Below are 124639 nucleotides of genomic sequence, written 5' to 3'. Positions count from 1 at the left end.
GCACATTTAATTAGAGAAAGAAATGCTGCCTGGAAAACCGCGCACACAACTAGGTCTGAGTTGGATTGGGAATGTTTTCGTCAGAAGAGAAATAAATGTCTATCAGCAATTAGAAAGGCAAAAAAATCCTACTTCATGTCTGCATTGATAGAGAGCCACGGAAATCCAACTAAGTTCTGGAGGACAATCAGATCCCTCTATGAACCTAACAATTATACCTTACCAACTGATATTTTATTAGATTCCGGTGTTATAAATTCTAAAGAGGAAATATGTGATGCTTTCAATAGACATTTTATCTCTGCATGTATGCAGATATGTTGAACAATGATGGTCCTTCTGATCTTGATTATGTTGAATCTGAACCTCGGACAGATAACCACATTTTTTCTTTAAAACCTTTCAGTTACATGGAGGTCTTAAATGCTCTCCGCTCCATAGACCCAAAGAAGTCCACGGGAGCTGACGATCTCGATCCAAAATTTCTTTTATTAGCTGCCCCATATTTAATTCAACCTCTTTTACACATTTTTAATTTGTCAATTCAAATGGCAATTATACCGGAATTATGGAAAACAGCACATGTTTTGCCTTAAAGGTGGGACAACTAAAAATGTAAATAATTTCCGGCCAATATCTAAATGACCTTCTCTTGCAAAAGTTTTAGAAAAGTTAGTCTCAAATCAACTTACAGGTTATTTAAATAATTTCTCCATTTTGAAGTCTTATCAGTCGGGTTTCAGAAAAGTTCTAAATGACATTTTCTCAGCCCTTGATGATAAACAAGATTATGTAGCTCTGTTTATTGATTTAACTAAAGCGTTTGATTCAGTGGATCATGGAGTCCTCCTGAACCGTCTGAAGCAGATTGGATTTGACAATGCTACATGTAACTGGTTCCAAAATTATCTTTCAAACAGAACCCAGGCAAGTAGTAGCCGATGGTTTTAAATCAGATTTTTTAAACTTTAAGTAAAGGAGCGCCCCAAGACTCAATTTTGGGCCCCCTACTTTTTACTATTTTTATTAATTCTATTGGTCACAATTTAAAAGAAAGCCACATACATTTATATGCAGATGATGCTGTTTTGTATGCAACTGCTCCTTCTGCTGATCAGGCACTTTTAAAACTGCAGCAAGATTTTAATGAAATCCAAAACTCCCTCAGAAATCTTAAGCTGTTTTTGAATGCAAGTAAAACTAAGTATATGATTTTTTCTAAAAAACATTTCAGTAACATGCAAGCTACAAACCTTTACACACTAAATGGTACATCCATTGAAAGAGTCAACACTTATAAATATCTTGGGTTTGGGTTGATGAAGACTTGTCCTTTAAAAAACATATCTCAGAATTATGTAACAGTTTAAAATCTAAATTATCATTTTATTATAGAAACAAATATTGTATCCCAATGAGTTACAGCCTACCTTCCTATCTGTACTGGATTATGGGGATGTGGTGTATATGCAGACTTCAGCCTCTGCTTTGAAACCATTGGATCCACTATTTCACTCCGCCCTTCGCTTTGTTACAGGTGATGGATTTGAAACTCATCACTGTACGCTCTATGAAAAAGTAGGTTGGCCATCACTGTCTGTTAGAAGAGAACAGAACTGCATTAAGTTTATCTATAAGGGATTACTTCAAAAACTGCCAGAATACCTCACCTGCTTGTTAATTATTGATACCGGAACATTTAACACCAGATCACATGACTGCATAAGGCTAAGGACGAGCCACAGCAGAACTGAGATGGGAAAGAGGCTTTTGGCTGTTTTGCGTCACAGAAATGGAATATGCTCCAAGGAAAAGCAAAACTGGACACGTTGGTGACACAATTGCAATTTAATGATCTGATAACAAACTTTTATACACACACCTGCACTTGTTATTGATGTTTTTTATGGACTTATTTGTTTTGATTGTTTTTTCGGTTTGTGTTGTATTTTAAACAGGGCACCCATGAAAAAGAGAGCCCAAGTGCTCTCATTGGGTCCCCCCTGTATAAATAAAGATAGATAAAATAAATAATCAAATATTACACTAAAAATACTATTAAAATACGGTCACATGGAGAACCCAAAGGGAAAACTGGACTTGATCATCACAGCTGTCTGGAGGCAGGCTCAGGTGGTACATTACAGGTAAGATGCCTGCAGGGATCTGCACTTGTCACACATGGATATCATTGTGATTGTTTTTTTGTTTTGTTGTTTTTAAGAATTTTAAGACCCTACGACGACTCTCTGTCTTGTCCCTCCCACTCCACTGGTGTAGTCGTCCTGGAGCCCAGAGTCAGAACTGAACATGGACTAAACCAGGACTAAACCAGAACTAAACCAGGACTAAATCAAGACTAAACCAGGACTTAACCAAGACTAAACCAAGACTAAACATGGGGAATCAGCATTTCAGTTTTATGCAGCTAAAATCTGAAACAGACTTCCTGAAAATGTGAGACATTCTTATTCTGTGATGCACTTTGCATTACTCCGTGTGCAAATTGTCCAATATAAATAAACTTGCCTATGCAAACACATTTGTCTCACACAACAGAGAAACCCATGTCACCATCAATAGATGATTTATGGATATCCAACACGACTCATGACAGCCAAGGTGACAGCAGCTCTGTACAATACCTGCATGATTAAAGTTAGCCAAACATTTGGAATATTTTCAAATAGAAACATGGAGGTGAAATTTCCAGGACAAGCTGGTTACACTTTAAACAACTGGAAACATAATGTCTGTTTATGCTGCATTTTCAGTCAAAGTCTATATTTTATACTATTTACTATTATGTCCTGGGTGGAGGCAGCAGGAGGAGGCAGTGAAGCAGAGGCAGAGATGGTGTATGGGGTAAGGAACTTGCTGAGGGGAACAGGGGCACCATGAGTTAGACTAGTGGCCATGTTGTTTACTGCAGCAAAGAAATCCTCTGCTAACGTTTTACCCACAAACTACAGCGGTTATTTTGGATTTTTCACTAACAATCTGAGAGAATTAATGCAACAGGAAAGAAACCAGTAGGAACCATTTCCGTGATAGTTTCAGAATTTGAGAGCTCCAACTATAAAACTGACTCTTTCTTTGTGGGCCAATGTTTTTTACAGTATTCTGTGAGTGCGTAGTATTTTTCTCTGTTCCTTTTGATGTGGCTGAGGTGCAGAGAAGGAACAGGTGTATCTGCTGCTGAAGCAATGGGTTTACTCTCTGCAAACTAAAAGCAGGCAGTTCAAATATCTGCCCTTATTTATTCAAAACAGACACACTGTTTACAGGAAACACGACATTTTACATTGGATACTTTTTACTTTTACTTCAGTACACTGGAGCAGGTATCTGTACTTTCTACTTCAATGCACTTCCCTTCACTTGAACTTTTTAAGTGGACTGAAAAATAAAAAGTGCTTTACATATGATTTGAATGTTACCATGAACTTTTTCACCATGTTCGTAGTAACATCCTGACCAAAGTTTTCGAAGCTTCGGCTTTGAGCAAACAAAAATAAACACACAAAATTCATAAGAAAAATTAAGAAATGGATTTGTGTTGCTGCTGATGACCAAAATATGCATCATTTTTTAATCAGTATCACTTCATTTACAACAATTAACTTGTGTGAAATATTTTTACCTTGTACTCTTAAAGTACATTTAAACAGGTACTTAAATACTTTTACTTAAGTCGATTTTTTCATGTGATGCTTTCACTTTTATTGGAGTAACTTTTCACCTCTGTATCTGTAGTTTTACCTAAGTAACAAAACTGAGTACTTCATTCACCACTGGTTATGACTGTGTTGACTTTATGATGGGCATACAGGCACAAAATAATGCTTTTATTGATTTATGATAAATTGAGCCAAATTGCCACATGAAGTAGACTATGTTTTACTGCTTCGAAAAGTGAAGTATCCAAAGTTTTGGTGGGGGACAAGCCTTATATCTTGGTCCCATGCCTGAATAAAGATGTACCACCTTGGTAAAATATTTGATTGGTTGCAGAACTCTTTCGTCATTGTTCATGAAAAAAATGATTTCTCTCTTTTTTTTGTTAGTGTTTTCTACTAAACAAAAGGTAAACGTTAACTGTTAACTTGAAAACTGCTGCTTCATGACATCACAAGGTGGAACAGGTCAGGAGGATTAAAGGAACTGTAAGATTTAGATTTTAAAGTCCAGAAACTTGACATATCTGTGCTCCCTGATATGAGGTAAACATGTTCATATTAGCGTGGGTCAGAGGGTCGATTCCCGCTCAGACCAAGTTCTGTCATAGTGTCCTTAAGTAGGACACTTCACCCTTTGCCTAGAATTACAGTGTTGTGTTCAGGATTGTTGGTCGGAGGAGCCAGTGGAGCAGATTGGCAGCCTTCCTCTTAGTCTGCCACAGTTGTATTAGTTACTGGAGTACAAGAAAGAGCTACTCAGTCAAGCATCATGTGTTCAAAAACTACAAACTTAACACCAATGTTCTTCAAATTCACACAAGTGGAACAGTACTTTCAAAAAATTACACACCCTTTCAGCACTGAATCACAACAGATTGACCTTGTCCTGGTTTAGTCCTGTTTTAGTCCTGTTTTAGTCCTGTTTTAGTCCTGGTTTAGTCCTGGTTTAGTCCTGGTTTAGTCCTGGTTTAGTCCTGGTTTAGTCCTGAGCACGGTTTCTCCTTATTGTTATTGAGTGTTGTGTGAACTTGAAGAATGTGAATGCTATTTTTGTGATTTTTTGACACATGATGGAACGCTTGAATGAGTGACCTCTGGTTGACACCCTGCACTACAGGAACTGTTTTGTACTCCAGGAAACTTAAAAGAAAAGACCAATGTTGAGTTTGATTTAAAAAAATAAGTGTGGATATTTTTCCCCATTTTTGTGTAATTAAACTACAGATTAGAGCATAATTTAATTAACAATGAGGGTTGGATTTAACTGTATTTATATAGCATTTGGTCAGAAGACACCAAATCTCAGAGGTCTTGGTCTCAACCTTTAAAATACTTTTTTCTTTAAAAGACTTTTGAACAGAATAAGATACAGAGAAATAAAGTGACTATTTTGTTACCTGAGACATTAAGCTTCTGAACTGTATTAAAGTGTCATGGCTCCATGTTTTTTCCAGAAGCTCCTGACTGAAATCTTAAAAGCACAACCAGAAGATTTAGAGGTGCATGCTACAAACTGATATAATCTTTTTCTAGTTAATATCAGACCTTTTGAGATTTATATGCTTTCTTAATGTTTAATTGTTATGTAACCAGCTCACAGATGTTTAATGGAAACAGATTTATTTCTGAGAAAGTGCCATCTGTAAAACACATCTGGCTTGAAAATAAATCATATATTCAGTAAATGTAAGTTTACTATAGACTTGAATAAAAAATGTCTAAATTTCTCTCATTATTCATCTGTAGTTTCACATATAGTCTGAGGAACAGTGTATTCTGTACTCAGATTAGAGTGAAGAGCAGTGCAGCTGTCACTCTCTATTTATATATATATGCAGTCAGTGCCTCATGCTAACACACTTATCACTTTTATCACAGAAACTACAGTGTCTGCCTCTGTCTTCTGCAGAGACAGTGTGGAGTGTGTTTACAAAGGTTACTGTGTGTCCATTTTAATAAAGCTGCATCTATCACTTTATAAACCTTCAGTGATTAAAACAGTGATGGAGGAAGCCGAGTGGTGTTGCTTTGAGTGTCAATTTCCCTGTTAGAACAATCCTCCCCACAAATAAGTGGGGAGGATTGAGAGGGCACTAGCCATTGGGACCCGCCAATGCTCCCACACAGATCCCCTAATGATTTCTCACTTTCATAGCACATCCAATTTTGACTAAAAATGTTCAAATAGCAACCACAAAATGTTCAAAATGAGAATATACTAAAATAAAGAATGACATATTAGGTTTTATAAGTCATTACAGGGGCTAACTACATTTAAATTTGAAAAAAGAACTGGATGAAAAAAACACTGGATCTTGTGTGAGTAACAACCAACCCTCCTCTCGCTAAGTTGTGCAATCTCACCTGGTTTTATGTGACAAACAAACCCAGTCAGAGTAATGACCAACCCCACCTGGACTTTGTTTGCTTAGACCTTAGTTTACTTCTGCATTCCACAGCCTTGACGAGAAAAACAGTTGGAGCCCCTAACGTTTCCCTTCATAATGGAATATCTTGCAACATTTTGAAAATAGTTCTGTGAAATGTCTCTTTTTAATGTATTTATTTATACAGGGAAACCCAATGAGAGCACTTGGGCTCTCTTTTTCATTGGTGCCCTGTTTAAAATTCAAGACGAACAGAAAAAACAACAAACAAAATAAACAAATACACACATCCATACAAAACATTAAAAACAGGTGCAGGTACATGTATAAAAAAAGTGATATGTCCTCTCACCACAACGCTGAACAGCTTTCTCCAAAAACATAAGTGATTTTAATCCAACTTTTTTTTCAGTTGCACCTTTGACATGTTTAGGTGAGCAGGACAACCGACCCCGTTCACCCCTATAGTTTACCTCCACTGAGTGAATAATGCGTGAAAGATTTAGGCCTGTATAAAACAAATGCATTTTCATTATTGTGCTAAATCACTTTTACTATTAACAATCCCAGCCTGCATTCATTTCAGTTTTTCTCAAAAGTCTCATGTAGTGAACCTCTTTCAAACAGGAGGTTTGAGACCCAACTCAAAAAATGTTGGACCAAATAAAATTGATAAACTGCCTAAATATCTCAGTTGCTTGTTAATCATTGATACTGGAGCATTTAATAGAAGAACAAGCAAAATTGGATACTTTGGTGTAACAAATGCACTTTAATGATCTGATGATAAACATTTATATTCACACCTACTCCTGTTTTTAATGTTTTAAATGAACCTATGTACTTTTGTATTTCTGTTTTGTTTGTTTTTTGATTTCATTTTTTCTGTATTTGAACAGTGCGTCCATGTAAAGGAGAGTCTGAGCACTCTTATTGGGCTCTCCCTGTATAAATAAAGATAAAATAAACATGTAATTTCCTGGAATATGGTGGGTTTTAGCCTGAGCACTACCCAGTCAAAAAATTAGACATTGATTACATACAGTAGAAACATCTGACCTCATAAGTCTACAGCAAGTCATCCACACCAAACTGGATACATTTTTCTTCAACAAACCCTCCATTCCCAGGGAAATGGAGGACTCAAAATAAACAGGTGGACCAATGAAATGGCTTCTTTTTTTATACTCATAACACATCTACGTCGGAGTATAAAGGTCACTTACGCAGGCTCTACAAGAATAAAGTTGTAACATTTCGACATTAAAGATGTAATTTAATGAGAATAAAGTCTGTAGTGGCCAGCGGCCCTGTGCCACCAGCTACTAGACTAACAGAGCCCACAGGTGTTAAAACGTGTGGTTAAAGAGCCCAATACCTGTGTGCTCAGTAAAGAATCCTTTTATTTCCATTATCTACACTTACACAACCACGTTCAAAAACTGTTTGCCTCTGCTCTGTAGCACTGCTCATCCATTAATTATTCTTTAAATAGGCACACCTGGGCACACCCAGCAAGACCAATTAGGAATCACAGTGCCACACAGTGGCTGGCAGTGCAAACACGCAAAAGGGTCTCAAAATGGCTCTTACAAAGTCATCAAAAGTCATAATTTTACTAGAATAAAGTTGTAGCCAAACAAGTCGACATTTCATGATTTTGAATCAAAATGAATGCAGACTGCAAAAGACTGCTGCTTGGATGAGTTAAAGCTTACATAAATGCCCATTAAGTTTTAACCATTATCAGACTTTGAAATACTAACATTTTACACGTCCCACAAGTTTGTAAGTTATTAAACAAATTTGCACTGCAGTTTAGCTGCCACCTCTCCGCTCGTATATATCAGTCACAAACTGTTTTATACAGTAGGCTACAGTTTTTCCCCGTGGAGTGACTGGCCTCCTCCTTGGAAACAGCCTGCAGAGAGGAGCGCTCCCTGGTCACTGGGCAGGACACAGGCTGTGAACTGAGCTGCAAACAGGTGGAGTCTCAGCGCACACCCATACTCCGCTCTGCTTAGCTTTGCTTCTCGACTATTCTAAACACTATTCTGGGTTCTTTGTCCACAATCACTGTTCAAAGATGTGCTCATTGTAAATAACTTCAGCCCCTCATGATGGGCTTGTGGAGCCGTGCGGACTGCGCAGCTCCGGTTTTATGCGCCGATTAAGCCTAATCTTTATGGTCACTGTGTTGTCCTGTTTCTGTCTGCAGATGGTCACAGTTTAGTCTAATACACAGAGGAAAATTATTTCAGTCCCTGATCCCGAATTCTTTATGCGGGATCGACACCGTGTACTGTCTCGCTGTTCCTCAGCACAGGGTCTGGAGCACACACACCCTGTATCTGTGGATGTTCCAGGTGCACTGAGTGTAAAGACTACTACACCTGGGGAAATGACTCAACAGTTGTTAATGTTTAAAAGGCCAGCAATATAAAGTTCTGCTATTGTATGTAGGTTTTAATTTCTTCTTTTAACTCAATAAGGGTCACTCTTGCACTCTGGTTAAGGTGGCAAATTGCTCTTGCTCCTAAATCTGGATAAAATTGCATCTTCACGTTGACTACGACTTGATTTTTGTAAATGTACAACTTTATTCTCATAAAATTGTAAATTTATTCTCGTACAATTAACTTAACTGTTAGAAAATTTTAATTTTCGTTTTAATTAATTTTATTTTCGTAGTGCCTACACTATTTATTTATTTATTTATTTATTTATTTATTTATTTATTTATTTATTTATTTATTTATTTTTTTTTTTTTAAGTGACCCTTACCCTCTGCCGTACATATAAGTAAAAAGGACACAGTAAATAAAAAGCTAGTGTAGGAAGAGGCAAAAAACCCAAGCTGCTTATATTAAAGCTTCCTCCTTAACAATAGGCCCACATAACATTTTACATTTTAGCTGTGCATTAGATTAAAAAAAAAATACATTTACACACCTTAAAAAATGCCATTAAATTCAGACATAAATTAACATGTTACACCAATACTTCCAGACATAAAAAAAAGCCTAACAACAAACCAGCTATTATCCTAAAGCATAGAGAACATACAGATGGCTCATTTAAAAGTATTATTATTATTATTATTATTATTATTATTATTATTATTATTATTATTATTATTATTATTATTATTATTATTATTATTATTATTATTATTTCCCTTGCATTTTGCTTGAGTTTCGTTTCATATCATGTTTTTATGGTTGATATTCTATGTGACTACACCCTGATCTCTCTGTTTATCTCTTGCCGCGGGCCTATATTTGACAATGTGAATAATTACTTAGAGAAAACGGAAACTAATGTCTGTGTGATGTGTGGCTGTGCTCACTTCCTCCTGTGAGGCAATGAGGCGCGCGTCCCCGTGGAAACTCTCCCTCCGCGCTCCACCTCACCAGCCCAGTCCTGCAGGGCGGCTCCCACGTTTACACCGCTCTCCATCGCTCTGGACCTGGTTTGTCAGCGCCTGTAGCCCGCAGAGGTGTCCCTGGGAGTCTAAATTACACTTTTTTTTCGTAGCAGGTGTGTTGTGATTTGCGCGAGAGGAAGAGGAAGACGAAAGAGCACGCGCCTCATCTTGGTCTCATCTAAGCAGTTATACGTAAGTTATCAGCCTTTTCCAATAGTCTAGTCTAGTTGAATGATTGTCTAGTTTTAGCTGTAGGTGTAGTTTTGTTTTTTTTTTCCAGTAAGGCGACTTGAGTCTATACAGTGGCATCCAGGCTGTTAAATAACCTAACCAAATCTAAACACTGCTTCTATAAATGGATCTAATGGTAAAAAAAAAATCAGCCGACATATTTATGGCTGTAAACTGTTGCCTTTAATTCACTCAAATGAAAGTTACACATATGGATTGTAGTAAACACAGAATAAACTCAAAATAACTTAAAACTTGCTTTAGATTCTAAACAATTAAAAATATCCACCCTTTGTTTTGAATCCTGGGTTGCACTTTTGACAGTTCTTGACCCTGAGGAGCAGTGGTGGATGCAACAAAGTAAAACTAGTTAAATACTTTATTTAAGTACAAATTTTTAGGTATCTGTACTTTACTTATACACATTTTAAAGTGGATACATTTTACTTCAGTACATTTGAGAGCAGTATCTGTATTTTACTCCACTACATTTTTTTTACTGGATGGAAAAATAAAAGTATTTTTCATTATTGTTTGAGACCTGCTCAAAAGGCTCAGAAGTTTATAATTTGAGCAAACAAAATATATAATTAAAACACAATGTTGACCAAAATTCTGCACAAATCTTTTTCAGAGTGAATAAATTCGAAGCTTTATAAGACCTCAAAATCTGCGCATGATACTTTAACTTTTTGCTCTTTAAGGACATTTTTAAACGGGTACTTTAATACTTTTACTTAAGCAGATTTTTTTCATGTGATACTTTTACTTTGACTTTAATCTTTTTTTTGCTCCAGCATCTGTACTTTTGCTTGTGCAACAAAATTGAGTACTTCTTCCACCACTGACGCTTGGATTTGCCAATAATTTATTTATTTTATTTATTTATTTATAGCGGACAGTGCATTTTGACCAACAGTAACTGTTTAACATTCCATGAGACTTCATCGTGAAACTCATTGAGAGAAACCCAAAGGTTTGTGGCTCCGTCAACAAAGTAAATGGTGGATACTTTTCCTTTGCTACATAATTCCATATATCTTGCTTTGGATATCTAATGTCTTCCATAGGTATATGAAATATAGAAAGTAGTAACAGTAGTAGTAATGCAATGTGTCCAAACGTGACAACTTTAAATTTACCACCAACTTCCCCTAACGTGTTTTTACCACAGACTTATAAGAAAGCGGTGTAGTCATGCTTTTGCAGCTGCCTCTTTGTATTAAAGTGTTAATATGAAGCTTGGTGTGTATTTTTAGGCAGTAAATCAACCAAAACTTAATATCAGCCAACGCTGGAGATTTAAGGCCGATAACTGATATGCTACAAAGTCCAAATATCAATCTATCTCGAGTCTAGACCTCAACAAACTCTTTGAAATGTATTCTTGAATAGTTCATATCTCATTCCTCAGAGTTGTTCACACTCAACAGTCTGATCAGAATTCTATGTTTTAACCATACATTGCAAATCTCATTGTGCGGCCACGTCAAAGAGAATATTATTCCAGTGAGGGGACTGTGGTAATGTGATTTCATTGTAGGTCTGTCACGATAACTAATTTTCCAATGAGATATAGTGCTGAAGGAAGTATAGACGATAAATAATAATGTTGAAACCAAAACCAAAAGTAGAATTTTAACTCAAAAACAAATTTAAATGTACTATATGGTTAAAAAAAATATGAACTGCCATAAATAAATAACAGAACACAACACTTAAGTCGTTAGTTTGTGTGTTAGCTCAAATCTCATCGTAGAACAGAAAAATAACAAAAATGTTCCCACTAATGCAAAGAAAATACACCCACAAGAAATATCGACCCACAAAGATGATTGTTCAATGTGTCAAATAGACTATATATAAATGCTAACCTGCTAGCTGCTACGTTCCAAATAGGAAGTGAGCATGGGCGCGCTTCTGGCTCCAATTCACTTTACATTGGAAAACTGTAGCCCCTTTCTCTGTAGCAGCTGCTGTCAGGCTCGTCATTTTGTTCTTTAACTCGCTCTACGTGATCATAGTATTTTTATTTCGCTATTGTGTCTGTAACTCAAGATATAAACATTAATAACAGACAAATCAGGCAACGTCTTTCCCTGAGGTTGCTCCCGCTAGCGTGAGCAACAGGTTTGATTGACAGCGTTGATAAGTAACCAAACCAGCAGTGTGTGCGGGAAGGGGCGTTACATCCAGCAGCCTCACTCCAGATTGGCTCTTCGGTTGCTATGATACTCGTGGTTGGAGTTTCAAATATGGAATTCGGCTCCAAATTTGCCGCTATAACCACCAGCTTCGATGAGCTTCACTTTACTAGAGCTGAACGCTATGGGTGACGTCACACTCACTAAGTCCACTTCTTCTACAGTCTATGATCCGTCATGAATTGAACAAGTTGATATAGTATTTATCATGACAGGCCTGTTTTATTGTAATATTTTGGGATGTTTTGTGAAATACTGTCACATTTTAACTTTTTTTTGCAATTTTTTTCAGTGTCGAGGATGAAAAAAATACGGATAAGCACCTTTTATCCTATTGGAGCGATATTACTCTTCATTTTGTTTTGTGTCCAGATGAGTAATAATAACTACAGTTTTGAGGCAATTTTAAATAACTACAGTGAAGACTTGACTCAAGAGGAGACTGTGTATAAGAGAATCACTAAGAACTACTCAGAATGTGAACAAAACATGGATGCAGCCAACATCCAAGGCTTTAGCGATCTACCGACTCACATTCAAACCTTCCTTTACTATCGCCACTGTCGGAACTTCCCCATGCTCCTGGATGTTCCCGACAAATGCGGAGGACCGGAAAAATCCTCTGATGTGTTTCTCTTGTTAGTGATAAAAAGTTCCCCTGAGAATTACGACCGCAGAGAGGTGTTGCGGAAAACATGGGCCAAAGAGCGACAGTATAAAGACAAGTGGATACGAAGGATTTTTATATCTGGGACTTCAGGCAGCGGTAAAGACAAAATGAGACTAAACAAACTTCTACGAGCTGAGCAAAACGAGAACAGTGATATTCTGCAGTGGAATTTCGATGAATCCTTCTTCAACCTCACGTTAAAACAGATTTTGTTTCTAGAGTGGATGGATCAAAACTGTCCTCATGTCCGCTTCCTGCTTAACGGCGATGATGATGTCTTCGCCAACACAGATGGCATGGTCGATTATCTCCTAGACCTCCCCGGAAATAACGGGAGCAGCCATCTTTACACCGGGTTTGTTTTTGAAAATACTGGACCAGTTCGATATAAAAAAAGCAAATACTATGTCCCAGAACAGATTCAAAAGTCTGATAAATACGATCCTTACTGCGGAGGAGGTGGCTACTTGCTTTCAGGTTACACAGCTATGATCATTTACAACATGTCTAAGTATATTGAAGTTCACCCTATCGATGATGTTTATATTGGTGCGTGTGCAGTAAGAGCGGGGTTGCTGCCTACGTTTCATATGGGAGTGAAAACACTAGGATTGTTGACATCAAATGGGCAGAAAATAGATGAACAAGAACCCTGCCATCTGAAAGGCCTGCTCCTCGTCCACAAATATTCACCTGCTCAAATTTACCTCATGTGGCACAAAATGAACGACCCACGACTCAGATGCGGGGTGCAGTTTTGGGATGATATTTAAAAAGCATCTACGAGTTTCAAAGCGATGGAACTTAACTACTTAAAATTAACTGTATGTGGGGAAAAAGTTCTATGAATAAACTGAAACCCACTAATAGGATCTATTTAAAGTTCTTTGGACTATGAAACAAGATAAATATTTTACTCTTAAAGGTTCCATGTTATGCAGAATTGACTCTTGTGAGTTTTGAGCCATGTTAGAATGTTGTTACCTCATCAAAAACATAGCTGGAGTTGTGTTTTGTTTCATTCACACATTTGAGTAATTCTTTATTATTAGTCATTAGTCATCTCCAAAACTCAAAGAAAGGTACATTTATTCATATAGTACAATTCGTACACAAATTAAGTGCTTAACAGAACAAGAAAAACATTAAAAGAACAATCCAAACTAATCAGAATACAAATAACTCATAAAATTAACATTGAAAGAGAACAGTGCAGAATAAAACCTTTCAGTCACATGCACAGCTAAACAGAACTGTATTGAACCTGGATTTAAACATTGTCAAAGTAGAGGCCTGTCTCACATCTTCAGGAAGACTGTTCCATAAAACTGAAACTCTGGGGATCAGCAGGAGGCCGGTCCCTGAAGTCCTCAGAGTGTGAGATGGTTCATATGGCACTAACATGTGGGAGATGTACGTGCTGGTCCATGGAGAGACTTGTGCACAAGCAGAACTGCTTTAAAGTCTATTCTCTGATGTCATGAAGTGGTAGTTTTCAAGTTAACACCTACCTTTACTCTTTGTTCAGTAGAGATTGGCCATTGCAGGACTGAAATTATCCAAATGACTCTAGTGAAGGTGTATACAGTTAAAAAACATGGTGGAGCACTTCCTGTATTACCACCTGACATCACCAGGTGGAACAGAGTGTCTTCTGTTTGAGTCTGCAGGATTTGTGTATTAAATGTGTGAAACGAAACAGCTCCAGGCATGTTTGTTACAACATTATATCAGGAAGCTGAAACCTATGAATGGGATCTATTTTAAAAATTATTTGGACAAGAAAGCAGCATTGTTCACTCTGGGTGTGGTGTGTTGTCCAGCAGCTAGAAAACACTTTCACTGCAGTGGAGTCCAGTATGATCACTTTACCTTTGATTACAATCAGAATAGACTTTATAGAGGTTACTTAAAAATAACAAGAAATCCTTTGAATATTATTAAGTCTATATAGACCTTAGCTGGTTGTTACTTCCTTGTATATTAAGCTAGTTGTTGTGGGAAAACACTCTTTGTAAACACTGGTGAATGTTTAAACAAAGAAATTGGTCCAAAGGAGTCCCAAGCAGCATCTCTAAATATCAGACCCAAAATCATAGAAAACACTAGGTATTTTTAGATATCCTGACATGACTGAAGCACCTTTCCTAGTGACGTATATATAACACAATACAGAGTATGATTCTGTGTGATACTGATACTTCACTTCACAGGTCTGAAAGCAAACTGTGTGGTCTGATTTCATTTATATGTAAATACATGTTCCACGTTTTAACAGAAGGGAATTACATGTTTTAACTTCAAAATCAAATTAGTTTTAGTTACAAGCTTAACATAACTACTTAACATGTAAATATAGAGCCTTTTAACAGTGGACACCATAGACCGTATATATAAATGGACATAACTAACCTGCTAGCCCCCGTGTTTCAAATAGGAAGTGATCATAGGTTGCGACTCTGGCTCTAATTCACAACATTGCTAAATGCCTGCTACCGGCTAAATCAGCAGTGCGGGTGGGAAGGGGCATTACATCCCACAGCTTCGCTCCAGATTAGCTCCTTGGTTGCTATGATACTTGCAGTCGAACTTCCAAATATGGAGTCTGACTCCAAATTTGCCGTTATAACTGCTAGCCTCGATGAGCTTCGTTTGGAGTTGAACTCTCTGGGCGACCTCACACTCACTTATTCCACTTCTTTATACAGTTTATTGTGGAAAAGCACCCCCCACACTCTACCAAACAAGTTTAAATGTAGTTAACCCTCTGTAGTGATTTATAAAACATAAAATACATTTTTTTTATTTTTTTTATTGTAGTCTCATTTTGAACGCTATGTAGTTGCCATTTGAAAATCTTTCGGGGAGTTGTGGGTGTGCATTGCTCATTCTAGGGAAGGCTAGGGCCCCGTGAAGCACCTCTTGGTGCCTCCCCTGGATACGAGACCCAGTGAGTTTCTACATGTAACTTTTTTCCTCTGAAGCATAGTTTGGTGTACGCATAGCTGCCCTTTGCTTGTACTGTGAACCCATTAAGGACTAAGTAGTTAAACAAAAACTGTAAACAAACTATGCTGTTATGGTTGTAATATTTGGTTTGATATTTTTATGTATAATATTTATTACCATGTTTACATTCTTGATAATAAAACTTTAATATTGGAGTAGTTATTTGTAAAATGGTTGTAAGTTAGACCAGAGTGAGCTAGATATAGGCCATTGTTTGCTCTGTCGTTAAGGACATCATGCAAATCTCATTTCACTGTGTGGCTGTGGTTGCATTTACAAAGAGCCTCAAGCCAAAAGTACTCTTGGTCCATGGTCTTTAAAGTAGGCATGGGACGATATTGAAACTTGGTGTTACGATTATCATAGCCAAAATAACTGCAATTAACTATTATAACGATAATTATTACAGTTGACAGTTTAAAAATTGTATGGATATGAATTATTATACTTATAATTTTACTAGGATGACAGTAGGTCAGTTGATAGAGCGTTCGTTCACTGATTTGAAGGTTGGCAGTTTGAATCCCCCTCTCAACGTAAACATCATTGGTTGAGCGGTCAAATCTACTGACCCACAGGTTGGAGGTGCGATTCCAGCTCCCACAGATGAATGTGTGAGTGAATGGGTGAGTGGTTGGTTTATGTAAAGTGTGTTGAGAGCCTTGAAGGTGGAAAAGCGCCATATAAAAATGTGACCGTTTACCATTTTACTATTTAATATTAAGAATAAGATCCATATTTAAACAACCGTTAGACACTGATCTAGAAGAGACCATCAATGAGAAGTAACTTTTCTCTGGTGATATAAAGGCGATTATCTCTGTTGGCATTTCTCACGATTATATAAAAAAATCCTATGAACGATTATTGTTGACCCTTTTTATCATGATAAACGATATTACTGTTTATGGTCCCATCCCTACTTTAAAAATGCATATGGTTAGACTCATTTCACTAAAACATACGTACTTTATATTTAAGTTAACATTAAAAATCTTGCCTAGCTTTTTCTAGTCTTGTAATTTTGGTGTAGCTTATCATTTTATTCTTTTTGGTTACCAGATAAGAACACATTAAACTCTATTTTAGTGCAGATGTGCAACTTAGAGGAAGTGGAAATTCATCGTGTTAGTGTGCTACTTTACATGTGGTTTTACCTAGGAAACAAAACATTAAAGGAGGGATATATAACAAACCTCAAATGACATTTCTATAGAAGATTTCGACTTTAGTAGTTTAACTGAATAATGTTCTATAATGATTAACTTAAAGAAAGACCCACACAGCTATGAGTAACCTGGTGTAAGAAAAGCAAAGATCATAAAGTTCATTTTATAGACCATAGAGTAGACACAGGCACACCATTTTTTTTTTTTTTTTTTTTTTTTTAGAGAAAGAACAAAGATACAGACACATTCGTTCCAGTTCAAATATTATATCTTTCCCTTTTACACGTGGGCTTTTCTTTGGTCCCATCCAATTTTGGAATGTTAAAAAAGTAAAAAATAAAAATAAAAACAAAACTACCAAGAACAGGGGAGCTTACAGGGGGAAAATGCAATCAGAAAATGTATATGCAATGTACAGTAAAATAAAAATAATTCTTTACAAGAAACCTAGCCAACAAAAGAAACTGTAAACAACAGGTGTTTTTAGTTTCAGTGTAGTTAGCTCTGACAGGAGTCAGATATAAGACAGTGTCCACCAGTAATTTGACCAGAACTGAAGAAGCGACTTGAAAGAGCAGCAAAAAAATCGCTTTCTGAATTGTTTCCTGAACAGTTTTAGAATTTAGTTTCAGACCTAGTAGGCTATAAGCCCACGTGTTTACATAGAGGAAGTGCCGTGCATGTCATACTCTCCGATGGGGGCAAAAGTCAGTATTTCCTATTGATTACATTGTACTTTGCCATGAAATATTCAAAAACATAAATACACAAATGTTGAACTTGATCCATCCTGTCAGTGAACAGGTAAATTAGCTTTTTGTAGTACAACCAAACAAAACAAAATCATTTTAACAATATTCATTTTAGCTGCCCTCATATGTAATAAATGTTATCGACCTATAAAAAGTTGTCATTTCATCTGAAAACCCAGCATTTCACACTTTGCAGCTGATGTGTGTAATCTGAGCTTTATCTGAGCTTTATTTTACCACAATCTGACCAGAAAAAAACTATTATTCACATGGAACTACAACCGGTGAGCCAATTTGTGCTGTTAAACAAGTGTATCTCAAATAACATTAGTCACAACCTAGCTAGCGTTAACCAACAGATTTTCAGTTAGCCACGCTCACTTTTTTGTTAAAAATCACCTACACAGGACCATGATCACTCGTATTGATCACAGGCTCCTGAAAACGTGCTGTTTAAATCCATTTTGTATTTTTTCAGGCCATTTTAAAACCTTTTTGGCTGTATGTGCTATTTTTAAAATCATTTTGGTTTGTGTTCCCATGGTAACTGGTGAACATTCTGCCAAAGCACATACATGTAGAACACCCCTGCATGATGTAACTGCAAAGTATCAAATGTCTTAAAAAGGAGTCACCATTGTGGTATTGAAATCGGCAAGTTCCAAACACTACATTAAAGCCGCGTGGCGTTTATCTCTCTTCTTGTATCATAACTTCAATATGTTCCTCCAAACCAGAAAAAAATGGCCGTTCCTCGGAATTGTACAGCCAGCATTGCTTCATCAGGTTGTAAACCTGCATAATAGAGATAAGACTTTAACCTCCTAATAGTAGTAACAGAATGATTGTCAAAGCCAGTACTCCATACCTTGGTGGGGCAATGCAGGGGAGCAGGAAGTCTCCACCCATTCTTTATTATATTAGCCAGGTACATTGAGATTGATGGCCCCTGTACTCCATGTCCTATTTCCTGCATGCACAACTGACGCAATAACATTTATGTAAGTTTTATTACAAATAATAAAACAATTAAATGCTTGGAAAGTGAAAGGCATTTTTACTCTTTTGGGGTTAAAAATCGTGTTGCAGTAAGAAAACAGCTCATGAAGAAGAACTCCAAAGCTCCACACATCAGACTTTGATGAAAACTTGAACTCGGTGATGGACTCGGGTGCGTACCTAAAAAATAGAGCTGTAACCATAGAACTTACATGCACATTTTAGTTTGTTATAGTTAGTACCAGAAAATGGGGCTTTCTCCAGGCTGTGTGACTCGATAGTATTCTTTATCACAAGGGATGACCTTCGTAAGTCCAAAATCTGCTATTTTAACCCTTGAATGATCTGCAACAAGAATGTTTCTGGCTGCAAGATCACGATGGACATAGCGTTTGTCCTGAAGATACTTCATGCCCTAAAAATTATAATAAAATGAAAAAAAAAACACCTGGATTAATGCAAGGAACATGGAGGGGATACTATATATGTGTAAGTGAATAGGACAGGTTAGACAGTGAATTTCACAAAAACATAGTTATTTAAGATTTTACTAAAAATCTTGCCTATTTTTTTAAGTTTAATTTGATTTTGGTGAAGTTTATCATTTTACTTCCTGGTTGGACATGGGCAGCAGATATGACTTACCGGCACACTGAAGTAATTCCAGTTACCTAGCAACTGTAATGGTAACAAGGCCGAAATGTGTCTAAACTGCACAATGGTTATGATTAGACTAATAAAAATGAATAACAACACCTTTGTTTTGTTAAATGAAGGTTTAAGCTGCCAGGAAAAATTAGTTCCTTGCTGCATTTTGGATAGAATTTACTAATGAATTAACCATGTGTGAATGAAACAAAACACAACACCAGGTATGTTTTTGATGAGGTGACAACATTATAACGTAGTTTAAAGCTCACATGAATCCATTTTGTGTAATATAGGACCTTTGAAGTATATAGCAACTTTTAATTGTTGAAGTGAGGACTAGATTTTTACCTTACAAATTTGAGAGGCAAAAAGCAGCAGGGTTCTGGTGTTCACAGTATCACGGAATTTCTCCAAGTAGTTAATTAAGCTCCCAAACGGCAGATACTCCATTACCAGGCTCATGTTAAGGCGCCCTGTGAGCAATAAAAAAAAAAAAAAAAAAAAAAAAAAAATCATATCTTATCTTGACCAGGTAAGTAACTGGTTCTGTAGTTCACTTTGATTGAAGTACTGAATTGTGAAACACCTGGTCAAACGTTTGCATTGGTGTTGGCAGGGTGTTTTAAGATTATATAACTTTGGCATCTCATACATAAACGTAATTGTGACGGATTTAAAGTACTGCTCCTCCTGTGTACACTTTCAGCTTTTACTAGTACATTGAGTTACTTATGTAGGCTTGTCATGATAAAACATTTTGAAGTGTGATGTATTGATGGACTAAATATAGATAATAAAAGATAATACTGAAACTAAATTACGCCACTGACACAGTAACCTAAGAGCAGATTTAAACCACAAAAAAACTATTCTAAATCTACAATATTGTTAAAAATCATGAGCTGCAATAAATAAACAGCAGAATGAAACACTTTAGTATTTAGTCTGCATTTGTAATCAGTCATAGAAGTTAATAATTCAACCTTTTAAGGCGTAAATATTATCATATAGCTAAAACATTTCCAAATATTTTCCAGTACTGCCAAGAAACTATACACACGATAAATACTGACCCCAAAAAATTGTTCCATCTTTCATATATTGGATGATAAGTATTAATAATAATACGTAGCCATGGGATGATACTGAAATTTGGTCTCACGATTATCATTGCTAAAATAACTGTGATTAACGATATCACAATAACTATTAAAGTTGCTGACAGTTTAAAAATTGTATGGATATGAACAATTACCATTTTAATATTATGAATAGGTTCTATATTTTGTTATAGTATTGTACTTTGTTATACATGAAAACAGTAGTGATCTAGAAGAGGTCTGTTGATGTAATGGCGATTTTTTGTTGGCCATTATCACTGTTATAAAAAATGTCCCGACCCTCTCGGTTTTTTATATATATATATATATATATATATATATATATATATATATATATATATATATATATATATATATATATATATGTATTAAATATTATTGGCTTATAGAATGTTGTGATTTCATCTGAAACCCAGCAATAAAAGGCAGTGTTTTTACCCGTGCTGTAGCAGATTCCTCTGTACTTGACGATATAGTCACAGTTCAGTGAACTCAGAGTATTGACTTCTTTGTGGAAATCATCCACAGTGGACTGCTTGTTTGGCTGCAGCTTCTTCACAGCTACGAGTTCACCAGTGCTGTCCCCCAACGGGTCATAGCGACAGAGCTCAACACTGCCAAAATTCCCCTGGTAAAAAATAAACAGAGAAAGCCCTCAGGAGAAATGAAGTAGGCCAATGTAGGAAAATATATTTGCTATTAAGGAGTTCAACATTATTTGGTTAATGAATAATCAGGTAACAATATAATTAATTTATCTGTATTTATACAGGAAGAGCCCAATGAGAGCACTCACTCTCTTTTTCATGAGTGCCCTGTTCAAATACAGAATACAAACCAAAATTAACAAAATAAAACATTATTGGTAGGAGATGGAACTCCTACAGACTGAAAAACTGTTCAGTTTCTCAGTCTGTCAGTCTGAGTCACAGAATTCAAAGCATAAAGGAGAACATCCTCCCACGATATCTTTTCCAGTTTCATGCACTTCCAGTGGAAAACACTGAGAAAGAATTTGCAGAAGTAGATAAAATAGTTTCAAGATTTATCTGGTACGGAAAAAGACTGAGGGTCAAATATAAAACTCTACAACTTTTAAAAGGGAGAGGGAGACATGGCCTTACTCTACTTTAAAGGATACTTCTAGGTGGCTCAGATCAAACCCTTTATTAAAAATGCGCTCCTCAAAATTTCAAGCTTGATGGAAGGATAAATAACTTTCAGCTATGGAACCTCCAGTACATGCAGCTCAATAAAAATGTGGAGTAAAGTAAAAGGAGATTTGGTCCTGGAGGTAAGCCTAATCTAATGGAGATAACTTTTGAACTTTGGATTTCAAAATGAGTGAAGACTTTTTATTCACTCACAGAAAATGGTAGATTTAAAGGTTTTGACAGTTTGAAGCCTGAATATCAGCTCAGTAATTCTGACTTTTTTAGATACCTGCAATCGCAGAACTATTTTAAACATGGCAGAGGGGTTAAGACCAGTGGTGGAACAATTACTATGTGTTGTTACTTAAGTAAAAGTACAGATACCAGGGTAAAAAAAGTAAAAATATCACATGAAAAAAGTATTAGTAAAAGTATTAAAGCACACCATTAAAAATATACTTAAAGAGTAAAAAGGAAACGTATTTCATGCAGTTGGATGTTGTGGAATGGCTGTGGACTGTCTGTATAATGCCTGTGTTTTGTTTGTCCTTTCTGAACACTTTATATTGTAATTTTCACTTTATAATATTTTACTCTTGTTTTTAGGGAGACAGGTCTGCCATCTGTCCAGGGACAACAGATGAAAAATAGCCTTTTGGCTAATTCTGGTGCATTTGCAGCAATGCTATTAATGTACACTGTCCCTGTCAAATAAACCAATAAATAAATAAATAAATAAATGCAGATTTTGAGGTCTTATAAGGCTTCAAATGTATTGATTAAACATTTATGCTGAATTTTGTTGATAATTTTTTTTCCCAGCTGTTTTTATTTGTATATTTTTATTTGCTCAAACTATGAACGTGTTAAAAAATAAACCCTCAGCCTTTCAGCAGGTCTGAGACAATAATAAAAACACTTACTTTTCAATCCTGCTCAAAATGTAGTGAAGTAAAAAGTATCGCCTTTAAAATTTTCAAATACTTGCCAATTTTAGTTAAGTACAGTGCTTTGTTACTTTTACTTTATGTTCCACCACCACCAATACTGGTAATATTCTTGAAAGCTTATAAAAACACTATGATCAAAGAAGCTATTGCTAGATTTTATAAAGGACTTTTGACAAAAAAAATAGCACTCGACAAAATACATAAAAAAAAAATGGAGACTGAAGAAAATCTGATAATATCTAATGACGACTGGCTGAACACATGTGAGTCTCAGTGGAGAACTTACAACTTATAAACTTGGCAAGAGTTTAACTGGAAATGTGTCGTGTGCTTTTTTATAACACCTAAGCAAAAGGTACATTCTGGGGCAGAGAATGCCAATTGCTGGAGACAGCGTGGGGTTTGTGAAGCTGATCATGCATATTTTGGGAATGTCCAAAGAAGCACAGCTACCAATATATTTCACGTTAATATGCTACTCCTATTTTATACAATTTTTTAGGCCATTTTATTAATCACATAAAAACAAATATCCCTTTTTTTTCTCATTATGTGACAGGAAATCAGACGAAACGTTTCCTGTTTTAGGTCAATTAGGACCAAAATTCTTTCTATTTGCTAAATGCCAGAATAATGAGAGAGGATTTTTTACATTACTGTTGTCAAAGTTAGAAGTTTACACACAGTAATATTACTATGTCTTTAGACAGTTTGTAAAAACCCAGATGATGACGTCATGTCTTTGGAAGTGTCCGAGTTCATTAGAGACACACCTTTGGATGTGTTTGAAGGCACACCTGAAAACGCACGGCTTCTTTGTGTAACATGGGAAAGTCAAAAGAAATCAGCTAAGATATCAGGAAGGGGTACAATTTCCAGTTTCCAAAGACATGACATCATGACATGAAACAGTAATCATGGCAACTTTAAAAGCCAAAATAAATCTTTCAACTGAATCTATACTCTAAAACAGGGGTGTCAAACACATTTTCACCGAGGGCCACATCAGCAAAACGGTCACTCTCAAAGGGCCACATGTAATGTAAATAAACAACTTTTTTTAACTTGTTCATTAACTGTCTCTGTATTTATTTCTTATTCAAGTTACAAATATTACAGATGTAAAAATATGGCTGTATAACTGTATCTCCTGATAAACTGACATTTTAAGACAGTCAAACCTTTTAATTTATCTTGTTGTGGGCCACATTTAGCCCGGGGGCCTTGAGTTTGACACATGTGCTCTAAAATAATAATGTATTTTATCTCTGTTTTTTTTTTATGTCACATTAACTTATATGATTCAGTGATTTTGATTTCATAAAGCTGGTCACAGGGATATTAATTTAGACACAGAGCTGTCTAATACAGATAAAAAATTACATATTTGACTTTTGATTAGTCATGGTGTTAGTAAAATGTAACTAGGGCTGGACCTAACGGTATTTTAATTATCAATGAGTCAAACAATGATTTATATTGTACATTATGATTTTTAAAATACATTCTAACGCAAATAAAGGTTCAAATATTGTGACTGAAAGCTAGATTTTGAATAAAGTGAATAACATTGATATTTTGATTTCATAATGGAGCTTACGTTAACAGAAAAAAGATATACATGTGTAACCACACTTTATGTAGAACAAGAACAAGGAGAGGTATTTTTTTTTACATTATTAGAAGTTGCAGTGTTAGATGGAAAGAGAAGTCGGCCACCAAGAACATGAACACATGTGAGGTGCTCATAAAACTTTGGAAACCACAGAGTACAATAGAACATGTCTGATTAATATATCTTATCAGTTGTCTTTGTAATACATTCTTTAAACTGTAAAGAGACTTTATCGACATACTGTATTTCAGTACCTTTCCAAGCAGTGAGAGGTAACACAAATGACGCTCTTCAAACAGCATGTCATTGTGTTGAGGACTCAGAGCCTTCCAAACTGCATTTTCTGACACATACTCTGTCGCATGAAGTATCACATAATCTGCCAAACATCAACACGCAAACATATTTTTATCTGATGTATAAGGTTTCATTCTTGATACAATGCCAAAACAGAGCAGAGAACAAACCTGACGTGATGAGGCTGTTTATCTGGCGGATAATGCTTCGTGATGAAGGTCTGAAGTCTGCCTGGTAGTCCATGCACTGGCTGATCAGATCAGCCAGCTCTGTCCACTGTGAGCGAGGCAGCTGCTGGAATGACTCATAAAACTGCCGCTTCTGATCAGAAAATAAAACATATATTTACTTGTAATGCTTTTATTGTTTTCTTTAATCAGAGGAGATAATGCGCTTCCTAGAGTGTTAACCCTAACTTTTACAGAGCTAGTATAGAGTCTGTGCGGAGGTATGGAATAGTCAGCTAGCTTGGAAACCAGACTGTCAAGTATAAACCGCAGATCATCATGGGAGTGTTTAATCCGACTGGACCACAGACCATCTTTGAACAGTCAGTTGTGAGACAGGCTCTGAAGGTCATCGGGGATCCCTCTCATGTCGTCAACACATAGTTAAGCTTGTGCAGTCTGGGTGGAGATACATAGGTCCCTTATGCAAGAATAACAGCTATAAAAACTTGTTTGTGCCCCAGTCCATAAAACTGACTAACAACATGGACCGACTATGCAGGTGTGAAGCCTGAGTGATTCCATACTGTCCAGTTCTGTTTGTTTTTTTGTTATATCACCTCATGTCTGTATGTTAATGCTACTAACCCCAGCTCCAAGTCAAATTTCTTCATGAGGAGACAGAAATGAATAATAAAAACTGAAACCTGAACTGTAATAATGCATTGGTTAGGCCTATCACCATAGCAACTAATATGATAATAGACTAATATGATAATAGATACACTACCGGTTAAAAGTTTGGACACACTCCTATTCAATGTTTTTTTTTTCTAAATCCTCAAATAGCCACCCTTTGCTTTGTTGAAAAATATTTAGTAGAGTTATTTACATTTTTTCTTTACTACATATTCCCATATATCTTGCTTCATATACCTGATGACTTCCGTATGTATCTAAAATGGAGAAAGTAGTAAGCATAAAGGAATAAAACATTGAATGAGAGGGTGTGTCTTTTGATTGGTGTTGTTTAAACATACACTACCAGTCAAATGTGTTTGTATTGTGATTCTTTCTTTCTCTTTCTGTAAAGCGCTGTCAATTACTTTTGGTATGAATTGCTATGGGTGCTATACAAATAAACTTGCTTTGCCTTGCCACTGTGGCCTTCTGTTGACATTCTTTTTAAATGGGACATTTTTACATTATCTACACATGACTAGAGCAAGATACTTTTATGCAATAATCTTATGACATTATTGCATTCATAGTAATGCAATAATTGCCAAATGTTGTACAGACTCATATTATAGTAGAAATGCTCGTCCATATTGGCTACAGAAGTGTGTAGAGAAAAAGGTTAAAGAGTAAGTACTCTGTCTAAATCCCAGCCTCTCAAAGGGGCGTTTCTGTTGAAGATTTCCCACAATGTGGCACCATAGCTCCACTTGTCTGACTCCAGACTCAGCCTCTCCGGAGCCTCCACCACTTCAGGAGCAACCCAAGGAATACGATCCAGAACCACTGAGGAAAACACAGGAGGAGAGATGAGGAAGGAGTCAAAGCTTAATGTGAAGGATGGGACCAGAGCAAGATAAAAGTGCAAGATAAAATGTGGAAAACTATCCACTAAATTACTACATTTGGCACAAACATGTGTATCTGCAGTAGGCTCTGTGCTCAGCAGTGCTAGCTAGCTCACCGTGTCTCATAGCAGTCACATTTATTAAAATCAGAAAACATAAAATAAACAACCTATTAAATTTTTTATAAATACTGTATTAATAAATTTAATAAAAACTACACAATTATTTTAGCCTAAATGTACAATGTTTCAGTTTGACATGTTGTTTTAATATTTATTATGCCTCAAAATTAACATTAGCGTTACCTCTGAGACAAAAAACATCTCGAAGAGTCCTCTGGTGAAGTATTCATTTTTGCAGTTTTTAACATGTTGTCAGTGACATCCACCCACAGCTCCCTGTCCACTGCTTGACCCTAACACCCTAACCTCTGACCCTGACCCCTAACACACCTGCAGCGCCCTGCCCACTGCCTGATCTTTAAATATTTATTCATTTTAGCATGACTTTGCAAAAACCCTAAAGATAAAATTGGATAGGAAGTAGTAATGCTAACAGTGAGATTGCTGGGCACTATTGTACACAGAGCCTGTTCCAAACAGCAGTGCTACAATGACAGTAAAACAAACTAATAAACATATACAATAATAAGAGGCTATATATATTGTAATGTTTTTTGTTGTTGTAACTGTTAATGTGTTGTTGTTAATGTAACTGCTTTTGTATGTGACACTTGTTTGCTATGTGAAAGTTCTATTGGTCAGTTACTGGTCTGTTTTGGAGACTGGCTCTAGTGAGTTATGCTCTGGTTTTGGTGTGGGTTATGGCCTAAAGTACTCTCTGTGATCAGAAAATAAACAAGCAGAGGAAATTTGGTTCCTTACACCAGAATGCTACAATATAATTTTACATATAATAATAAACTGTGAGAACAAAATTGTGAACTGAACTGTGTAATTGACCTATTATAAATGATGTCAAAATCTCATCTTGTCTCATTCTCAATTGACCCAAGCTTGTGTTTTGTTTTATGCACATTGTGACTCAACCAATCCCTGGTTATTGTAAATATGATTTTCTTACATACATACACTTTGACCTTCTTACCATCTTTGCCCAGCATAGCCACATTGACACCAGGATCACTCAGTTTGATGAAAGGCAAGTCGCCCTGAGATAGGTCACCTTCTCGAGCCAAAAGCAGGTTTTTTGCACAGATATTTCCATGGACTATGTTCCGTTCCTCCTGAAATGTTTAGAGGGTAGAAATGAATGGAATATGGAGTGATTTACAATTATTTTCATTTGCATTCAAATATTTGCCTCACTAGGAAGTTGAGTGCTGATGCCAGTTGTTTTGCTACGTCAAGTTTCCAGCTCACTGAGACAGAAATCCCTCTCTTCAAGTAAAGGTCCAGTGCTCCATACTTGACAAACTCTTGCACCATTATGTCTGCAACCAACAAGAGCAGCTCAGCGAGGAGTATTATTTTTACTCTTCATAACAAGCAGAGGTTGAAAAACAGGTCACATAAAGACATCCAGCCGCTGAGGTAATCTGAGGTTAGATATTTTGTTTTTGATACAGCAGATTTTGTGGGCAGAACATTCTACTTACTCTTTACACCATGTACACTGACACCATATACAAGAAGGAGGTGTTTGTGAGAAACCTGGCTCATCACGCTGGCGGCTTCGAAGAATGACTAAAAACAAAATTCAAGACATGCCTTCATTTTGTGTTTTGTGTTTATCATTACAATATTGCGTCGTACTCGCCTCCCAGCAGTTCTTGTGAGCCGCATCTAGTTCTTTGAGGAGAACTTCTGTCACATGTTTCTCTCCGTCATTAACATCGGTTTTGGAGCCCTTAAAAATCCGGGTGAAGGATCCCTGTCCAAGACTATCACCCTGACAAATAAGACAAATTAATATTGTACAGTAAGATAATCGTGATTACAACAATGTCTGTTCTGATAATTCAAGGTAAATTGGATTGATTTAATAAAAACATAAAAAAAGTGTGGCATTGGATGAGTGTTTGGGCTCCAATCTGAAGGTCGGTGGTTAAATCTCAGCTTTAACCACTACATACTGCCTTTGTACCCTTGGGCAAAACACTAGGTACACGTCTCTCCTGATTACACCTACATCTAACCCAACCCTGACCAGTGGGAGTGGATCTCTCCTTCAATTTTGTTCTCCTCTAGTTTTCTCTTTTTCCCATTGGATTTTTTTCCTTGTCAAGGAGGGTCTAAGGACAGGGGGTGCTCTAGGGACAGTTTTTACTTGTTTACTCTGAATGTTGGTCGATCAACTTGTCTGTTGATGATCGATGTTAATAATGTCACTGTTTGCTTTTCTAAACTTCTCTTGGCTGAGTAAACAGTTGTTAAGCCCTGATGTTGATTTTGGGTCAGGTGATCTCTGCTCCATCATCACCCGCAAGTACATCTAGTTTTTGTTATTAATTATCATACTGGAAAAAAAAAAAACTCACCCACTGTAGGTCCTCATATTTGATCATGTGAAACTGGATGTGGTTGAACTTGCTTCTTTCAGGGCAGGGGGAGTCTTGTGCTTCCACTGAGCTGTTGCCCCGAATAATGATTAAATTTGTGAGTTCTGTAGACAAAACAAATATATTGTCAATAGTCATTTGATTGACTGAGATAACCAGGCCTGTTGTCAGAAATTTCAGGACCCAGAGCAAGAAGCCTCACATGGGCCCCCCTTCAGGTCCACTTATCCATGGAGAGACTTATCCATGCATTTGTCTCCAGTAGGTTAGACTACTGTAACGACCTGCTCACTGGCCTCTCCAAACGTGCTTTAAGACAGCTGCAATACATCCAGAATGCTGCTGCTCGGGTCCTGACTAGAACCAGGACTCAGGTCTCTGCACTGGCTCCTGTGGCTCAGAGAATAGACTTTAAAGCAGCTCTGCTTGTGAACAAGTCTCTCCATGGACCAGCACCAAAGAACATCTCCCACATGTTAGTGCCATATGAACCATCTCATACTCTGAGGACTTCAGGGACCAGCCTCCTGCTGGTGCCCAGAGTCAGGACTAAACATGGAGAATCAGCGTTTCAGTTTTATGCAGCTAAAACCTGGAACTGTCTCCTGAAGATGTGACACAGGCCTCTACTTTGACAATGTTTAAATTCAGTCTCCAAACATTTCTGTTTAGCTGTGCATACGACTGAAAGGGTTTTATACTGCACTCTTCTCTTTTAATGTTAATTTTATGATGATTATTTATGTTTTCATTTGTTTATATTATATTATATTGTTTATATTCCCCTGGATATAAGCATTATATTAACAATATAGTTCTAAGCTTAAAACTCACCTTTAGGTTTGGGTGGACAACAGCGACTCAATTTGACGATAATGTCAGCCAAAATGAACTTATTATGCTGGTAAAAACTTGTGAGCTCTTTTAAAGTGGAAAATGATTTTTGGACCCCAGGAAGACTGAAGTTTTCATTCTTTATGATGAGACAGTCTTTGTAGTCCAGTCCAATGGGTGTCTTATGGGACAAAGCAAACCAAGCTTATCAAATACAAGTATTATATTGCATACATCAACTAATGATTTTAAAGACTTACCTGAACACAAACAGTCAGGAAGTAGTTGTTATAGCTCTTGGGACTTTGACGTAAAAGAAACGTGCCACCTTTAAATCCAGACTTTTTTAACTTGTTCATTGCAAAGTCAGATCTGTTTGAACAAAAATATATAGTTGTGGGATTTACAAGGTTCAGGGGTGGCGCCAGAGGGAACTTGAGGTGCTTGAGGGAGCACTAGCCTTCCCAAGAATGACCAATGCACCCACATTGCTCTGCCAAAGATTTCTGGCCCAAATTGCCAAATGGCAACCATAGAGAGAGAGAGAGACTACAATAAAAAAAAACAACAACCTCATATTAGGTTTTATAAATCCCTAAAGGGGGCTAAGGTGGGGGTGTACATCCATCCATAAAAGGCTCTAAATTAACATGTTAAGTGAGCAGCCCCACTTAAGAATTTAGCACCCCCATAGCTCCACCAACCAAAAATGTCTGGTGCTGCCCCTGAGAAGGTGTCTACATATTTTATTCAAGAGATATATTAGTTTGACCTTGGTAACACAGTGGATTGCTGTGACAGGAGTAGCAGTAGCAGTAGTATTGATAATCTCTGTACTATTTATGTAGATAGTGAAACTAGTTGCAAAGGTGAAACCAAGTAAAGGTGAAACTCTGTTAAATATGTTTACCTAAACTAATGTTAACATCACTTTGGAGTTTTTAGCTGATACTATGGCTGCATGATTTGGGAAAAATAATCAAATTGTAATTTTTCTGCGATTGCAATTAGATTTGTGCTTTACATTTAAAATGCAGGATTTTGTTCAGAGCTGATTTCAAACTCATCCAGGAGCATTAACCTTTGAGACTGAGGCAAGAATCACATACATTTTAGAACATGTTTGTAGCTAAGTTACTGAAATGTGCAGAAATGACATCTAAAACCTCTTCAGACATGTTTTTGATGAGGGAAAACAAAAACTAAAACAGAATTGTGTTTTAGTTTTAGTTTGTCCTCATGTGATGCAGAAAAGAGGGAGCCGCAGTCTCTGAATGGTCATGTATGTTAGCATGTTAGCTCAGTGGTGGAAGAAGTACTAAATTTTGTCACTTAAGTAAAGTATAGATACTGGAACAAAAGAAAAGTATCACATAAAATATCTACTTCAGTAAAAAGTATTGAAGTACCTGTATAAAATGTAATTAAAGAGTAAAACCTAAAAATATTTTGCATATATTTTAAGATATAATAATGCTTCAAAATAACTGTTTTTGAAAAAGTTTTGTGCTGAATTTTGTTCAACAGAGACAATCAAATTGATAGGGCTTTTTACCTAGCTGTTTTTATTTGTAGATTTATATTTGCTCAAATTACCAGCGTGTTAAACATAAAACCCACAGCCTTTTCAGCAGTTCTCCGAGAATAATAAAAATACTTTTACTTTTCAGTCCTATTAAAAAATGTAGTGGAGTAGAAAGTACAGATACTGCTCTCAAATGTAGTGAAGTAAAAAGTATGCATTTTAAAATGCACAGATAAAATATGTACTTAAGTAACTTAAGTATGGTACTTTACTTTTACTTCATTACATTCCACCACTGGTGAATGTCTGAAAACTAGGTTGGCTTTTTTTTCAATAACATAATATTTTGGGTTTTTTTATGCAGAAGACATCTATTTCTTTCTATTTAATTGTTCTATTTCTTGTCTATTTCTTAATTACAGAATTTCAATTTGCTAACTGAACAAACTGTAAGTGAGATTTTGATATGAGTGCAATATACAGTATTGTGCAGGCAACAACACTAAATTTCTCACGTAATGGGTCCGTGACAGTGGTTTCTGATTCCCTCCAGAAGACTTGGTGGAGCAATGTCTTGACAGAAGAAGTGGGTTGAGTCTGTAGTCAGTCTGAAGTAGCCATCGATAAGTGACACAAACGATAACGCTTCTTTAAGACTGGTGAACTTGGCTTCCTGCAGAAAATAATCCACAGAAATAATCATGAACAAGGAGATATTTATTGGAAGATATGTACCAGTATGTATTTTTATTCACCAAATATCTGTCATCTCTGCGTGTTATTCTCACAAGTCTGCTGTCTTGTCCTGCATTTTCAAGACAAACTCTCTGGACGCTGATGTCAATGATGTCTTGGAAATCACAAAATGACTCCCATTCCTGAGTAAGGTCAAAGAAAACAGTTATGCAACTTTATAAAACAACCTGCATTTTTGTTTTGAATTGAGAACTTAGTTTACCATTGGTTTATTAGGATCCTCATCTCCTTTTGTCTCAATACCAGATTCTCCACTGACTCGCACATGAGTAAACTTAGAAAAAGAGTCATGCACTTGAAAGACTTCATTCCCCAAAGATGGTTCGATGGCAGACAGTTCTATCAAGTATTTGACCTTAAAGGGAATATGACATGTTAAACCACACATTTCAATTTACACAATAGTAATTATTTAAGTGCTCAAAATAGATGAAAATACCTTTATTGTGATAAATGAATGTTTAAACTGGTGTTGTCTCTATATTTTGGCTAGAATTTTGTGTATTGACGACAAGGACAGAGGAATTACTTTTAGGAGCCCAGTGCTACTTCCTGTATTTTTCAAATTTTTTTTAAATATTCAACAAAATCTTCACAAACTGACCCTTGACTGGTGAAAAAGTATAATAAACAGGTACTACCCCACTAAACAAAGTAACGATTATAAAAACGTGAAAATCTGGCATACGCACTTTAAGGGTACATGCATCAACTGAATTGTTCCCAAGTGTCCTTAAGAAACGCTTCAGAGTGTTTCGGATACGGTAACGATCCAGGCGGCTTCTCTTTTGGATGTCAAGACGATGAGATTCAGGCAGGCAGGATTTATAGCTGTTAAAAAGATCATCATCATTTATGAACTTTAATAAACTGTAATAAAAGGTTATTAAGATTAAGATTATTAAGATTTATTGTCCGATTCCATGGGAAATTTGTCATCTGCATTTGACCCTTCCTTCAGTACCGGACAGAGGGCGCCACAGTGGGCCCCATCTTCAGACTTTAAGTTAAGTTTGGTCAGGATTACTTTAGCAGGAAGATTTAAGGCCAGCTGACAGAAATTTCAGAGCCTGCGGCAAGAGGCCTCACATGGGCCCACCTCTAACATAAATAGGAATCCAGTTCTAGACCCTAAGACCCTCTGGCCCGGGAAAACCGACCCCTTTGTACCCCCCTGTCTACTCCCCTGGGAACATGTTTTGGTGTTACTTCGCTTGAGTAGCTTTTTAAATTGTACTTTTCTGAGTAGCTTTCAGACACTGTACTTTCATCTCTACTTAAAGCTACCATCCATAATTATACAGGCCACTTTATCACTACTAGACGCTATCTACGTAACTGCAGTCTGATAGTGTGCCAGATTTCCCGACAGAAGAAGAACAGAGAGCACAGGTGAGTCTGAACAAAGGTCAGGTGAGAGGGGCCAGGGGGAGGCAGCAGCTAGGGAGAGGGGCCAGGTGAGGGGAGGAGGGAGGGGATAACAGGTTTTACGTCTGCCATCTACTGGTGAAAAAAACAATCTAATAAACTTGCAGATAGTAACATTAAGTAATATATTTTGCAGTGTATTAGTCACACTTGGTTGCTCTTTCCTTTGTAAGTAAGTCTACAAGTGGCAACACCTTTATGTTGACAACAATAAACTATTGGAATGTTTGTGTTTCTTGTGCTGCTCTTTCAGATATGATTTTGGTTTTCTCATCAACAACAGCCTTGCTCTGGATTGACTCTTTGGTGGCTATGATACTCGTGGTCAAAAATTCGCCCCTTTAATCGCAAGCCTCGACGAGCTTCATTTGACTGGAGCTGAACGATATGGGTGACGTCACACTCCCTTCGTCCACTTCCTCCACTTCCTTATAGAGTCTATGATATATTAACTGCCTACTCCAACCACCTCTATTTATAGCTGAGTAAATGAATGCTTTGTTTGTTTACCTGACAGATTTACACAGGTCTCTCACACTTTGATGTTGCTCTTTGGCCATTCTCCACAAGTCGAGCACCACCAGCCCCAGACACTCCTCTTGAGCGGTCAAAGGTGGTGACACTCCTGCCTCACTGCTGATGAAGTCACTCCTCCACTTAAAAAAAAAAAAAAGCACTCATCAGAAAACAATCATTGACGAATATACATAACGGCGTCAGTTTTAATGTGATCTATACCTGTGCAAAGAGGTAATCAATGACACTGCAGTCTACAACAGGATTCATTCTGTCTCGGGTCAGGCTATAGCGGTAAGACGCCTTCGGTTCTTGGCCATACCAGTTCCCAAAGACAAACCTTAACATAACAAAATGTACACATATTTTGGGTTTATTTAAAGGTACACTGAGTAATTGTTCTGACTGGAGGTTTGCCTGACTATTCCAGGAACATTTTGGAATACTGGAGACTGTATTTTTTCCTATAGACTTCAGCATTAGCCCGCAACAATCGTAAATTATCAATAATCCATAGAGTGTCAGCTGTTACCAACCCATCCATCACTTTTACATGAGACAAGAGCCGCTTTAAAAGTCACTGCTGAGTGTGTAAACCTTTTGATGTCTTATTTTGAGCAGATTTCTGAACTTGTGTGATTTCGGTAAACTTCTAGTGACCACTAAACGTCCTCTTTTACATGTTAGAGGTGAGGAGACCAGACAAATGATATAAATATCATGGAATAAACATTGTATATACTGTAATATGGGGATTCATTTGTATGTGAAGGAGCATTCGATTTGACGTAGACCTGAGTAGCGGCTAGCCAAGTAGCAAAAAATTTGTAGCAACAAATCTGTACCAATGCATTTTGCATCTATGCATGTCTGTGGTTGTTATTGCTTTATCCAATATCCCACTGTATGACTTATCTACATCCATGGAGATAAGGAGGTGACGCCACTAGGCAAAGTTACAAATCAGATCAGTGAAGAGGTGACAAGAGCCATGCTAGGTGCGCTGTGCAAGATACCTGATACCTTTGAGCAATAGAAACACCTACAATAAATTTTAAAAATACAAAATAGATACATTTAATATAACCTCCATGAACTGAAGCAGGTAGCGAACCCCCAACCAGGAAAGTTATGCAGTGCACCTTTAATTCACTATTTAAAGCAGAGTCTATTATAGTTACGTTTACCTACCTTACTCTGAAATGTACAAGCAGGTTTTCATCTGTGTTGAACATGTGTGATGGGGGGTACCAGAAAGTCAAATCAGCAGACGCCAAAGCAAAAAGACTCTGATAAACTGGAAATATCCCTAAAAAACATGCCTAGTCAGAAAAACAACAACTACATGCAAATAATAATAATAATAATAATAATAATAATAATAATAATAATAATAATAATAATAATAATAATAATAATAATAATAATGCATATTAGTTTAAAGTGTCTGTGTAGTCCCTTAGTCCTCCAGATCTGATCTATCTATATGTGGATAATGTGTTTGACAGAAATGCTAAAGAGCTCAGTTCTGTCCTTGAAACCTTTGGCCTGACTCAGCATGTCAACGAGCCCACCCACAACAGAGGACACACTCTGGACCTGCTCATTACAAAAGGAGTAAATATTTCAAATGTCAATGTGGTGGATGTTGCTCTGTCTGATCATTTCTGTGTCTTCTTTGACCTGTCTGTTATTCCCAAACCAGCGGCTGGTCCTGCAGTTGTTCGAAGGAGACACATAAATGATAACACAGGTGCACTGTTCATGGAAATGATACACTTTGAAAATGCCTCATGTTCTAATGTTGATGATTTGTTGAACTCTGTAACTTCGAGTGTTTTGAATGTTCTGGACACCATTGCCCCGATGAAGGTTAAAATGGTTAAAGATAAGCAGAAAACGCCATGGAGGAATGATGACTCGGTCATGGCACAGAAAAGGGAGTGCCAGAGGGGCGAGCGGGAATGGCGCAAGTCAAAGCTCCAGGTTCATTATGAGATTTACAGAGAAAAGATGCACATATACAACCACAGTTTATGTAGAACAAGGCAAAGGTATTTTTCTGACATTATTGGAAGTTGTAGTAACAACTCTCGTGTCCTGTTTGCAATAGTAAACAGATTAACAAACCCCCCAGCTCCACTGAGAACTAATTTCCACATCTAAGTGCAATGAGTTTGCAGTATTCTTTAATGACAAGATTCAGGGCATTAAAATGCCATAAATTCCACAACGCAAATAATAACCCTGGATCATCTTACAGAGACTAGAGGACTGGGTGGGCATCTCTGGTACGGCACTAAACTGGTTCAAGTCCTATTTAGAAAACAGGGAGTACTTTGTTGAAATTGGAAAATGTCCCTGACCTGCGGGGTGCCCCAGGGGTCTATCCTGGGACCCCTGCTGTTCAATCTCCACATGCTGCCGTTAGGCCAGTTAATACGCAGCAATAATGTGTCTTACCACAACTATGTGGATGACACTCTGGACCAGTGGATTCACTCTGCCACTGCATCCAACAGATCAGTGTGTGGATGCAAAACAACTTTCTTCTGCTAAACTCAGACAAGACTGAAGTCATCATCTTTGGCCCACAGAAACATAGAGAAAGTGTTAGCAGTCACCTCCAGTCTCTTCCTCTAAAACCTTCAAATCAGGCTAGAAATCTAGGGGTAATAATGGACTCAGACTTGAACTTTAACAGCCACATCAAATCAATAATATCGGCAGCTTTTTACCACCTAAAAAACATTGCAAAAATCAAAGGTATACTGTCAAAGCCAGACTTAGAGAGACTTATCTATGCATTTGTCTCCAGTAGGTTAGACTACTGTAACGGCCTGCTCACTGGCCTCTCCAAATGAGCCTTAACACAGCTGCAGTACATCCAGAACGCTGCTGCGCTGGGCCTGACTAGAACCAGGAAGTACGAGCACATAAGTCCTGTGCTCAGGTCTCTGCACTGGCTTCCTGTAGCTCAAAGAATAGACTTTGAAGTAGCTCTGCTTGTGTATAAGTCTCTCCATGGTCTAGGCCCAAAGTATATCTCCGACATGTTAGTGCCATATGAGCTATCTTGCAATTTGAGGACTTCAGGGACCGGCCTCCTGCTGGTGCCCAGAGTCAGGACTAAACATGGGGAATCAGCGTTTAAGTTTTATGCAGCTAAAACTTGGAACAGTCTTCCCGAAGATGTGAGACAGGCCTCTTCTTTGACAATGTTTAAATCCAGGCTCAAAACAGTTCTGTTTAGCTGTGCATACGACTGAAAGGTTTTTATTCTGCACTCTTCTCTTTTAATGTTAATTTTATGATGATTATTTGTGATTATTCATGTTTTGATTTGTGTGATTTTAATGTCTTTCTTATTCTGTAAAGCACTTTGAATTACCTTGTGTACGAATTGTGCTATACAAATAAACTTGCCTTGCCTATAGCAAAAGACAAAGTTTAAATTTGTCAATTGGACAAATCGCCGTAGAAGTGAAGACGTTTCACTGCTCATCCAATCCGCTTCTTCAGTTCTGGAAGAGCAGCTTCACTCCTACAACGATTTGTCAAATTGACAGATTTAAATTTAGTCTTTTGCCATTAGTTTAAAGTGTTTTCCAAGATGCTCAAAGTCGTTTCACGGATCCATGCATTACACATTCACTCCATACTTGGTGATGACAAGCTATTAATGTTGTCATAGCTGTCCTGGGGTAGACTGACGGAAACTGTCAACCTATGCCATCGGCCCCTCGAAAAACAACCAAACACTCACACACCACATTCACAATTCACACAAAGCAAGGTGGGGGAAGTGCCTTGCCTAAGTCCACAACAACAGTCTACACTAGATGTCTGTGTAATCCTTCAGTCATCCAGGTCTGATCCATAGTAAAAGACAAATTCAAATCTGTCAACTGGACAAAAAGTTCTAAGAGTGAAGACGTTTTGCTGCTCATTCAAGCCGCTTCTTCAGTTCTGGTTAGATTACTGGTGGATACTGCCTTATATTCAGATAGATATAAGATAAGGCAGCATCCAACAGTAATATAACCAGAGATGAAAAAGTGGCTTGAATGAGCAGCAAAACATTTTCACTCCTAGAACTTTTTGTCCAGCAAACAGATTTTTTCTATTAGAGTGTATACTAGATTCACTGCTGCCCCACTGTGGCACCTGTTGTTCCCAACAGTCTCCCATCCAACTCCTGACCCAGCCCAACCCTACTTAGCTTCTCAGATGTGACTCATAGTGTGTTATGGCGTCATAACTTACCACATTTGGCGGTAGCTTGTTTGCAGACATCTTCGGCAGAGATATGAACACATGATATGTTTAAAACGGTCTTTTCTTTAGTGCCAGGGAAAAAGTACAGCTGAACTTGTAGACTGTGACCAGAACTGGAATCAGATTTCTGACTGCCACCTCTATCTCGAAACATTAGAGGGGCACTCTCCTCTTCACTCAGATCCATCAAGCCCTGAAAAGACAAAACCAGATTATACCAAATGACCACATTTTGCCCCTAAAACATTATGTAAATATTATGAAATTGGTTTTACCTTTATATGTTTGCAGCAGCTGGTTTTACGCAATTTTGTCTTCCGGTAACCAACACTGAGATCTGACTTCTGCTATCTGTCAGTTTGCAGCAAGTGTTGTGAAGGATTTCCTGTTTTAGACAAAATGGCACACGCCATTTCAAGTAACATAGACACATGATACAGATTAAGGGCTTGAGCACATTTCAATTGGTAATACCACTTTTTTATTGCTAGGCTGGTTTGACAATACGCTTGAGTTACCCTTTGGGCCATTATTCGGCAGCAACATAATTTTCATCAAAAGCTAATTTTATAGACAAGCTCACTATTTGTTTTCAGGGTAAATACAGTTTCAAGATATGTGATATAATCTAAAATTTAAGGGAATAAAAATAAATAGTAATAAAAGGTGGAATAAATAACGTTAATGGTTATTTTTTGGGTCGATTCCACTATTTATATGTTGCAGCTCATGTCTTTTAATGATACCATCTATTTTAAAATACTGGGATTATCTTGCATTACTGTTACTGTGTCAGTGGTATAAAGTACTTTCAGTATTAAGGTTTAGTACATCTCCATAGCAATATACCGCACTTCAAAATTTGTTATTGTGACAGGCCTAACCACATCTTTTGTTACATCACAATTAGACCTATATATAAGGCATAAAAGAAAACATCTTATTTAGTTCATAACTGTTCAAAAACAAATACAAATGCTAGTCTAATCCCTGTAATTTTCCTGGTCTATTTAGAAATAATGCAATAATCCCAAACCTGTTATCCCGGACTGAATTGAAGTAATCCCAGACTTGTAAATTGCAATTATGATGTGCCTTTATGGTGAAATAACACCATGAGATCAAACAGAAGCAGGTGTCGGCTTTTTCACCACTTCCTCTTGAGGGAACTGGGGGGCGTGGTCTATCAAACTATAAACAATCTACTCTTTAAACATGTGAATGTAAATTCATACTTCCAGAAATAAATAAATCACCAAAATGGGCTGTGTGAAGGGTCAGGTTTCTGCTGCAGGAACCATTTTGGGGACCCCTGGCACGCTATTTGTTTTTCGTAAATGTATATACACTTGGTATTATCTATATTTTAGCCAAACAGAATAACAAGTATAGATTATGTGAGTGTTTGTATTAGAACTCCCCGTGATAAGCAAAAATGATAATGGTTTCAAACAAGCATCAACCCAGATTCAGCTGGGGCCCATTTGGGTGTCACTTTGGTTTCCCATTATGAGGTTCACACTGTCCCTTTACATGACTGGCCCAAATACATGGTTTAATTATTACCATTTAAAGTGTTTAATCGTGACGTCTACACACAAAGGAAGGAACTGCCCAAGGTTATCATAGTTTTCTGTAAAAAGGACATATCAGATAAAAAGCATAGGCCTCCTCATAACACGCATAGACGCGCACGTGCACTGCTTTGGTCTCATCACGCAGACAGCTCTCCTCACGTGACTACTACACACCTGGGGTCACGTGCAACTGTCGAGACCATAACAGCAAAGTTTATCACGTTAGACCAATTTAAAAAGAACCCATTCTGCCTACCTATAAAACTCCCATGCGGTCAGAGTACCTTCCTCTTTTGCAACAGGATAAAAGTAACCTACTAACTCTTACCACACATTTCAAGACGAAAAACAGGATTTACATGTTTGATATTTGCTCAAATCATCACATCACTCGATCTCTCAGCGCCGATGGGACTTGGAGACGGGATGACGCATGCGCAAAACGTGCATGCTTCTTAAAAAAAAAAGAGCAACTGCTGAAGGAGAGAGATTCTGTCAGCAAATTCCTCTGTCTTCAAGCTGCCGAAACACCTGCTGCGGTAAGGACATATATATATATTTATTGACTTATTTGTATTTGTTTTATTTTATAACCTGCGCATGATTTCTTCTGTCTGGGATCCATTGTAGACTTTGTTATAATGATGTGCACAAGGAATTCCAAACTTGTTTATTCTTAATTCATAGATGAGTGATGGGTGTAGAGAGAGAAATGTGATGTCTCTTATGAAGTTTGCCATCACATAGGCCCGCTCTGGTCTAGTCTGGTTTATCTCTGCATGCAGTAGAAATAAAATCTCATATTTATCTAAGAATTTTAATCAGGGCCGTGTATTTTAATCAGTGTCTCAGCCAACAGTTTAAACTTAAATAAGCACAATAGCTAAAACTACCCTGTTGTCCTAAGGCTGGTAAAAGCATTAAACTTTAGTAAGTCGTAAGTGACTAATCAATTTTGTCTCATGCCCCAGTGAATTTATTCAAAGCCAGTGATTTGTACCAGTTTTATACAAGAAATGTCCAACGTTTCCCTATTTTGGATCCATTTGATTAGCGCTAACTGTACAAAGGTTAATATTTTCTGAAATGTTTTTGTTTCAAATGCAGAAAACTCTTATTTTATTACTTTAAAATCACCAGAAGACCAAAAAGTGCAATCGGTTGTAATGACATAAGTCTCTCATGTTATAAACTGATTCACAAGTGAAGTGAGAATGGACCTAGTTCTTAATAATGGTCTTATTTACACGTTCTTTTCACAAGTTTATTATTACCAACCACCCCAACCCAGTATGTTCCAGTTTTTAATGTTGAAAACTGGTCACCCCAAACATCAACAAAACAAAACAACAAAAACACACTTTACTGAACATAGCAAGACAATGAAAATGCTCATACATACAATAACAACGATTGTACCCAACTTGAGTTTTTCCTAATTTATACCAGGTTTCTCCAGTTTTACAGAATATGTTGATTATATTTATTTTATTCATAATATTTAAGCCTAATTATCTAAACAACCAAATGTCATTATGTACTCTTATCGGGACTTAATAAAACAACAGCAGCTGTCTTTTCACTGTTTGTCTATTTGGACGAACAAGACACCCAAAACTTTTACAGGGACAACAAAAGGATATTTGGAGCTTTAGGAGTAAAGATTTACTATTTTGAATTAGTGTATTTTTAGTATATTTTTTGCAGTATAGTTGGAATTTGTGAACTTGTTGACCTTTGTATCATGCTCTATGTGGCTCCATAAAACCCTCATTCAGAGATTAAGTCACTATAATAATTGCGTAATTGCTTATAATTGAGGTTGCTTATAAAGTATTCTTAAATTCTTCTGCATGTGAAATTTTTTGTCTGCTCTACCCACTGTGCCAGCTTCAGTGTCAGATGTGGCAGTTGCATAGACCATAAATTCAACATAATTCAGTATAAGTTGTATAGTTCGAACTGGCAATTTTTTATTATATATCAGTCTGTAAGGCCTCTGTTCAGCATGTAACAGTGCTGCACCAAACAGTGTGTTTTAGGTGATTGTGAGCTTTTGGAGATTAGATTATGAGCAGCTTGTTTATAATGAAAAGCTGCTCATGTTGGCTGCTGACATGGCATTGAGTGACGTAGATGAGTATTAACAACAATTCATGTGACAAGAGTTTACACATGTTAAAATTTATCTCTGGATTAAAAAAAGTACACATTTTATTTTATTTATTTATTTTGAACTTTGATTGCCACAAATAAACAGGCAGTTCATATAAAAAAGTGTCCTGAGACTTATGTTAGGGCATAAGTGTGGGGCAGCTTAAATGAATATTGTTAAAATCCAGATTTCTGTTGTAATACAGTGAGTTCTTGGGTCTAGTCAATTATAGAAATGATCAGGTTCAGCATTTGTGAATTTACCTTTTGAATATGTCATGGCAAAGAACAATGTCTGTGTCTTGTCCCCATCTAGCATACTCCCATATACAATTACACATGTTTTTATAGTGTATGTGGAAGTCTTGCTTATTTTTCATCATAACAGGTTTGGACCAGACCATGGAGGAAGCACCCGCAGCTGAATCCTCCTCCTTGGGCTTTAGTCTGTGGGACTATGCAGTGTTTTCCATCATGTTGGTGATTTCTATGGGGATCGGACTGTACCAGGCCCTGAAGAAACCCGCGGCTGGTGCTGCCAGTGCAGAGGACTTCTTCACTGGAGGCAGGAGTTTGCCCGCAGTCCCGGTCGGTCTGTCGCTCTGTGCCAGCTTTATGTCTGCCATCCAGGTCCTGGGAGTCCCCTCTGAGTCCTCACGATATGGCTTTAAGTTTCTCTACATGTGCCTGGGCCAGAGCATCAACTCTCTGCTCACAGCACTGCTCTTTCTGCCTGTCTTCTATCGTCTGGGCATCACCAGCACCAACCAGGTTCAGTTGTATTCTAATATGAAATCATTTAATCATCATAAGTCATCATATATGTTAAATTATGATAGTACTTATGAGAGACTTAGTGTTATATAGTAACAAGAAACTAAGTTTTCAGATTCATTCAAGATAAATAATGGATTGCTTTGTACTCAAAGAAAGGATAATACACTTTTATGGGGTATTAAATACTAACACATAACATATTTAGATCTCTGTGATCAATGTATTAACATGTTTTATAATTTATCTTAATAATTGTTGACACTCTGAGGCAAAAGTCACTCCCTTTCACAGTACTCTAACATTACACTTGGCAATCTACTGCACATCTCATCAGGTTTGTGTATTGTTTTGTATCATGTTTTTGTGTATTTATGGAGAATTGTGGTGTGAGAACCGGGGTGACTTAGGCTTATGGGTGGGACATTGGACAAATCTTACAGCTAACCATAAGGAGGGTTTGAAAAGGGCCTGTGAGTGATCGCTAAATGACTCAAACATGCATGGACAACATCTTTAACCTCTTCTTCATTTAATGAGGGAACATTATAACAAAAGCCAATTTTGTGTATTACTCCCTCTTTAAAGATACACTGTGTAACTACACAGTGTATCTTTAAAGAGGGAGTGAAGGGCGACACCTTTTGGTCTCCATGGAGATTGGTCTGCTGGAATGTTCCACAGTATGGCAGCATTGAAGTTATTTATATCCATGGAGACAAGCAAGTGATGCCACCAGGCCAAATTGCAGATAAAATCTGTAGAAATGCTCTGGTGCACACTGCTAACTGTAAGAATGCAATGCTTTCAAACAATAGATATGCTCAATGCCATACTGTGGCATATTCCAGGAAAAACAAAGACATCATGGAGACAAGCAGGTGGTGAACCTTCCTCCAAAAAGTTACACAGTGCACCTTTTAGTTTTATCTGTAATAATTTTATTTGCATCATCCAGGTCTAATTAGCCAGTGTTTTCTATGGATTGTTCTCAAACTTGTAGTATGTGGACCACTGGTGGTACATAAGCAGGAATTTTCTTTAGTTCAAGTCTTTGCTTATTTGAGAGTACCGTATTTTCCGGACTCTAAGTCGAACTTTTTTTCATAGTTTGGCCAGGGGTGCGACTTATACTCAGATGTGACTTATATGTGAAATTATTAAAATATATAATTTCACATCTTCGTTATTGTCACACTGACAACTGTACGAGGCCACTCTGGGCTTGTACCAGTATGACAGTGTCGTAACAGCGGGGTTTAGGGTGGACCAAAGACGTGCAGGACTCGGGACAGGTTTACAGTGTTTTATTTACAGGTAGTGAAAGTTCAGTCTTAATAGTTCATGTAACACACACACAGGGAGCAGAGAGTGGGAGGCGAACCAGACGGGAGTGGTGCCAAGCAGGGACGGAAAACCCAGGACCAGGACGAGGACAGGATCAGGATGAGACCAGGGCAAGCCAGGCAGAGATGTCCATAGCGGGCACAAAGACAGCCAGGGCCGGAGCACGATGGGACCAGGAACAGGGAAGACCCAGCAGGGATAGTCCAGAGAGCGGGAGACAGGGCTGGAGACAGGAAGCAAGCCGGAGACCAAGATGGGACAGGAGGCAAGGCAGTGAGGTGGACTGTACCGGAGCTGGAGCACAGAGGCAGGAGCAGGGATGAGTGAGAGCAGGAATCTGGAAGGTAGCAGAAATCCAGTAAGTAACGGGCGGACAGGCAACACAAATACAAAGCTAGGCTGAGGCATATACGTTGACACGCGGACGGTCTGGCACCGAGTGTCTGAAGCTTGTCCATCTTAAGCTCCGCTGCAGGTGGAGGTGATTGCGCTGATGCGCCCCAGGTGCTCGCGGGAGGAGTGAGGAACTCCGCCCAGCTCCAGACAGACAGGTAGGGGAGGGGGAAGAACTCAGGAGGACAGACAATGCAGGCATCATGACAGACAGCCATCTACTTCTGGAGTGGTGCTTCATCTACTTCTGGAGCAGGCGAAGTTGTTCAGAAGCAACACTGAGGATGAAGAAGTCCATGGATTTAGTGATTTAAAGTGAGATCGAAAGTAAACTTGTTAGCTTGTTTTTTTATGCTTTAGTTATCTGATTAACTCTTAATATCTTACATAAACATACCAGAGAGTTCGTTGTCTATGTGTTACGTTAGTGTGCTGTACTGCTGTTCAGCCTGTTGTTCTCTATTTTATTGTTTTTATTATTATAACTTGCCTTTAAAGATAAAATGTCTGTTCTTGGTTTAATGGTTAAATTTCCCCCAAAAATGTGACTTATAGTCCCAATGCGCCTTATATATGTTTTTTTCTTCATTATTACACTTTTTTTTGCTGGTGCGACTTATACTCCGGAGCGTCGTAGAGTCCGGAAAATACGATATTTGTTATCCACATTTTCTCCGTCTTTAAGTTCTTGTTTTGAACTTCTGCAGCAATGGTGTAGTCCTTTTAAGACCTAGTCCTAATTTAGACCAGCTGGAATAGTCCTGCTATAGACCTGGGTAAAGGTACAGTATGTAGCTGTCTGGAGGTGGCATGTCACCTGCACGATTCCATGGAAATAGAAAGTTAAAACCATAATTCGGAATATTCTCCCTGGAGACACATAAATGTTGTGCTATACCGTGGAAGGTTATTGCCAAAGGAACATTTCCATGGAGATGCGATAAACACAATCAAAATGAACACTTACTTTTATTTTTTGTTTATTTTTGACTAAAAGTTACATATTGTTGCTTTAAATTGATGGAGGTACTCGGACAGAATATTTTACTTTGAGAACCGCTGGACTATATACCCTATAGCATTCTTGTTATAAAAAAAAACAACAAAAAAAACAGCAGAGATTCTACAGCTATAATCCAGCCTGCACCTGTGTTCCAGTATACTGAATAGTGAAAGTGAATGAGTGATTAAAGGAGGTGCAGAGGGATGAGAGAGAGATACTAACTTCACCTGTCTGTCTGTCTCAGTATCTGCGTTTGAGATTTGGCCGAGGGATGCAGCTTCTGGGTAGTGTCCAATTCCTTGTAGCTACAGTAAGTCATTTGTGTTGCTCCTGTTATGCAAACATCGTCCATGGAAACAAAAGAAATGCAAAAAGTAGCAAATGTCCTAACTGAAACAAAATCATGATAATGATGTTTTTAGGCAGTTGTCTTTGCATACTATTTCACTAAGTTTGTCTTTACAGCTGCTTATACTGGGATCGTGATCTACGCACCCTGCTCTGATCCTCAATGAAGGTATGTAAAATCTGGTCTAACCTACAACCTAAATGAACAACTAATATTTTGGGATTATCAATTAACATTACATGAATTCTTTCGGAAAGTTAGCTGAAGTTGTTGTGGGCGCCTCACTCGCTATTCAGGTTGTATTATTTTGCATGGGGCTGCCGATCTTGACAGCAGATAAGTTCTATACAGGCTAGACTACAAAGCTATTTTAGCCTCCCACAAAATCAGTGCATTGTTGACTTGTAGCACTTGGACGCAAATCAACCTACTTTATATCACCATTTTAACTTTTTGAAATGAATGGGATTCCCACTTAACCGGAAGTGTGGACAAAAAAAATTGTGGTTTAGTGTAATTTAAAGCAAAAGCGGGCAGGGGGAGGAGATAAGGTCAATAGGCCTGTAGATTGTGTTCATGTGACAGCAACATTCTGAATTTCCATAAATATTTTGTAGCTGATTTCAGCAACACTCCCTGGGGGGTGTGACGCTAACTCTAAGCACGCTTCGTCTACCTGAGGATTTGTTAGACTTTAATTTGAGCTTTACACAACAGTCACAAGCCTGCTAGCATTAGTCAGTAGTTAGTCAGCTCACCCTTTTGTTGAAAGTCCAACACAAGCCACAAGCTAGCTAGCTTTAGTAACGGTTTTTCAGTTAGTCACCTAAACAGGACCATGAATACTCGTATTGATCACAGGCTCCTGAAAATGTGTTGTTTAAACCCATTTATTTTTGTTTTTCTCTTGAATTTTCAGACAATATTTTTGGCAGTGTTTTTTAATGTTTAATGTTTTTTAATGTTTGCACTGTGCCACCTGGTGAACATTTCTGCCATACACATACATAGTAAAAGCCAAAATTAAAATCTGTCAATAGTTGTAGGAGTAAAAGACGTTTTGCTGCTCATACAAGCCGCTTCTTCAGTTCTGGTCAGATTACTGCTGGACACTGCCTTATATCTGTCTGAAGGGAGGAGCTAACTACACTGAAACTGAAACAGCTATTGTTTACAGTTTCTGTTGTAGGCTAGGTCTGTTGAGCTACACTAAGTTTCCACTGTGCCTGAGTCATATTCATCACTCTTAATGGGTGCGTTCACACCTATTAGCATCGTCTAGCTCTATTATGTTCTTTGTTTCTTTTGTTTTGTTTTGGGTCTGAGGATAGAGATACCTACAAACACTTTAAGACAAAAACTGGTTCACCCAAAGGAGAAAACCTCAAGCCATAAACAAAGCAATGTGGTCTACTCCATTCAGTGTGGCAAAGAGTGCAGTGAATGTTATAATGGAGAAACTAAACAGCCACTCCATAAGAGGATGTATCAACACCGTCGCAAGAGCTTCCTTGGGACCCCCAGTCTGCTGTACATCTACATCTCAAAGCCACTAACCACTCCTTGAAGATAGTGAGGTGCAGATCTTACCCAGAGAAATAAATGCTTTGAGAGGGGAGTTAAAGAAGCTATTTTTGTTAGGAAAGACAATCCTAAAAGGATTGCTATAGGTGTGAAAGCACCACTAAGAGCTGAATGAATATACTAAGTATGACTCAGGCACAGTGCACACTTAGTGTAGCTCAGTAGACCTAGCCTACAAACAGAAACTGTAAACAATAGCTCTTTTCAGTTTTTTGTGTAGTTTAGCTCCTCCCTTCAGACAGATATAAGGCAAGGTCCACCAGTAATTTGACCAGAATTGAAGAAGTAGCTTTGATGAGAATCAAAACGTCTTCACTCCTACAACTGTTTGTCCAATTGACAGTTTTACTTTTGGCTTGTACTATGGATCAGACCTGAGGAATTACACAGACATATATATCCACGTAGAAGACTCTCGGCATGATGTCACTGCCAAAGTATCAGTAGTTTAACATTGTGCTTGGAGGACAGGTCAGAATTCTGTAGTGGGATTTTCTGTTTAACTGTGAGTTAATTTGTTTGTTTTTTTTACCTGGTTTATGGTTAATATTCCTGCAATTACCTAGGCCTATTGATATGAAAAATAACTAGCGCCATGTTCAACATCTTCACTGTCAGTATAAATAAACAAAAGCAAATACTTTTTCAGAATAGCTTCAGAAAGTGGTCATTATTCAGCCCCATAGATGTGATTATTTGTAGTTGAAAGTATTTGTTATATAGCTCCTGTTCTCCAACGAAACATAAAATTCTACAACATGAATCCAACCTCTTGAGTAAATGTCTCTTGGTTGAGGTCTAAGGATTATAAATTAAATAAATCTTTTCTTCTCATTTTCAGCCACTGGCCTCAATCTGTGGTTGTCTCTGTTTTCCACTGGGATCATATGCACGCTGTACACCACACTGGTAAATGCAGTTTTGTAGATAAAATAACATTGCTGGTGCATATTTGCTATCTCATTCTCTCTCTTTGCACCAGGGGAGGCATGAAGGCTGTTATCTGGACAGATGTGTTCAGATTATAGTCATGATGTCAGGCTTTGTTGCCATTTTCATCCAAGGCATGTTTCTGGTTGGTGGTCCTGGGCGTGTACTGGAGATTGCCAACAATGGATCTCGTATAAATTTCAATGAGTAGGTCTTTTTCTAACATAAATGTCAAAACATCATTATTTCGAACCTCTTTTAATACTGAATGCTTTGATTTAAAACACGTAATGCTGCATGCCTCCTGACCATGGAAGTATAATAAAATCTGGAAGGTGAACCCAAGATGGCATTGTATTACTTTCAATGCCTGAGCTCATTTGGTGTATGGGTCAAAATGATTTTCTCATCCGCATTTCCACCATCAGAGTCAGAGTGATAGCTGATAAAGTGGAAGCTAGTGTGGGCTCAGAATGGGTCTAGGATAAACCTTACAAAGCTAACTTTTAGGGGCTTCGAGGATTTAAAACTTTTAAATGGTCATGTTGTGAAAAATAGAGAAGAAATCCCTAGAAATCTGACCTTGTAAAGCTGTGGATGCCACATCAGCTGAACACGGGTAATTTGGATTTCCAAAAAATGCCTTGTGCTCTATGGGAGAAATTCTTCTGGGCCCATGCTCCTGGAAGCTGCAGTACCTATGGAGAGGCCACTAGTCAATCTCGATCCGGTACAGAGGAGAATGTCTTATCCAGTTCTTATTATAGATCATGGTCCTTACTGGCAAAAGACGCTCTGACCATATCACCATATCATATCACTTGAGTTCAGTTCAAAATCTTCTTGCTTGTCTTTAAAGGGTTTTAATGGTCTGGTTTTAAATTGGTCCCCACTTGAGACTTAAGATTAAGGGGCACGGGGCATTTGCAGTTGCTGGATACAACTGCAAGTATTGATCTGCCTCAAACATTGAAAGGTTAAAGTATATACTGAAAACTCACATTTTTGACTATTTTCTGGTTATTATGCTTTTTAGTCAAATTTGAACAGCACTTAGGCAGTAATGACTGTATTTTAAACATGCTTTAAAAATTAACCTTAACCTTGACCTTGCTATTTACAGTTTTGACGTCGACCCTCGCAAGCGCTACACTTTCTGGAGCTTGTCTGTTGGTGGCGCTATGGTCTGGCTGTCTATGTATGGAGTAAATCAAGCTCAAGTTCAGCGATATATATCTTGTCGAACAGAAAAAGATGCCCAGTTGTAAGTGCTTTTTTGTTGTCCTATGATATGCTAAACCTGCAAATACATGGGCCTAACTGCCTCTTGTATTTTGATTAATTGCGGGGATATTCCATCCATCCATTTTCTTCCGCTTTATCCGGGGCCAGGTTGCTGAGCAGGAAGGCCCAAACGTCATTTTCCATACAAACTTCCTGCAGCTCTTCCGGCCGATTCCCAGCTCAGTTGAGAGACATGTCCTGGGTCTTCCCCGGGCCTCCTCCTAGTGGGATGTACCCGGAACATCTCTCCAGGAGACATCCAGAACAGCCTCAGCTGGCTTCTCTTGATGTGGAGGAGCAGCTATTCTCCAAGCTCCTCCTGTGTGACTGAGCTCCTCACCCGATCTCTAAGGGAGCACCCAGTCACCCTGCAGAGTCCAGCCACTTGTGTCCGCGATCTTGTCCTTTCTGTCATTACTCAAAGTTCATGAAATAAAAAATAAAATAAATAAATAAACAAATTGAGAGCTTTGTCTTTTGACTCAGCTCCTTATTTACCATAATAGTCAGATCCAGTGACCGCATCATTGCAGGCGCTGCACCGCTCTGCCTGTCAATCTCACCTCCACCCTTCCCTCACTCGTGAACAAGACCCCGAGATACTTCAGCTCCTCCACTTGAGGCAGGGACTCTACACCCACCCGGAGAGAGCGACACCTTTGTCCACTCAAGAACCATGGTCTTGGAGCTGATTTCATCCCAGCCACTTCACACTCGGCTGCAAACCGCCTTAGTGCCTGCTAAAAGTCATGGCTCAATGAAGCCATCAGGACAACATTATCTGCAAACAGCAGAGATGGAGATGCTGTTGGTCCCTCAACCAGACATCATCCGGCCTCTGACTGGACCTAGAAATTCTGTCCATAAAAACAATGAACAGATACAGTGACAAAGGGCAGCCCTGGCGGAGTCCAACATGCACTGGAAAATGTCTGACTTACTGCCGACAATGCGAACACAGCTCCTGCTCTGGTTCCTACAGAGATCGGACAGCCTTAGCAAAAGGCCCCCATACTCTTGGAGCACCCCCCCCCCCCCTTCCTCCCCCCCCCCGAAGGACACCACAAGGGACACGGTCAAATGCCTTCTCAGATCCACAAAACATATGTGGACTGGTTGTGGCAAACTTCCCATAAACCCTCGAGCACCTGATGAAGAGTATAGAGCTGGTCCAGTGTTCTGGGACTGGGACAAAAAAACCACCTCCTGAATCCTGCCTGAGGTTCAGCTATCGATCAGATTCTCTTCTCCAGTACCCTGGAATAGACCTTACTGGGGAGGCTGAGGAGTGTGATTCCCCTGTAACTGGAACACACTCTCTGGTCCTTCTTCTTAAACAGAGGGACCACTACCCTGGTCTGCTTAATCCAGAATTACTATCCCTGGCATATTCCAGTACAGTAATCACATATATATTTAGACCTCATACTGATACCATGCCTTACCATGCAATTAACCCACTTCAATACAAGCAACTATTAACTCTTAGCCTGATTTAAAGTGTACGTACAGTAGACAATTTGACTGCCATTTAAATTTTCTATTCATTTTCCCCCATATACTTTTCAGAAAATATATTAAACCAACTCTTTTATGGACCACACACACTGTGCCTTATTGAACATTTCCAAAAAGTCTATGCGGAAAATGAATGGGAAATTTACTTCATGACCTTGGGGGGCTCAGACTGTTTAGCTCAAATAGGTCCTTGAGCTTCTGCAAGTCATTTTATATGTGAAAACCAGTGAATACAGAAATTGTACATGAAATGCCAATACTGAAAGAAGTAGTTTACAAAAAGTCTGAAGGAGGTTAATTTAGAAAGCACAAGTAAGACATTATATAGCCCTGAGTACAATATTGTCTTTTAATTTTTAATCCAATGGTGTATTTTGCAGGGCTCTTTTTGTCAACCAGGTGGGCTTGTGCCTCATCGTGGCAGGCAGCAACTTGTGGGATTGGTCATGTTGGCTATTACGCCGAGTGTGACCCTCTGAAGTCTGGAGAATCGCCTCACCTGATCTGGTACATAGGTTGACATAAAAGTATTCTAAACAGCCCATAGTTTCAAACTGAGCTGGAGGGCAGGACAGATCATATGGTACCATTAGTGTTAAAAGGCCATATTACACTATTTTCTTGATCTGTTATAATGTTGTTTCTTCATCACAAACATACCTGGAGTTGTGTTTTGTTTCATTCACACATGTTAAACACACAAACCCTGCATATGAAGGCTATGTTCTTTTCTCACATTGAAAGCTCTCTTCCACCTTGTGATGTCATGTGGTAGTACAGCAAGTTCACCACTGTGTTTTTAAACTCCATACACCTTCACTAGAATCATTTTGATGATTTCAGCCCTGGAATTGCCAATCTCTATTGAAACTTAAGGTAAAAGGTAGGTTGAAAAACTACCATTACGTGACCTCACAAGGTGGAACAAAGCATTTCAAACTTTGGAGATGTAGACAGACTAGTAATAAAGGCTACTCAGACACATATGAATGAAACAAAACACACCATGTTTACTCCTGGTCTATTAAGGCTAATGTCTTTGCAATTACCCGGCCTAACCACATTAAATGGTCTTCTCTGGTTCACATAAATAAATGATGGAGATTCAATTTCACAAAAACAAACATATATACAGATCACACGATACATAGGAAGGGTACAATAAAACACCAAGATATCCTGTCGAGCTAATATTAAATGCCAGGGAGAAGAGGAGGGTTTTCAGTCTAGTCTAATACATAATTTTTATAATAGCTCCAGAAAATTGTTATTGGACTTCTGTGGCTAGTCACAGCTTGTCCATAACAAACACCATGTTTCGAGCACAAGGGTGTCCATCGGTGCACATGGCACCAGGACACTCTAGGTCGGAGGTCGATGATCGACTTTGTGTCATGTCATCTGACCTCCGAGCGCGTGTCTGACACTCGGGTGAAGAGAGTGGACTGAGCTGTCAACTGATCACCCCCTGGTGGTGAGTTGGATCCGCTGGCGGAGGAGGAAGCCGGACAGACTGGAAGACCCAAGCGCATGTGAGGGTCTGCTGGGAACGTCTGGCGGAGCCCCTCTGTCAGGGGGGTCTTCAACTCCCACCTCTCGGGAGAGCTTCTTCCTGATTCCGGGGGAGGTTGGAGACATGGACTCCGAGTGGGCGCATGTTTCTCCACCTCTATTGTCGATGCGGCTGCTCGTAGCTGTGGTCGTAAGGTCTGTGGTGCTTGTCGCGCCGGCAATCCCCGAACCCGGTGGTGGACACCGGAAGTAAGGGAATGCCGTCAAGCTGAAGAAGGAGTCCTATCGAGCCTTGTTGGCTCGTGGGACTCCTGAGGCAGCTGATGAGTACCGGCGGGCCAAGCGTGCTGCGACTCGGGCAGTCACAGAGGCAAAAACTCGGGGTTGGGAGGAGTTCGGAGAGGCCATGGAGAAGGACTATCGGACGGCCTCAAAGATGATTCTGGCAAACCGTCTGACGCCTCAGGAGGGGGAAGCAGTGCTTCACCAACACTGTTTACAGTGCGGGTGGAGAGCTGCTGACCTCGACTGGGGATGTTGTCGGGCGGTGGAAGGAATACTTTGAGGATCTCCTCAATCCCACTGTCACGTCTTCCGAGGAGGAAGCAGAAACTGGGGGACCCAGAGGCGGACTCGTCCATCACCCTGGCTGAAGTCACTGAGGGTGGTTGGCAAGCTCCTCGGTGGCAAGGCTCCGGGGGTGGACGAGATCCGTCCTGAGTACCATCAAGTCTCTGGATGTCTTGGCTGACACGTCTCTGCAACATCGCGTGGCGGTCGGGGACAGTACCTGTGGAATGGCAGACCGGGGTGGTGGTCCCTCTGTATAAGAAGGGGGACCGGAGGGTGTGTTCCAATTACAGGGGAATCACACTCCTCAGCCTTCCCGGTAAGGTCTATTCCAGGGTACTGGAGAAGCGAATCCGACCGATAATCGAACCTCGGATTCAGGAGGAGCAATGTGGTTTTCGTCCTAGTCGTGGAACACTGGACCAGCTCTATACTCTTCATCGGGTCCTCGAGGGCTCATGGGAGTATGCCCAAACCAGTCCACATGTGTTTTGTGGATCTGGAGAAGGCATTCGACCGTGTCCCTCGTGGTGCCCTTTGGGGGGTGCTCTGGGAGTATGGGGTCCGGGGCTCTTTGCTAAGGGCTGTCCGGTCCCTGTATGACCGGGAGCAGGAGCTGTGTTCGCATTGCCGGCAGTAAGTCAGACCTGTTCCCGGTGCATGTTGGACTCCGCCAGGGCTGCCCTTTGTCACCGGTTCTGTTTCATTATATTATGGACAGAATTTCTAGGCGCAGCCAGGGGCCGGAGGGGGCCTGGTTTGGGAACCACAGGATTTCATCTCTGCTGTTTGCAGATGATGTTGTCCTGATGGCTTCTTCGAGCCAGGACCTTGCAGCAGGCACTGGGGCGGTTTGCAGCCGAGTGTGAAGTGGCTGGGATGAGAATCAGCTCCTCCAAATCCGAGGCCATGGTTCTCGACCGGAAAAAGGTGGTTTTGCTCTCTCCGGGTGGGTGGTGAGTCTCTGCCCCAGTGGAGGAGTTCAAGTATCTCGGGGTCTTGTTCACGAGTGAGGGAAGGATGGAGCGGGAGATTGACAGGCGGATCGGTGCAGCGTCTGCAGTGATGCGGTCGCTGTATCGGTCCGTTGTGGTAAAGAAGGAGCTGAGCCGGAAGGCGAAGCTCTCGATTTACCGGTCAATCTACGTTCCTACCCTCACCTATGGTCATGAGCTCTGGGTAATGACCGAAAGGACAAGATCGCGGATACAAGCGGCTGAAATGGGCTTCCTCCGCAGAGTGGCCGGGGCGCACCCTTAGGGATAGGGTGAGGAGCTCGGTCACACGGGAGGAGCTCGGAGTAGAGCCGCTGCTCCTACACGTTGAGAGGAACCAGTTGAGGTGGCTCGGGCATCTGCTCAGGATGCCTCCTGGACGCCTCCCTAGGGAGGTGTTCTGGGCATGTCCCACCGGGAGGAGGCCCCGGGGAAGACCCAGGACACGCTGGAGGGACTATGTCTCTCGGCTGGCCTGGGAACGCCTTGGGGTCCCACCGGAGGAGCTGGAGGACGTGTCCGGGGTGAGGGAAGTCTGGGAGTCCCTGCTTAGACTGCTGCCCCCGCGACCCGGCCGGATAAGTGGAAGAAAATGGATGGATGGATGGATAGCTCCAGAAAACTGTGCTGTAGTTTAGAGACACCATCCCTGAAAAATAATAAAATTCAACCTTAGTCAATCATAACATTGGATAATTCACTAAAAAGTGTAACTCGCTCATAGAGTTTGACCATATGCCCTTAGTGAGATTATGACATTACAGACATTAATGAACGCAACCTGTCCTTGGGTCTTTCCACACTGTTGCAGTTCATCCTGTTACGACAAAGACAACCATTTACCGTGTAAACCTACCAGACTCATTACTTCCCCATAACCTGCCCCCCACCTACATGTCTGAGCTTCTCCACCTCCACACACCCACCCGTGCTCCCAGATCATCTGATGCCAACCTTCTGTCTCCCCCCATCAGGACTAAACATAAGACCTGGGGATGACGGGGCCTTTTCCGCTACTGCTCTCACCCTCGGGAACTCCCTGCCCAAACACATCAGAAACTCATCCACACTCACCATGTTCAAAAAAGCCCTAAAAACTTGTTCAAAACTGCCTTCACATAACTGCATCTCCTTGTATATCTGTTGTTTTCATTTGGGTTTTGTTGTGTCTGTCGTTGAGTATCATGGAAACAGCTATATAAGTTATTATTATTATTATTATTATTATTATTATTATTATTAATTTGATATAGGGAGTTCAAATAATCTTTGTTCTCTTCTTTTGTATTTTCAAGTACATGCCAAATTTTGTGTTAGAAATCTTTGATGGCTATTATGGGTTCCCAGGGCTTTTTTTGGCTTGTGCGTACAGCGGAACTCTAAGGTAATAATGACTGTAATTGACCTTTAAAATTTAAAACACATTAATTTAAAAATAATAATGGGCATGTATTTATTTTAAAGTACTGCCTCCACAAGTATAAACGCCATGGCAGCTGTGACAGTGGAGGATATCTTGCGACCTCATTTTCCCCATATTACACAGTCAAAACTAGTTCTACTTTCTAAAGCTCTGTGTAAGTATCTAAACCACATTCCTTTCCATTACTGATTTTACTTAATCATTTGTCTTATGCGAGATAGATTACTCAGTGATGCTCGAATTACTTTTTACTGTTTAACCACTTCATTTTGTCATAGCCTTTCTGTTTGGAGTCGGCTGCATTTCAGTCGCTGCTCTCTCCTCATTCTTGGACTGGGGTGTTCTTCAGGTACCACATTTCATTTAATTAATCAATCAACCATGCACAGGCCTGTCATGATGATTACCATACACACTACACATCGATGGATGAAGTACTCAATTTTGTTACTTAAGTAAAAGTACAGATACAGAGGTAAAAAGTTACTGAAGTAAAAGTAGATGATGTCTAAGGCCCTCAATCAATCTTTCCTTCAACAGGAATGGGGGCCTTAGACATCATTTATCTCCTATTTATAACTCCATCCTCAGACCCAGAGCAAACAAAAGAAACAAAGAAAACAATAGAGCTAGTCAGTAGGCCCATTAAGGCTCAGTGCACACCTAGAGTAGCTCAACAGACCAAGTCTACATACAGAAACTGTGTAGTTATCTCCTCCCTTCAAACAGATATAAGGCAATGTCCACAGTAATCTGACCAGAACTGAAGAAGCGGCTTGAATGAGCAGCCAAACATCTTCACTTTTTGTCCAGTTGACAGATTTAAGTTTGGCTTTTACCCTCACTCATATGAAAACTACTTTTTACTTTTCAGTCCAGTTCATAAACGTAGTGGAGTAGAAAGTACAGATACCTGCTCTCAAATGTAGTGAAGTAAAAGTAAAAATTATCCACTGTAAAGTGTACTTAAGTAAAGTACAGATACCTAATTCTACCTAAGTACAGTACTTTACAACTTGTACTTTGTTACCTTCCACCACTGACTATACCCCCTTAAATACATGATAGATCTGGTGGTATCTAAAACTTACATAACTATACATGCATTTTTTTTTTACATGGTTGTTTTCTGTTTTTACATGCAGGGATCCTTTACGGTGATGGGGGTTGTCAGTGGTCCATTACTGGGAATTTACATTTTAGGCATGTTTGTCCCAGCAGCAAATAAACTGGTAAGAAAATGAAAAAAATTAAAAATAAAAATAATGTATAAATTGTATATTCATAATGTTATAAAGTAAAAGGCCAGGGTTTTTCTACAGTTGTGGGAATCAGTTTGGTTTAGGTTTAAGGTTTGAATCCCACTCTCGATATAAACATCATTGGTTAAATGGTCAGATCCATTGACCCACAGGTTGGCGGTGCGATTCCACCTCCCACGGATTAATGCTGTCATGTCCTTGGGCTAGACACTTAAACCAGCTCGCCCCCAGTGTCTGTGTACACTGGTGTATGAGTATGTGTGTTAATGGGCGTGTGGTGCCTTGATGTTTACTTCTTTGAGTGCGTTGAAGGTGGAAAAGCGCTGTATAAAAATGTGACCATTTGCCAAAATCAAAATAAAAGCAAGACTGAGATTTAGCTACAAACTTTGAAGTTAAGAATAGTTTGAATGGTGCCAATTGTTCTTTGACCAGACAATATCAACTACTTTGGAAATATATAATACAACATTTTATAACAGGACATGTGTAAAGATTAAATTATATAACAGTCATATGATGGAATAAACAGGTGAATGCCAACTGTCACCCCTTTTCAATAAACTGTAAAAATTTTACATTTAGTTTGTGCTGAGGTGATGATCAGATGAGCTGGAGGGAAGAAGAAATCAGAATACTCATATCAAATTTTGTCACATTTTGCTGTAGTCGGACAACTTTAGGGACCCAATAACAATCAAATTTTGAGTTCATATTTTAACTTAAATGTCCTATATTACACAAAATTGACTCTTGTGAGCGTTAAGCCATGTTAGAGTGTTATTACCTCATCAAAAAATACCCTTTGTTGTGTTTTGTTTCTTTCACATGTGTTTGAGTAATCCAGAATAATAAGGCAGGCTACATTTCCAAAGCTGAAAATGCTATGTTCCGCTTTCGGTTCCACTTTGTGATGTAATGAAGGGGTAGTTTTCAAGTGAACAGCTACCTTTTACTTTTAGTTCAGTAGAGATCGGCAATTCCAGGGCTGAAATTATCCAAATGATTCTAGTGAGGGTGTATGGAGTTTAAAAACACAGTGCGGCACTTCTTGTATTACCACATGACATCACAAGGTGGAACAGAGTGTTTTCTGTTTAAGAGAAGAACTCATATGCCTAAATATGCAGGATTTGTGTGTTAAACATGTGTGAATGAAACAAAACACAACTCCAGGTACAGTATGTTTGTGATGAGGAAACAACATTATAACATAGATCAGAAAATTGTGTAATATGGGTCCTTTAAGATGCACCTAAAAATTGTTTTTTTTTAAATTTATGTATACTGCAGTTTTGTCTTTACGTTGTTGTGTAATAAGACCTTCCTTTAAGTAAATGTACTGGATCCACTCATCCAAAGTGTAATTTCTACCAACAATACGTTCTATAATCTGTATAATTTTATAATCTCTATATTTTCAGGGAGCTTATTTAGGCATCATAGCGGGATATTTTGTCTCTATGTGGCTGGCAATCGGCTCTACTCTTTACCCTCCAAGTGCAGATACCATGGGCGTGTTACCCACCTACACCGACAAGTGTGCGTCCAGCAACACCTCACACACCACCTCCTCCATCTCTGGTTCAACAAGGCTACAGCCCAAAGAGCATGGGTGAGACATTCAAGCTATCATGTCAGTGTTTTAATAGAAATGAACATATTGACCTGTTTTTAATTACTCTAGGGGGATCCATAACTTCTACTCGATGTCCTATCTGTACTTTGGAGCCATGGCAACAAGTTCTGTGGTCTTAGTTGGGCTGATTATAAGCTACGCTACAGGTATGATACTACAGTCATCACTTTAACATGCTGATGTTCAAAACCATAAAATGAGACAATTCAGTAGCAAGTGTAGTTTGAAGGGCAATAAAGGGATTTACAGTCTACAGTTAAGATAACAACCTGGCAACACAGGCTTATATCATGCTATTTAAAGTCATTCCTGTTCCAAATGTGAATGTAGCCTTGTCAAACGGAAACATATTAGATTAGATAAATTATTGATACTTTGCAGTGGCATCACACTGGGGGTGTTCTACATGCATTTTTATGGTAGAATGTTCAGTAGTTACTATGGTGATACATTAGTAAACACTCAACAAAAATACTAAATGGATTTAAAATGCACAATTTCGTTCATGGTCCCGTTTAGGTGACTAAATGAAAAAACTTTTAGCTCATGGCTGTAATTTTATGTGTGAGAGGCCTGTTTAGCAGCACTAAATCAGCTCACCTGTTGTAGTTCCAGCCAAGTCAGCTCTTTCTAATCAGACTGTGTTAAAACAAAGCTCAGATTAAAGTCTTAACAGAGCTTCAGACAGAGCATGCCTCTAGTTAGCGTCACACCCCTAGGGAATGTTGATGACCAGCTGCAAATGATCAATAAATATAATAGGGCCTTTCTTCTTATTGCATCCCCCTGAAAAACTGGCTGTATGTTTTAAAGGAACCATATTTTGTTGATGTGCTGTGGATTCATAATTGCTATAATATCTGCTTAATAGCTGTATTTTATTTTTTACTTTGCACTGACAAAAATCAAATGATTTTTCCACAAAATTCTATTGTAGATGCTCTCTTTTTACAGGGCCTACAAAAAGAGACCAAATCAAAGAAGGTCTGTTATGGTGGGACTTAAACAAAAATAAAGCTGATATTCTTTCAGATCCCAGCGTAAGTGTCTAGAACTTTTGAACCTGGTAAACATAGGCCTATTGTATTTATTATGATAACTTAACGCTTTCTCTCTTCAAAGACAAACCACAGACAGATATTTCCGTCTTTTGTTCACAACACACAGAAAAAGCTACAGCTTCCTTTAAGTCGAACAAGGAATACAACGGTAAAAAAATACTTAATCTATTATCAATTTAATCATTCTCCTGTTATTTAATTCAATACAACAGAATACATTTTTTTAAAGGTTGAAAAGACAACACAATCACAACTTCCAAAGAAGAGACTTTACCAGGGGAATAACACCAAAGAGGGAGCCCAAGACTGTACAATGGTTATGTTGGAACACATTAGTTAAACAATGTGTTTAGCATTAAAAGGTAGCATCAAATAAAATGCAGTAAACCGGTGTGAAATGTGCCAGTGTGAGTCAATAGTTTTTGGCTATGTATTTTTAACTCCATCTCTTGTATTATTAGCATTATCTGTTTTGTATTCTACTGCCACCTGCTGGTCAAAGTTTGTATTGCAACCGACTAAACGAGGATATGGCAACTGGGCTAAAATTAAGTAATAAAGTACAATATTTAACTGTGTGTTTACTGCTTTCTTCCATACATTCCAGTTCAACATGGATTTAAATATAAACGCTTTAAAAACTAAATGCAGGGTAAGTAAACAATAAACTTAAATCCAGTGGCCCCTGAACCCTCATCAGTCCCGGGTTGCTTCACCATTCGTCCGCGGCCCGGTTCGAGTCCTCATCGGCCACAGCGCAGTCCAAATGCCGAACCCCAGGAAGAGCAAGGTCCCTTTCGTTTAGTTTTTCCAGGAAAGAGGAGAGTAAGCGTTTGTTTAGGTGGTCGGTCAGTGTTCGTTCTTCCTCCACCCGCTGCTTGCTCACACACCGGCTCGGTTCTTCTACTGGCTCTTCCGGCTCCTGCTCTTCCGCGGCCTCGGTGTGGTTCGAGGACAGGCCGCTCGGCTGCTCCTCTCCCCCGGGGTTCTGCTCAGGCGGGGGCCCGGTGTCCATCTTTGATATCAGAGTGGTTTGTAAAGCAGCATTCTCCAGCTCCTTTAAGCGTTTGCTGTGGAGGCCGCAGGCAGCGTCTCTTCCACTCGGGTTGTTTTGAGGAGGCTCGGCAGTCTGCTCCATCATGGCTCCATCCTACACACAGGAAAACAAAGAATGAAAAAAAGGCATGGACACAGAAGGAGTCGCCCTCTACAGGAATAGTGGCGTAGGCTGCAGTCAGATCTGTATGCACAGAAGAAATTTACAGAAGCTGCGAATTGCATATTACAAGTCACTGTTTATAAAATTGAGACAACCATACTTCTACAGTAAAGCTCCTGTGTCAACACCATTAATAAATACGTCATGATTAACAGTGAAACTGGACTACACAGTCATTACACTCAGTGATTATGCCACAAAAGTGGCAGTTAGAGCCACTTTGCGCTGAAATTAAGACGTGAAGATTTATTTTGACTCTTCTGGGCTTCCGTACTCAGTATTTGGTTTCCATAGATACCACTCGAGGCAGAATCACAGACAGAATCTCCTGCTGCTCCGTCAAAGGTAACAGCCTCTTCACTTTTGCGCTACAAAGCTCAGCAAAACACACAGAGTTGTATGGTTTTAAAATAAAGACCTTTTTTGTTTGTTTGGAGTATCAAGCTTTGTCCGTGGAAACAACAACGCGAAATTTACCGCGTTAGCTTTGTGCTAAAGCTACTTACTCTTCAAGCTATAGAATCAAACTAGCTAGCTATATCTCATAAAATGATGTTCGTTATGTTGAAGATCACGTTATTAAATGTTGTTATATTATGTTATTGCAGGGCATTTCCTGTGGATCAACATGTCCTTTAGAGACTTAAGAAGTAAGACAATAACAGTTTTATCATTCAGCTGGACATACTGCATATCGTAACAAACCCTTTTTAGTTTAATGCAACATGTCTTCTTCTTCTTTGTAATTTGTTATTTTATTTGTCAGATTTCACTGAAATGATGAGAGCTTTAGGGTACCCTCGGCTCATATCAATGGAAAACTTCAGAACACCCAACTTTACCTTAGTAGCGGAAATTCTAATTTGGCTTGTGAAAAGGTACGCTCTAACCTCACATCTTTGACACCTGCTTCTCTCCTACTAATTTGTTTCATATTGTGTGCATTTGTTCACAAAATGTTATGTTTTCCTCCTTAATCTTCAGATATGAACCTCAAATGGATATTCCCACAGATGTTGATACAGAGTCAGACAGAATATTTTTCATTAAAGCTGTGGCCCAGTTCATGGTGATTATTCTACTATGCTATAGTTCTAGTATATTCTCTATGGATTATTTTCACTGGCATTTACCTTTTTACAGGCTACAAAGGCTCACATTAAGTTAAATACCAAGCGCCTTTATCAAGCTGATGGATACTCAGTCAAAGAATTATTAAAAATCACCTCTATTCTTTACAATGCAATGAAGACACAGCAACTGACCTTGGATGATCCAGTTGAGGAAGACAATCACAAATTCAAGTTTGACCTAAGTTCTCGAGTAAGATAATTATATTGACGTCTCGATTTTATCTGCTCATTGTTATATTTATAAGAGAAACTATGTTAATGTTTTTGGGTTTTTTTTTAGATTTCAGATCTCAAAGCAGCACGACACTTGGCATCAGAAGTCAATTCAAAAGGAGCATCATTATTTGACTTATTGGGAAAGGAAGTAGAGTTAAGGGTAAGCAAAGTAAAATGTATTTGTATCTGCTTTGTTGAATGCAAAATAATATCTATGCCATATCTCCTTATTGTCTACAGGAAATGCGAACTGCAGCAATTGCGAGACCTTTAGAAATAAATGAGATTGAAAAAGCACTAACTGCTGCCATTAAAGAGGTTTTGGTATGCAACCATTGTGTCATTTGTCGTATTACCTAAAGCCATTGAAATGTACACACATTTATGGGGCAATCAATATCTGTATTTGTGTGGCTGTTTTAGGAAAATGTAGAGAAAACCAAAGAAATGTTGGGCAATCTTGTTTCTGATATGGCAAGTCTGGACGCAAAGATTGAAAAAAAAAGACAGGAGCTGGAGAGGAATCGAAAAAGACTCCAGACGCTGCAAAGTGTGAGGTAATGACCATCCTCAGGCTTTATAATGCACACAAACAGTTCATGATTTCACGTCTTTATATTTTTGTCTGCTAGACCAGCGTTCATGGATGAATATGAGAAGATCGAAGAAGACCTTCAGAAGCAGTATACCACATATGTTGAAAAGTTCAGAAACCTTTCGTTTTTAGAGTCTCAACTGGATGAATACCACAGAATAGAACAGGAGAGATTTGAGGTGTGTTTAGACCTACGTTTACATGTATTTTATGGTGTTTCATGTATAATGACTTGTCTGTAGGCAAGGCAAGTTTATTTGTATAGCACAATTCCTACACTTTACAGAATAGGAAAGACATCATAATGACAGTACAACAAATTAAAACATAAATAATCATCATTAAATAAAAATTAAAAGAGAAGAGTGCAGAATAAAAACCTTTCAGTCATATGCACAGTTAAACTGTAGCCTGGATTTATACATTGTCAAAGTAGAGGCCTGTCTCACATCTTCAAGAAGACTGTTCCAAGTTTTAGCTGCATAAAACTGAAACGCTGATTCCCCATGTTTAGTCCTGACTCTGGGCACCAGCAGGAGGCCAGTCCCTGAAGTCCTTTAATGTTTTCTGTTTTGCAGGAAGCAGAAAACACGTTAAGAATGATGCAACAGAAATTAAGAGAAGACGAGAAGGAGCTCATGAAGGGATCCTGTAAGCTCCCAACCTCAAACCAAGCCCCAGTATTATTATTTTGTTTACATTTGCCAACAACTTTATTTTCTATGATCTGTAGTAAAAGATGAGGATTCAGATATTGATGTTCCAGAAGATGATGGTTCTGACAGTGACATTGAAGACAGCCGTCCATCTAAGTTGCGTCCAACTAGAAATGGCTTCTTAGCAGGTACTGTTTCTGTAATCAGTCAGTTAATATTTTGCATGCAACAACAACAACAAACTTTATTTATAAAGTGCTTTTCATACAAAAAATGTAACACAAAGTGCTTTACAGTGCATTAAAAACAGTCCCACCCACCAAACCCACCCAACCACCCCACAGGCAAACAACCCAACCCCAACACATCAATAAACATAACCAGACAACCCCCCACCCCAACACACACTCCCACCCACCACCCCAACACATGTTAAAATACCTTTGGTTTCATTAAAATATGTTTAAGTGCAATAGGCTGGATAAAGATGAACCAGATGAGAGAGCACCAGGAGCAGGGTCACCCGCAGCCACAAGACACCAGCCCAGGGCCTCTATTGCATCTATTTCTTTTTTTTGAATATTTTTAACATTACCAGACAAACAGAGTGTATTATATTAGATAATGCATGATAACAATATCACAAAGGACACATCTGAATGTCTGAATGTCCACGGCCCTCCCACCTATCCCACCCATCCCACTCATCCCACTCACTGGCTGAACGTACTAAAATAAGATGTGTTAATCCCTTAGTCGTCCAGGTAGCCCTTAACTTCAGATAGATTTAAGGCAGTGTCCACCAGCAGTCTGACCAGAATTGAAGAAGCAGCTTGGATGAGCAGTGAAACGTCTTCACTCCTACAATATTTTGTTCAGTTGACGGATTTAACTTTGGCTTTTACAATACTAAAATAAGAAAAATAAACAAATTAATTATGAATGAATAAGAGGAGAAGCATTGATCTATTTCTAATTTTAAACTCATATTTTTATGTTTGTCATCTTTAGGCAGAGGCGCCAGGTACTTCGGGAACATGCATGGGGGAGATAGCGATGAGGTATGTTTTTTTCAATTCCACATACACTGGTTTGTTGAGTCAATATATTTAATAATGTATAACCCTAATTATTCCATATTTTGTTGTGCAACCAACACAACTTCAAATCTTATTCACTTCAATTATATTTTTCCCCTAATATTTATCTGTACTCATTCTCTATTTTGCCTCTTAACTTGTATTAAAAAGCCATCTAATGCAGTTTCCAGAAGTACTCTTTCTTTCTCCAAGAAACAACAGAAAATGAAGGTTTGTGACAGATGGAGATGTAGTGAACTCAAAGTGAAAATCCATCCTCACCTTTGGCACAAACAAAACTGCACACAGAGCACGCAGTGGAAATGAGTCCAGTGTGAAATGTGCTGGATGGATTTTACTTTAATATCAGTTAAAAGGTAGATGATAGACTTTAAATGTGCTTGTACAGTCAGACTGGAGATTAGCTTCCTCCACCCCACATAAATATACACTAGTGTTTCATTGACATCCATGTTTTTCTCTCATCAGTCAATTTACATTCCAATTGTTGTGAATGGTACAATGACATGTTCACACTGTCTCATTGTTTAATTAGATGTAACCATTTTCCAGACAGTGTGAACTGTTCACTGGAGCTCAAAAGTCCCACCTACTTCAAAATCTGCTCTGGTTCTAGAAGTAAACTTCCCATTCATTTTTCCCATAGATTTTTTCAAAAATTCAAATATCAAGAGTTTGAAGACAGAGGCTTACCACATTTGGTAACTAATATCCATAATGCAGTTGTTTTAAGTTTAAAAAAGATTGGGTGAAATGTTTTAATAACTTAGCAGTCTTATAAATCTTTACATAAAATTATAGATCTTTTGGTCATTAGTTATCACCTGACTGATTATCACTGAGCATTCAAACTTTTAATATTCTTTTGAGATATCGGTGGGAAAAATAAATAGTAAATTTACTTCTGGAACCAGAGGGTGGACGGTCACTGTTGAGCTCTATAACATGGAATCTCTTTTATAATCCGACTTTGCAAACAGATATCTGTTTGTCTGTTTGTCACATTTTGTGACACTAAACTTCTTTGATGTTAAAGTTTGAAGAAGTCTCATATTTCCCTGTGTGACTTCTGTTTCAGACTGAAGGCAGTGAGATTGATGTAGAGGAAGAGGATGAAGAAGATGAAGAGGAAGAGGAGGAAGAGAGCAGGGATTTGGAAGACGACAGTTTGGATGGACCACGGGGTGGTGCACGATCAACCAAGGGGGCCATGAACCCTCCTTTGCTAGAAGAAAGTGACAATGATTTTTAAAGAACCCACAAACCCCAAAAATATAAACATATTTAAATTTGATGTAATTCAATAATATCACTGTTACAATATTAAGTTAGAAAATGTATAATTCTCCTGGCATTGTTTTTGTACATTTTGTTGTTAGATTTTTATATTTAACCTGTTGGTCTTAATAAAAAAACAAAAACAAAGAGGTGTGTAGCTGTGTCAAGTGTTTACATATTCACATCGCAGTCAAAAAATGTGTTACAACACAGTGCTACTGGTACAATACAGTTGAACAAGGAATGTATCTTGCAAAGGCTTAACCAAACTTTGTGGTTTCACAAAACTACAACGAAAAATGTCAGTGTGTCGTCATCAAAGTGCGCGGTGACAGCGGGAAGGGAAGGGGGTGGAACTGGTATCTGTTATCTGTTCCACATTGTTGCAGATTTAATCCCCTATTTTGGTACGTTTCTTACCTTATGCATGTCTTTTTATAGTCTAACCTAACGTCTGTTTGAGTCATGGATGTAGTCGTGTTCATGTAATACGACTGATGAGACAAGTTGCCATCTGCTGCTGCTGTTAGCTTTTTGCTACTTTGGTTCTTACGAGAAAAAAAAAACGTATCAGATGATTACACTTTAGCTGCAAAGATTAGTTTTAAAATTGTAGAGTCTCTCCCATGTCCGACTTGTGATTTACAGACATATATAAGACCTAGTGTTTTAGTTAGCAGTAAGTTTGTTATGGTTGTGATCAGTCTGTAGCTTTAGCCTTGCATTCTGCTGAATATTGTTATCCGCTGTCACATCAGTATTCTTACCTTTTGTTTGTGACACGTAAAACACTTACAACGATTTGATTGTGAGCTGTTGTGTGTCTGTTCCTTGTTTCAGCTGACAGGAGGCCCTTGGGATGCCAAAGAAGTTCCAGGGCGAGAACTCAAAGGCAGCCACCGCCAAAGCCCGCAAAGCTGAGGCCAAGGCAGTGGCAGATGCGCGCAAGAAACGAGCGGAGGAGGATGCTCTGTGGCAGGAAACTGACAAACATGTGCTAAAGAAGGAGCAGAGGAAGGTAACATAATGCTGCAAACTATAGCTTTTCTCTTTCTTAAAACCAATAAAGGTCCTACATTATAAAGGTACAAAATTTACTCTTGTGAGCTTTAAGCAGTGTTGGAATACTATTATTTAATCAAAAACATACCTGGAGTTGTGTTTTGTTTGTTTGAGTAACTCTTTATTATTAAGCAGTCTACATCTCCAAAGATCAAAATGTGTTCTGTTCCACCTTATGATGTCATGAATTATGATATCCAGTCCTGCAATTTCCAATCTCTACTGAAGGTGTATGGAGTTTAAAAACACTGGAGCACTGTATCACCACATGACATCACAAAGTGGACCAGAGTGTGAGAAGAACTTAGCCTAAAAACGCAGGATTTGCGTGTTAAACAAGTGAGAATAACACAAACACAATGGCAGGTATGTTTTTGATGAGGAAACAACATCATAACGTACATCAGAAAATAGTGTGATATGAGACCTTTAACTAACCCAAGCAACCCAGGTATTTGTGGTACTGAACTGACAACTCAATGCCATACAGGATGATAAAGAGAAAAAGCGACTGGAACTTTTGGAGAGAAAAAAGGAAAACCAGCGACTCCTGGATGAGGAATTTTCTAAAATCAAAGGAAAACCCACAAAAGAGCCCGGAACCGGAGGAAAAGTGACCCGAGCTCAGATTGAGCAAACGCTACAGAATGAGCAGCAGAAACAGCAGCAGGAGCAACCCAAAGGTAAATGAGACACACCATACTATATACATCCAAGTTTTCTCAGACAGGCTAAAGATTTTTGAAGATTTTCTTTTTATCTTAAGTCCATAGCCTTTTAATAGTCAGAATTTTAACTAAAATGTCATTATCATTTACACAATTAGTAAGAGAAAAGCCAACAGTTTTTGAGCATGGCTGAATTCTTGCAGCCTTGGTAGCAAAATGCTTTCTTGTGATTTTTGTGAGTTCACAAACTCTTGAGAGTCCGTCTTATTCAGATATGGCTGAATTATTTACATATGATGGGCAGTGCAGAAACAATCACAGGGCAGCATTGTGGCTTGGGCAAAAGCCAGTGCTGAACAAACCAAAACAAACATGACGATGCTGAAAGACGTTCTTTAGTGTAAATGCAGAATATTTTATTTTTGAAAAACATGCAGAAGGAAGTGCTCTGTGCGTTTGCGCATGGGTCTGATGCCTGTGCTTTCCTCTCAGCTTGTTTTAACTAAAGTTTGTTTTTTCGGCTTGTTTCGCTGTTGTGATACTTTGATCAATCAACGTGTATTTGTTTGAATGCTCCGATCATCGGTTCCGATCACTTTCAGCAGCTGCCCCAGACTTATGTGTTGAACTCACTTGAGAGGGTTGCACATATCAGTCTGGTGTGAGCCAGGTTAAGACTGTGAGCCAAGCCATCCTCACCAAGCGATTGTTCCATTCAGCCCTCTTCAAATACAAAACTAATTTGTTCTTGTTATCATCTCAACTCATTTTTTTCTTACTCCAGAAAAGACTCATTTGGAAACCCCTCTGGAGGAGAACGTGAACAGAATAATCCCAGAAGAAGGAAGTGTGGAAGCTAGAACCATAGAAGATGCCATTGCTGTTCTCAGGTATTCATTTTGTCGTCACTTCAAATATGTTTTTACAGTGGGTGGGTAAACAGGACAGCACAACAATTAAACATGAGCTAATTACAATATTGTCTTCTTTGTAGCACTGGGCCAGAGGATCTTGATCGACACCCAGAGCGTAGAATGAAAGCAGCATTTGCCGCTTACGAGGAAATCAACATGCCTCGCTTAAAACAGGAGAACCCCAACATGAGGCTGTCCCAGCTCAAGCAGCAGCTGAAAAAGGAGTGGACAAAAGCCCCTGAAAACCCCCTGAACCAGCAGTTTGCTACTTTCAATTCAAAGTGAATGCACAGTTTTCTTATCCTGCAGGAGTAACCTCTACACTCATCGTCATAATGAAAATTTTGGGAAGCCCCAGTTAATAAGGTCTGCTTAGAAAAGAATGAAGACACTCACCTGTTTACCAGAATGAATTCCGGTTATTCCCTTGTTATAACTGCATCAGCTATGTATGTGTGGTTTTTCATAACAGCCCAATCGCATGCCTTTAGCACTCAATGAGCAAGCAGTTGGGAACATCTCAGTAATTTATTAAAGCAAATCACGAATTCATCACCATATCTTTTTGGCCTGAAATCTTGTTCTTCCTCTACACATGACTGAGATTTGCCAATATATTTTGTTGCCAAACCTACTAGTGCATTTATATATATTTTTTTTTTTTATCAGTAAATGGTCTAAAACAAACTTGCTGTACACTGTATCTATATAGACCTGTCACGATAACACATTTTGGAGCATGTAGGCCTGTCACGATAATCACTATATGGAAAAAAAAAAAAATATGAAAGCTGGGACAATATATTTTGAGGCTCAATATTTATCATGAGTACTTTTTCTTCACAGTAGTGGTGAGATTTTTGTTATTTTTGATGTAACACAAAAAGATTTGAGCTACAGAGAGTTAAAAAAGTAACTTCTATGGTGAATTATTGCTTCATTCTGCTGTTTATTTCGTGCTGCTCAGGCCTTTTAATGTTGCTGTTAGCATAAACATTTATTTACTGGGATAATCCGGCTTTACTGTTATAGTATCAGTGACAAACTAGTTTCGATGTTTATCGCTGTAGATCTCTATAGCAATAAATCATGCTTCAAATTTTTTTATCTTGACAGGCCTAGAAAAACGATAGAGAAATATTGTGGTAAACGATAATACTGAAACTAGTTTATGCCACTGATACAATAACAATAATGTAAAATAATCCCAGTAAACCATTTTTAAATAGACTTTCATTAAAAAAACACATGAGCTTCTACAAATAAATAGCAGAATGTGCCAATAATTACCCATAAAAGGGACTTATTCACCCCTCCACAGCTCAAATCTTATCGTATTAGAGTAAAAATACCCAAAATCTCCCCAGTTTTGCAAAGAAAAAGTACTCACGTAAACATCAAGGCCCAAAATATATTGTTCCAGCTTTGATATACTGAACAAGAAGTCGATATAGTGACTATCGTGACAGGCCTATATCTATATAATGGTGAAAAGTAGGCAAAGCATGAACTGAATGTGGACTGTATCCCTCATTTACAGTTTATAGTGTCGCACTTACACCTCTATAATAGAAGAAAGTCACCACGTGTGTACATAGATGTATGTTTTATTAAAATGCCACAGTCAGCTAGTTTGTGCATTTGAATCATGAGATAACGTTGTTTTAAGTTCTTGGACTTGAACATTTGACAAGTACTGTAATAACTAGTGTGGCTGCAGCGTGGAGTGCTCTGTTGAATCACAAAAGGTTTTCTCTGGCACAGCAACATTCACGCACTGACTGCTGAGGTGGCAACAGCCCTTCTATACACGTGGTGAAAGCAAACAGCAAGTAGAAATTAAACTTTTTCTTTACACAGCACTATGAGGCAATGTATGACGATGTTATGTTTACATGGACACAAAAACCCAATTATAGTCTGATTTCTGGGGTTGTCAGATTATTAATGACAACATCTTATTGGTGTAATCTGTGATACCGTCAGTGGTGGAAGAAGTACTCGATTTTGTTACTTAAGTAAAAGTATAGATGCTGGAGCAAAGAAATAGCAAAAGTAAAAGTATCACATGAAAAAAACAAACATTTAAAAGTGTTGAAGTACCCCTAAAAAATGTACTTAAAAGATTTCGCACAGATGTTGAGGTCCTAAAAGGCTTCAAATGTAGTGATTTTGATAAATATTTTTGCTGAATTTTGTTCATCAGAAACAGCTGATACTGTTTCTAGCTGTTTTTATTAGTATATTTTTGTTTGCTCAAATTATTAAAGTGTTAAAAATAAAACCTCAGACTTTTCAGCAGGTCTCAAACAATAATAAAAAATACTTTTACTTTTCAGTCCAGTTCAAAAATGCAGTGGAGCAGGAAGTACAGACACTGCTCTCAAATGTAGTGAAGTAAACAGTAAAAATTATTCACTTTAAAATTCACTTAAGTGCAAATTTTAGGCATTTGTACTTTACTCAACGGTACAGTACTTCACGGTACAGTATTTCACTACTTTTACTTTGTTACGTTCCACCACTGTGTACCATGATCGGAAAGAAATCAGATGTTGCTGTTTGCACTCATTTTAATAATCTCCAGAAATCGTATTATAATCACATTTTCATTCCGCAGCCCGTTAAAACACAATAACTGTGAATGAAAAATGTTGAGGTTTTAATTGTTGGAAAATGCAATAAATCCCTCACACAGTAACCCTGAAATTCTTCCAGTGCAGCTGTGTTCTGTTAAATCAGGAAAACCGGTATGAATCATAATATTATGTGTATATTTTGTCATTCTTTAAAGACGCACTTGAAATTCACAGTGGCTGATCCATTTATAGACAGATTTAAATTGTCCTCTTTTGTTCAGACAGCTCTTGTGGTGCTGAAGATAAGAGACATTATAAAGGCCTTTGAACCACAGACTTCAGATGACCCTTTGTTTCCTACTTAAAGCACCGCATTTATTCATTTTCCTTAGCAACCAATAGGTCCACTCCCAATTTAGCGTCCCGTCTTTGAGGTGGCTTGTGTGATGTCCTTCATTAATGCTGTGCCTTGATTTTCTTGTTTTTGTTTACTCTGTTCTAACCTGTTACTGTACCCTCCCATTACGCTCTGATTTGCATGGTGGTCTTTAGGGAGCCAGCTGTTTTCTGTACTTGTCTTTCTTCATGTTGAATCTTATCATTACTTTCAAAGCTCCTGTATTAAGTGTATATGCACCGTGTTCAAGCGAGCCACTCGGAGTCTGCATCTTCACTACAACACGTGTGCTCTACAAAACATCTCCTATAGCAAGTCCTGACGTAACAAGGTAAGCAATACTTCAGTAATTCTATAGCAATAAAATGTGCATAAAAAGTTTGCAGCAGTGGAATGGAGTGAAGTAAAAGTAGTAAGGTACTATACTATATTCGATACTTTTTACTTTGACTTCATTAGATTTGAGAGCAGTATCTCTACTTTCTTCTCCACTACAATTTTGCACAGGACTGAAAAGTAAAAGTATTTTTTTATTATTGTTTGAGACCTGCTGAAAAGGCTGAGAGCTTATTTTTAATACGTTTATAATTTGAGGAAACAAAAATATACAAATAAAAACAGCGGGAAAAATGATTGATTCAGTTGTTTCTGTTGAACTAAATTCAGCACAAATCTGTATCAAAATCAGTACTTTTGAAGCTTTATAAGAACTCTGTGTGAAATACTTTTACTTTTTACTCTTTCATTTATAATGGTTATTTTAATATTTTTACTTGAGTAGATTTTTCCATGTGATACTTTTAGTCGAGTTTTTTTTTTTTTGCTTTGGTATCTGTACTTTTACTTTTTTACTTTTTAAGTGCACAGTGTAACTTTTCAGGTGGAGGGTCTGTCACCTGCTTGGCTCCAAGGAGATGTTACAGCTTTGCTTTGATTATTCCACAGTATTGAAATAAACTTGGTTATCACAATGGCGACAAGTTAATGGTCAGAACTATGGAGAAGCAAGCCTGCTCATAGTAAGAATCAGGAGATGTTTACTTTTTGAAAATTTCCTGAATGCCTGAGGTATTATATTGACACAAACTTATTCTTATAAAAAAGTAGCTGTGAAATGTGTACATCTAAAACTTTGCCATTTACATAGTTAATTCAAATGGTTTGTGTTAAAACCTAAAAATTCAAACATTCATTAAGTAGTTAAAGTTATGTACTCTTTCTCTTGTACAGATTTCTACATGCACGACTTTGAGAGAATCAGTCCCTCTTACAGTCCAATTTGTTTTCTTTTCTTAGAATGTGTTTATCTGTTTGTTTACTGTAGCTGAAATATTTAAAAAAATATACATAGATTAACATAGCGTAATTGAGCTTTTGCCAGTTCAGATTTCACTAAAAAGCAACGCTAAATTTAATAAATACAGTTCAATTATAACAGGTGTGAATAAAAAAATAATAATAAAAAGTTGTAATGATTTTAACATTAGAGTTTGAATACAATCCCCTGTATTTTCTTGCAGCTCTGTGTCAGTGCCATGAGGCTGATCCTGGTTAAGCCCACCAACGCCACCCGCCGCTTGGACTCCTCAGGGGAAGTCTTCCACGAACCAGAAAATGAGCGCTTCCACTCGGAGCGCCCCTCTCCTCCTGCCAGAACCACTGAAGGCATTTGTGACGGCTACTCCGGGACCTCCATCCAAGTGGTCCCATCCCCTCAACGGTCCAGTCTGCACCGGGGTCCATCCTTGTCCCAAAAAAGACCCAAGAGAGCGTCAAATCACATGGCACCCCTTAAAACGGGTGCTCTGGCGTTTTCCCCACTGAGTGACCAGGATTGGCTTTTGCTCTGCGGTCGTGTGGAAGATGATACAACTCCAGCGGAAACACAAGGAGCGAGTTGTTTAGAGTGTGACCAATGGGAGTGCCCTTGTCAAGAAGCAAGTTCACAAAATGTCCATTCAAAACCTCCAATACGAGACTGCGTTTCCATGGTGACAAGTAATCAACATTGTTCAAGTGTTCAGACATCTGAGACTTCATCACAGTCAACAAACAGACACAAGATTCTACATCCAGGAGTGCAAAATAAAGTTGGGCCTCAGTGCAGCAATCAGGAAGGTTGGGAAGGACTTTCGCTACCTCCATGTGGTCACTCAAAATCCAAGGATCCAAGCCAAAACTTATTTAACATTCCAGTAGACGACACAGAACAGTCACTTTGTCGTGATAATCCTGCAGAGCCCAAATGGAGAGACGTTTTTGGAGCAGGGCCGTTGTTAGTTCAGCAACGTCCAAAACAGGATTCGCACTGTTCAAGTGGTGGAGAGGAGATGTTTCACAAATCTGATGATCCAACCACCATCTCCAAGTATCATCGTGTTCAAGGAAGCAGTAAGGAAAAAAGATCCTCTACCCCAACCGTAAACAGAAGTGTCCAGTCCCTGCTCACCAGTCACTTCAGTTCAATGGAGAAGCAGGATGTGATGGTGGAAGGGGAGAGACGGCGGCAAACTCAGGTAAATGTGCCAAGAAACACATGAGAACTCCCACTGTAAGTACGTAACTATGTTTGACCTCAGTCACTTTAGTAATTGCAATATTAATCTATTATCAGTGTTCATTTTAATATATAACCTTACATTTCATAAACAGTACTTCATAATTAATTAACCACTGCATTTATACAGCACGTTTTAAGACATCCATGGCGCTTTACAGTGCACTGTTCATTCAGGATTCATTCATACTGGGGTGGTAAAATAATACGAATGTAGCCACAGCTGCCTTGGGGCAACCTGATGTAAGCGAGGCACAGTTGCCGAGGTGAAATTGGAAAAATGCATTGCTTTGGTTTGATGAAATAAATGGCCATATTTTGCTTTGTTAAATTGTATTCATTTTTATTTTTTTACTTTCTCCCAGGAGCAAATTGTTAGTTTATTAGTAAATAAATATTTGAATTATAATTAATGCTTTCTCATGCAATACTATATTTTTCCCATTTTTATTTAAAGGTGCACTATGTAACTTTTTCGGTGGAAATTCCACTCCTGCTTTTCTCCATGGAGATATTATTACCTTACTTACTTGAATTACTTGTAATCTTCCACATTGGCATAGTGCCAGTACATTAACAAAACTAATCTCATTCACATTTTGTAGGTAAATCCTCATCATCCCTTTGGCTCAAAACTGTCCCTCCCTAAGCACAGCCCTCCGGCCTCAGACACAGACACCAGTGAGATAGTGAACGGTGATGCACTAACGTCCAGTCTGGCAGATTTCTACTCATCCCAGCAGCCTCTTCAGCTCCTGGAGGACGCCTTCTCCAAAGTGATCCGTGAAGACTCCAGTAAAACCCACAGTGAGAACCAGACGAGGGACGAGACCAACAACATCCCCCAAAAGAAGTCCAGAGACATCAGCTACAGACTGGGCCAGAGGAGAGCTCTGTTTGGGAAGCGCAAGCAGCTGAGCGATTATGCTTTAGTTTGTGGGATGTTCGGAATTATCGTTATGGTGATTGAAACAGAGCTTTCCAGAGGGGTGTACACAAAGGTAAGAAAGTCAAGTCTGTCAAGAAATAACAAGGATTTTCTTGAAAAGTGGAGAATTGATCGGAATATTGATAATTACCTGACTGTTGTTTTGAAGATATGCCAAATTTGAAAATCAAGTATATCGTATATAACACAAAATCATGCAAATACAGCTGATTAAAAATAAAAATGAAAAAAATAAAAATTTCAAATAAGGGTGTAAAGTGTAAAATTACCCTCAAAAGTCCAGAAATATCCGTCAATACACATTTGACTGATACTTAAACCTCAATACATTTAAAGACATGTTTTAACACATTATTAAGATTCACTGTATATTTTTGTTTGGATACTCCTACAAAGATTTGCATTTTTGTCGAAATCTGCACCTTTTTTCTGAATACATTGCCAAATTCTGTGAAATATGGGATAAGCCCAAAGATAAAAAGGAGAAAAGGGAGTGAACCACTGTTATTCACAATTAGGGCACCGATACCGAAAAATTTGTTGAATCCAAATCAGCTTCCAAATATTGGTTCTGCACATATCCTGGCTGAACATATGAACTGATGTAATAAGATAATATTTACTGATCATAGTTGGCTTAGAAAGTCTAAGAATGTTTGAACTTTTATTCATACAAAGCCATTCTGTGGTTAAATGAGAGATAAATAACAGCTCTATAACACATTTGGATCAATTCTATCTTATTTTATTTTTGTTTAAAAGAAATAAATGCTGTTCTCAATCTCTGCACTGAGAGAGTGTCGGCTGATACTTAAAGCTATACTATCAGTATCAGAACTGACAAAGCTGGATCGGTGCATCCCTATTCACAATGTTAAACTGATTTTGTTATTTTTATTGTCAACATATTAAAGTGTATTTTACATGACATTCATTTTCTGTAGGATTCTGCATACTCCTTTGCCCTGAAAGGCCTCATCAGTGTTTCCACAGCTATTCTCCTGGTCCTCATTGTGCTGTACCACGCTAGAGAAATTCAGGTAAAACAAACATTACTTCTGCACAATTCAACGCACACAGCGAAACATGCTTTTTTCTTCTTCAGACACATTTCTCATAAAACTTTATGTGAGCAGCTCTTCATGGTGGACAATGGCGCAGATGACTGGAGGGTTGCTTTAACCGTGGAGAGGGTGCTGTTTGTTGCGTTGGAGCTCTGTGTGTGTGCGGTCCACCCCATCCCGGGTCAGTACATCTTCACCTGGACAACTCGATTAGCCTTTAGCCACACCTCTTCCGTGGCTGACGCAGATGTGGACATAATTCTTTCTGTGCCAATGTTCTTGCGCTTGTACCTGATTGGGCGAGTCATGCTCCTTCACAGTAAACTGTTCACAGACGCCTCCTCGCGCAGCATCGGGGCGCTCAACAAAATCAGTTTCGACACCAGATTTGTCATGAAAACCCTGATGACCATCTGCCCCGGGACGGTCCTGCTAGTGTTCAGTGTGTCCTGTTGGATCATAGCAGCGTGGACAGTCAGAGTATGTGAGAGGTACAGTGGTGGAGGAAGTACTCAATTTTGTTACTTAAGTAAAAATATCACATGATTTTTTTTTTTTTCATTTCATTTTATTTCGAGCAGATTAATGAACACATGTATCCAGTACTCTTAATGCACATTTCACATATTTTTTCTTATTTAAGCTCAAAAAGGAGTGGAAAGAAGAGAACTAAAATCTACTTAAGTAAAAGTATTAAAGTATATATTTGAAAATGTACTTAAAGAGGAAAAAGTACAAGTATTTCGCACAGATTTTGAGATCAAATAAGGGCTCAAATGTAGTGATTTTGATAAAGATTTGTGCTGAACAATAGTTTTTTCTTTTTCCTAGCTGTTTTTATTTGCTCAAACTATGAAAGTGTAAAAAATAAACCACTCCAGCTTATAACAGGTCTCAGACAATAATAAAAAATACTTTTACTTAAAAATGTAGTGGAGTAGAAAGTATAGATACCTGCTCTCAAATGTAGTTAAGTATCCACTTTAAAATATACTTAACTATACTTTATACTTTACTTAATAAGTACAGTACAGATACCAGAGATTTGTACCTAAGTTTAGTACTTTACTTCTTGTACTTAGTTACATTCCACCACTGGAGAAGTATCAGATATAATGCATTACTTTTGGACCTTTTTTTTCTTTACTTAATACTGATGAGTCTCTTAAAATGTGCACTATGTAACTTTCCTAGTGGGGAAGAGATGTTATTGTTTTGTCAGGAATGTTTCAGTCTGGCTTTACGGCAAATAACAGACACACACACATTATATTGTTACTATGAGCGGGGTTGCCTCTTTACTGACTTGGCCTGGTGCCATTACCTCCATGGAGAGGTAATGGCACCAAGTTTAAAGGTCCCATATTATGCTATTTTGTGATCTGTTACAATGTTCCCACATCAAAAACAGACCTGGAGTTATGTTTTGTTTCATTCACACATGTTTAACACACAAACCCTGGATACTGAGGCTGTGTTCTTCTCCCAAACAGAAAATACTCTGTCATGTAGTAAGTACAGGCAATTTTGTATAATATAGGACCTTTAATGCCTACTATGGAACTTTTCACATCTTCATGGGGACAAGCAGGTGGTCACTACAACACTTATATAGTGCACCTTTGACTTGTTGAATGGGAATTTATGGAACCATTTTAAATCCCAAAGTTGTAGAAATAGTGGTGGCAGAAGCATGCAGTAGTAATAGCAGCTGCAAGTGGGAATTGTAGTAGATGGGCAGTTGTTGCAGTTGTTGTAGTAGTTGTACTTCACTCTTCCTCTAATACATTTGATTTCTCCGTTGCTCCAGGTACCATGATGCTCAGGAGGTCACCAGTACTTTCCTTGGAGCGATGTGGCTGATCTCCATCACTTTCTTGTCTATTGGCTATGGCGACATGGTCCCTCACACCTACTGCGGTAAAGGGGTTTGCCTTTTGACTGGGATCATGGTAAGTCATGAGGGGGGGATTGTTCGGTCTGAGATATCAGTTCTGAGAGAGTTTTGAGAGATCAATTTAAAGCTCTGATTTCCTCTGACATGTTAGTGCCATATAAACCATCTGGCACTCTGAGGACAACAGGGACCGGCCTCCTGCTGGTGCCAAGAGTCAGGAATAAACATGGAGAATTGATGTTTCAGTTTTATGCAGCTAAAATCTGGAAGAGTGTTACTGAAGATGTGAGACAGGCCTCTAATGTTTCAATCCAGGCTTATAACGGTTCTGTTTGGCTATGCATATGACTGAAAGGGTTTTATTCTGCACTCTTCTCATTTAATGTAAATTTTATGATGATTATTTATGTTTTGATTTGTTTGTATTGTGATTTTAATGTCTTTCTTATTCTTTAAAGCACTTTGAATAACTTTGTGTACCAATTGTGCACATAAATAAACTTCTGTTGCCTTGTTCACAGGGAGCTGGATGCACTGCTTTGGTTGTTGCTGTTGTTGCAAGAAAATCCGAATTGACCAGGGCTGAAAAACATGTTCATAATTTCATGATGGACACTCAGCTTTACAAAAAGGTATCTTGTACTATTGTCAAGAAATTATTTAGACCTACATTTATTAACTTAAAGGTGCATTATAGAACTTTTCTGGTGGAGTAAAAAAAATTCAATTCTGTCAGCGGGACAAAAAAGTTTTAAAGTGAAGACGTTTCGCTGTTCAAGCCACTTCTTCAGTTCTGGAGAGATCATCTGATATCTGTCTGAAGGGAGGAGCTAACTACACTGAAACTAACTCCTATTTGTAAACAGTTTCCGTTAATAGACCTAGACAACAAACAGAAACCGTCTACAAATAGGTGTGTTAGTTTCAGTGTAGTTAGCTCCTCCCTTCAGACAGATAAAAGGCAGTGTCCATCAGCAATCTGGTGGACACTAAACAAGGTTACAGGGCAGATCTGTGGAGAGGCAAGCATGCTCATAGTAAGAATTCACGTTCAAGGTGTTATGATAAAAGAAATCACTTGAAACTGAATAAATGCAAGATAGTATAGATCACATGTGTCAAACTCAAGGCCCATGAGCAAAATGTGGCCCGCCAGGTCATGTTATGTGGCCCGCGACAAAGTAAATGAAAAGGTATGACAGTCTTAAAATATCAGTTTATCAGGAGATACACAGTTACACAGACATTTTTTCATATCTATGCAAATCCATATGCAATATTTGTAACTTAAATAAATAATAAATATGGAGAAAATAGTTGCATTCATTTTACATTACATTTGGTTACATTTATCTTAGTTACATCTGGCCCTTTGAGAGCAACCATTTTGATGATGTGGCCCTTTGTGAAAATGAGTTTGACACACCTGGTATAGATGGATAGTACTATGGAACAATCCAGGCAAAACAGTATCTCTGTATGGAGACAAGCTGGTGTCGGACCCCTCTGTCTGAAAGCTTGCATAGTGCACCATTAAATATTCTCAAAAAATATATTCTTATGGGCAAAAAATAAATAAAAAACATGTCATATATTACTTTTTTGTCACAGATAAAAAATACAGCAGCCAATGTGTTGAGAGAAACTTGGCTCATCTACAAAAACACCAAACTGGTGAAGAAAATAGATCACGCAAAAGTACGGCATCATCAGCGCAAATTCCTTCAAGCTATTCATCAGTAAGTTAAAGTCGTTACTCAGAAACTTTAGATTTTGTTCACACTTTTTATTCAAATATTGTTGTTTTTCAATTTTAGACTTCGACGGGTCAAAATGGAACAGCAAAAACTAACAGATCAAGCAAACACAGTAGCAGATCTGGCTATGGTTTGTAAATGCACGTTTTGTGATGTCAGTGTCAACATGAAACATACTTAAAATGTTGTCTTGCAGACTCAAAACATGATGTACGATTTAGTATCAGAGCTGCAGCACAGAAGTGAGGAGCTGGACCAAAGGATTGCAGTTCTTGAAGAAAAACTGGACTCTATTCTCTTCTCAGTACAGTCTCTTCCAACAGCTCTCTCCCAGGCAATAACCAAGTTACAAAAGGATTTCTTGGATGATCTCGCCTGCCGGGTCCACTTCCTCTCATCCTCTCTGAGCTCCGAGTGCTGCTCCATCCCTGTGAGACAGCTCTGCCCAGGCCCCACCACACCAGAGACACAGCACAGCCAATAAGAAATGCTGTACAACTTTTGGGCTCTTACAATGGGAACTACAATGCATGGATGATTGGATGATGTGTCTGTCATTTTTGTTATCTTTGAAGGTTCATTGAGCAAGTAGATATGTTCACATACTTAAAATTGGGACGGCGCTATGTCTGAACTCTATTTTTGGTCTACAACATGTTTTTTAGGCAGGCGTTATTACATTATTATAGTCTGAAAGCAATCACTTATCAACATCAGTGCTTATATAGCCTACATAGCATTAACTAGTCCATTGGCGGGGCTGTAAGTGACATTCACACATAGGCCTACACCTAGACCCGTCACTTTTGCTTTGGGGATAAGCACATTTTAGATTTACGTCGCCTGTTAGCCAAAAACAGAGTGCGTAATGATTCTGAGGAATAAGATAAAGCCTAAAATGACAAAGTGGTAAATAAACTGCTCTGGACTTAGTCACAAAGGGCTCGTGAGCTCAGTTGTTTACAAGAACACCATGCTCTCTTGTTACTAGTTTCGTAATCTCGCGATACTGAGAACAAGCGCTGCGCCCACGAGAGTGCCATTTCGCGCGCTGGGGCGAAGCGTCATCCTCTCGTGTGACGGACAGGTGTTTGGACCAATCAGATCGATACGCACAGACAGAGCTGACCAATGAGGACGGTGATCCTGGACAGCGGGCGGGATGTCAAAGTCTTGAAGAATTACTCATTGATCAGTCTCCAACAACCCGCAGAGTTCTTCTCCAAGCCACGATAAGGAGTTACTTTCGAGACAAACATACACCATTTCACAATATCCTGACTATTTGTTTTGTCTTGGACCAAACTGCAGGTAAAACCCGTGCTTTTTATTGATCTTCTTACTTCGCAGATTGCATTCATTGATTAAATGTAGCCTTTTGCTAGCTCACTGATGTTAGCCAACTTGCCAAAGTCATGCCTGCTCTCTGCTCAACTTTTGCTTTTACTGATTTAAATTCACCCACACACCCAACTCTGTTCACTTGAATTTAAAGCCTGCTGTTTTGCTTGTGCTGTGTGTAGACACTTTAAACACATGATATTTACATAGATGAACTAAGTTAACTGGGGGGCTTGAAACAATAAGTGGTGTAAGTAACGTGGTGATGCACTTTTGGAGGAGATAAGCCTGAGCTTCACTCTGAACTCTTCTGCAGCTGTTTATACTGCGCCCTCATTTACGAATATCTGCTCTTTGCTTTCTTCCCATGTTATTGTGGACATTTTAGACCAAACTAAATGCAATGCCACGTTGTCTTTATCTGTACAGTATTTTGCAAACAATAAACAAAAACGGAATATTTACATTCGCAGGTGTGTGTGAGAAAATCCAGTTTGGCGTTAGGTTCTGTGATGTTTTGTTCTGTAAAGGGCTCGAGCGGTGGAGACGGAGCTGATCTCAGCTGAGCGCCGCTGTGCTAGAGACAGAGGCGCCTTCTGAACACTCTACACACTCCTATCTCTCACTTAATGACCTGCCTGCTCACTAACAACAGTTTTGCATTTGTAGATTTCATTTTAAAACACAAAAGCGCATGTTTTTATTGTGTGAGTCGGATGGCACATTGTTTGCTCGCGCTGCCTCTCGTCCGGATGTGTGCTCGCTTTAAAAGAAAGGGGAGTGGCCACAGCTCAGTTTCCCGCACTGTATTCAAATGAGCTCCTTCCCTCTCTTTCTGACACCCAACCCCAATGACAAGGGCAGGCACAATACTTTCTGAGAGAAGGAGGAGTGATGTGGGGGCGATGTGTACAATGACATAACCTCATCTCGTTGTTGTGTTAGTTTGGATGCAATTTGAAGAAACTGCAGTGTTCCTTTTGGTGCATTGAAATATCTAGTTGATGACATTATTGGAGTGAAGTAAGGCCTGTCACGATAACACATTTTGAAGCATGATATATTGCTAAAGAGAAATATTATGATAAACAATGATATTCCAGTAACTCGTTAAAAATATACGAACATTTAAAGACCTGAGCTGCAACAAATACAAGAATGAACCCATAAAAGTTACTTATTCAACCATGTACAGCTCCAGTCTTATCTTACAACTAAAATCTCCCCATTAATGTACTGATGGTAAATATTGAGCTCCAAAATATTTAGTTCCATATATTGAACCATAAGTTTGTGTAGTAATTATCGTGACAGGCTTAAGTGATGTTCCAGATTTCCAGCTGACCTTGTTTTGGGTGCTGATGCAGGGTAGGCACAATGTGGATCCAGGTGCGGACAATGGATGGGAAACAAACCCACCAGGTGGATTCCCTCTCCAAACTCACTAAAGTGGATGAGCTGAGAGTTAAAATAATGGAGCTGTTTGATGTGGAGCCGGAGAGGCAGAGACTTTTTTACCGGGGCAAACAGGTGAGGCAGTGTTGTGAGTATAGTTTAATATTTGTGGTATTACAGTGAGATGTGACGTTGCATGTCTCTTACGCTTTAGATGGAGGATGGCCACACTATATTTGATTATAATGTGGGCCTCAATGACATAGTGCAGCTGATGGTTCGCCAGAGTCCTCCAGCTAAAGGCGTCAAAGATAAAGAGGCCGAGCTCTCAGACTCAGATTCTGGCTGTGGCTCCACTCCCAGTGAGTCTGACAAGAACTCTACTCACGGTGAGGAAATGCAGGTGGCTGGAACATCAGCTGAGGTGACTGCCCCAGAGCTCATTGACCCTGGCTTTGGACATTACAAGGTATAAAGCTACTCAAAATTACATCATTATGTGGGTTTGTTTTCAATATGTTTCTAGTGATTGAAGTACACTTAAACCTTTTTATTTATAGATCAATGAATTTGTTGACGCAAGGGACCTCAACATGGGGGCCTGGTTTGAGGCTCAGGTTGTAAACGTTACCAAGACGACAAAGACTCCCACTGAGGGTGAAATGGAGGTGCAGCCAGAAGAGATCTCATACCATGTCAAATATGAAGAGTAAGTATGTCTGTAGTACTAGGCAGGATTTGTTTGTAGCTGTAGAGTTTAAACGTATAGAGTACAACTTACTTAAATATTTCTATTCAATGCAAAACAAAATTAATTACTCATTCTGATTGCAGTTACCCAGAAAATGGGGTGGTTCCCTTGACAGCCAAAGATGTCCGCCCACGGGCTCGCACCGTTTACCAGTGGCACCAGTTGGAACCTGGTATGGTTGTCATGGTGAACTATAACCCTGATGATCCTAAGGAACGAGGCTACTGGTATGACGCTGAAATCCAGAGGAAAAGGGAGACCCGTACCATTCGAGAGATCTATGCTAAAATCCTTCTTGGGTGAGTAACAAGGTATGGTTTTGGTTCTTTAGTCTTTGATGTACGGAAAAGATAATAATGGCTTACACTTGTAATGTGCGTTTTCAAAGCCTCTAAAAGCGCTACACTATAGTCATTATTCATTTCCACACTTGGTGATGGTAAGCTACTATTGTAGCCACAGCTGCCCTGGGGCAGACTGACGGAAGCAAGGCTGCCAATCTGCGCCATCGGCCCCTCTGACCACCACCTATCATTCGCGCACACACCACTTTCATACTGGGCAATGTGGGTGAAGTGTCTTGCCTAAGGACACAACAACAGAACTTGGTCCAAGCGGGACTTGATCCTCCGACCTTCGGGTTGGGGGACCAACACTCTGAGCCACTGTCGCCCCAAGATAAGTGTTGTTTTGTCTATTAGGGATGCGGGTGACTCTCTGAATGATTGCCGCATTATGTTTATCACCGAAATCTACAAAATTGAAGAAGCTGGTGGTCAGAATGATGCCCCAACAGGAAGTGAGAGTCCGTTGAAGAGTAAGTTAAGAAAGCTTATCAAACCATATACTTGAAACTCATTTTAAGCCCATTTCCAGTTAAAACAATGGCATTTTTATTGCATAGGATCAAACGGACCAGAGTGTAAGCACTGCAAAGACGATCCCAAGAAGAACTGTCACTGGTGTAACTGCCGTGTGTGTGGGATCAAACAGGATCCAGACAAACAGCTTCTATGTGACGAATGCGATATGGCCTATCACACATACTGCCTGAACCCACCCCTCACCTCTATCCCTGAAGATGAAGACTGGTAAGTGTGGATGTGTTTGTTTAGAAATGCACTGAACTAAGTAGTCGGACATTTTCTACAGGTAATCCATGTTTGGTTTACTTTAGGTATTGTCCAAACTGCCGTAATGACTCCAGTGAGGTGGTGCGTGCCGGAGAGAAGCTAAAAGAGAGCAAGAAGAAATCCAAGATGGCCTCTGCAAACTCTTCCACCCAGAGAGATTGGGGCAAAGTGAGTGCTTGGCATTGGGACAGAAAGCCCAATTATTTACTATTGTAGCGTTCTGGTGTAAGGAAACACGGCAAATTTCTTCTTGTTTATTTTCTGAACACGAGGCTACTGTAGGCCGTAACCCATGGCAAAACGAGAGCAAAACGGCAGTTTCAACTCACTAGAGTGCGATAACAACCAGTAATTGACAAGTAGAACCTTCACATCAACTTGCTGGTGTAGCAACCAAGTTTCACATACAAAAGCAGTTACAATAACAATAACACATAAACCATTACAAGGACAACAAATGGTGTCAGCCCTGAACAAAAATAAAATATCAGATCGTTAACACTATTGAGTAAGTAATTGACAATTTGTTATGATGTTGTCCTTTAGGGAATGGCTTGTGTTGGTCGGACTAAAGAGTGTACGATTGTCCCATCTAATCATTATGGACCAATTCCCGGCGTTCCTGTTGGTTCTCTGTGGAAATTCAGAGTACAGGTCTGTTTTTTTTTTTTTAAACTTGTCTAATTGTATTTACTTGTTGCATGTGTTGGCGTTTCTAACATGGATATTTCCTTTTCCAGGTTAGTGAAGCTGGTGTACATCGGCCTCACGTGGCTGGAATCCACGGTAGAAGCAATGATGGAGCATATTCACTTGTGTTGGCTGGAGGATATGAAGATGATGTGGTTTGTAGAGAAATATTTAAACAGGCTGGACAAGTTACCCTTCAAATGAAATACCTTTTTAAAAAATTTGAACTTTAAATTTTAGGATGATGGAAATGAATTCACATATACTGGGTCTGGTGGACGAGACTTGTCTGGTAACAAGAGAACTGCAGAGCAATCCTGTGATCAGACGCTTACACATATGAACAGGTATAAAAGTGAACATTTTACACCTCTTTCTAATCGCTGTATTTGTCTTATTTTAATTATGGGTTATTGTTTCTGACCAGGGCCCTGGCTCTCAACTGCAATGTTCCATTTAATGCCAAAAATGGCGCAGAAGCAAAAAACTGGAAAGATGGGAAGCCTGTTCGGGTTGTACGAAATTCCAAGGGTGCCAAACACAGTAAATTCTCCCCTGAGGAAGGAAATCGCTATGATGGTATTTACAAGGTATGAAGTCACAATATTAACTTTCTGTTAAGTCTTAGCAAATATGTGTAGGTATGAAATAATTGTACTGTATCTGTTAAAGGTTGTCAAGTACTGGCCAGAAAAGGGAAAGTCCGGCTTCTTAGTTTGGAGGTATCTGTTACGGCGTGATGACGGCGAACCTGCCCCATGGACAAAAGACGGCAAAGATCGTATTAAAAAACTTGGCCTTACCTTGCAGGTGATTTTGCAGATCCTAAAAATGTGTTTATTTGTAAAACTTCATTCATTTATTTTAAAAAGTTGAGTAATTATATTATTTCCCGTTTTCAGTATCCTGCGGGTTATCAGAAAGAAAAGGAGAACAAGAATGAAGTTGAAGATAGCACTCCAGAAGGAACCCCAAACAAGTCCAAAAGAAAGCGAAAATCTCAGGGAAGTGGTACGTTAATCACCAATTTATATACCAATGAAGAAACAATAGGCTGTGAATTAAGCATGTATGACCAAAGGAAACATCTTGTTGCTAGAATCAGCAAAAAACTCACCAGCAAAGACGCCCAAGAAAACGAAGGTAGAGGCGTACAAACTTACCAAGGAACAGAAAGCACTTATCAAAAGTGATGACCTAAACAAGAAACTGTGGGATGAAGCCATGGAGTCACTGTCACTTGGACCGGTAAGTAAAAAATAATCGGTACTAAATTTGGCCATTTCACACCGCCAATATTTTGGTTTCGTATATATGTATACACATATGTAATAGGTGGTTGAAACTGCAGATACAGTTTAAACACGTTTTCATTCTTTGCAGAAATTCTTGACTAAAGTTCAGGAAGTGTTCCTCTGCATTTGCTGCCAGGAAGTGGTCTTTCAGCCCATCACCACTGAGTGCCAACATAATGTGTGCAAGGTCAGTGATTGTTCTGTCTTTGATCACATCAATGAACGATTCCTTGCTTTTAAGATTCAATTCAAATACATCAAAGTTGAGATTTTGGATGAACAGTGTTTGAGTCTGGAAAATATAATAAATATTTAAAACCCAGACACTGAATGAGCGTTGTTTGCAATTATCTCAAAGGCAAGCAATTTTTTACCTCTAGCAAAGGGTCTGAAGAGTAAATGCATTTGTATTGTTTTGACCTGTCATTTTAACATCACTACTAGTTTAATACAAAGTCTATTATCTTGCTAATTGAAAGCACTAGTTGCAAACATGACTTTCTTATTGTCATTTTCCACGCAGGAGTGTCTCCAGCGCTCATTCAGAGCAGATGTGTTTACCTGTCCTGCCTGCAGGCATGACTTGGGCAAAAACTACTCCATGGCAATCAACCAGTCTCTGCAAGAGATTCTTAATCAGTTTTTCCCCGGCTACAGCAGTGGGCGATGATCTTTGGTTCTTCTGCCATCAACTGAGGATACGCAAAGTAAACTGTAAGGAATTTAGTAATGGCAATAAAGAATCCCTTTCTTAATATATTTTAATGAATATAAACTACATGTTGTGGACTTAAATGCAACTCTGTCATTGTTCATGTGGTTCATGATTTTTTTCGTTATAATACAGCCATTAATTTTAATTTCAGTATTTTGTTTTCTTGTATTAACCTTTATTTGACTTGTATTTGCTCAGTTTTAAGCCGTTATCTCGACCAAACTTATTTTCCGTTGGCTCAAACTCTTGTGTGCCTTAAATGTGATAATCATGAAGCTGGCCTCAGAATGCGTTTTCTAAGCACAAAGTTCAACTGTTGCTCCACAAATATTATGCATGTTATTGTGGGATTAGAACCTAGGCACTGAAGCCTCTTCAATTAATGTGTCATTAATTGGACCCTTAAGTATCTGTTCTGTTAATTGTATTGTTTAAAGAATGTTTTAATGTACAACCAGCTAAATCAAATGGTTACAGCAAAAGTTGCAGCCTTCCAAATAGATTTAATAAGGCCACCAGTATTTGGCAATTTAACATTAAGCTAGCCCAAAGAAGTGAAGTATAGACCCCCTTTATTTTAGTATATTTTCTGGCAACTTGACCTGATGAAATTCTGAGAATGTATACTCAATTTGTAATCCTTTTCTGCCATGTATTTTTGGCTCCCTTATACTTTAATGTTTCATGCACTGCTCCTGTAATGTTTATACCTGTTAATGCTTTTGTAATCTCTTAAATGCATGACAAGATTTCATCCACATGTCGGCACTTTGGAGAGACAAAATTGGCATAGTCTGAAAAAAATGTATTATATTTTCACAATTTGTACACGTTTTTAGCCGTGTTTTTAGATTTTATATGTAGTTTTAGAAATTTTGCACGTGTTTTGTGCAAGAATTTTCTATTTTCAATGTTCTTCAATAAAGGAAAAAAAAAAAAATGTCTTGCTTTCTGAGATGATGAAATGAGCCCTTCTTTATACTGCTCAAGTACATAGTTGCCGTTTTAGTAGCTAAATAATTAACAGATAAACCATTTTTATGACACAATCATGCATATTGCAAAGCTGAGCCTACGTGCACGACGATCACGTCCGTAAAGTTTGACCGCAGTGCACGAGCTGTCCGTGACGGCTTGTTTTACTGGTTTAGCCACGTGTCCATCACAAATAAACCAATCAGAGCCCTGGATCTCTTGTAGTATTTGCGTCACTTCGTTCACGTAGCCAATCAGAAAAGAGATCTTCACAAAGGGGCGTTACTCCTTAAAAAAAAAAAACACAGGTTAGCCTCAGCTGTGGCTAATGCTAGAGGAAAATTGATCCAAGAAAACGAAACCAAATCGGTGGATCTGACCAGGAGTGTGGCCTTTATTTGGTGCAGGAGGTATGTTTTGAGAGAGTGTCTAATTCACTCCTATTGTGTTCTTTACCGGTGCGGTGCTAGTCGTCGCGGCGTTGTTTTTTTGAATGCAGATAACCGTAGTAGCGAGTAGCTAAGCAGCTGTGTGTGATAAATATACACGGCCATGTTACTAGTCCGGGTTACAAACAATAGACATAACATTGCGTTTAGAAATAGGGCTTTAGTCGCGTTATTTCCTCGATGTTTGAAAGCTACATTGTATTTTAATCTTCGTCTCTAATCTGCAATTAAAGCTAGTTTGACTGTTGCTTTAACCGTAACCCAACGTCTCCATTAACGTCTGCTGTAACACTGTGTAACTGCAGACAGGAGCGTGGATTATGATAAAGGCAAATATGCACATTAACCCAACACCTAGATTTCTGTACGGGATATAAAGGACGAGTTGTGATTTACTGTACAATGCAGCAGCGATAAAGTTTCTAGTCAGGCAAAGTTAAATGGTCTGTAGGCCTTTTGTTATGGTGTGTCAGGTGGGATTATGTGGACCTACCAACACTGCAGGCAATGCATAAATTTGGTCTACTGCAACAATACATTTCTATTACTTTTCATCATATTATTAATAATAATCAGTGTATAGTTGTTTAAAAGTATATGCATCCACAAATGATGTATTTAATTTCTATGGCTGTATTTACTCTACTGTATTTGGTTATACATGCCTACATGCAAATCACATTTGCATTAACCAGTAATAATAATCATAAAATAGACTGTGGGCTCTTGTAGGTGTGGCATGAGTGAATGAATACATTTGGCCTACTTCCTTTTAATCACTAATGCATTTGAAGAGTATACTTTGAATATTATTAAGATACTAAATGGAATAGAATAATAATAGTCAAATAAGCACTTATCTTTGGCTTTCAACTTCAGGTGAAGGTAAATATGGAAGACACTGTAAGGAGTTGTGATTGACCTCAGTTCTGACAAAGATCTAGAGGTGGTCTCCTTCTTCGGTGTTGCACTACATTAGCTTGAGGATTTTATCTACTGTTTAGACAATGAGGAAACAACAAAGTCCCAGGCAAGCCGGGTGTCGATCCCGGAAGCATCTTGCTGTGGGGTGCTAGCCCCCGAACTGCGATCTTACCATTTTAAGATGCTAAAACAATCGTTGTTTGATGCCTCATGCAAACTTCTTTTTTTGCTGTGCATCTGCTGTAGTTTTTGAATAAACAAATTTCTTCAACCAAGTTCAACTAAGGCTAAGTTTAAGACACGAACATGCTTAAGTGGTACTTGAGGAAATGCAAAACTAAGAGTTTTTGAAAATATTTTTTATCACCCATGTGAATCTTCAATCATGTCATAATTAATGTCCCCTAATATCCAGTAAAGTTTGTCTTAAGTGTAAGAATATAAATGAAAACGTAGAATTGTAGCCAGTTTGGAAATGCCTCACGTCTCATGTCTCTGGTCTATCTTTCAGATTTACCTGCAGGTTTGTGAGGTATCGTTATGGCTACTGAGGTGCCCATGGAACAGGGCCCCACCCCTGTATTACCTCCTGATCCTGATCCTAGTCCCCCCCAAGAAGAGATGGTACTCCATGGCCAACCGATAACCTCACCTCCTGAGCCTTCACAAACTTTGGAGCAAGTTACTTCCCTGGGACAGGCTGCACCAGAGCGCCCTCGACAATGTGACCCACAGCCCACCCTAGTCCAGCTTCTGGCGTCAACTCCTGTCAATGCTCCTGTCACTTGTCCTGTCTCTGTTCCCATCTCTGTTCCCATCTCTGTTTCCCTCTCTGCTCCCGTCTCTGCTCCTGTCTCTGCTCCTATTTCTGCTCCTATCACTTCTCCTGTCACGGCCCCTGATGTAGCTCCTGTCTTGGGCCATGATTCAGCCCCTGTCTCCGGCGCTGTTCCTGGTTCACAGGTGCCACCAGCCCCTCTGGTTCCTCCGGCCAGCACCAAGAATCCTAGCTGCAAGATCATGACGTTCAGACCCACTATGGAGGAATTCAAGGACTTTTCCAAATACATCGTCTACATGGAAAGTCAAGGAGCTCATCGTGCTGGCCTGGCAAAGGTGGGAGGCAGTCACACACAAAAATCAATTTCTACACATACTAAAACCTTTTTTTTTTTTTAAACAACAATAGTTCTCTGAAATGGTACCAGATCTGTATCCTATTGTCACTTCTATGTTTTCATTAGACAAATTTGACAGCGATGTGGTGGTGTTTGTTGTCAAACAGAGGAACCTGATTGGCTTGTTTATTTAATACTGTGTGGCCTAAGCCTTAGTTAAATTGCGTACTTCATAAACTGAAAAGTAAAATAGTCAAATTTGGTAAATTGTCTTTTTAATATTTCCTTAGGTAATTCCTCCCGAAGGATGGAAACCCCGAAAGAATTATGAAACAATTGAGGACATGGTAATTCCAGCTCCCATCACTCAAGTAGTAACTGGCCAGTCAGGCCTGTTCACACAATATAACATCCAGAAGAAGTCCATGACGGTTGGTGAATATCGCAAACTGGCCAATAGCAAGAAGTGAGTTAAGCTGTGAACCCCTTTGACCTTCTACAGCTTGAAACAACATCATTGATACAAATATTTGTTATTGTTTTCAGATACTGCACTCCTCGCCACAAAGACTTTGACGACCTTGAGAGGAAGTACTGGAAAAACCTCACTTTTGTATCACCAATCTATGGGGCTGATGTTAGCGGCTCCATTTATGATGAGGTTAGTTTGTTTAAACTCATTGTCACACCTACACCAAATGTTTAACTAGCCCTGTCACAGTAATTACTATATGGTCTTATCATTCAGTATATGAAAGCTGGAACAATATATTTTGGGGCTCAGTATTTATTGTGTACATAATTTCTTTGTAAAAAGGGGAGATTTTTGCCATTTTTAAGTAATATAATAACATATGAGCTTTAGAGGGTTGAAATGATGACTTTTACTGCAAATTATTGGTCCATTCTGTTGTAGAATTATTGCGGCTCAAGTCTCCTCATCATACAGTCTATTTATTTTACAAATGTGTTCACAGGGATTATCCTGCTTTATTTTAAGTGTGTCAGTGGCATAAAGTAGTTTCAGTAGTAACGTTTATCAAAATATTTCTCTGTTGTGATATATCGTGCTTCAAATTTTGTTATTGTGACAGGCCTGTGTTCAACTACATGGGAGACACTTGAACACAGGTTGAGATATTCTGTGATCGTTACTATTAAATTTGTACTCATAAGTAAGTCCTTACATTTTTAACGGTGTTTGTTATTATTGGAGATCAAACATCAATTTTACACAGACTCATTCATTTTGTGTCTTGTACTTCTATGATCATAAATATTCCAAGAAATACCATAATCACCCATGGTAAATTTGCCTCTCTCCTCATATCTGTATTATATATGACAACAGCGCCATCTTCTGGTATTTGGGGCATAATGCAGAATTTTTCAACATTTTCCCTTTCATTTTGAGCAGTACTGATGGTTTAGATATGTATTTGTTAGTATTGGTTTAATCTTGTTTCTGATTGATTCATGTTTGAACCTTTTTATTTCTAGGATGTCCATGAATGGAACATTGGTCATCTAAACACACTACTGGACATGGTGGAGCAGGAGTGTGGCATTGTCATTGAAGGGGTCAATACGCCTTACCTATATTTTGGGATGTGGAAAACAACATTTGCTTGGCACACAGAGGACATGGATCTCTACAGCATCAACTACCTACACTTTGGACAACCAAAGTCCTGGTAAGTTAAACCTCCTGCTTTGTTTTTAAAGCAGGGATGATGTAGTAACATCCCCAAAGCAGGACAACAAACCAATCACTGATTTCAGAAAATGTCCTCAATTAAATGTTATATCAGAGAACTTGATGTGATTTCTAACCTCTAATGCAGTGATTTGAAACATGGGGATCTGGGGTCTCATTTACAAAGCGTGCATATGTACTAAAATGTTATGTGCGTGATTTTCCACATTAAGTTTGTAATTTATAAAAGGCAAAGCAAAGGAAGACAAGTTTATTTTCTATTGCACAATTCATACACAAATTAAATGGTAAATAGTCATATTTTTATATAGGGCTTTTCCATCGTTAAGGCATTTAAAGCACTTTACATCAAGGAAACCTCACCCATTCACACACACGCACACACCCCCACACACACACACACACACCCCACACACACACACACACACACACACACTTAAAAACCAGTGTATGCAGACACTTGCCCAAGGACACAACAATAGCATTCATCTGTAGCATCTGTAGTAATCTGTTATTGCACTGCCAACCTGTGGGTAAGTGGATCTGACTGCACAACAATGTTGTTAAAGTCACAGTCAAAGAGTACCATTTGAGCCTGGATTTAAACATTGTCAAAGTAGAGGCCAGTATCACATCTTCAGGAAGACTGTTCTGGGTTTTAGCTACAGAAAACTGAAGCGCTGATTTCCCTGTTGTCCCCAGAAAAGACAACTTTACGTGATGAAAATGAGAGGCACGGCCCAAAAACTCTGAACTCAGGGTGTCAAGACTTTGAGAGATGAGGCAGAAGGCACCTGTTCTCAGAGAGATGAGAAGTGAAGCAAGTTTGAGGAAGTTTAAAAATCTGTGTTTTGTTCGTATGTACACTTTTAGGAAGAAGTTTTATAAATGAGACCCTGAACCCCCAAAGCGTCACAGGAGGTCCAAACTAAAAAAGCAAAAATTTTAAAGGGATGATATTTCAGATTTCTCCTGCTTTTTTCTTCTTCCTTTGTTAACATAACCATTATATAACCTGTAACCTTTGTATTATCTTTACTGAACATGAATATTTATAAAGAGATTGTAGTTTGTCAGGTCGGAGAAGGTTGTTATGCAAACAGAAACAAAGTCACACCCAGCTCCAGCTAACTCACGTAATGCTTTCTGCTTTCTGATGTGGTTCTTTTACATTTTTTTAAAGTCTAACAAGTATTGTTATTATGATTATGATTATTATTATTATCTAAAAAATGTTGGTTGACCAAAACTCCTTCTAATGTGCCGCTCAGAAATCACTTGTTTTGAGTATAAAAGCTTTTTACAGTGACCTTAACAAAGCTATTGTGTGAAAATGACTATAATTAATTTTATCTTTGCATCAATTCTTTCCTGATATTTACCTTTTTTTCCAAATTTTAGCAAATTCAAATCCATTCTGTGTCTCAATTCTAGCATTAAAGGTCTTATATTACACAAAATGGATTCTTATGAGTTGTTATTGTTACCTGATCTTAAACATACCTGAAGTTGTGGTTTGTTTCATTCACACATGTTTGAGTAACCATTTATTATAAGTCTATCTACATCTCCAAAGTTCTAAATGCTGTGTTGCACTTTGTGTTGTCATATAGTAGTTGATTGGACAATTCCAGAGCTGAAATTATCCAAATGATTCTAGTGAAGGTGTATGGAGTTTACAAACACAGTGGAGCACTTTCTGTATTACCACATGACATCACAAGGTGGAAATGTAGATTATAACATGGATCACAAATGGGATAATATGGGCCCTTTTAACAGAGCTAGTGTGCGAAAATGACTATAATTTTATTTTTGCAACTATTCTTTTCTGAGATTTGCCTTTCTTTTCAAGTTTTAGCAACGTCAAATCCATTCTGTGCCCAAGAAATTCTCACATTAAGTTTTGTAATGTAATTTTTATTCTTGCAGCTCTCACTGTTTCATGCCAGTTGTAATTTCTCTCACTTTCCATCACACTTTCTCTCACCCACAGAGCTCTCCAAGCTTCTGACTTCCATTTTTGTTCAATTGAATCATTTTCAGGTTTTTCCACTTGTGTACGGTGGGGTAATTACAGGCTGTTAAACAGAGCATGCCCCCTTAAAACACACTCCCCTCTCACGGTGCACCCATTTGTGAAATTAACTCCCCCTGCAACTGTGCACCCATCAAAGTCAAAGCCTCTTTCTCTGCTCCTCGTGACTCCCAAACTGCTGCTTGTGTCAAACTTCTGTCTGTCACCTCTCTCTGCCTCCATCCTTCCGTCTTTTCTGTCTTTTGTTTCAATCACACTTTTCACAAACACTCCCGCAGATCCATGTGCTGTCAGATGAAAGTTATGCTCAGAGCCTGTGAGTGAGGAGGAGGAGGGAAGGGGGGAGAGAGAGAGAGAGAGAGAGAGAGAAGGAGGGAGGGAGGGAGGAAGGAAGGAGAGAGGAAGGGGGGTGGGTGACGGGGAATGCAGAGAAGGGAAGAGCGGAGGATGGGGAAGAGAGAAGAGAGACGGGGAGGAATGAGCAAGGGAGAAGGATGCAGGAGGGAGGAGGAGAAGGAGGTGTGAGGAAGGTTGGAGAAGGAGGAAGAATAGGGAGGGAAAAGGGTGGAGAGGAGGAGAAGGAAGGACGAAACAGATGAGAAGGGAGACTTTCTGAAGTGGCCCATCTAACTGAGGAGGAAAACTGGGAATGTATAAGAGTGTCTACAATCGTTTTGACTAGTCGACTAATCACAGCCAAGCCGACTAGTGCGGCTCTAGTGAAAATACTCATTTGGATCTGTTCAGGATCCAAGTCGAGAAATCCACTGACACTGTTGTAAGTCCTGAACCACCTCCCACAGTAGCAAAATCATACTCCTGTTCTGTTGGATGGAAAAGTCGAAGCTCTCATTTGCGCCATGTTGTTTTATTTGTGTTTTTCTCGCACTGCCACACTCATAGACGTGTTGCTGCCATAGCAACAGTGGCCTCAGGACGGGCAACGGGAGGAGACGCGCCGAACTGCTGATTTGTTTAGTTTGATGCTGTGCTCCTCTAAATAGATGTAAACTGAAATCAGGCTGTACACACAAACCAAACCAATGCATTGTTTTGCATTATTTATTCAGTGGTGCTCTGGGTGAGGGCTGTGGGGGCGTTAAGTCAGTTCAAAAGATGCATTCAGCAACACTAACAAACACTGCAATTGAAGTTCTGGTTCACATACCAGTGTGAACGACCCTTTTGTGTTTACTTTTTTGTAGACAATTGCGTCAAATGATATTTAGGCATCTTAAGCTTGCTCAGTCTTTAATTATCTTGTGTCAAATACAACTTTGAGTAATGTAATGGTGAGGGACTGTTATAGCATGGTTAAAAGCTCATAAAAGTTTAGAATGTTTCATTCAAGTGAGCCAAATATATTAAATTAAATATTAAAGCTTATGTCATATATGGTTGAAGACAGTGCATCCATGTTTTAATACATAACTTTCATCAGCTTTTGTTGGCTGGTGCTTTTGTGAACAGGTTTTCTAACTGTCTAACTCCAGGTGGCAGTGTTGCACCGTGAGCACCTAGCACCCACTCATAACAACTTTTTCCTCAGGTCTTGTGCCCCAGCAGCACATATGCTTTCACTGTCTCTGTCTCTGAGTGCTTCTCACACACACCTTTGTCTTCTTCTTTGATCGTTACCTTCTGCTCTGTGCGTCCATGTTAACGCCTCAAAGTTCAACTGTGTACTGTTATACACTAATAAATGCGTGTGGATCATGAGGCATGGACTGAGGCAGGAGAAAGGCAGTGAAACAGTAGTGAAATTACGACTTTGTCTAAATGACTCCTTCACTTAACTTTTTAGAAATATGTCTGTTTTACTTGTAGGGTAACAATATTTGAAATGGACTTATACATTTTAACACTTATACATTTTAACACATAAAATACAGATACAGAAGTGTATTTGTGCTGATGTCTTTGGTACAGTGTTAATTCTCCTGTGGTGTTGCTGAAGCCATCAGTTTGAATAATTATCTTCTTGTTTTTTTCAGGTACTCCATTCCTCCTGAACACGGCAAGAGGCTTGAGAGACTCGCCCAAGGTGAGAATATGACCCATGTCTACATTTTAACTCTGCCCTTTTGTCAAGTTTAGGTACTCAAATTGTGCTGTTTTATTATATTTTGGTATTATTTGATGTGATATGTTCAGATATAAGACGACTTGATAATTGTCTTGCTTTCAATAAGATAACGCAAAAAGCCTTGTCCTTCACTATTCATTTGTTACATTTATAAGATTATGTAAGACCATTGCAGTCATCTTTTCATTTTATTTCACTGTATCCAACCATCTTCAGCTTTGCCTATAACTATGCTCCTTTATGAGAATCCTTATTCTACCTTTAATAACAACAACAAGCATTGCAGTGTAGAAAGAAACACTCAAAGAAAACCAAGAAGGAAGCACTGATCCAGCTTTTTTAGTTCTGATACCGATATCAATACTTCTGCCAATGCACGATATAAACCAATACCAGTGTAGGAGCAGAAAATGAAAACTGTTAACTTGTTACAAAGAAATCCAGTTGTGTTGTGCAATTCAAATAACTACTGAACAGCTTCATATGAAAAAAAAGTTCAGACATTATGAAACACTTTGGATGTCATAAGACTATTTACAGTCTCAGATAAAGGCCCAACCAGGATATCAGCCTAATTAACATCTTAGAATCGATATCATGGAACCGATACCCAATCCAGCTAATTTTACAGCATCATATCAGATATTTGGTAACAGTATCAGTAACGGAGTATCCCTAAAAACCAAATGTCTTTCCCTAAGGCCTGTCACAATAGCATATTTTGAAGTATGACATATTGCTATGGAAAATATAATATTGAAAGTAATTCATACCACATACAATTACTGACACATGATAGGATGGTAGGATAATCCCTTTCAAACCTTTTATGAATGTACAATATAGATAAAAAGCAAGCAATATAGATAGCAAGCAATATAGATTAAAAGCAAGGCCTTAAATGGCTGAATGAAATGACAATGGCCATATCACTTACTTATTCTACTCTCTTCAGCTCAAATGCGATTGTGTTCCAAAAATATTATTTCTTTTCGAAAAAAATATCATTTATTAACAAGTTGATATAGAAATTATTGTCTGTTTTCCGTAACTGCTCTTGAACCCCCAAATAGAGACTATGTTGTAGCTGATGCGCTTTTCTTCACAACATCTGCCGACTCTCTCATAAAGCTTCTCCTTTTCATCCTCACTTTTTCCCGCTCCTCCTCCCCGCATCCGGATCAATGGGGATTATCTTGTGTATTGTACAAGATGGAAGCAGCTGAAATGATGAGGGAGAGTTGGCCTCATCCAAACTACATTCAATAGACACACCATTTGTCCTTGTTGTTGTGGAGAGTGGAGAACAAATCAATAATTACCAACACAAAGCCTCTGTCGTTGTGTTGTACCTGAGCTGGGCAAATGTCAAGCACAATATGTGGCATAAGACCGACAAGAGAGAAAGGCCAATGCCATTTTATTGGTGGTCTACTGTAAGGCCTGTTTAGTGGAACAAAATCAATATTATGCTTAGTTATGAAGATTTAAATGTAATATGAAGTAAATGAGTGGAGCTAGTTATGTTGTCACAATATTAAAATTTCAAACTCTATTTCACTACTAAGGTTGCCTGGGATCTCGGGTACACAATTTGGGATGCTTATACATACACAAATCTTCAATACTTTACGAAGATGCGAGTCTGATCACTGGTGAATCTCCAAGCCTATCAGGGACATGCATTTGTCTGTCACTATCAAAAAATATTATAAAAAATGTATCACAGGGGTCTGAAAAACTAAAACACTAAAGTCTGTTAATCTGAGGTGAGATAAATTAGATTTTATTTGTAAATCACAGGTGACCAATGAACTCCTTCGTTTGTGATTGGATCAAAAATGAATCTGATTGGACGATCACGTTTGACTGGGCTGGAGATGCAACAGAGGGCATGGTGACCAGACTGATGTCAATCTCTATTTTCTTTTATAAAGAAAGATATTCTGGATTTGCCAGGGAACAAATGTAGTATTGCATTTGCAAATAGATGTGGTTTATGTTTTAAAAAGTAGGATTCTGATTCAAAGCACCCTCAAATATTAAAAATACCATAAATCCCATGAATTTCAGGACATGTTAGTAGAGATCAAAACTACAGGTACAACAAGATTTTTTTCCCTCAGCAAATGATAAAATTTTCTATTACCCAAATAATTTCAGTGATTTGATAACTATGCTAACTCAAATGGAGATATAGCAATATATTGTGCAGCACTAATCAAAACTTCTAAAATAATTTGTAGTTGCCAATAGATAAGAATATTCACTGAAGTTGTATAACAGGATAACTTCTCTTTAGATCTTAAACTGTCATGATCCAGTAGATGCTGTCACTGTCTGCGTTCCTTCAGTCAGTGTGCCTCCTGCAGCCCTCTTCTGAAGCAGCTGGCAGTGGGAGGAAATCCATGCCAACGTCTCTTAACAAGCACCCGCTGACCTATGAAAGCCGCCGTCAGCAGCGGCAGCCAACTGTTTACGAGCTCCTAAAAGACAGTTATGAGTGTAGCCGAATGCCCAACAGGCTCCCTCAGTCCTATTCAAACTCCAGAACAGTTAAATGGCAGAAGAATAACCACAACTCCTCTTCCTACCCTTCTTCATCTGCGCATTCATTTCCATCTTGTTCTCAGTCTTTTTGGCTGGAGACAGCATTCAGAATAAGAGGCTGTGGCGGTAGCGGCGTGAACTTAATTTCTAAACTCAAAAGGACAGAATGAAGCCTTTAAGTTAATATTACCCTGTGGAGAGCTCCCAGAGCCAGCTGCATTTTAATGGGGATTAATACCAAGGCTCTGTCGGCACATTATTCACCTTTATCAGCTCCAACAAGCAGGCAGGCGATGGGAGAATGGCGGCCTGTCTCCCTCTCTGCCTTTGTAGCCTGGAACAGAGGCTGAAACAATCCAGTGAAAATGAAGGATGAAATGGGTACGATTATACTGTCAGTCACATAAAAGTTTAACTGGGCGGCGGCTCGGATGGACCCCCCTTTGAGGCACTGGCGGGCGTGCTCAGAAAAGGGAGAGTGACGAGTGATGGAGGAGAAATTCTTGCTTTTGATTATGCACAGGCTGTTGGAGTCTTTCCAACGCTGAGGGAAAAAAGTTGGCTTTTGTTTTCACAGAGAAAGTTGAGTCTTTGAAACCCAAAATGTCACAAGGCGATATGCTCTCACGACGAACTGTTTTAGAAAGGTCAGATGTGTTGTTAAAGGCAAAGCTGATTTCAAACGCAGTGTGACAGTTAAGTACTATATTAAGTAATAGGTAAAAGATTAGGGACTTTTACTATTCTTGTAATTAGTCATCTGTATATAATTTGAATTTCCAGAAATCTTTGATATCACTCTTTAAGAAGTATTTTAATTGAACTTGTGCATTGTTTTGTTGCAGGCTTTTTTCCAGGCAGCTCACAAGGCTGTGATGCCTTCCTTCGCCACAAGATGACGCTGATATCTCCGTCCATTCTGAAAAAATATAGTATCCCCTTTGACAGGGTGAGTTCACTTTCTTGCTCTAACAGATGCTCTCTTCTCATCTTATGTATTAGGCCATCCAATTGTGTACTTTAATATTTTACTCCATATAGTATAATTTTCAGACTAAAATGATAAGTTTCTGCCAGTAGAGGGTGCCCCTACATCCAATGTGAACATTAACCCCCGGGACATCATTACTACAGTCATACTTCAGTAGTGCACTTCATTCATATGTAAAAAATAAAATGGCTTAGTCCTGTATGAAGTGTGAACCCATGCCTTTAGTGGTGGAAGTTGTCACTTTGCTAATGCACAGGTAACTTCAAAAGCTTAAAAAAAATAATAATAATCTATATAATAATAATGAATTTTTCTCTTTTAAATTTGTCTCCAAACAGATCACTCAGAACGAGGGAGAGTTCATGATTACTTTTCCCTATGGTTATCACGCCGGTTTCAACCACGGCTTCAACTGCGCAGAGTCCACCAACTTTGCCACACTGCGTTGGGTGGATTATGGCAAGATGGCTACACAGGTAAATAATACTCATATACTGCACTTTTTAGTCTTTTCTAATTAAAAATATTGGGAAACAGTTCTTGGTCTTCTTATACAAACTATTTTACTGACAATGTCCATAAACTTACAACTCCTTATGGACACAAAATGGCTGTGAGCTATTAAGCATGAAATTGACAGGGCATGTGTGGCTATGGAAGGGAGCCCTACTACAGTCTCCTCTGGTATCCCCCTTTTCTCTTAAGATTTGACTTTATTTTTCTTTCTTCGTTCTCTTTCTCTGTGTGGGAGAGTGAACATGGGTGCGTTGGGGTGTCCTCTGCCTCTCCACTTGACTGAATGCCAGATTTATGAGGTGCCAGTGCGGCTCTTTTGCCTCTTTTTTCTCATTTTCGGCCTTTTCCACTTTGCCCATGCGACCACTTGTAATTTAAGAACCAGTAGTGCCTCCATCCAAGCCGCTGCTCAGGGGACCATCTCCTCTGCACTTGTCTCAGCCTGATAGAGAAGAGGAGTCAACTCTGGTCCGTTAATCCAAGTCGACAAAGTGACATTGCCGCCCCCCACACACAGACTTCGGGAATAGCAGATAGAACAACTTGTCTTTCTTACTTAATGCTACTTCTGTTTTGTCTCGAACAGCACTGGCCTTAGTCAAAATGCATTTATTGTATAATTTAAAGTCTTTATTTTGGTGGAAGGGGACGCTTTTCTAGTAGAAGATATGCATTTAAATTGATCTATCTTACATTAATTTCTTTACATTGATTTTATAGCTCAGCACCTGCTTGTCTCCTTGGAGAGGTTGCTGCCTGTAATGTTCCACAGTATTTCCATGGAGACAGAAGTTCAGTTATTTATCCAATGATCCAAAGGTTGGCAGTTCAAATCCCATTCTCGGCAGTAAAAAAATGTTGCTTGAGCAGTTGAATCCACTGACTCACAGGTTGACCGTGCGATTCCAGTTCCCACAGATGAGTGCTGTCGTTGTGTCCTTGGGCAAAACACTTAAACACCTTGCCCCTAGTGTCTGCTTACACTGGTGTGTGAAGGTGTGTATGAATGGGTGAGTGGTTCCTTGATGCAAAGTGTGATGTAATGTGACCATTTACCATGGAGACGAACAGGTTTTGAGGTAAAAAAAGCTGTAATGAAATGAATGTACCATATTTTCCGCAGTATAAGGCACATCGGAATATAATTCCTAATATAATGCCTATTTTAAAACAAATTTCATATATAGGACCGTTTTGCACCGCATTATAAGGCGCATAGAATCGAAACTACTGTAGTAGCTGGGGTTGTGTTATGCATCCACGAGATGGAGCTGCGCTAAAGGGAATGTCAACAAAACAGATAAGTCAGTCAGTCAAACTTTATTAATAGAATTTAAAAAAATGTTCTGAAAACTTTGTTCACTCACAAAACAAGTTAATGCATTCACAATATAGTAACTCTCGAAATAGTGCAAAGCAATAACAATAACTCAACGTTGTTCAAACGTTAATGTCCATATTCACAATATCTCTCTTGTTTAGTTGTAAACACGTGAAAGAAACACGTAAAGCTCACTTTTTCAGTTCATTCCTCATTCACAAATCCCTCGAATTCTTCCTCTTCAGTGTCTGAGTTGAACAGTTGGGCGAGCTCGCCATTCAAAGTGCCTGATTCCGTCTCGTCAAAATCTGTGTCGCTGCTGTTGTCTGGCAGTTCAGTGACAATTCCTGCCTTCGTGAAAGCTCGGACCACAGTTGAAACTGATATATCAGCCCAGGCATCCGCAATCCATTGGCAGATTGTGGCGTATGTCGCCCAGCGCTATCTCCCCGTCTCTCCATTATCCCTATAGCGTCGGATCCTATCATCGCCGATAGAGTGGGTTGCGGACTTTCCAGCAGCGTAACTCCACACCCAGTCGTGCTCTCATGTAAATTCAAATGGCATCTCAAAGCGCAGTCATGGGGCTATCTAAATATTTTACCTTCATTACGATAATCTGCCTCTGTTGTCCCTCGAAGGTGACGAATGAGAGCGCGGGGCTGCGGGGATTTTCCCAGTCATTTATTCAATGCGTAAAAGAAAAAAATACAGATGGATGTGTAAAATAGAAGTAGTTGTGTGAAAAAATGCAGTAAATTCTGATACTTCGTTTAACATGATTTTTATGGCTAAAAAAGAATAAAAGTCTAGGTCTAGGTGAGCTATACTGGCCCATAGTGTACTCAGTCCTTAAAGGGTTATTACCGCTATTACTTCGGTGACGCCTCCTGACTACGGGTGTCATAATTGACCAATATTGATCCATATATAAGGCGCATCGGATTATAAGGCGCACTGTGGGTTTTTGAGAGAATTAAAGGCTTTTAGGTTCGCCTTATAGTGCGGAAAATACGGTAATATAGATAACTCAACATTCTGGGCAAAGCCATAACATCTATCATAATTATCTTTCATGTACTAAGCTAACAATAGATCTATTCTGCAAGCATTCAATCAGTTTTTTTTCCTCACATGCCATATTGAGTAACACAGGGTGGTCAAACTTAATAATTTTAAATAGACATAACATATCTTTTAATTGGATTATAGTTATGGCCGTGGCTTAGTGACAGTATTACAAAAAGGCCGATTTAATATGCACAATGAATTCAGAGTACTTCACTCTAGAGAGGAACAGTTTCTGTAAAACCCCAGAAGACACACAAACCTAATATTTTTGACTATGGCCGCCTGTCCTTCCCGCCCCCCCGCCCCCTCGCCTGTTCTGTCAGCACCAAACGGGACAGTGAAGGATGGGGCCAGCGATCAAATTTGTCACCGTTTGGGGGCTGCCAGCACACGGCTTATGTCTCAGTCTTGTGAAATACAAGCTCCTTAACTGCTGCCCCATCTGTCTGACTTACTAAGAGAATTCACACCTGCGGTCATGGCAAGAATACTGAGAGTGTGCTCTGTCCTCTGTTAGCTCTTTAAGAACACAAAACTGACCATTCATTGTCTTAATTCAGCAACCATGCATATGCGGTTATGTTATATTCAATAACTTTTTGTTGTAATAAAACTCTCAGTTCTTTTGGAGAATACTTTTCTACTAGGGTTGGGCAATTTTGACAACAATTAAACTTTATATTTATTATAATTTATAATTATTGATGCCCCCAAAATGCATGCATGTAAAAAATAGCAGTGTTTATGAGAGTTAGAAAATGGTGAGATAGATTTCACACCTGTTTGCACCTTCCACAGCTTCAAAATCATATACCCCAGTTTTAATGCCGGGTTATGTAACTTTACCGGTAGAGTTTCCGTCACCATAGAGATGTTTTTGTTTTGCCTGGTATGTTCCTCAATATGGCTTTAAGTTTAGCTGCCCTGCATGTATTCCCTAACAGGTGTTTTATTGCTCAAAAATACTTGCATTCTTACAGTGAGTGGGCTTGCTTCGCCACAGATCTGACCTCTAACTAAAGTAGATGGACTGGTTTTATGCCATACTGTGAAACATCCCAGGCAAAGCGTTACATCTCCAATCCTCCATGGAGATGAGGACAGACTCCTACCTGCAAAGTTGCATAGTGAACCTTTAAAGGAAATGCACCGATAAGAGCAAAATGATTCTTTTTACCCTGTTAACAAACCTGTTGACCTAGTCTCTCTCTGTTGTAATGGTGGATAAATAATGCTACACTATGGGTCATGCGGGTCCGACACAGAGCCTGTTTTGTTATTAGTAGTTGGCAGTTCCACTGAATGCGCTGATCCATAGCACATCCCCAGGCCGGAGGTTTGCAGTGGCTTCATTAGCACCCAAAGTATACTTCAGGGCTCATTGACTGTTAGCCTCGGGGCGAGCTTTTGTTTTGCTGGGTTTTGTACTTTGCGAGTCTGTTTCCCCTTTCTAATTAAGTATTTATGTGATAATAAAGTGGAAGCAGCCCAGACCCTCGAGACGACCACAATATCCATCCATAACACTCTAATGATTTCAAAAAGTGAAATAAGCGCTTACAGATGCAGATTACATACACAATTACTGTACAAGAAACAAATCTGCTGTCATGATATTTCGCTTGCAGTCACCATGTTTTTCACTGATATCAATCCGACTGAAGGCATGTCCCCTCTGCCCTCCGCTCCACCGCCCTCCAACCAACACCATATTTTAATGTTTCCGTCTGTCAAGTGGTGTCTCGATGAGATGTAGGCTGGATATTGTTTTTCTTGGGGCCGGCAAGCTGCTGTGTTTCCAGTAATTGAACATAGGCTCTCAGTGCAACTCAGGAAATAATATAGACAGAAAGTAATACAACAAGCAAGGCACAAAAATAAAGTATTTTCATCTTTCTGCTCAACCTTCTCAGTTTTTCATTTCCCACTTTTCTCCATAGAATGTAGACTTGGCCTTTTGAGTGTACAATAATGTGTTGTAGATGTTTACTTTTCTCAGTGTTTTTTTGGCAGTTATATTATCAGAATAAATCAAGTTTTTCTCGTAATACGAGTCCTGTTCAGATAAGTACTATATCGACATATCGTTCAATACATAACAGATGGAATAGTAGTTTTTTGGGGGGGCAACATTTATCATTTGTACTTTTTTCTTTGTACTTTTTTGTTTTTTTTGTCTGTACAACAATGAGATTTAAGCTGTCGAGGTTTGAATTATAAACTAAGAATATAGTTACAGACTAACTACTAACTAACTTAGGTGGTGCATTTTGTGCATTTTGTGCATTTCTTTATTGTAGTTCATATTTTTTTTAAACAATTTTGTACATTTAGAATAGTTTTTGGGGATTCTTGTGCTTTATAATTTGGTTTCAGTATTATTGTTTATCGTCTATATTTACTTCAGCAATATATATAGCACTTCAAATTTTGATATTGGGACAGGCCTTCTTAATACTTGACCCATTGTAGGCAGAAATAATATCTTGTCTTGTTTTCTCTCCTATCTCTTCAGTGCACGTGCCGTAAGGACATGGTGAAGATCTCCATGGATGTGTTTGTGCGCTGCTTGCAGCCTGAGCGCTATGAGCTGTGGAAACAGGGCAAAGATACCACAGTGTTGGACCATCTGAAGCCCACTGAGCTGAACAGCCCTGAGCTGGAGCAATGGAAGAAGAGCCGCGTGGAGCACAGAGCCATTGCCCTTCGCAAGTGAGTCCCACCACAGTGATCACAAACTCTAATGCCTGGTCTAATGCCTGGTCTAATGCCTGGTCTAATGCCTGGTCTAATGCCTGGTCTAATGCCTGGTCTAATGCCTGGTCTAATGCCTGGTCTAATGCCTGGTCTAATGCCTGGTCTAATGCCTGGTCTAATGCCTGGTCTAATGCCTGGTCTAATGCCTGGTCTAATGCCTGGTCTAATGCCTGGTCTAATGCCTTCAGGGCCATGCAGAAGATGAAGCAGTTCAGACGGCTCAAACTGGACGAAGTGAAGCTGCTGGCGGAGGAGGGCATAGAGCTGGATGCAGTCAGTTACCAGCGGCAGGTGGAGGAGCGCGAGGCTCAGCGCAGACAGGAGCGTGCTGATCGGCTGGCCAGAGAGGCTATGCAAACACTGGAGGCCATAGAGCTGAAGGAGCAGGAGGCTGCAGCCAAAGCAGCAGAGGAAGCTCTTTACAATGGTGAGGAATGTCCTCAACATTACTTCAAGTCCTTAAGATTAAATAAATGTACTGAATAACGCATTTTATCTTTGTAGATGAAATTGAGGAGAAGAACCAACTAAAGCAGCAGAGGAAAATGGCACATCTCCACAGCGCCATCACTGGGTTTGAGGAAGAATTTGCAGCATTTGCTAAATCTGGCCTAACAGGTGTCCAGGTGGGGAACACGATCAAAGAAGAAAATCAGGATGTAGATATTACTCAGGTAACACACTCTTCACAGTTCATACTCATAGGGTCAAATAATTGTCAAAAAACCTGTCTAAATTGTCTTTGCTTCTCACAGTCAAGTTTCTCCAAAATAAAAATGCCCGCAGAGGTGATGAAGAGCCGGCGTCACCCACTGAGCAAGCCACCGATGCGATCGCCCATGTCCATCGTCAAACAAGAACCCACCAGTGACAAGGGTAGGACTGTGTTTGTGAATTGCAATTCTTTTGTTATATTCATCTTCTACATTCATACATTATTTTTTTCTGTCAAATGTGCACAGCAATTTACACTTTAATCTCTTGATGTTTTGCTCTTAAGTCTGCATGCCCCTCCTTTTTACTTTGAACATGTACAGATCATGACTTAATGACTTGAGACTGAGGGGTTGTTCTTCAGGTGCCTTGGTGTTCAATATAAGATAGATAGAAAGGAGACAGTGGAGTATCTTAGCTTCTGCCTACCCTGCCACCCTACTGAAGTGCTTAGGGTAAGGAAGATACACATTGAATTAACAGTTAAAGGACATACAGGGTGCCCATAAAGTCTCTTTACAGCTTATAAAATGTATTGCAATTGGTAAGATATATTAATCAGACTTGTTCTAGTGTACTCCGTGGTTTCCAAAGTTTTTACCTCATTTAATATACCCCAATATGGGCACCATTAGTTGCACGAAGCACATCAAGACAGGACTGAATTTTTTGCCATGTTCTGTGGCATAGCCTCATCAATTGTCGTTGTAATCTCATCCGTTATCTTTTTCTTCAGTTCAGTCATGTCTTGTATCTTTGTTCAATACACGATATTTTGAACATAGCCCCACAGAAAGAAAGATGTGTGATGTCTGTGAATGCGGTGGCCACGACATTGATAGCCATTTCATTCAAAAGCATGACTCTTTAGTCAACAGAATGCCTGAAACTATTGTACCACTGAGTACAATAGAACAAATCTATAAATACATATTATAATAATATATACAATTTTAAAATTGACTTACAAAGGGAAATAAAAACATAGAGACTTGATGGACACCTTGTACATTGGTGGATTTGAATTTTCCCTCATAGACTATATTGTGAAAGTAGCAATCTAAAAAATCAAGCCGCTGTCTGTATCTGCATATATTTTATCGATCTCACTCCTACTAGGATTGATTGATTGTTGGAGGTTCAGCTCATACTTCACTTTATCATCTGAAAAACAGTTAAAATCATGCTTGTGAATATGTATCAAAAGGGTTTGTGAGAATTTAGCCCTGTCACAATAACACATTTTGAAGCACCATATATCACTGATGTAAATATAGACGATAAACAGAGTAGAACAGAAAAATACCACAAATTTTCCCACTAGTGCAAAGAAAGGATACCCATGATAAATACTGACCCATAAAAACTATTGTTCCAACTGTCATGTATTGAATGATAAGTCAATATGTATAGTATTTCTTGTGACAGGCCTAGATGGATTCAAACACCTACTTTCTCCTTTGCTGTTTGAAAATTGGCTAATGTAGCTTAAAGTTGAACATATGGAGACTTGTAGTTTTTCTGTTGCTGTTGTAAAGGCATTGAAATACATTTATTGACAGATGGGTTAATGTTGCTTATTTCATGTTTAATGTTTGTTTGTCTGTACCTACAGATCTTCCCTCTCGCACGTCACCAGACGAGGCGAAGAAGCAAGAACCCATTTGGCAGAACATCTCACAGAAGGGCTTTAATGCTGCAGTGGCAGGACTCAGCCCACACTGTGCAATCTGCGCCATGTTCTGTCCCTATGTCAAGGTAGACCACTCAGAAACTAGCTTTTGACCAGAATATAGTGATTGTTCTTCGTTTTATGTAGTTTAATTCTTTAAATCTGCTTTTATTTCCAGAACGGAAAAGACCTATCAAAAGAGCCTCCAAAAACCAAGGGAAGCAGAACTCGACCCCTTGTTCCTGAAATGTGTTTTAGCGCTGGAGCCGGGAATACTGAGCCTCTTCCAACCAACTCCTACATTGGAGATGATGGCACGAGCGTTCTCATCAGCTGCTCAACTTGCCTCGTACAGGTTCATGCCAGTAAGTACAGATTTAATTTAAAAGAGTAAGTTAAAACATTTCTTCAAACCTTCTGAGATCACGTGGCGGAGAAAAGTTTCAACCATAGTATTATAAAAAAAAAATTGGTGCCACTTTTGGTGAAGCTTTCCACTTTGTGTGCTTGTGGATTTTGGGTATGTTTAAAGCAGACCTCTTAAGCAGAATCGACCTTTCAAAGCTTTTAATTATGTTTGAGTTGTTTCCTTCTCATTTACTCTCTCAAAGTTGTTTTTGGAGATTCATGCATGTTTGAGGAATTTTTAATTGCTTATTTTCAAGATTCCTTATTACCAATCAATATCAGCTAATAATCAGCTCCACTGCTCTTTGTTGTGATGATGTTTAAGGCGACATCAGCTCCCATTGGGCACCGCCGTTTTCTAACACAGAAGTCAGCCAACTTGTTTTTTTTATTAAGTCATTTTAGATGAATATCACAATTTTAAATGTGCAAATTATAACATAATGAACCACGGGTGTCATAGATTATAACTACAGAGCAGGCTCAAGCACAATAGGTCTTCTTTAAAGAGCACTGATTATTTTACCGAGCTAACAAAGATAAGAAAACACTTCAAACCTGGAAGCTCCTGAGATATTTGCTGCTTTCCTTTCAACAAAAGCTGCCGGTAGTTCAGAGAGTCAAATCTTTAAGACACTTTTTGCACATTAAGTCAAACGTTATTTAAACCAGCATGTTCTACATCCAGCACTGCACGGCTGTACCCATCCACACAAAATGTCAAAAACATGCACGCACACATGCACGCACACATACAAGCACATATACACACACACACATACAAGCATGCATACACTCTCCCTTCTGAGCTCTTATTATCCCTAAAGCTCAAGTGCACCTTCAAAAGGCCAGTTCATTAGTCTTCCAGGACTCAGGAGCAGGGCTCAGCTGTGGAAGAGGCAGCTTCAGTATTGATAGGAGCACATGAAGCAGAAACAACCTCCACTCCACTTCTTTGTTTTGGAGTAAACATCCAAATGAGAATCATTCAAACCTGTCCAGTTGTTAAAATGTTCCATTCTTTAGACTGGGCCCTAAACTGTATGTTGTGTATGAATGGATGTATGTATGTATGGATGCATGCATGTATGGAGGACTGGGAGAATGCATGTTTATAGAGCTGTAACTTTATTTGTGAAACTTGAAGGTCACAAAAGTCTTCCTCTTTGCAGGTTGTTATGGTGTGAAGCCAGACTCTGTGAGCGATAACTGGATCTGCTCCATGTGTGCAGCAGGTGCTTTCACTGTGGTAAGTAACTGCTGTGTCATATGGCAAAAATATCCTATTATAAACCCAGGCATAAACACACAGTAATGCAGACTATAATTAAAACATCTTAAAGCTTCATTAAATTATCTGAGTGACTTTTAAAAGAGACCAAGAAATAATGGAAATGCTGTATTTCATCTAAATATAAATTGTGTGTGATTTCTAGGAGTGCTGTCTCTGTAACCTGCGAGGAGGGGCTCTGAAGACTACCACTGACAATCGGTTTGTGCACACTTTGTTGTTGTTAGATAAAACAAATTGAAAATACATGGATGTAATGAAGTGGTACATTATTTTGTCGATTTATTTTGTATTTGTAATGTAAACAAAGACACCTAGGTAGAAGATGGAAAACATGACATATCTGATACTTTGCAGTGACATCACGCTGGGGGTGTTCTACATATATACTTATGGTGGAAATAGTGCTACTATAATGACACAATGCACACATCAATAGAGTTTTCATCTTAAAACTTGTTTGACAGTGTCTAAGAAAAAAAACAAACAAAATGGATTTAAACATGTTTTCAGGAGCCTGTGATCAATATGAGCGTTGTGTTCCTCTTTAGGAGTTTGATTTTAAACAGAAAGGTGAGAATGACTTAACTGTTGGCTAATGCTGCTAGTTTAAAGTCTAACAGCCTGAGACGAAGCAGAGCCTTCAGTTAGCTTCACACCCCTAGGGAATTTTGACGACATCAGCTGCAAAGTATTGATTGTTCTAAATTTTTACAATAACTTCCCCTCTTGGTGTTTCTCCAGGTGGGTCCATGTGATCTGTGCCATAGGTGTGGCCGAGGCTCGCTTTGTCAACGCTCTTGAACGAGAACCGGTCGATGTCAGCGGTGTTCCTGAAACGCGCAAGAATCTGGTGAGTGTGAAAATTAACTTTTTCGAGTCATTGTCCATGTCCTACAAATCAACTTCACTTTATAACACTGCAAGAAAGAGTATCTAGCATCACTGAAAGTTACTTGAATTCAGAATAATCATTTTAAATGGAATAGTGGATTTAATCGCTTGGGTTATTTAGGATAGTGTATTTATTTACAAAACACCAATATGGTTTACACATGCTTTCAATATGCAGTTAACATCCCTGGTTACAACATAACATTTTTATTCCCCAAATTATTGACAAATTATTTAAAACAAGAAGTAATGTAATGAATAGTGATAATTCTCCGGCTGCCTTCGTACCTATAGAATACACAAAGCTTTATTGAACACTTAAATGTGAAGCGATAAATGCAAAAAAATGTGACCACACAATTTGTTTATAGATTTGTGGTAAAAAACAAAACAAAAACGCTGTGAGTGAGTTTGTAGTTCATTTAAGTGGCAGAATTTGGAAAAGAATACTAACATCTGTCCTAAATATTGACCCAAAAATATCGGCAGAGGTCATCAGACATCAGTTTCTCTGAATTCAACAAACGGCCACAAAAATCCCCTGTATTGGTCGATTTCTAGTATTGAATCAAATTGGAAACCTCAAAACCTCCAACCAAATAAATTTTAACTAATCTGTACTACTGAAATTAAGATTAATATCCAGAGTTTAAGTCATTTTAACTGTTCTAGTTTGTCAGTTTTTGTAGTGTGTGATCCTGGTTTTCCTCTGTAGCTTCTTTCGGTGTCTGTCACTTTGAACTACCCTGGTTATTAGCTGGTAGATGGATGCTTTTGTATGACTGAGCAGTAGGGAACATGTGGTAAAGTGAACGCGCTTGAGGGAAACTGCAGAATAATCCTCTGACATTTCACTGTGTCAAATGAACTGCATCGATCTAATGGACGAGACCCATTTGTACCAGGCTTTGAAACCCTCTCCTCTTTTCTCGACAACAATCCGTTCACCACGTACACAAACAGCCGCCATCCTTGTGTTGCATTTTCACAGATCTACAAATAACATCACCTCTCTCAGTTCCCCTCACGCTCCATAATCCATCAAAGGCACAGAGGATGGCATTATCTGAGAGCCTGTTCCCATTTCTCATGTTAAAAGGCCAGAAGAAGCGGCTCTGTGGTCTCATGATTCCTGGTGACTGGGCTGATCAGATGTGAAAGCTTTCATACTGGTTACATAGCAGCGTTTGAATATTTGCCGTACACGGGCAGATTTCTTTTAAGCAATAACTGGCTCTTAAAGTAGCTGTACCCAATTTTCTTTTTCATGTATTTGAGCAAAACTTAGTTCACCTTAGTACAGATATGTTTTATGAACAGCTCTTGCTAAATCAGCTCTGGTAGAAAAGAGACTAATTATAAAGCGTTTTATCCTCTGAGAATAAGGAAGTGCGCTGTCCACTTTGGTCTCTAAAAGTTGTGAAAAGCACTTAAAAATACATTGCAGTAAATGGGGTTGTCAGAAGTATCGAAAATCAGATACTAATTGGTACTGAAACTAGTATCGAAACTAGGTACTAGTTTGAGCAAGTATCGATACTAAAAAAAAGTCATTCACAGGGCAGAAATGAACTTTTCCTGAATAGCTTTAGAATGATCTTGAGCTGTATCAGAACAAAACCACATAAACTAGTGTTTGCTCATGGACCACTATGGAACCTACCTGGACGACTGAGGGATTACACAAATATAAGGCCACATCATAATATAAAAGAAAGTATTTAATGAATGAAATCACATTCTATCACCATCACATATACTATTATCATTGTGGAATCGGTATTGAGTTAATTCCTCAGTGCCGAAATAGAGTTTGAAATTTTAGTATTGTGAAAAGTTATCCTTGAATAATTTTGGATGCTAATTAGGAAAGTGATTTAAGATTTAAGTGTGATGTTTTTTCATCTAGGTTGCAATAAAACTGCAAAGGATCATGGTCAGTGTAGTTTTTTCACTTATTTAGCCTCCCTTCAGCTAGATATAACGCAGTTTCCAGCAGTAATCTGACCAGAACTGAAGAAGCGGCTTGGATGAGCAGCGAAACGTCTTGTCCGGTTGACAGATTTTATATTTTTCTTTTACTATAGTTATAGTGACTTTTTAAACAAATGAATACAGAAAAAATGACAAAACCTACTGCAAATCGCATAGACCTGTTAAATTCAAATATCCTCTGAACTTCTGGTATTAAAATTCATCAAAGTGAAATAGTTGACAGAATGGACAGGAAAGAGGATGCAGTGTGTTCCTGCCCTTGTCCCCAGTCTGATTGTCTGTACAATACAACTCAGCGAAAACGATAAACCCTCCACCACATGACATATCACCCTACAGAGTCCTATTGAAAACCATTGTACGTTTCTCCGGCCCCAGCGCAAAAATGAAGTATCGACACTTTAATAAAGAATTTTTATTTTTTATTGATCGGCCACCGCTACAGGTCTAGTGATTTGTCAAAAGCAGGAGACGCGGGACGGTGGGAGGATGCACAGAGGGAGGATGAGTGAGGGTATGTGTGGAGATGGATAATAACGATAAACCAGTGCTGCAACACAATTCAGATGAGAACAGACAGGCGACTATACAATGGAGATAGATGGGAGCACTCTGTCATGGACTGAAAGTACAAGGCGTTATCTGATATATGCATCATGTCCTCACTGAGAATTTAAGTTCAAGAAATATCTGGGATTTGCGCCGTTGTTACGATACAGAAATTTCAGAAGCCTTGATTTTGATAACACAATGACCCAGTATTTTTTCTGCAGTAACATTTTAAACTAGAGCTGTGCAATTAATCAAATTTAAAAGTGTGATTCAAGTTCCTATATTATGCAATATTGACTGTTATAATGCTGTTACCTCCTCAAAAACATACCTGGAGTTGTATTTTGTTTCATGTTTGAGTAACCTTTTATTAGTCTGTCAGCGTCTCCAAAGCTCAAAATCCCACCTTGTGATGTCATGAAGCGGTAGTTTTTAAGTTGACACCTACCTTTTACATTTTGTTTAATAGAGATTGGCAATTCCAGGGCTGAAATTATCCAAGTGATTCTCTTGAAAGTGTGTGGAGTTTAAAAACATAGTGGAGCACTTTCTGTATTGCTATATGACATCACAAGATGGAATCACAAGATGGATGGAGTGTTTTCTGTTTGAGAGAAGAACCAGACCTAAATATGCAGGTTTTATGTGTTAAACCTGTGTGAATGAAACAAAACACAACTCCAGGTCTGTTTGTGATGAAGAAACTTAATCAAAAACTGCCGTAATATGGGGCCCTTTAAAAAGCGAATTATCTTCAACACAAAGTGATTGTCGCTTCTTTAGTGGTCTTAAACTAGTTCTGGATCCAGGAAATTTTAATATCAGGTCTATTGTTGTATTGCAAATGTCGTTAGTTCAGTATTGATACCTGCTCAAGTTAGTCTAGGTTTTGATAATGGATTTTGAATTTGGGGTTGATTTTCGTGTTGCAGTATCACATGCATTTCAAAAAAGAGTAGTAGGTTTTATACACAGTAAGACAGGTGAGGAGTTAGTAGAGGCCATTATGTTATGACAATAACTGCAGCCTTTGTCATTCACAGATTACAGATTTACAAATTGCAATATTGATCTGATTGTGATTAATCTTGCCAACCTTATTGTGAAAAAGATCTTGAGTGGAGGATTTGTACTCTGAATGTACAGATAAGTGTTGATTTAATTTTCAAACCATAGTGCTAAAGATACTCTGAAGATGAGACGTTGAATGAAAGAATGCTGTGTTTTTTATGAATGAATGGCCATTGTTACAGTTTTATTATTAGTACTTTTATTATAACATGCAAAGTTGCAGCTGAAGAAAAACTTGACATTTTTTTTGCAAGCCCAGAGTTGAATTTCACAATAACTTTGACACTTATGACTGCGCTGGCTTGTTTTGTGCCTGACTGAAAACACCCCTTCTATTTTTAATGAGTAGAAACATCGGGAGCACAAACAGAATCGCAGATCTGAGAAAGGGGAAAATGGTTCCACTGCTGATCCGTACACCATTTTTTGCTTCAGAAGATTCTCCACAATTCCTCCTCTTCATCCTCTTCCTCTCACTGGAACTACCACAAAGCTCCTTCAGTGTGGTGAACATTGGCAGGGTGCTCTTTTGTGGTTTTATTTAAAAATGTCCCATGCTCCTAGAAAAAGTTTTCTGCTTTTAAGAAACTGCACTTTTTAAGATGACACACCAAAGGCTGAGTGGTGGAGAAGGGGGGGCTGTGGTGGAGTGCTGGCATAGTTATGGTTTAGATTTGTCTTCAACTGTTTGTTTTTTGTGTTTAAATCTTTGCTTTTGAGTTGTTTATCTTTTGATCCTTCTCTGTAGTATTTTTTTTCTACTTTATATCATGTTTTTTTTCAATTTTGATTAGAAATTAATGAACATTTGACGAGGGAGTATTATGCAAAATTGAATTTTTAGACATTTTGAAAAATAGTAGTTTGAGTCTGTCCAATGCTTAGCCCACAAGCGTATGTCCCCATGCTCCCACGCAATTCTCCATAAATATACAAAAACACGATACAAAACCATACACTACAACTTCACAAACCTGATGCGATGTGCAGTAGTTTCCGATAGTGCTCTGAAGGGAGAGTGACTTTGCGCAGGGAGAAAAGGGAGGGAAGGGAACTCAGAGCTTTACAGTGAATATAACATTTTTAGACATAACATATTTAGATCACCGTTACCTTTAATTTTGTGTTAGCAGTTAATGTCCCATAGAAGTAAAATACCCCCCTCTTTAAATTATATATGTAAACAACACACCAAACACAATCTCCTGCCTCTTTGTTTGCAGAAATGCGTTTACTGCCTGGGTCAGAATTTCCATCAGAACCGCGGAGCTTGTATCCAGTGTTCCCATGAGAACTGTGCCACGTCCTTCCACGTCACCTGTGCCCAAATCGCCGGCGTCATCATGAAACCTGCAGACTGGCCCTACGTCGTGTCCGTAACCTGCCACAAGCATAAAAAGGCACCGCCAAAGGTAAACGCAATGTCGAGGTTTAGTCAGTGGACGCATTTTGTAGACTATTACATCAGTTTTCATCAATGTTTACTGACAAATAGTATATGGAGAAAAAATGGATGGACATATTATGCAAAATCAATTAAAACCATATTATAATGGTTTTCCCTTATCCTACATTTTAAGAGAAAATGCTTTTGTCACCTAACTCTTATGTAAATAAGTACAGAACCCACTGCTCTGTACTTAATTGCAATTATTTAAAAAAGTTCAAACTCTGGGTCACACATGGGGTTCAAAACCATAACATTTTTCAACAGTAAACCGCATAAATCAAAATCCGCTTCTTGCTGCTGTTAAATGCCACCGTGGAGAGGCATCGGTTCTGCAGTTTAATTTGAAATGTCAAATTAGAATTAGAAGACCTTTTATTAATTAAAAAATAGGTATAATTTAACAAAGTTCTTAAAATCATATTCAAACACAAAATGAGTTGTGTAGGTTAATGTGCTATATGTTAGAGCAACAGTCTTTTATATGTGCAGTATTTTCATCTGGTCTTTTTTTCCCCCCCAACAGCCTCGAGTAGCACCCAAAGGTCCCCAGGGTCCATCTCTGGGACAGAGGGTGATTGGGCGCAACGCTGATGGCTGGTACTATCACTGTACCATCATCGGCATGGCAACGCAGACAATGTATGAGGTCAACTTTGACGACGGTTCATACTGTGACAACCTGTACCCTGAAAGCATTCTGGTGAGATTTTGCGATGTAAATAAATCTACCTGCACACAACATGTATCCTAGCAACTGTTTGTTCTTTGTAGTTTGACATTTTACTGAAAGATAAATAAATGAGTCACTGCTTCACAAATCCATTACACTTTTGAGGCCTATTCTAACTAATGAAATAATTTAATGAGTTTGAATTGGTATTTTCCTCTTTAGAGTCACGACTGTCTGCGTAACGGTCCACCGGAGAGGGGAGAGCTGATCGTGGTCAGCACAACCGAGGGTCAAGTTTTGAACGCCGCCTTCATCAGAGAACACATTCACAAGTTTTACCAGGTGAGTTTAGTTAGTTAGAATATTTATTTCAAACTGGCACATAGAGACACAAATGCACATGTGCATGGTTTGAAAAGGGGATGAAGCAAAGCTTATACATTTTCAATCCCCTCCCATTCATTACAGAACAATACTTTAACAATTCAATAGATTACTTGTATATACATGACAGACACAACAAAACATTCACACTCTCATCCAGACAAGACAAGATGCTGGCCCAACACTCTGACCCTACACCTCTCTCCACTGATATTACGCTCTGAGCTGAGGGCATCACTCTCTCTCCTCCAAGTATTTCCTCATTATTTCTCTTTTTAAATACGTTTGTAAACTGAACCAGTGAGTTGCTGGTGTGCAGTATCTAGGCAATGTATAGCACAATTCATACGGAGCCATTCAAAGTGCTTTACAGAATAAGAAAAACATTAAAATCACAATACAACAAATCAAAACATAAATAAATATCATAAAATTAACATGAAAAGAAAGAAGTGCAGAATAAAAGCCTTTCAGTCGTATGCACAGCTAAACAGAACTGTTTTGAGCCTGAATTTAAACATTGTCAAAGTAGAGGCCTGTCTCAACTCTTCAGGAAGACTGTTCCAGGTTTTAGCTGCAGAAAACTGAAACGCTGATTCCCCATGTTTAGTCCTGACTCTGAGGACTTCAGGGACTCGCCTCCTGCTGGTGCCCAGAGTGCGAGATGGTTCATGGCACCAACATGTCGGAGATGTACTTTGGTGCTAGGCCATGGGGAGACTTGCACACAAGCAGAGCTGCTTGTATTCTGCTCGTACTTCTAGTCAGGACCCAAGCAGCAGTGTTCTGGATGTACTGCAGCTGTCTACACTATCTACAGTATCGAGTGATTGTAATGGTCAGTCAGTGATGAGGGCTGATACAGCTTTAGACACCGGTTTGATTGAATATTCTGCCTTAAGGCTAAGTTTATGTTACTACTTTCTGAGTAAAATTCAGTTGCAGAGACCTAGCTGCTGTTATCTATCGATACATTTAAAGCTCGCTTCCCTATGCTTCTGACAGTTTGTTAAATTATCCACTTAGATCTGATCTGCAGAGATTTGGCATCACTGAGAATTTATGGTGATAATGTGCAGAAAGCTTACCAAGTGTAAAAGGCAAAATTAAAATGATTTTGTAACGGGTCTCAAAGCAACACAACTTTCTCCAGTGCATCCTCCGAAGTGTGTCAGCAGACCGGGCTCAGTTGTTAATCATAGAGGTAGTTTGCAGTAACTCTGGGAAACTCTTTTTACATAAACATTTAACAAAACACCGCTGGCTTCAGTTGTGCTTTATAATTCTCAGCCGTCCATCTGTTTCAGGGACACAGCCGTAACCCATAAGCTGTTAGCAGAGTGTGTGTAAATGTAATAAATGTAAATAAAAGTGCTTAGTAATTGACTCAACAGCACTCAGCAACCTCACCGTTGGCATCACTATATCCTGTCCAATTTTATCTTTGAGGTTTTTGTCGAGTCACTCTAAAATGAATAAATATTTAAAGTTAAGGCAGTGGACAGGGAGCTGTGGGTGGATGTCACTGACAACATGTTAAACACTACACAAGGACATTTCTGTGTTTAGAAAGAGAGACGTTTGTGGTGTTGTTTTAACATTTATTATGCCACAAAATTAGCATCAGCATTAACATTGAGACACAAATTGAAGTATTCTGTGTGTAAAAATAATTGGGAAGTCTTGGGTAGTCTGTCGAATCTTAATCGGTTGTTTATTTTCTTTTCTGATTTTATTAAAAGTGACTGTTAGCTTCAAGATGCAGTGAGTTAGCTTGCCTGCTACTGTGCACAGAGCCTATTAGGGCTATAGTCTTTTATTTGTTTACTTGATTCATGGTCCAATCAGTGCACTGTATACTGAATACTTGGAATACTTTTACATCGCATTTAAAAACACAACATAAGATTCAAAACAGCTTTATGTTTGTTTCACTATTTATGTATTTCCTATTGCTAATTTGAGAAGGAAAAATTACACTTGCCCTCACCTCAAGAGCTGTGTCTTATTTTTCCCATTAATACAGTGCAGTTTGAAGCCAGAATTGTGTGTTTAAATACCACAGTGTATACTGTTGATTTTGGAAAAGTAACTGTATTCTGAATACCACCAAATACTTAACCACTCCTAGAGGACTTGCCTTTATCTGCACTTTAGTTGCTTAACTGTAAAATGTTGTCCTTGTATTTTTCGGTACTACTGTTGTGTGATGCTCTTATATGAATATTTTTAAACCCCTTGGGGATCAAATAAAGAAATCTAATGTAATCTAAAAAATTATCTATAAAAATGTGTACTTTGGGGACATGTATTCAGCTACTTCTCAACACTGGGCATTTCTGTTTCTTCAGGTGGAGTTTCAGGACCAGAGCCAGCTGATGCTCAAACATCACGAAATCTACAGCCTGGAACAAGACCTGCCTAAACGCGTCCGAACTCGACTTGTGAGTGTTTTTTGCTGCTCTAAACTAGAACCTGTTTAACCTAACTGCTAGAAACGTTTGGCACTACATCTAGTGAACTTAGGGTTAGGGCACTGCCAGCTCAGTCTTTGTTATCGTGGCCTGCGTCATCAGCGGTATAATACTCCCTACAACGGTAGCATAGCCAGACCAGACTGGACTAGACTAGAAAGGTGAACCCTCAACACATTGTGATGATGCCTCCAGGTGCTGGGTCCAATACTAATGTCAAATACTCCAGCGTCATGCCTCATCTCTTCAACTCTCGGGCTACTACAATTTTTTCTACAACACTAACTACCTAAAAAAAATAAAAAAAATTATTTTTCAAATATATGAAAATGGCATTCCTCTCAAAGATGCCAGGATTTTATTTAAAAACAAACCACTTTGCTCTCTCCCACATAAACCAGGTCTTGGATTGGTGCAGATTATGTAGGCAGTCGTTTAAATAAATATCTCTATTAATAAATGACATAAAAACCCTCCATATCTTTTTATAACATTTTGACATTGTGAGCCTGTGCTTCAGGGCCAAGCCTAAAGACTCCAGCAAAACTCTGTCGACATCAAAGATTACTTCACAGAAAATGTCCAAGTTAAAACTGCCCACACGAGTTTCACACGATCGTTAGCAATCCAGCATAAATCTGTGTTCATTTGCACATTAATCAGCAAAGCGGACTACATCCAGCAAAACAAACTTGCAGCAGTTTGCCTATTGAAATCCACCTACTTTATTGCAACAGCTCTTTACTGACAGATGTCTGGCGCTTTTGAATTGGGCTTTTTACTTCTTTGCCAGTTTCTAGGATCTAAGTAACCAAAATGAAATGGTTTAAATGTCTCAAAATATTCATATGGTTTAACTCTGTCCCAGAATTTTAAAATATATTCTATTTTGTCTCTAGGCTATACTCTCAACAGAACCCCCCTCTGCACAAGATGGCAGCACTGCAGCAAAGCGCCGCTGTCTGCCGTCTGGTACAGCCTCTGCCTCCCGCGCATCAGTCCCTGCCCCCCCTGCCCCACTCTCTGCCCCGGTCCCTGCCCCAAACTACTCCCCAAACTCCACCCCTATGATCCCCATGGAAACAACACATGCATCCTCTAATCCAACAGCAACAGCAGCCTCTACCGCAGTCCCTCATAGTATTAACTCATCAACAGTGACCTCACTCCCTCTGAGGCAGGTCAGCCCTTTGCTGTCCCAGGACGTCCCAGCCCTGTTGCCCCCGGAGATGTCTGCTCAAACCAATGGTCTACACATGAACAGTATTGGTGCAATGGACACGAGCGTAGCACTTTCAGACCCTCTCGCAGTGTCACCCCTCACGACTGACCCCACCCTGGGACTGCAGGCCACGCCCTTTCAGTCCACATTGAACTCTGACCCCCTCCTGTCCACGCCCTCACCCCCCCTGCCCGCTCAGCATATGTCCCACAGCTACACAGCCAGCGGCAACTACGTCGCCTACATGGAGAGCCTTCTCAATGCAAATTTCCCTCAGGAAGACGGTGCTGGGCCCTTGTATTAAACTAATGTGAGCTATTGGAGGTTGAAGGATGGTGCGACGTACGCGCTCGATCCGGTACAGACACGCTCTTACTGCATGGACTTGTGTTTAAGTTAATATATTTGAGTGGTGCTTTAACCTGCACTGATAGGACAATGCTTTTTTAAGTTCTTCTCTTGGTTGTTTTTCTTATTTTTATACTTTTTGTTTCCTTCACACGTGTCATGACGGGGAGCAAACATGTCTTCACCATCATAAACTCTGGGTGGAATACCTCTGCATTTCCTGAACTCCAAACTCTGGAATTTTTTTTTTGTGATATAGAAAACTTATTATTTGTTAATATTTAATTCTTTTGATTTTGTTTTGAGGCAGGAATCGAATAACCAGCAGCAATGAACATTTTCTGATTCCTGCCACTCGTGAGCTTCTGAGGCGTCTTCAGTTTATCTGTCAAGACGACATATTTTCTTGCCGGGGTATAAAATGGGATTTAAAATGTATTGTATAGGAAGCTCAGTATTTCAATGTCCTAGTCATATATTGATATAATTATTTGTACTAGAAAAAAAAAACCTGTTGGATGCAAACACTAGTCTATTGTCTGCAGAATGCATTACATTTTGTGAAACTGTCACAGTAGTTGAAATATGACGGCTTATGTATTGAACTAAAAGGCGGCTTCACTTTTTGTACTGGCGTTAGTCTCAGGGTTCCTACATCAGAGTAATAATCCATACAACTTTTTCTAAGACTACTGCCCAAATGAAAGCACTGTTTGACCCATTCTCATCTGGTCTTAGCACATAGCAAATATCTCTTGGAACTTGTAAAAATGGCTTATTGGCAAAACTACGTAGGAGCCCTTACTCAGCATTTTGTACCAAACTTATTATATGTAAAAAGATTATTGTATTGTAAGTGTTTTATTTGTATGACTCTGTTCTTATCTATAGTCATGTTCATGTTACCACATGGCTCACCTGAAATATTACAGTCTATAATTTGAGGTTCACGAATGTCTTCAATTGTCAGCATAACTTTGTACTGCTTTTCAAAGATCAACACCATGTAAATACCACGGGCCAGTATTGTGATTCGGAGTCTCTTTTCCCTTTTCTTTCTGTCCTTTCAGCTCAAACATTGACCCTACTATTATTATGTATCAAAATAATGATCCACCATGATGTCATACACATTAAAACTTGCTAGTCGCCATCTCAGTTGTGTCGCATGTTTTTCTCGATCAACTTCAACTAGCAACATTTCCAATTATTCCAGTAACTATGGTAACAACAACTGTACATATTAGAAATCGGTCAAACTAACGCTGAGTTTAATTCCTGACTCACAGTTGTCCTACTCAGACTGGACCAACTCAGAGTTTGGAGCAGAGTTAGACCCCCTCACAGTTAAGTTTAGCTGAGGAGAAAATCCATGATCAATGGATCCCATAAAAGAGGATTCACCGTGGCAACAGTAAACCAGAGAAGACCCCCGTCTTAGAGGGACAGGAAGTCATGTGAATGTGGACAGGTTCAATTCAGGTTTGATCTTAAAATGTGATGTAGCTTTGTAGCTCATTAAATATTATTTTCTGTATTAAAACTTAAAATAATTGTACATACCGCCACTTTGCACGTTAGGTCTGATATATTTGAGCATTTCACAGTGTAGAAACATAAACTGTACTTTTATATGTGACTTTAAATACATTTATTAACTACATCAATTGATAAATTTGTTTCACATCAAGCTGATAAACTTGACCAAATGAATTATAATGAGTGGTGAGTTTTTCTATAATGTATTACACATTTACAAACTCAAACAAAATGTAGAAAATTGGAAAATAAATTCACTTATACTCCTTATACTTCCTATACTTCTGTGAATGGGGATGTGAACTGTCCAATCAGAGCTCTCTTACAGGAGCAGACTCTGGTTAAACTCAAGGTTGGAGGAATAAAACCTGCTCTGGTTTATTTTTCCACATTAGGTTCAGAGAGTGAGTTACCATAGTGACTAACTCGGAGTTTAGGTTAACTCTTTCTGTGAAACTGAACACTCTAGGTTGACCTCTTTTCAGGCTTAACAAAGTCTGAGTTTAGACTAAACTTGTCTCATGAAACAGGGCCAAAATGTCTAAGATGCACTAGGTCACTTTTCAGGTAGAGTATATACTTTCTCCATGGAGATGTTATTGCTTTACGTAGCACTATATCCACAGTATGGCTTTAATATCTCCTGTAGCTCCATAGAGACAAGCAACATGCAGACACCATCAGGCAAGTTCATAAAATCTGTGGAGAGGCGAGCCCAGTCGGAATGGATGTTTTTCTGAGCATTAAAACGCCTGTAACTGAAGATGGATAACTTAAATGCTGTACTGTGGAACATTCCAGACAAAGCAATAACAACCTTCCCATGACAGCAACAAGCCACAGCTCTTCTGTTGCACGATTCTCTCCGGTTAATGGTTTTTAAATTGGGGCTGAATGTTGCACAGATGTGGCCAATCTCATTACAGACCATTTCTTTGTTACACGGTGCAATTTGCGTGACCCATCTACGAGAAGTGTTGTCACGACTGTATTTTTCACACAAAATAACAGACAATTCTCCAGTGTGGTCTTGTACTCTTACACTAGTTCTGATATAGATAAAGAAAGTCCAATTTTATCCTCTTTATGAGATTTTCTTCAGTTTCAGTACTTGGCAAAAGACAGAAACTCTGATACTTCCTCAAATGGGTTAAGTTAGATTCTAGTTTTCGTATCAGCTAAAAAATTTTTTTGAAGACAATCCTAATTAGTTGTGCCACTGACGACAGGTGATTCAAACGTAGCAGGATTAAAGCTGACTTTTTCTGCAAAATAGACTTTTCAGAGCTTTTAACCATGCTATAGTTGTTTCCCCTTCTTATTTATCCTCTCAAAGTTGTTTTTGTAGTGATTCGTGCATGCTTGAGGAATCTTTAATAGTTTATTTTTAAGACGCCATATTGACAATCAGCCTCCATTTTCACCACCACTGGCATTCACCCATTGCTCTGTACTTCGTTCTTCAATTTAATTTTTTTAAATCTGTGATATGCATAGGATTTGGCAGTGTCACGTAGTCATTTTGTTACAAATGAAAAATAAAATCCATATCCAATCCATCCATATCCATAGGAGGCGCCAACAGCTACACGGCTCTTTGTTGTGATGATGTTTACGGCGATGTCAGCTCACGTTGAGCACTGCAGTTTTCAAACACAGATATCAGCGGACTTGTTTCTTTTATTAAGTCATTTTAGATGAATATTACATAATGATCCACAGGTGTCATCGATTATACAGCAGACACAACATGCACAAGTACAGTAGAGCTTCTTTAACACCAAAAACAAAGCCAGCTTGTCAAAATCCACCAAAAAGATACTGCTTTCTTAATATTTTTGCACATAAATATTGTTAATTCTTACACAATTCACAATCCTTAAAAACACATGCAGCGGTATCATGTCATCGCTTACTGCCTAGGATCACAAATAAAGTAGCTGGATGTCCACCTCCGACCTGTGAGCACCGCCGCTCAGCCGTAAGTGAGAGCAGATGTGTGTAATTGGACAAACATTTTGGTACAAATTTACCTCCATCATTGCTATGTAATCTCCTTATTCGCCGCTGTATTCTTGAGACCTCCTGGATGCAGTTTGCAGTAATTGGCGGAGCAAACACTGTTGTTTATTCCTCAGTGCAGCAGCTCCTGGCACAGACTCTACCTGAGCAGTTCACTTACGCAGGCAGAGCGTCTTGTCACAGATGTTGTTTTCAGATGCTATAATTGGAAATAAGTACGTAGACAAAGTATTAGAGACATAGTCATGAGGTAGGGTGTGCGTGCCCTTCTGCGAAATTTAGGACAAACAACATAATAGTAGAATTTAACTTTTCTGAGCAGGCATGACCCCATTCAGAGGAATATTTAAACATGCTACATCATGCAAAAACTGACTCTTGTGCAGTTTTAGCCATGTTAGAATGTTGTTATCTCCTCAAAAACATACCTGGAGTTGTGTTTTACTTCATTCACACATGTTTGAGTAATCCTTTATTATTAGTCTGTCTACATCTCCAAAGCTCAAAATGCTCTGTTCCACCTTGTGATGTCATGCAGTGGTATTTGCAAAGTTAACAGTTACATTTTACTTTTAATTTAGTTGAGATTGGCAGTTACTGAGCTGAAATTATCCAAAATGATTCTAGTGAAGGTGTATGGAGTTTAAAAACATAGTGGAACACTTCCTGTATTATGACATGATGACATCACAAGGTGGAACAATGTGTTTTCTGTTTGAGATATGCAGGGTTTGTGTGTTTAACATGTGTGGATGAA

At 38.9% G+C, this 124639-nt stretch overlaps 8 protein-coding genes across 8 annotated transcripts; 7 read left to right on the top strand and 1 right to left on the bottom strand.

Moving 5' to 3' along the window:
- The first annotated feature begins 9436 nt into the window (after positions 1–9436).
- LOC117370009 (N-acetyllactosaminide beta-1,3-N-acetylglucosaminyltransferase 3-like) lies at positions 9437–15762 on the top strand. The gene is made up of 2 exons (XM_033965354.2): positions 9437–9686; positions 12222–15762. The coding sequence occupies exon 2, from the start codon at positions 12230–12232 to the stop codon at positions 13370–13372; it is 1143 nt and encodes a 380-aa protein (XP_033821245.1). The 5' UTR covers positions 9437–9686; positions 12222–12229; the 3' UTR covers positions 13373–15762.
- A 1235-nt stretch (positions 15763–16997) lies between these two features.
- jak3 (Janus kinase 3 (a protein tyrosine kinase, leukocyte)) lies at positions 16998–39050 on the bottom strand. Its single transcript, XM_033964888.2, has 26 exons — positions 38964–39050; positions 38203–38312; positions 37916–38120; positions 34841–34958; positions 33872–33989; positions 33644–33789; positions 32398–32536; positions 31908–32060; positions 31705–31827; positions 31465–31622; positions 29685–29796; positions 29425–29605; positions 28570–28694; positions 27849–27980; positions 27688–27775; positions 27398–27522; positions 27177–27315; positions 25859–26007; positions 24487–24637; positions 24274–24398; positions 20739–20928; positions 19528–19652; positions 18771–18943; positions 18591–18708; positions 18398–18511; positions 16998–18324 (listed from the first exon to the last, which is right to left on the bottom strand). The coding sequence occupies exons 3-26, from the start codon at positions 38112–38114 to the stop codon at positions 18220–18222; spliced, it is 3306 nt and encodes a 1101-aa protein (XP_033820779.1). The 5' UTR covers positions 38115–38120; positions 38203–38312; positions 38964–39050; the 3' UTR covers positions 16998–18219.
- A 940-nt stretch (positions 39051–39990) lies between these two features.
- On the top strand, positions 39991–59642 carry slc5a5 (solute carrier family 5 member 5). The gene is given in 20 exon segments (XM_033964889.2): positions 39991–40043; positions 42047–42429; positions 45420–45485; positions 45641–45692; positions 47950–48031; positions 48091–48125; positions 48128–48245; positions 49162–49302; positions 51221–51262; positions 51264–51325; positions 51328–51347; positions 55213–55301; positions 55382–55494; positions 55619–55689; positions 56486–56572; positions 58027–58217; positions 58290–58387; positions 59196–59281; positions 59364–59450; positions 59532–59642. Coding segments are annotated over 19 exon segments (1920 nt in total). The 5' UTR covers positions 39991–40043; positions 42047–42060.
- Positions 59643–60820: 1178 nt separating this feature from the next.
- On the top strand, positions 60821–65478 carry cluap1 (clusterin associated protein 1). The gene is made up of 13 exons (XM_033965029.2): positions 60821–60866; positions 61130–61171; positions 61288–61399; positions 61506–61590; positions 61665–61844; positions 61935–62030; positions 62111–62194; positions 62294–62427; positions 62503–62644; positions 63044–63116; positions 63199–63309; positions 64133–64182; positions 65300–65478. Exons 2-13 carry the CDS (start codon positions 61150–61152, stop codon positions 65471–65473), a joined length of 1263 nt encoding a protein of 420 aa, XP_033820920.1. The 5' UTR covers positions 60821–60866; positions 61130–61149; the 3' UTR covers positions 65474–65478.
- A 333-nt stretch (positions 65479–65811) lies between these two features.
- Positions 65812–68777, top strand: ccdc124 (coiled-coil domain containing 124). Its single transcript, XM_033965629.2, has 5 exons — positions 65812–65906; positions 66340–66517; positions 67052–67244; positions 68014–68119; positions 68224–68777. The coding sequence occupies exons 2-5, from the start codon at positions 66359–66361 to the stop codon at positions 68426–68428; spliced, it is 663 nt and encodes a 220-aa protein (XP_033821520.1). The 5' UTR covers positions 65812–65906; positions 66340–66358; the 3' UTR covers positions 68429–68777.
- A 3877-nt stretch (positions 68778–72654) lies between these two features.
- Positions 72655–79827, top strand: kcnn1b (potassium intermediate/small conductance calcium-activated channel, subfamily N, member 1b). Its single transcript, XM_055221537.1, has 10 exons — positions 72655–72856; positions 73358–73635; positions 74282–74677; positions 75570–75665; positions 75762–76180; positions 77500–77641; positions 78108–78218; positions 79198–79325; positions 79404–79473; positions 79540–79827. The coding sequence occupies exons 1-10, from the start codon at positions 72655–72657 to the stop codon at positions 79825–79827; spliced, it is 2130 nt and encodes a 709-aa protein (XP_055077512.1).
- Positions 79828–80498: 671 nt separating this feature from the next.
- On the top strand, positions 80499–87585 carry uhrf1 (ubiquitin-like with PHD and ring finger domains 1). The gene is made up of 17 exons (XM_033991996.2): positions 80499–80654; positions 82052–82214; positions 82294–82548; positions 82640–82788; positions 82914–83129; positions 83532–83647; positions 83735–83921; positions 84008–84131; positions 84510–84617; positions 84704–84808; positions 84894–85000; positions 85081–85243; positions 85326–85463; positions 85556–85664; positions 85753–85901; positions 86037–86135; positions 86472–87585. Exons 2-17 carry the CDS (start codon positions 82062–82064, stop codon positions 86616–86618), a joined length of 2325 nt encoding a protein of 774 aa, XP_033847887.1. The 5' UTR covers positions 80499–80654; positions 82052–82061; the 3' UTR covers positions 86619–87585.
- A 346-nt stretch (positions 87586–87931) lies between these two features.
- On the top strand, positions 87932–121479 carry kdm4b (lysine (K)-specific demethylase 4B). The gene is made up of 22 exons (XM_033991995.2): positions 87932–88048; positions 89523–90127; positions 90420–90595; positions 90676–90790; positions 91630–91823; positions 95879–95928; positions 99366–99469; positions 99850–99987; positions 104935–105131; positions 105365–105603; positions 105681–105850; positions 105932–106052; positions 107506–107648; positions 107741–107927; positions 109143–109219; positions 109407–109462; positions 110006–110114; positions 114997–115185; positions 115747–115923; positions 116116–116235; positions 118629–118721; positions 119651–121479. The coding sequence occupies exons 2-22, from the start codon at positions 89552–89554 to the stop codon at positions 120275–120277; spliced, it is 3858 nt and encodes a 1285-aa protein (XP_033847886.1). The 5' UTR covers positions 87932–88048; positions 89523–89551; the 3' UTR covers positions 120278–121479.
- Positions 121480–124639: the final 3160 nt, after the last annotated feature.

The sequence above is a fragment of the Periophthalmus magnuspinnatus genome, chromosome 4, assembly GCF_009829125.3.
Source record: "Periophthalmus magnuspinnatus isolate fPerMag1 chromosome 4, fPerMag1.2.pri, whole genome shotgun sequence".
In the NCBI taxonomy this organism is placed as follows: domain Eukaryota; kingdom Metazoa; phylum Chordata; class Actinopteri; order Gobiiformes; family Gobiidae; genus Periophthalmus; species Periophthalmus magnuspinnatus.
Note: the sequence above shows the minus strand (reverse complement) of the source record. Positions and strands in the feature narration are given on the sequence as shown.

Bases quoted from the DNA above. Each gene is read 5' to 3' on its own strand.
- jak3 (XM_033964888.2), bottom strand. From the start codon at position 38,114: ATGGATCTGAGTGAAGAGGAGAGTGCCCCTCTAATGTTTCGAGATAGA. The intron at 27,776-27,848 runs GCGAGTACGACG...TTTTGTTTTTAG, and splicing joins CTCACAAGAACTGCTGGGAG to TCATTCTTCGAAGCCGCCAG. The intron at 24,638-25,858 runs GTACTTACTCTT...TTTTCTGATCAG, and splicing joins GAGGCTGGGATTTAGACAGA to AAGCGGCAGTTTTATGAGTC.
- kdm4b (XM_033991995.2), top strand. From the start codon at position 89,552: ATGGCTACTGAGGTGCCCATGGAACAGGGCCCCACCCCTGTATTACCT. The intron at 99,470-99,849 runs GTGAGTTCACTT...GTCTCCAAACAG, and splicing joins ATAGTATCCCCTTTGACAGG to ATCACTCAGAACGAGGGAGA. The intron at 115,186-115,746 runs GTAAACGCAATG...CCCCCCCAACAG, and splicing joins ATAAAAAGGCACCGCCAAAG to CCTCGAGTAGCACCCAAAGG.
- cluap1 (XM_033965029.2), top strand. From the start codon at position 61,150: ATGTCCTTTAGAGACTTAAGAA. The intron at 61,400-61,505 runs GTACGCTCTAAC...CTTAATCTTCAG, and splicing joins CTAATTTGGCTTGTGAAAAG to ATATGAACCTCAAATGGATA. The intron at 62,428-62,502 runs GTAATGACCATC...TTTGTCTGCTAG, and splicing joins CAGACGCTGCAAAGTGTGAG to ACCAGCGTTCATGGATGAAT.
- ccdc124 (XM_033965629.2), top strand. From the start codon at position 66,359: ATGCCAAAGAAGTTCCAGGGCGAGAACTCAAAGGCAGCCACCGCCAAA. The intron at 66,518-67,051 runs GTAACATAATGC...AATGCCATACAG, and splicing joins TAAAGAAGGAGCAGAGGAAG to GATGATAAAGAGAAAAAGCG. The intron at 68,120-68,223 runs GTATTCATTTTG...TCTTCTTTGTAG, and splicing joins GATGCCATTGCTGTTCTCAG to CACTGGGCCAGAGGATCTTG.
- LOC117370009 (XM_033965354.2), top strand. From the start codon at position 12,230: ATGAAAAAAATACGGATAAGCACCTTTTATCCTATTGGAGCGATATTA.
- kcnn1b (XM_055221537.1), top strand. From the start codon at position 72,655: ATGAGGCTGATCCTGGTTAAGCCCACCAACGCCACCCGCCGCTTGGAC. The intron at 75,666-75,761 runs GTAAAACAAACA...TTATGTGAGCAG, and splicing joins ACCACGCTAGAGAAATTCAG to CTCTTCATGGTGGACAATGG. The intron at 78,219-79,197 runs GTATCTTGTACT...TTTTTGTCACAG, and splicing joins ACACTCAGCTTTACAAAAAG to ATAAAAAATACAGCAGCCAA.
- uhrf1 (XM_033991996.2), top strand. From the start codon at position 82,062: ATGTGGATCCAGGTGCGGACAATGGATGGGAAACAAACCCACCAGGTG. The intron at 83,922-84,007 runs GTAAGTGTGGAT...GGTTTACTTTAG, and splicing joins ATCCCTGAAGATGAAGACTG to GTATTGTCCAAACTGCCGTA. The intron at 85,665-85,752 runs GTACGTTAATCA...TCTTGTTGCTAG, and splicing joins GCGAAAATCTCAGGGAAGTG to AATCAGCAAAAAACTCACCA.